At 41.5% G+C, this 103,862-nt stretch overlaps 4 protein-coding genes across 12 annotated transcripts; all 4 read left to right on the forward strand.

Moving 5' to 3' along the window:
• Window positions 1-4,628: 4,628 nt before the first annotated feature.
• On the forward strand, window positions 4,629-9,383 carry Med7 (mediator complex subunit 7). 4 transcript variants are annotated; one of them, XM_005071892.4, is made up of 3 exons: window positions 4,823-4,939; window positions 7,408-7,580; window positions 8,428-9,383. In XM_005071892.4, exon 3 carries the CDS (start codon window positions 8,445-8,447, stop codon window positions 9,144-9,146), a length of 702 nt encoding a protein of 233 aa, XP_005071949.1. In that variant the 5' UTR covers window positions 4,823-4,939; window positions 7,408-7,580; window positions 8,428-8,444; the 3' UTR covers window positions 9,147-9,383. The 4 variants fall into 4 exon arrangements, with proteins under 4 accessions (XP_005071950.1, XP_012970162.1, XP_005071949.1 ...); XM_005071893.4 differs by lacking the exons at window positions 4,823-4,939; window positions 7,408-7,580 and adding an exon at window positions 4,629-4,765; XM_013114708.3 differs by lacking the exon at window positions 7,408-7,580 and having other exon boundaries at window positions 4,803-4,939.
• A 13,406-nt stretch (window positions 9,384-22,789) lies between these two features.
• Window positions 22,790-48,555, forward strand: Havcr2 (hepatitis A virus cellular receptor 2). 5 transcript variants are annotated; one of them, XM_021228274.2, is made up of 7 exons: window positions 22,792-23,014; window positions 24,156-24,494; window positions 26,184-26,267; window positions 34,210-34,250; window positions 36,275-36,401; window positions 39,654-39,690; window positions 47,477-48,555. In XM_021228274.2, exons 1-7 carry the CDS (start codon window positions 22,957-22,959, stop codon window positions 47,502-47,504), a joined length of 714 nt encoding a protein of 237 aa, XP_021083933.1. In that variant the 5' UTR covers window positions 22,792-22,956; the 3' UTR covers window positions 47,505-48,555. The 5 variants fall into 5 exon arrangements, with proteins under 5 accessions (XP_040604428.1, XP_021083933.1, XP_040604427.1 ...); XM_040748493.1 differs by lacking the exon at window positions 47,477-48,555 and adding an exon at window positions 41,276-44,172 and having other exon boundaries at window positions 22,793-23,014; window positions 36,278-36,401; XM_005071890.4 differs by lacking the exon at window positions 47,477-48,555 and adding an exon at window positions 41,276-44,172 and having other exon boundaries at window positions 22,794-23,014.
• A 9,056-nt stretch (window positions 48,556-57,611) lies between these two features.
• LOC121141304 (hepatitis A virus cellular receptor 1 homolog) lies at window positions 57,612-76,245 on the forward strand. Of its 2 annotated transcripts, XM_040748496.1 has the most exons (4): window positions 57,612-58,499; window positions 60,829-60,883; window positions 63,486-63,615; window positions 75,762-76,245. In XM_040748496.1, exons 2-4 carry the CDS (start codon window positions 60,838-60,840, stop codon window positions 75,889-75,891), a joined length of 306 nt encoding a protein of 101 aa, XP_040604430.1. In that variant the 5' UTR covers window positions 57,612-58,499; window positions 60,829-60,837; the 3' UTR covers window positions 75,892-76,245. The 2 variants fall into 2 exon arrangements, with proteins under 2 accessions (XP_040604430.1, XP_040604429.1); XM_040748495.1 differs by lacking the exon at window positions 57,612-58,499 and having other exon boundaries at window positions 60,559-60,883.
• Window positions 76,246-83,775: 7,530 nt separating this feature from the next.
• On the forward strand, window positions 83,776-98,147 carry LOC101838482 (hepatitis A virus cellular receptor 1 homolog). Its single transcript, XM_040747971.1, has 7 exons — window positions 83,776-84,352; window positions 86,611-86,946; window positions 90,037-90,066; window positions 91,920-91,939; window positions 92,418-92,523; window positions 94,710-94,743; window positions 96,560-98,147. Exons 1-7 carry the CDS (start codon window positions 84,304-84,306, stop codon window positions 96,720-96,722), a joined length of 738 nt encoding a protein of 245 aa, XP_040603905.1. The 5' UTR covers window positions 83,776-84,303; the 3' UTR covers window positions 96,723-98,147.
• Window positions 98,148-103,862: the final 5,715 nt, after the last annotated feature.

A 103,862-nucleotide genomic window follows, 5' to 3' on the forward strand; every position in this document is an offset into this window, starting at 1 on the left:
AAATCTTAAAAATAGGAATTGATAGGACTTTGTTAAAGCTAAAAATCCTTGCTGTTTAACTATTAGGAAAGTTAAAAGATTAGCCCTAAGTTCTAAAAAGTACTTATGAGACATATACCCGGTAAATAACTTATTATACAGAGAGAGAGAGAGAGAGAGAGAGAGAGAGAGAGAGAGAGAGACAGAGACAGAGACAGAGACAGAGAGAGACAGAGACAGAGAGAGAGAGTGAGAGAGAGAGAGAGAGAGAGAGAGAGAGAGAGAGAGAGAGAGAGAGAGAGCGAGCGCTCACACAACAGAGAGGACAAACCAATTTTTTAAAAGGATAAAAAACACAATCAGTTTATTGGAGAAAAAGGTGCATATGACAAATTCCTAACACTATATGATGGCAGATAAACAACTGCTCATTTACTGGGATGGCAAAGCAAAAACACAATTAACAAGGGCAGACTGAAGATGCAGAGCAATTACAACTCAAAGGTTTGTAACATTACATTCACTCTCTTCGCGTTGGGCGGCACAGGAGGATGATGCAAGGAGGAATGTGCATGCTACAAGAGGTGCACTGGGTTCCTTTCAAACTCTAACCCAAGACCATCATGGAGACCTCGGCATTGTTCTAACTGGTGTTTCCATTACCTCTGCAACATTCACCTCTTTCCATTATTCATAGCTGATTTCAAAGGTCACCATCTGTCACTCCCCTAAGTACCCTCTATAAAGTAGCTGGTCTTAGCTCACACCATGATTACATTAGTCTGCATTACTTTGTCCCCACAGCCCTTATCACTGTTTGAGATTCCTATGCTTGTATCCTGTTGTCTATGTCTTTTCATTAGAAGGTTGGACATGTGTCTTTAACTTTTGAGAACAGTGCTGGGTACAATGGATACATTATTAAAATGTGTTAGATAAATGTATTCCTTGTTAAACTCAAGGTACAAATTTCCCATCCAGATCTTGTAAATACAGTCAACAATAGATAAAAGTGTTTAATTACACCCATGTTTAGACTTGCTCCTATCATGACATGGGCTTCATAGCTACTATTCATTGGTATTTTATTGGAACGCACCAAAATAAGAATCAAGAGGCTGACAGTCTACCTTGATTATGTCACTAGCTGTAAGACATTTGAGCTTTGAGCTATTTATAAAAAAATGAGTGCAAAAACAAGTGTGAACTAAGATGCTCACAATCCAGTGATTCTGATAGCAAAAACTGGGAATAATGTCACACAGCAGAGCTACAGCTATGTAGGCCATGGTCTATTAAGTCACTGTAGCTTCATTTGAAACTGATGATCATATAGTGGTTCTCATTTATCTAAGGTTTGGCTTTCAATTGCTCATGAACAAATATGACATAAAGATGCTAAGTCAAAAATTCCAGACATAAACTTACATTTTAAAGTGTGCATCAGTTTGAACAGAATGGTAGAGTGTCCAGTTCTGGCCTGCTACTGTATAATATATATATATATATATGTATATATATAATTACTATTCACATGTCAATGAGGAGTATTTCCCATAAGTGAATTAGTGACAGATTTAGAAACCACACTCATTGCACATGTTGTTACACTTATTCTATTCCATCACTAGCTATTATGGTTCATTTTACTGTACTTATTTACAAATTAAACTGTATTATAGGTGGGTATAATAAACTGTATAGTATGTACAGGGTTAGGAACTATCTGCTTTCAGGTACTCACTAGTGATCATGGAATATATCCCTTGAAGTTACAGGAGAAAGTTAATAGTCATTTTGTTACTTATTCAATAAATATTTCTTGAGTGCTTGTCCATCTCAGACATTGTTCTAGGTGCTGACAACACCTAGATTGGAACAGGAAAAGTTTCTATGCTCATAAACTTGTATTCTGATGGAGAAGAGAATAAAAAATGCTACATAAAGATGATTTCAGTTGATGACAAACTCTATGCAGGATGTTTAGTACATTTAAAAATGTTTGGGGGAACCATAATTTTGTAGAGCTTCTTATAATCCATGGTAGGGGTGTTAGATTTCATTGTACATATGATAGTAAATTCCTTGGAGAAGGTTGAGCAGAGTTCAATCTTCTACTTCAGAACAGTGTAGAAAGCAGAAGAAGGGAGAACGAAAGTGGAGACAAAGTAAACATTCGAGAGGCCATTGCAGAAATCAAGGTAAGCAAGAATGGCAACAGAGTCACAAGTGTGGTAACAATTTCTCATATTTGAAACACTTTAAAAGAAAACTAATGTAATAGGTTGGTTTGGCGGTTTCAGTGGTGTACTGGAGGGGGAAAAGGAGCTGATTGCAAACAGATGCAATACAATTGGGTAAAGCTGTCTGCTAGGGTCAGAAGTGTAGAAGTGAGGGGCTTCTAGGTTCTTCATAGTGTTACCTATGTGTCATCACGTGACTGAGAAGTGGCTTCACACCTGAGTCCTGGGGTAATCCAAATGGTCATATATGCCAAGTACTGCTAACAATGGAGTACAGTGAGGACTTGACCTCACACTGGCAGTCTCTGGTGTAGAACATGCTGGTGTCGGGAGAAATACTTGATCCAGGCATGCTAAAACTAGATGGATTCCTTCAACAAAAATATTGATGAATATTGATGAGGGAAGCAAAATGGGGAAGAAATATAAAGATTACAAGCCAATTAAAAGACATTAGTAGTTTGAAAAGGGTAGCTCTTAATTGGAACCAGAGACAATCTGAATCAAAATATTAATGTGGTAGTTGATTATAAAAACTATAGAAATCTTCTTTCTTTCTCTTTTTTATTTTCTTTGCCTTTTTTGTTTTCTGAGACACATCCTCCCATAGTCTAAACTGGCTTTGTACTATGTAGCCGAAGATGATCTTGAATTTCTGAACTTCAGATCCTTCTGTTTTGACCCCCTAAACACTGAGGTTACAGGCATGGGCAATCATGTCTGGCTTATGCATGTTGCGAATAGAATCCACAGTTTCATGCATTCTAGGCAAGTTTTCTACCAACTGGGCTACATTCTCAGCCCTAGTAATTCACCATCACGTGATGGCTAATCTTGATTGCATCTAAAAGCAACTAAAACCCAAACTCCTGTGAGCTCCAGTGAGGAATTTTCTTAATTAGATTTTTAGAAGCAAGAAGACTGGTGGCATGTTTCTGTAGCTGCCCAGATAAAAAGGACAAGAAGAAAGCAAACTGCATTTTGGTTGCTTGCCCTGACTCTCACTGGAAACTTCATTCATCCTGTTGTTCTGTCATTCCTTGGCCAGAATTGGAACCGAATTTCTTTGGGATTCCTACATAGATTGGAGACCAGCAGCTCTCCAGGAATCCTCCAGGCCTCCAGTGGCAGATGAAGACTTTGGAGAAGTCCAGCCTCTTGAACTGAGCAACTACAGGGTTCTCAGTTTTCCATGTGTGAGACAGCCATTGTTGGAATACTTGGACTGCATCCTGTGAGACACTCTAGTAAGCCATATACACATACATATTCATTCTATCAGCTTTATTCCCTTAATGACCCGTAATATACTTTCAATAAGATAATAATTCTATGGGTATATGTAGAAATAAAGAGGCCTCACCTTTTAGAGCTGCATCCTGTACTAGAGATGAAACGGTGTTGAAGTGGGCGATGAGTAGACTGTACTTCACTTTTATTCCTGCAATTCTCCACATATTTAAAGAAAGAAACTGGGAGGATCTTGTTTGTGAAGCAGAGCTGTTTTACCAGAACATTCTTATCTTTTAATATGCAGCATGCACCCTTAAGATTCCCATGAACATGGACATTTATTAACAATTCTTGTGGAAAAAAACAAAACACCGAAAACAAAACCCTAAACTGAAAGTTTTTTTGCTGGGCCTGATGGTGCATTTCTGTACTCTCCCAAGGCTGGGAAGGGACGTCTGAGGCCAGCCTGAGCTACACAGTGGAATTGCTCCCTCCCTCCATTAAAAAAAAATTACATCAAATTAATCTTTTTCACTTGTCAATTTGTGGAAGAATTATAATAGACATCTTTGAATTCCTAAATGAAAATAAAAGTGAATGGAGGGGAGAAATGGAGGTTTAGGATTTTATTCTTAATCATGTTCAGAAGTATACCATATATTTGCAAATATTTATATACATGTATGCATATCACGGAGTATAATCTTTTTTTTTTTTTTTTTTTTTTTTTTTTACAAGACAGGGTTTCTCTGTATTGTTTTGGAGGCTGTCGGTCCAGCCTGGCCTCGAACTCTCAGAGATCCGCCTGCCTCTGCCTTACCGCCCGGCTAAGGAGTATGATCTTATATTAAAAACATTTTTGATGGTGAGGTTAGCATTGATAGAATATTTTAATATATTGCTTATCCGTATTTTCTGATTTTTAAAAATAAGGCAAGTGGATTCCCTTTTAGTTCTAAGAGTCTCATTTAAAAGTGGGGGTGGCGAGGAATAGAATTATTAGATAGTATTTTCTTTTACTGACAAAATGAACGAAGAGGTACTCTCCAGACCTGACCTAGGCTACCCAGAGCACGGCGGGAGGGAGGAAGGGAACAGGGGTGGGGGGATGCCTGAGATAGCCCCGGGAGAAGCGGGAGATGCAGAAGTGCGCATGCGCAGTACCTTTAGGGCGGGTGTAAGACCTGTGCTTGGACAGCCTTGGTAGCCAATTAAAGACCAGCGTCAGAGGCTTCTTCCTGAGAAGGCAACCGGAACTTGTGCTTCTGCTGCGCTGAGGAAAAGTCGCTACCGGAAAAGCCAGCGCTGAGGTGAGCGGGCGGCCGCGGTTGGCAACCGCAGCCTGATCCTCTCTGTCTCTCCGCCCCCGCGGCTCTGCGTCTCTCCGGGCGTGGAGCGCCGCCGAGGCCCGGCGCGGGGCATCCTGGGAAGCCCGGGCTCGCCTTCCCCAGGCGTCGCTCAGCGGAGCCTGCCGGAGGCCGAAGGTGAGCCGAGCGCTCCCTCCCCGGGCTTCCCACGTGCGGGACGAGCGGGGCTGGAGGTTGGGAGACCCGAGTTCTTGTCCCCACGCCGACGACTTTTAAACTGTCGTGGCCTTAGCCAAGACTGTCCCCCTTCGCCATTGGTAAAATGAGAAGAGCCAGTTGGGAGCGCAGGGGCGGGGGTGGGGGAGACCACGAGCGGATCTGGATTCCCCATTTACCAGACTTTCGAGCGGTCCCAGGTACAGGGCACAAAGTGAACCAGGTCTCTGAGCTTGCGAAGCTTTCCCCCCAAAAGCGAACGAGTTTTGCTAGTGTTAGTAGATGACGACCTCCAGCGGCGTTGAAAAGTTCAGTTTAAACCGGTGATGGGCGGATCCTGTCCTGGGGCAGGCTGTTCCGCGGGCAGCTTGGCAACTTAGTGGAGTTCGGGGATTTGTACTTGGGCACAGAAACAAACAAAAAACCCAGGGTGAGAAGCCCCGCCGTACCGTTTGCCAGCCTTTTGATCTAATGCACCACGTTGGGAATTGGCTTCTTGTCTCTAAAAGCGAATTGGGAATAGTTGTGTCGTTGTGAAGATGAAACGACGGTGTAAATGACCGGTGCCAGTCACTTACTGGAAGCCTTTGGGAAACTGCGGGTTTGGTGCAGGTGTGGGGAAGGGACGCACAGAGCCTCAATTTCAAAAGCCCTCAGTGGGTGAAATTAGGCTGTTATTGCAAGAGAACATTCGTGTTTTAGGTATATACCGAAGTACTCAGGGGAAGAGGTGTGGGGGTGGGTGGGGGGCCCAAACAGTTGGAAATCTGAAGAATTTGAAGTGGCTGCCCTCAGATTTAACATAGTCCAAGCTACTGGTACAGAACCCGTATGTTACTTGCCCCAGTTGATGTTGGTAGATGGATGGTGTATCTTGAAATTCAGATCAGTGTGAAAAAGCACTCCGGAATCTCCTCATTGGATAATACACTTAAACTCAAATTGGAATAGCAGAATCTTGACCATATGTGTTGCAGTATTGTTTTTTTTTAATTATTTGGAAAGTATATAAAATGTTAATGTGGTAATAAAACTGCACTATACTAAGCTTGGATAATAGAAGTGTGAAACTTAACAATGCTTTTTTGTTTTTGTCAAAATGTTTAGTCTTTTAAGTGTTCGGTTTTGGAAACTAGTGCACAATAGAAAGCAAAAGTTATTGTGATATGCGATTGATAAACACTATAGGTAGTTCCACTGTGGGAAAGAGTAGTAAATAAGGCATATGACATTTGCATATAAGTGTCCTTTTTTCCAGAGTGGGTTCCAACATAGGCCTATACACCCCCCCAAAATAAGTCATGACAAATAGTATATCGCGTACCATACAAAAGCACCCCAGATTTGGACCCTTTTCTCTTAGTTTTTAGAATATATATTTTGTTCTTTGAGAATTTTTTTTAAATTTTATTTTCCAGTTTAAATTTGGATAAGAAACAAGGTTGCTTCACAAGTCAGTTCCAGGTCCCTCTCCCATTCCCTCCCTTCCTCCTGAGCCCTCCCCCCCCTTGTCCCCTCATTTCCCCAGGGAGGGTGAGGCCCTCCATGGGGGTGTGCATAGTCTGTCATTTCATATAGGGCAGGGCCTAGACCCTTCCCCAAGAGTTCGGGTGAGAGTGCACCTCACATTGTTCTATGGGAGTCCAAAGTCCGTGTGTATACTTGGGATGGGTACTGATCTGCTGCCCAAGGCTCAATAGATTCCCTAGGCCTCCTCACTGACACCCAGATTCAGGGATTCTTTGAGAATTTTATACACACACACACACACACACACACACACACACACAATGTGTTTTGATCATACCCACTCCTTCCCCCCCTTATACCCTGAAGACCATCACCATATCTCACTCCCAACTTCATATACTTAAAAAAAAAATAGTATTTTTAAAGATAGTATTTTTAGCACAGGCTGACCCAAAAATGAATGTGTAGCCCAAACTGGCCTTGAACTCACAGCTGTCTTGCTCTATAGTGTGAACTACCACATCTATGACAGTTTAGGCCCTTTTTCGAGCAAATGTTTCAAAAGAACAGTGAGTTCAGTTCTCTGCCGAACCTTTGGTGTACTTGACTGACTGCTTCCCATTTCATATGCTTTCCATTTGTCAGCTTACATAGAACACGTGAGCCCTTAACCCTGGCATTCCTCTTTCCTCACCAGGCAGAACAGGTTCTTCATAGTCACATGAAGTCTGGCAGACCAGAGTGCCCTTTAGCAGGTGATAGGGACTTGAAGAGATTCAAATAACTGTAAGGTTTCCAAGCGACACTGCTTGGTGTTCTCAGAATTTCCTTCGTGGACAGTCTGCATACCTTGATTTGAGTGTGTATTTAGATGCTAGAGATTATTTCATGACTATCATCACAGTTACCTTCATTGCATGAAGCCATAGCTTTGCTTTATTTTTCTCTTCCTTTGCCAGGGTCACCTGTTCTTTCTTTTAGGGTGAAATTAGCACACATGTCTTGACTGGCCAACAAGTTTTCAATTTTCAAGGTATACTTACCATCAGGAAGCGTAAAGATAATATGGTCTGAATTCACAGTGTACTTCTGAACTTCGAAGTTGGTGTTGACCAGGCTGCCCTGGTCATAGGTTGGTAATTTTTTTCCTCATCAGTGAAGCTTCATGATACAGTGACAGCTGTCATAAGAGCCTCTTCCTTCCCACCACACCCCTTTATTTTCAGTATACTTTGCCTGGGTCTATCTTTGAAAAATTGACAGGTTTTGGGGTCTTTTGTCCTCTGGAAGTTTTTTTCTTTTGTTTTTTTCAGTGCCATTACAATAATTATGGGTACCTGCCTTCTGCTGGAATGGTGTGCCTCTCTGGGTGTCTCTGCTGCACAGACACCCCCCCCTAAGATGCGAAGGGGGTGGTGTCTACAGAAGATCCTAGGCACAAAGCTAAAACAAGACTCTGCACATCTATCTGTAGGCTGTTATCTTTCTTTTACCTCAGCAGACACCCAACTGATTTGTGGTGCTGCCCCAGTTTCCAATTCTCTCAGGGTTTTTTTTTTTTTTTGGTTTTTCGAGACAGGGTTTCTCTGTATTGTTTTGGAGGTTGTCGGTCCAGCCTGGCCTCGAACTCACAGAGATCTGCCTGCCTCTGCCTCCCGAGTGCTGGGATTAAAGGCGTGTGCCACCACCGCCCGGCTCAGGTTGTCTTTATATATGAAAAAGTATAACTTTTGTGTATTTAACTGCTGTTGAAAGCACCAAGGACATAAAGGAAAATAAAATGGGTGTTAACAACATAATCTTTAATTAGAAAATAATTGATGGCCATTCCCTTTTTGTAGATGTTGGTTTTAAATCTGAGATCATCTTGTCTTGGACCCTATCCTGTCAGAAGAAGGAAGAGCATGCTCTGAAGTCACTCATGGGGGTTGGGGTAGTGTTGCATGGTTCTGCTCTGAATCTGTGTTCTATCTCTTCAGGTTCTTGATTGTCTACAATGGGTGAACCACAGCAAGTGAGTGCGCTCCCACCACCTCCGATGCAGTACATCAAGGAATATACAGATGAAAATATTCAGGAAGGCTTAGCTCCCAAGCCTCCACCTCCTATTAAAGACAGTTACATGATGTTTGGCAACCAGTTCCAGTGTGATGATCTTATCATTCGCCCTTTGGAAAGTCAGGGCATTGAACGGCTTCATCCTATGCAATTTGATCACAAGAAAGAACTGAGAAAACTCAATATGTCTATACTGATTAATTTCTTGGACCTTTTGGATATCTTAATAAGGAGCCCTGGGAGTATAAAACGAGAAGAGAAGCTAGAAGACCTTAAGCTGCTTTTCGTACATGTGCATCATCTTATAAACGAGTATCGACCCCACCAAGCAAGAGAGACCTTGAGAGTCATGATGGAGGTCCAGAAACGGCAACGTCTTGAAACAGCTGAGAGGTTTCAGAAACACCTGGAACGAGTAATTGAAATGATTCAGAATTGCCTTGCTTCTTTGCCTGATGATTTGCCCCATTCAGAAGCAGGGATGAGAGTTAAGACTGAGCCAATGGATACTGATGATAACAGCAATTGTACTGGACAGAATGAACAACAAAGAGAAAATTCAGGTCACAGGAGGGACCAGATTATAGAGAAAGATGCTGCCTTATGTGTCCTAGTTGATGAAATGAATGAAAGACCATGAGTATTTTTTTCTTTTAGTGAGTGGTGTCATATATTAGTTTATTTTCTCTTGGGCAGTCTTAAGAGGTATAACTAACGATATAAATGGACTTTTCTCAATTGAAATGCTGTAGGTGATAATTTAACAGTAAGCATAGGCAAGAAAGTATATTTGAGTAATGATCATAAAAAAACAGAATGTTTGCTATTGAATGGGATAGTCCTATTTTTGGAAGTGGAATAAAAATTTTAAGTAATACTGAATTGTCATTCTTACAGGGGAGTTATTTCCTTTAAGACTAATAAAGGGCATCAAACTGTATGTGTGAAATTATAAAATGTTTAGATTTATTCCAAAACAATACAGGAACTATTTTCCTGATGACTGTTCTACAAACTCAGTATTACAGCCTTCTTCCTCCTTATCTTCCATAGAAAATTTGCTAGGGACTTCCCCTACCCCCAGTCAGGTAATCAGTCTTTGGTTACTTAAGTTTATGTTCATTTTAGTCATTAAAATATTTATGTGCTAACTATGTTTCCTTTGTTAGCTGTCTATGTGAGTGTGGATGCATTGCCTGCAGAGGCTAGAAGGGTGTTGGCTTCTTTGGAGCTGGAGTGAAGGTGGTTGTAAGCCATTTCTGTGGATGCTGAGAACCAAACTGGTACTGTACAATTTCAGTATGTGCTTTGAGCCACTGAATCATCTCTCCAGTCCCTGCATTATTCCTTTAAAGCCGACCCCAGGTCTTAAGTCTGAAAGCTTGTAATGGAAAAAGGTTTAGTAACAGAAACTGCTAAATGTTCACCAAATATTCTTATTTTCTTTTGAGATATGTTGCCTAGATGTAGCTGGCCAGCCATGTGCCACATTTCCCCACACAGTGCCATACCTCCATGTGAGGCCATTTGACTATACTCTACTTAAGATGGCAAAAGTTAAGTTTGAGTCCTTGTTTTGAATAACAGAACGGCTCCATTTCTTAGCTAGTTTAATTTATGTGAACAAGAGACTTCTTTGGAGAACGGATTTTTTTTTTTTTACTTTTGCACTTTTTTCTAATTCATCCCTCTTGAAACAAGGTCTTAAGAGGGTAGCTTGGTTATCAAAGGCTGCCTGCCTGTCATTGTCTTAATGTAGACTAATGATTTTCAAATGAGTTGTAACATAACTTCTCTTGGGGGACCTATTAGAAATGGAAGTTTCCATGCCACACCTGAACCAAAAACTGAAAACAGTGTGAACAAGCCTTTCATGTGATTCTGATGTAACCTCAAAGTTAAAAACCCACCCATAGATAGATGTAATACACTTGGTTTCCTAGGGAAGTGCATAAAACTTCTCAGTCTCTGGTTTGAGCAAAAGGATTTATTCTGTCAAGGTCATATTAGCCCTGGAGCTTTCAGAGCTCAATTTTTAAATGGTTATAGTCCAGTTCTATGAGAAATGTGTATTCTTTGCCTTCACAAATGGATATAGGATTTCCCTAAAGACACTGCTATTGAGCAGCTGTTCCTCAGTCTCAACTTTTTTTTCCTGGTATGTGTTTGGTAAGATTGTGTCTTAGTCACTTAGCCTTTATAGCGCCCTCAGAAGAGTCTTGCTTCCAGCATAGCATGCTCAGAACACCTTGCCCATATTATCCCTTTGCAAGCATGTATAATGTGTTGGTAACACTGTTCTGATCACATACAAAGTTATCCACAACTGAACTTATTTTCACTCAATAATGAAGTACAGATTCAGAGAGCTTGATGCAACCAAGATAATACAACTAATAAGTGGCAGAATTAGATTAGAAAATAGGTATTCCATGACAAGCGGTGGTGGTGCACTGTCTTACTTGGGGTTTCTATTGCTATGAAGAGACACCATGACCAGGTAACTCGTATAAATGAAAACATTTAATTGGGGTGGCTTAGAGTTCAGAGGTTCAGTCCATTATGGTGGAATATGGTAGTGTGCAGGCAGACATGGTGTTGGAGAAGTAGCTGAGTCCTACATCTTGCCAGCAAGAGGAAGTGGCCTGAGACATTGGGCAGTGTCCTGAATATAGGAAACTTCAAAGTCTGCCCCCACGGTGACACTCTTCTAGCAAGGTGATGCCTCCTAATAATGCCACTGCCTATGAGATTATGGGGGCCAATTACATCCAAACTACCACACACCTTTAATCCCAGTATTCTGTTTCATAGCCAAAGCACTGAACATCATTCACAGTCCTCTATCTGTCATATTGTTAAATCATATATGGAAATAGCGCTATTCCAGTTTTTTAATACTGAAATTCATGCTTGTAAATACCGCATGACCCTAGAGAACACATTTTAAGATTCAAAGAATGGCTTCTTTTGAACATACTAAGGCATAATGTATTGGTTAAGACATCTGTAGCTTGAGAAGATGTTAATGTTTGTAACTATCTAAAAACCTTTCTTGGTCAATACTGTTCTTAAGCATCGTGAAAACTGAAGCTTCAAGTTTATGGTTTCCTGGGACTGGAACCTATGTGGGGTAAGAAGTTGGCAAAAAAATTTTTTTGGAGGGGTTCTTTTTTTTTTTTTTAAAGTTTCCTTCTCATCTCCATTTGGTTGTAAACTTTTACTGTAAATCCAGTTAGTAGGCATTGAGGACCATACAATTTCTGTTTCATATACTTGAGTCCTATGGCTCGACAACAGTCATAGACAATAGGTAAATGAAAGTACTATGTTCAATTCCAACTTTTATATAAACAATAGGAATAAAATACAGACAACACAATTTGAATTTCATTTATTCAAGTATTTTGTGAAGTATTCTTTTGGGTTTTGGGGCCACTTAAATGTAAAATTCTTCCCTGTGGGAATTTAAAATCAAACACTAGGTTTAATTTGGCTGATGGGCCACATGGTTTGTTTTAAATCTCAAAGTGTTATCACAGAGATACTAATGTAGTGACAGTAGGATGCCTCAATTGGTAAAGGTGCTTGCTCAGAATTCGTGGTAGTGGGAGAGAATGGACTCTGAAAGTTGTCCTTTGACTTCTACATACATCACACACTGATAATAGTAGCAAATATACTACAGAAATAAAAATGTTGGAAAGAAAAAACAAGTCAGGTGGTGGTAGTAGATACCTTTAATCCCAGCACTCAAGGAAGGCACAGGCAGGCAGATCTCTTGAGTTCAAGGCCAGCCTGATCTACAGAGTTCCAGGAGAAACCCTGTCTTGAAAAAAACACAAAGACAAAATAATCTTTATAGCTACAGTGTATTATGCAGTAGTATTTAGAAAGCTATGGACGTCAGCTAGTATCTTTCCTACCACTCTCTTTTTAAAAGTTTATTTTATTTTTGTTATTTTGAGACAAGGTCTTCCTATGTAACCCTAGCAGGTCTGGAACACACTGTGTAGACCAGACTTTCAGTGATCCTGCTGCTTCAGCTTCCTGAGTGTTTGCATTCCAGGAAGGTGGCACCACACTCAGCTTCGGTTTGTATTTTTCATTTGCAGATACTTGGATATACTTATGGGGAAGAGTGTACTTCCATGCAAGTGTACACTGTGTACGTCTTCTGTTGACCTTTACCATTAGAGATTTAAGGACAGCCCTCATTCTGTAATGAGATGCTGCTGCCAGCAAGTGGCAGTCTTACTTAAGTAAGTGTAAGGCTGCAGACAGTTGCAGCGAGAACCAAAATGAAACCTAGAGGCACTGCTTATATAAGCTCAGTTATCCTCATTGTGAACTGAATTAGGTCTTTACGTATCTGGTTGGTATCTGTTAAATCACCGATGGCTGTTGAAACACACCCATAATGCAACTGGGACTGGTGGCTGGCTAACACCTGGGATCTCAGCATTCTGGAGGGTGAAGTGGATAAGAGGGTGGATTTCCAGACTCATGAATGTCAGCATTTATCTATGACAATGTCCAGAGTGGCATTGTAGGTAACTGAAATGAAAACAACGGAACATCTAAAACAGAAGGGACAACAACTCTTTTGAAAAGTTCACTCCCATGTTCAGGGGTATGCCTTAGTTTCTTCCTGAACACCTTTCATATCTTAACCCTAGTACTTAAAACCTAGTAAATTAGGAGGTCTCTTCCCATAACCCTTCTCCGGGTTACCATGCATATCCCTCTTAGGGTCCTCCCTGCTTCCCAGACTCTCTATCGGTGGGATTGTAGCTGGCAATCCCCTGCTCCATGTCTAAAATCCATATATAAGCATGGTAATCCCGAGAAGGGTTATGGGAGGAGACCTCCTAATTGGATTGGGAGCAGGGGGGAGGGGAGAGGAGAGGGAGATGGGAGAAAGAGGGAGAGAAGAGGAAGAGAAAGGGGGACACTGGAGAGCAGGAAGGTTGAGCCAGGGCAAGAGTAGAGGAGAGAAGGATGAGAGATGCCATAATAGAGGGAGCCATTATAAGTTGGAGGAGAGATCTGGCACTAGTGAGATCTTCACAGATCTACAAAAATGACACCAACTGGCATTAAAGCTACCTTAAATGTCCTCCCCTGATAGTGAGATTGATGACTACCTTATATGCCATTCTAGAACCCTTATCCAATGGCTGATGGAAGCAGAGGCAGACACCCGCAGCTAAAAAATGAACTGAACTCTTGGAACCCAGTTGCAAAGAAGACTAGTGAGCAAAGGAATCAAGATCAGGCTGGCGAAACCCACAGAGGCAGCTGAGCTAAACAAGGGGGAACTTATGGAACCCAGACTGATGACTGAGAGATCAGCATGGGACTGATCCAGACCCACTCCCCCCAACCCCGAACTTGGGTGTCAGAGAAGAGGCCTCACAATTTATTTATAGATCAGTATTTATTCCTGGCATGCAAATGGACTCTGGGAGCCCATTCCACATGGAGGGATGCTATCTCAGCCTAGACAGATGGGGGAGGACCTAGGCCCTGCCCGGGATTATATGACAGACTCTGAAAATCCCTCATGGAAGGCCTTACCCTCCCTGGGGAGCAGAAGGGAGATGGAATGGGATGGGGGGTTAGAGGAATAGGGGGTGGGGGGTAGGGGGAGGAGGGGAGGGAAAGGGAACTGAGAATAATATGTGTAAAAAGTTAAATAAAATATATATAAACCTAGTAAAAACCACTTTAAAAAAATAGAATGGTTCCATCTGCCTAGCATAGGTCCTGGTGTCAACAAACCCCGGCTACTCTCAATCTTGGTCAGAGAAGCATCTTTTTGCAGTGGGGAGCAGTCAAACAGAAAGACATATAACAGGGTCAAAATGATGAGAATGAGAGACTGAGTGTTCTGCTGTAAACAGGACATCTCTATTAATGACTCCCCCTCACACCCAGGATCAGGGCACATTCCAGAAGAAGGGCCAGAAAGAATGTAACAGTGGGAAGATGGGAAGGAGTGTTGGTGTGGGATGCTGTCCTCTGGAGGTGAGATGGCTGTTCAATCATGAGTTCACAGCATTAGTGGAGACCTGTAAAAAGACCTACACAAGATCAAGCCAGTCAAAATTGCAGCATAGATAGGGTAGTTGGTCTCAGTTCACACTCCTCAGAGAGTAGTCTTTGGCAGTTGATACCTAAGAGAGGAACTATCAACTGTTTTTGGAAGTTTTCCCATGCTCCATTGGATGGCCTCACACCCATACAGATAAGGACAGCACTAACTGGACGAAATGGGTTATCAAATAAAACAAAACAAAAGCCCCATGAAGTTGTGAAGGAGGCTTGTTGAAGATAACGAGAAGTTGGAAGGAGAAAATGGGGAATAGATATGAAATTCTCAAAAATGAAGAAAATCAAGGGAATAGACAATTTGAGGTATATCCATTCCCAGAAAGACTTTCCAATAACAAACAACCTACAAGGATACAAATAGCTAGGGAGGATCTTACAGATACACTGTCCAGCTAAATAGATAGCAAAACACCATAGATCACATGATTTAATTCATAAATTGTTGAAAACCAAGAAGAACTGTAAGCATAACTTTGAGATTCATATGTAAGTAGTGAAACTTTTAGAAGACAGAGAGGACCGGTGGTGTGCCCGGTTGATGAAATGATGGTGTAAAATGCTAAAAGCCCTGGGTTTGATCCCCAGCACTGGGTTTGGTGGCTCATATCTGTAATATAAGCACTGGGGAGGTGAAGGAAAGAGGAGTTCAAGGATACACAGGGTGTTAGAGGCCAGGCTTGGATTCATAAGACTGCCAGAAAACCTTATCACTACAAAATTACATTGCAATATCAAAGATAATACTTACCTATAGAAGCAAAGTGTTGCGGTCAGGAAAGAACAGATGACTTGGAGTGAGGCATCAAATGGGCTGTAGCAGAGTGGGCTGTATTTTTTAGTCCACGTTTACTTGAATATTGTTTTGTATGATTGAGTAGTGAATTTGTGTTTATGCAACAATCTATTATAGCTTCCATTAAACAAATTTGAAACCTTAAAGCCATATTATGAAATCATTGTCCAGGCCTTTTATTGGAAAATTATTGTCTGACAAGAAGATTTTGGCAAAGGCATGAAGTAACAGAATTCTTTCTGCCAATGGACATGTAAAGGAGAACAAGAACTTTGGAAGGCAGCTAAGCATGGTCTTGCAAAGTGGATGTCTTTGATCAGAGAAAAATGAGCACACAGAACTTGGATGAAGACCAGAAGTAGTAAGATGAAATGAAAACATAAAAGGTACCTCATCAGAATTGATGGATGGTGAGCGTGTCTATGAACTGAAGAGAATGGGAACTTAGCCAGCTGAACCTGTACAGCTGTTAGTAAGCTGTCAGAAAGAAGAAAGCCATGCTGGCTAGCAGTATAAAGGATATGTCACACCACTTCCCTTCTGCACAGCCTCTGTGGGCAATAGTGGGATCTCCATTTTCAAGATGAAACTATAAACAGGGTTTCCCACAGTGAATCACACTACAGCAGAATGTTTTCACCAGTAGACACTTTTCATCCTTTGTAGCTGCATGGCTGGAGCCTGAGTGAGCCGGTGAGGGGTACTCTGTCCACAGCCCTCTCATTTCCATGGTGAGGACATTTGCTTTTTTAGATAGACTTCCCATAGAAGCCTCTTGACCAGTGAATGCGACAGCTCAGAAGACAACTTGTCCTCACTGGGCCACTGTTTTCTGTGCTTCTGGGTAAAGAGCACTGGAGAGGGTGCTAAGTACTTTTGGATAGGTTTGAATATGACCCAAAGCTTAATTTCTCTATCGTCCATTCATAATTACGAGATATAAAAACTAGTAAGTACAAGAGATCGCTATCATCTCCTTAATGTTGTGAAGTTCAAGACCTTGTGAAGCATGCCCTTCTTTCTCTTTTAAGAACAAGAATATGTAATTTGTTTGTTTCTTTGTTTGAGACAAGGTCCCATGTATACTAGACTGACCTTAAATTCTTGATACTCTTTCCTCTACTTCCTAAGTGCTGGAATTACAAACATGTACTTGGTTTATTGGATCCTTGGGATAAAACCCAGGGCTTCATCCATGCCAGGCAAGCACTTTACCTATCTAGCTATATCTCTAGTCCAAGATCCACATTTATTTGGAAAGACAGTCACATTAGTGTCTTTCCCTGTTGGTGCAATAAAATACCTGAAAAAAAAAACAACGAGAAGAAAAAAAGTTTATTTTAGCTCAGTTTATTCAGCACACTGCAGGGAAATCATGGCAGCTTGTCTCATTACATTCATAGGAAGCAGCCAGAAACGAATGCTAGTGCTCAAATTGCATTCTTCTTTTTGTTCAGAATGGGATCCCATCCATGGCATGGTGCTGCCTGTATTTAAGATGCATCTTCCCACCTCTATTATTGTAGCCTAGGAGTTCTCTTACAGACACACTAAATCCCATCAAGTTGGTAATCAAAAATAATCATCGTAGCAGGCTTATGAATCTCGAAGCCTGCTTCCTTTGTCCATGGAGGTTCTCTAGGACATGTTTCTGTTTGCTTTCCAGCATCCACTGGCCCTGGAATGTACATTTATTTATTTATTTCTATTCATTCATTCACTCACTTTCTTATGATGCTGAGGAGCAAACTCATGGCCTTGGGCAAAAACTTTGCCACTGAGCTACATCCCTAGCGTAGTCCTGAAATAAAAAAAAAGACTTTAAAGCTTCTACTTCTTTTTAACTTACACATAAAAGCCCTACATATTTATGGCATGCCTTGTGATTTTTAATATTTAAATCAAGCTATTTCGTCTTGTTGGGGGATGTATACTATGGATTCGATGATTGAACCCTGATCCTCATGTACGCTAGGCAAGCACTATACCACTGAACGACCCACTTGACCTCGTTTTCTTTTTAAACATTTTGTTTTGAGACAGGGTCTTGCAGTTGTTAGTTTTTTTTACTCTTTGGAGGGCCCACTACCCAGCTCCCAAATAAATATACATGGAGGCTTATTCTTTCTTATAAATGCCCAGCGTTGCCTTGGCTAAATTCTAACCAGCTTTTCTTAAATTATCCCATCTACCTTTTGCCTCTGGGCTTTTATCTTTCTATATTTCTGTATACCTTTCTTTACTTCTTACTCCATGGCTTACTGTTTACCTGGATGGTTTGATACTCCAACGATAAACGGCACACTTATTAAGAATATATAGGTAAGTATTTATTGTAGAAATTACTCACAAGAGAAAAACAAGCAACCCAGATGAGCCGAGTATTTTTCCGCTGCCAAACTGGAAGCCGAAAAGAGAGCTGAGCGAGAGGTTCTGCTGCTCAGTCTTTTATTCTTTCCTCCTTACACGTCCCTAGCCATGCCCAAAAGTGGGCCTGGCTAGTGGTGTAGTTCCACCGCCCTGTCTCTAGTCATGCCTAAAGTGGGTGTGGTTAGCGGCGCGGTTCTGCCCTTTCATTACCACATCCATATGTGTCTTTAGAGTGCCACATGGCTAATGGCGGAGTCGTGTTTCCCCTACAATGGCTGGCCCCTATGTCCTCCTCCTTTTCTGGCTCCTCCATCTCTCTTCCCAGATTTCTCCTCCTATTTATTCTCTCTGCCTGCCAGTCCCACCTAGCCTTTCTCCTGCCTTGCTATTGGACATTCAGCTCTTTATTAGACCATCAGGTATTTGAGACAGGCAAAGTAACACAGCTTCACAGAGTTAAACAAATGCAACCTAAAGAATGAACACATCTTTGGATCCTTAAGCAAATGTTCCACAGCGTAAACAAATGTAACACATCTTTAACTGATATTCTACAACCAGGTCTCACTAAATTACTCTTGCTGGCCATAAACTTGCTCTGTAACCCAGAAAGACCTTGAACTTGCAATATTCAGTCTCCCAAGTAGCTAGGATTTCAGACCTGCACTATCATGTCTGGCTTTCTTTTCCCCTTTTTGTTTTGTTATCTGTCTTTCTGTCTCTGTCTCTCTCTTTCTCCCCCTCTCTCTAAGTGTTAAAATATGTATTTTGTTGTTGATGATGGTTATAATGTTTGGTTTTGTTTTGATTTTTTCTTTTTTCATTTCTCTTTTGAGACAAGTTCTTGCTATGCATACTAGACTTGAATTCTCCTGCTCTTAGCTTCTAGGTCATTTATAATTTCTTTGTGGTGAAGACATTAAACAATCTTCCCTGTGTACCATTCTGGCTTATAATTCACAACGTAGCCCAAGGTAGTCTTGAACTCATGATACAAGACTCAATTACCTCAGTGCTGAGACTATGGGCATGAGAAACCACATTTAATTTATTTTCATGCAGAGGAATGTGTCTGTAGCAAGAGATGAGACTACACTACAGGAGATACAGGTTTTCAGAAACTAGTGTGTGGGAGCTGTGGGCTGGCCAATTTGGCATCTTTAGATGTGCAGCAATCAGGTAGTTATGTTGCAAGATCAAATTCAGAGCAAGCTGTGAGGCTTAAAAAAAATCAACCTGAAGCTCACTAAACCTCTAGAGCTAAATTTCCCTTGCAGGAACCATGACAGAAACAGGAACTAAAGTACGTGATACCACCAGGAAGCAGACAAGCCCAGAATGCAGACCATTTCACACAGATGTGGTTTACAGAACCAGCGAGTGACTGGGAAATGAGAAGATTGTCATCAATTAAAAGAGACTGCGGCATAGCAACCAGCTCCATGTAGATGCCTTGTCCTTGTCTAAGTCTGGATGAGAATAAATCACTTAAGTAATATTTTTGAGATATTTTGGTTACAGTCTAACATGTGAGGTATAGAAAATCATCAGCAATTTTGAGTAGCAGTGGTACATGGCTACACAAAAGGGCTTCCTTTTTAGTTTTGGAAGGAGATGCACATTGAAGTCTGAGAGGGTGGCATATCAAGTCTATGTTTTTTTTTAAAACTCAGTTAAGCAAATAAAAGACAAAAAAGATACAAGAGATAAAAATTATGTGATATACAATTTTGTCTAAATAAGAAAAGGGTGAGGCAGCTCAGTGGTTCAAAGTATTTTCTGTGCATCCATGACCATCCAAGTCCAATTCCTGGAACCTACAGTGAAAAGAGATAACCAGTTCCTGGGAGTGTCCTCTGACCTCTGACCTCTGACCTTGATGGGGTGGGAACAAGGAATATATTTTTCATATTCCTGTAACTGTTTGTCCATTTGAACATGTAGCTGGCCTGGATGCTGTCTGTTCTTCGATAGTTTACATATTGAAAGATGATGAGGCTTTCAAGAGATGACTCAAGGGGAATTTGAGTAGACCTCAAGGAGGACACCATCTTTAGGGGGACTGAAAGTAGCTATTACAGACACAAGTTAGTTCCTGAGAGATGGCTGTCACACGGAGAGCAAGCCAGCCTCCTGACCGGGCTTGCTGCTTCACCACATGGTCTCTCTCTCTCTTGAATACTTTCCCAGCATCATGATGCCAACCTCCATGAGGTCCTCCCAGAGCTTAGCCAGTACTGATGCCACGACTCCGAGCCTCCAAAACTGTCCTAGCTAAAACTCTTTTCTTTATGTTACTTCGTCGGAGTGTCATCACAATAGAAAATGGACTAGGGTCCAGAGACGGCTCAGAGGGTAAAGGCACCACCAAGCCAAAAAGATCCGAGTTTGATCCCTGGGACCCACATGGCGGAAGGAGAGAACTGTTTCCAACAAACTGTCTTTTGACCTTCATGTTGGCACTCTGTACCAAAATGATAAGTGAGCAAAAATGAAAACAATGATGAAAAGAAAATGAATTGAATATTACTTTTTAAAAAAATAAATAACTCAAAGTGTTCACTATCTGCTTTAAGCAATACTCCGATGTATAGGCAAAACGCCCTCAAGGACTTGTTTAAGAGATAATTTCAATTTCTGTTCTGTGGAAATTGTAAAGTATATACAGAGGGCTTTATTGTGTTTCTGTTTCCCCCTCCCATGTTGTTTATTGCTAAATGTAGCCATTTATGATGCTGATTGTGTGTGTTTAGCATAACAAAAAACCCACTAAGAAGTTAAGAAGAAAGACATTAATATGGAAAAAAATCAGAAATGAGTCCCATATTCACAAATAGAAAAAGGACTCTTTCATGTCTGTACTTTAACAAATTAATAGCAATTTTATGAATAACAAATAATATATTATCAATATAAAATATACAGTATAAAATAATAATGGTTTAATAATACATAATAATAATAAGTATATCAGTGTATTACAGAGCTACTCAAAGAAATGGGCATGATTGAACATATTTCTAATGCTAGTAGTTGGGTAGCAGAGGCAAGGAGGATGGTAAGTGTGAGGCCAGCCTGGGCTACATAGAGAGTTCCAGATCATCCTAGATTGCATCAGACCTCATGTTAAACAACACAAAGCCAAACAAAAAGCAAGGCAGTAAAAATTGGTCTCAGTTCTAGGGACTGCCATTGAATAGAAGACACAGAACTGCAGGCTGGAGCTTTGGGAGTCCCTCAAGGCCTTTGCAGAGTGAATACGGCCCTCAGCTTCATGTTTAACCCTCTCTCCATTATACTTGAATACTTTCCAAAAGTTGTTAGTAGTGGTCATTTAATTCATGCAACATAGTCTATAGTGCAAGTGTAGGGCTGGAGGAGTGAAACTTGTTCTTACTTTAAATTGCTGAACATGTGCCTTGGGACCAGCCATTCTCCTTGAGTCTCTCTTGTCTGTACTGTAAAATGAGGATACCAAGTAGCCCTCATTCCGTGGTGCTGTGGAGCTTCACATACTGAGCAAGTTAGATATTTAGATTAAATGAGGGGCCCCTGGCAGTAGGACCAGGATCTATCCCTGGTACATGAACTAGCTTGCTGGAAACCATTCCCTATGAGGGGATGCCATGCTCAGCCTTAACACAGGGGGGAGGGACTTGGTTCTGCCCCATCTTAATGTGTTAGACTATGCCAACTCCCCATGGGAACCCTTACCTGTTGGGAGGAATGGATGGGGGGTGGGCTGGGAGGAGGGGTGAAAGGGAGAACTTTGGTTGGAATGTAAAATGGAATAAAAATTAAAAATAGTAAGTACATCTGAGGCAAGGTGAGTGACAGGGCTAGGAAGGGCTGACATAGCAGAAACCTACTGGGTTTTCAGAAATCTCCCAGTCTGGGAGCTGACTTCCCTCTGTGGGAAACCTTTGGTTTTGAAGGTGTCTAGATAAATGTCATTCTCCAATGGCTGAGAGTGCTGGTGTCTGACATGGTACCTTAGTCATAATGACATGGCTGGAACTTAACATATTCTGAAAATTCATATTCAAAGTCTCCCTTTCCTCCAGGGGAACAGAGATGGGATGGAATATTGAAATTCACTCAGCTCTAGCCACATACTGGACAAGAACCATTGCCAAAGGAAGTGTGTGTTTCCTAAATGGAAGCTTTTGAAAGTTTGAAAGTCAAAGTCAGAATGATTTTTGGAGCTTTGCATAGATTACGGACACAACTTATTTGGTCTCATTAACAGAGGGCATCCTATGTAGCCCAGGCTGATCTCATTCTCACTGAACCTCCTAACTCAGCCTCCTGAGTTCTGGAATTGCAAGCATGCACCACTTGTAATGGTGTCTTGATAATTTCCTTGCCTCATAATACCATTATAAACAAGGCAAGTAGATACAATAAGTTTACATTCTAAGGTGTATTACACTGAGGATGATACCTGAACTCTCAGTTGACATCAAAGTAATCAAACATGTAAAGATAAGGAATATAATGTTAACTTCATTCTCTCTCCTCTCCTCCTCCTTTCTTCTCTCCCCTCCCCAGACAAGGTTTCTCTGTCCAGGCTGTCTTGGAATTTGGTCTGTAGACCAGGCTAGCCTTAAAAGTCAGAATCTGCTCGATTCTACCTGGGATTAAAGGTTTGTACCACCATGCCAGCTTTCATTGCGTTAGCTCCCAGTCCAGCTCCTGGATCCAAGCAGGTGTTTCAAGAACATTGGTCACAGGCCTGTGAGAGTGACCTGACTGCAGGAATACATGAGTGACTTGTTTATATTTTTGTTCTCTGGTAACCAGCTGGGTTTGTACATGGACCATCTCAGGTTATTTTATCTGAGGTATTAGAAGACACTCTCCTCTTGCTATGACTAACACTTTTCTTCCTCTGAAATAGGGCTTCCTCTTTGTTGATGTCACATGATAAATGTCAGCATGCCTGCACGCTGTGTCTAGTGTGAGATGACACAGAACAGGAACATTCTCCGATGTGACTAGATTAGCAGTTTCACACAGCTGGTGGTCAGACACCCTGGGAAGTAGGCTGTGGGTGTGGTCGGCGCTCATGATTCTGGAGTAGAGAGAAGTTAGAGGAAGTACCATTTTAACTGGACTGCTAAAGCCGTGCCTGCATAGAGCTGGCCTTTGATTTCCCTGCCAAGAACTAATGTTTTCACATCTTACTTTCAACTGTGTCCTGCTGCTGCTGCTGCTGCTACTTGCAAGTAAGTGTGGGCTGGTACCTTTTCAGTTAGAGAAAGATGATTTCACAGAGGGCAAGACATAGAAACAAGATGGGCATAGTGGCACTGTTTGTAATAGCCTATGTTTGGAAGCAACCTACATGTCAACAGTGGGAGGCCAGGTAACTAAATTTCATGTGTCTATGATGCAAGCAGGGAGCCTAACTGAACAACCTGATATAGATGTCAGCAATCACAATGCTACAGAGCAAATCAAGATGTCCAATTATGTGTGCAAGCATTGCCAGGGAACAGCAGTGTGTGCATATTTTTTTAATGTTTGGGCTCCAGGAAGGGGAGCTAGATGATGGGAAGAATCAGGAGAGGGAGTCTTGTATCTTTCATGTGGTTTGAATACATTGTCATGTAGATGTGTGTGTTGTTATAAAGGGATTTACTTTAAACTTCAATATAACATATGCGGAGTTTGAAATACGCAAGCTATGAATGAGGATTAGGTTACCTTTCTTTTTTTTTTTTAATGAACAGACAACTAGCCCAGATAGGTGGGCTATTTTTCTGGCCAACAGTTCCCATTTTTCTGATGGTTGACTCCATTAGCCTAGGTTCTTTATCTTCAAAAAGCTGTTCACAGTTCTCTTTGAGGGCTGAAAAGAGTGTTTGTTGGGGGTAGGGTGGGGTCAAGGGCCCACAACATAAGGGCACTGAGAGAAATGCAAATTCTCATGTTTCATTCTCAGACCAATAGAGGCAGATATTTTAGGGAATGAGCATAGGTTGTCCAGTCTGGCCTCAAACTCACTGCAGTTCTGCCATAGACTCCTTAGTATAGGAATTACCAGCAGTCATCATTTTCTGGCCTGTTAATTTGTTTTTTGAGAGATGACTTCATCACTCAGGCTAGCCTGGAACTTGCTCTATAGTTCAGCCTGGTCTCTAACTGGGATCTTCCTGTCTCAACCTGCCAAGCTCCAGAACTAGAGACATGTGTAATCATAGCAGGTGTTTGAACAAGGCTCTCTACTTCCTGTGATGTCAGAGAATCATTGGCACAGTCAATCCTACTCCCAACAGGGCAGCTATAGTTCCCTCTTTTATTCTATGATTCATTACAAATGGACCCACTCCCTCACTGTCTGCTCCTCCTTCCCTCTCTGTGTAGGGTCTTTGGAAGACACATTTATTGTCGAGGTCGGCAAGAATGCATATCTGCCCTGCAACTACCCTATTCCTAGCTCTGGGATACCAGTGCCTGTGTGCTGGGGCAGGGGACCCTGTCCTTGGTCACGGTGTGGCAGTGGAGTTCTCAGCACTGATGAAAGAAACGTGACATATCAGAAATCCAGAAGATACCAGCTAAGGGGGAGTTTCCTCAAAGGAGATGTGTCCCTGACCATAGAGAATGTGACTGTAGATGACCGTGGGACCTACTGTTGCAGGGTAGAATTCCCTGGTCTAGGGAATGATAAAAAATTAGACCTGAAATTAGACATTATACAAGGTGAGTAGACCTTTCCATGTTCTCTTTGTCTGTACGAATTACCTGTGGATCATGACATTATAATAAACACATGGATTATTATTACCTCTGACTTCCCTAGCTACAGTCCTAGGGGTGGGATGGGAAGACCTAGGATAAAGAGGCCTCACCTGTGAAGGCCAGTGACATACCTTCCATGTGTTTTCATACTCAAGGATGCAGTCTAGAGGAAGGGAAGGAAGGCCTAAACCAAAGGTTCAAGACCCTGCCTGATCATTAGGTCACATGGAAACTTAGTTTTCAAAAAATGATTTTTCATTTAAGTTTTTCATGATACATTTTGATCATTCTCTTTCCTCTCCTCCAACTCTCACCAGTCTCCCCACCTTCTTACTCACACAATTTTATGCTCTGTCTCTTAAACACACACACACACACACACACACACACACACACACACAAATAAAACAAAAACAAAAAACTCACCAAAAGTCAAAACAGACAAGTAAAACCAAAAATATGAAAGATATCAAACAAAAAGTTTACAAAGTCAAATGGAGTCTATTTGTATTGGCCAACTACATAACTACATGGCAAGGGCCTGCTCTTGAGTGTGGCTGGCACATCTCATGACACTCCACTGGAGAAAACTGGATTATTCCTTTCCTAGACGGTATCAATTACAAGTATCTTCTTAGTTAGGAGCAAGAACCCATGTCTACTTCCCCTGTCAGTGCTGAATTTTGTCTGGGTTGAGTCTGTGCATGTTTTGTGAGCATTGTTGTTGTCTCTGTGAATTCCTATGTGCAGCAGTTCTGTTTGGTCTGGAAGACACGGTTTTCTTGGAGTCATCCACTACCATCCACTGCTCTTACTATCTTCCTACCTCCAGCGGCATTACCATATCTGGAGGTGGATACTGAGTTTCCTATTTTTTTTTTCTTCACAAAAATCTACTTCAGGTAAGCCAGGAATATGGACCACAGGGTTGTAAGTGTGTGTTAAGAAGTGTTTATGTGCATGTTCTTGTGTTTTAAGATTTGTAATAGATAAGGTTATGTATATAGATCATCAAAAAAAAAAGCCTGAGTTTGACTCCCCAGCACTACACAAATAAAACGATTTTATAGCATGAACCTTAAGGTTGTATGGAGCAGAGTTCAAATCGACTCTCCTTCTAATTGTGTAACATTGGAGCATAATTTCATGTATGATCTCTTTAGCTGTAAAGTATAATTAATGTAGTTGACTATCACGTCGGTCACTGAAAGGATTCTACAATGCGAAATTTATGCAGAGCTTTAGTGTGGCCTCTCATGTAGTTGTTAGTTCCATCACTAATTAGACTGTAGCAATGGCAACCACATCCTGCCATGGTTACGCATCTGAAATGTGTGCTGTACTCTCTGTGAATGTGTCCATGTAGGTCTGAAGGTGAGGACCTGAGTCTCTTCATTTCTCACCTCTCACATGTTCTCTGCTGTTCTGTGGATTTCCTGACTGACAGCTGTATTCCTGGGCTGGGGAGAGGGTTCAGTGGGCAAACTCACTTACTGCCAAGCCTGGTTACCTGAGTTTTGCCTTTGCAACACACATGGTGAATGGGCAGAACTCACTCCTGAACATTGTTCTCTGACCTGCACACTTCCCTCTCCCCAATAAATAAATGTAAAAAAATTCCTGACCCTTAATATGTTTTTCTGACTCAAGCCAAGTTCAGTCCGCCTGCATCTGCTCATGGAGACCCTGCTACAACTTCTCCAAGAACCCTGACCACTGAGGGAGACGGCACAGGTGAGACATGAGCACAGGTGTATGTTTTTAACGCTGTCTCATTTCATAGTTTTGAATGTGATAAACAGCTAAGAAGATCAGTTTTTGCTCTTGAGATATTGTTTGAGATGAGTGAGGTCATGGACACACATGTTGGTCCTTGGGTTAGGAACCTGTATAAGTCACAAACTAGCCAAGTGACCTGGGCCAAGGCCTTTCAGTTCCTTCTTCTTCTGTCCAAGGGGTGACACAGAGGCCTCTGGATTTCCTGTCTCAGGAAAATGACACCCCAGTCTCCACATGGAGGAATTATTTTGGATATCCACAGATTTTGCTATACAAAGAAAGAGAAATATCTACTATTGCCATCATTTCATTTAGAAAGATAGTCATTTGTGGTTGGAGAGATGGTTCATCTGCTAAAGGCTAAGACTCACAGCCAACAAAGACTTCATTTTACTTAAAAAGTTTTAATTTTATTACATTTTAATAAATTAATCTATCTCTGTGTGTATGTGTGTGTGTGTGTGGTCATGTGCCATGGATGGCATGTGGAGGTAAGAGAGAAACTTGGAGGCACTTGCTGTCTCCTTTTACTGTGTGAGATGAGGGAACTGGACTAAGGTCTCGGGAAAGTACCACTATACATGGGTCATTTTGCTGGCCCTTACTCAAAATTTCATTTTAAAAATCTTTTAACAAGAAATGATGCTATCTTAGTTAGATATTAAGTAAGCTTAGTGTAATGGATTATTGTCTTTGTTATTTTCAGATTTATGCTGGGCTGGCACGGTTGCTTATATTTGAGGCTAAGGGATTGAGCTGGATACAAACCATCAGCTTCCTCAGATGTCAGCCTCATAAGGAGGAGCTAAATTCTTGCTAGGGTCAAGGTTGGGAGCTGTCCTGGATGTCAAACAGGACAGAAGAAGCTGACCTCAGAGCACATCTTATTTCTGGGTAGAGTTTCACTCTTAAACTCTGTGAAGCTCTTTTCATCTTTCAGTAACGGGAGAGAAAAATAGGCTAAGTTCCATCTCACAAGCTACATCACCTGGGATTTCAATAAGAAAGTGAGTCGATAATAGTTAGTCCAGTGTCTGGTTACAGTGTGTTCTCAGGGTCCATTAGCGCCTGTCACCAATCCTGTCAATAGGCCAGAGGCAGACTGAGAAAATGGTTCAGTGATGCAGTGACAGTAAACTGGGCCGTAGATCCAGCTCTTCTGTAGAGTTGTCCCAATTATCTGAATCTTAGGTTTCATGTGTCATGAGCAAAGTTCCTCTCTAAAATCCTGCTTCTGGGTTGGTGTGTTAGTGCAGCAGGGAAAGCCACTTGCCACCAAGGCTGTCAACCTGAGTGGATCCCAGATCTCCAAATGGTGAACCTCTCACAAATTGTCCTGTGACCTCCATATGTACACCGTAATATGTCCACTGGTACATACAGGTGTGTGCACTCGCACATGTGTGCGCACGCACGCATGCACACACACACACACACACTTGCAGGCATGAACATTAAGATAAAATAAAATAAAACTCTGTTTTTTCATCTGAAAATGGCAAAATAGTGGTACATATACATATTATTGAGATTAGGGCCAGTCATGATGGCTCACACCTTTAATTCCAGCACTTGGGAGGCAGAGACAGAAGGATCATTGTAAATCCCATGCCAGCTTGATCTACATAGCAAGTTCCAGGACAACCAGGGAGAGAGAAAGAGAGAGAGAGAGAGAGAGAGAGAGAGAGAGAGAGAGAGAGAGAGAGAGAGAGTCTTGTCACATAGGTCAAGAATTGCAATGGTGGGGAAGCAGAAGTGAGATTTCCATTTCAAATATTGCATGTGGCAAAGATTCCTGTTTACTCTGAAGTTCCTCTCCTGTGGTTTTTATGCTTTAAATCGCTTTCAGGTAATGAAAACAAAGCTGGAGCTGTTTTTTTTTTCCTCAGATAATTTTAAGCTGTAGTATTTAAACCATAGTCAGTTAGGCTCAGATTATGCATACTGAAGAGTTTAGATATTGAGGGTTCATGAATGTGACTGTGACTTTTCACAATCTGGCTCAGGCAGCCACATGAATGGGTTTTCCTGGTTTTCTGGAAGGTGACATCTGTTTGTTTTCACCACGCAGTGTCCACAGGCTCTCTTGCTCCTGTCATGATTGTGGCCTTGCCCCCTCTACCTGGTGTAAATTAGTACAGCCGTTGGCTAGGGAGCAGATGAAGAAGGAGAGATGGAGAGATGACAGCTGGCAGATGAGCCATGTGACTCTCCTCATGTTGGTGACATTGCTGGGCAAAGTTGCTGACCGAGGGCCTTGAAGTTACAAAAGAGGCTTTAAAGCTGTGTGAGCCTACATGGGAAGGCACCTCACGAAGCAGGTGTAACTCTCGTTCTCGGTGTCTTTCCTTGTCAAAAATGACTGACAGTCTCTTTAGAACACTTGTTTTACTTTTATTTTTTAATTTAATTATGTTTTGATTGGTGTCTATTTATTGTATGGAGAACAGGTTTCCTGTTTTTTTTTAAAAACAAAGCAAAAAAATCCACAGGTTTCCTAAAGACATTTTTATTCAAGGAGATCACCAATTCTGAAAATATTCATCCTTCACTCACTCCCTCTTCTCCCCACCCACATTAGTTCACTTCTTCCCCAACATAATCTCTCGTTTGTTTCATTCTACATGTTTAAATGATTTTATCCATCTGATCCGAGACAGAGGGAGGAAGAAATGGGGTGAAACTATATGCCCTCAAAACCCACCCCATAGTGACATACTTCCTTTAGCAAGGCTTCTAAAGGTACCAATATTCTCCCGAAAACATCACCACTAACTGTGGAGCAAGCATGGGGAGAAACTTCTCATGCAAACTACAACAGCGCTTGTATACAATCTAGGATTCACTAAAAATAGAAAATGCACTTACTTGTTTTTCTGAGTGTGTATGGTTTTTGTTTTGTTTTGTTTTTTGGTTTTCCTGAGACAGGGTTTCTCTGTGGCTTTGGAGGGTGTCCTGAAACTAGCTCTGTAGACCAGGCTGGTCTGGAACTCACAGAGATCCACCTGCCTCTGCCTTCCGAGTACTGGAATTAAAGGCGTGCACCACCAACGCCCAGCTATGTATGAGAGGTTATTTTACTTAACATCATCACCAGTTTCATCTATTTTCCTACAGAGACCAAAATCTCATTCTTCTTTGTGGCTGACTAACACTCCATTGTGTGTGTATGTGTGTGTGTGTGTGTTTGTGTGTATACACCCATGTAATATTTTCTCGGTCCATTCATGTATTGATGGGCACCTAAGCTGACACTGTAACTTGATTATTGTGAATAGTGCAGCAATAAACATGGATGTGCAAAGTTATCTCTATGGTGTGTTGACTTAGAATCCCTGAATGGTTTTATTTTTAGAGGAATTTTTTTTTTTCGAGACAGAGTTTCTCTGTGTGTAGACCTGGCTGTCCTGGAACTCACTTTGTAGATCAGGCTGGCCATGATTTCACAGAGATCCGCCTGCCTCTGCCTTCCAAGTGCTATGATTAAAGGCATGTACCACCACTGCTCGGCTTTATGTTTTAGATTTTAGGGTTTTCTTTTTATATTATTATTTATTTTTGAGGAACTTCAGTACTGATTTCCTCAGTGACTGAATTAATTTACATGGTCACCAACAGTGTAAGGAATTCCCTTTCCTATTCTTCCTTGCTAGCATTTGTTTGTTTGTTTGTTTCTCTGTGTAGCCCTGGCTGTCCTGGAACTCACTCTGTTGACCAGGCTGGTCTTGGACTCAAAGGTCCCCCTGCCTCTGCTTCTGCCTCCTGGGTGCTGGGATTAAATGCGTGTGCCACCACCTCTCAGCTTTATTCATTGTCTTAATGATAGCCATGTTGACTGGAGTAATGTAAAATCTCATTGTTAGGCCAGCATGTTGCCACCAAGCCTGATTGAGTTTGGTTCCTGGAGCCTACCCACATGCTGGAAGGAAAGAGCTGAATCCTACAAGTTGTCCTCTGATTTCCACAGCCATACCATGTGCGCATGCACACTCGAGCATGTGTGTGCACGCACACCACACACACACACACACACACACACACCATAAGTAAATAAATATATCAACAAGAGTATATAGTTTTAAATTTCATTTAAGTAATTTAAAGGATGCTGAATAATTTTTTCTATTCTTGTTAACCAAGTGTATGTTGTCTTTTCCTGTAATGAGCAATATCAACCCACTTTTTGTTAAGTTGTTTTCTTTTGTTAAGTTGGTTTTAGATGTTTTAGTTTTTGAAATTTTCTTTTTTTATATATTCTAGGTATTAATCCTCTGTGAACTATATAGCTAGCAAAGATTTTCTCTCATCCTTTAGGCTGTCTCTTCGTTATGGAAGCTTTTTATATTGTGCAATATCACCTGTTAGTTCTTGTTTTAATTACTATGCTTGGGGTCCTTTTGAGAAAATTTTGTCTATACTGGTAAGTGGAAGTATTTCCATGTAAGTTTTGATGATTCACTTCTTATATTAAGTTCTTTGACCCATTTTGAATTGATTTTTCTACTGAATGAGAAATAAAGGTCTAATTTTGTCTTTCCACATGTAGAAGTCCAGTGTCTCTATCACTAGTCATTAAGGGGGCTGTCTTTTCCTCCAGTGTGTGTATTGGGCATGTTTGTAAAAGCAGGTGTCTGTAGCTGTGTGTTTTGTTTGTAGGCTCTCCATTCTGTTCAATTGAGCTACCTGTCTGCTTTTGTGTTACTGTGATGCTGCTTGTCACCAGGTCCCTGTAAATAACTTGAGATCAGAATTGCTATTCTATTAGGGTCTTTATGAGTTTGGGGATTTTTCTCCATTTCTGAGACAAATGGTCACTGGGATTTTGGTGGGGATTGAATGGAATCTGTACACTGTTTTTGATAAGATAGATATTTTCATATTACTTCTACTGATCTATGAGAAGTCTTTCTGCATTCCGGTGTTTTGTGGTGAAGACCAGAGTGCTGAGCAAAGCCACTAGTTAGCCATAGAGGCCAGGCAGTGGTGGTGCACACCTTTAATCACAGCACTCAGGAGGCAGAGGCAGAGGCAGAGGCAGAGGCAGAGGCAGAGGCAGAGGCAGAGGCAGAGGCAGAGGCAGAGGCAGAGGCAGAGGCAGAGGCAGAGGCAGAGGCAGAGGCAGAGGCAGAGGCAGAGGCAGAGGCAGAGGCAGAGGCAGAGGCAGAGGCAGAGGCAGAGGCAGATGGATGTCTGTGATTTTAAGGCCACCCTGGACACACCAGAGTGATCCAGTCTAAAAGAGAAACAGAGTCTGATGATTATGGCTCACACCTTCAATCCCTGTACTTGGGAGTCACAGGCTTTTAATCCCATTACTAGGAAGGGATATGGCTGGGAAGAGAGAGAAATATTAGGCAAGAGGAGACAGGAGCACACACGCTACAGTGTTTTCTTCAATTTCTTTTTAAGTGTTGATGATAGAGCTCTTTTACTTCCTTGGTAAGGTTTATTTGTAGGTATTTTATCTTAGTGCTTTTAAAAGATTTTTAAATTTATGTTTGTTTTCTGTGTGAATGCTTTGCTGGCATGTCTGTGACTGCACTGCTTGCGTGTCTGGTGGGCATGCAGGCTAGATGACAGCTTCAGATTTTTTTGAACGAGAGTTACAGAAGGTTGTGAGGCACCATGTGGGCTCTAGTAACCAAAACCAGGTCTGATGCAAGAACTGCAAATACTCTTAAACCCTGAGTCATGTCTCCAGCCTCTGTATTATTTTGATTTTAAAGACAGTGTCCTACTAATGTAGCTCTGAGTGTCCTGAAACTCACAGTATAGACCTGGGTGGCCTTAAACCCACAGAAATCCACGTGTCTTCCAAATGCTGGGGTTAAAGGTGTGAACCACCACACACAAACGGTATATTTTGTTTTATGAAGCTATTGTTAATAGACTGTTTTCCTGATTTCTTTCTCATTGTATTTGTCATTGGCACAAAGACAGCCATGAGTTTTGTGTATTGATTATGTCCCTACTGCTTGCTGAAAGCATCAACTAACTCTAATAGTTTTCTGGTCCAGTTACAAACACTATTGTGTCATCTCTATTTTCTATTTGTATCCCTTTTGTTTCTTTCTCTTTTCTTACTGTTCTAGCTAGGACTTTCAAAAATTATATCAAGTAGTAATGGAGAAAGTAGACACCCTTGTTGATGAAATTTTCTGTCCTGCCTGGTCCCACAGCCCTGTTTAGTCCCAAATAAATACACAGAGACTAATGTTAATTATAAACTGTTTGGCCGATGGCTTGGGCTTATTATTGGATAGCTCTCGCTTAAATATTAATCCATTTTTATTAAACTATGTATTGTTATGAGGCTGTGGCTTACCCATAATATTCTGGCATGCTATTCCTTTGGTGGCTGCAAGGCATTGTTTAAATTCTCTTAGTTTAATTTTGGTAGGTCATATGCATTTAGAAACCAATCCATTCTTTTAGATGTTCAGTTTAGTGGAATACATGCCTAAGCAGGTCATAATGATTTTCTAAGTGCCATTTTTAGCTATTGCAATGTCTCCCTTTTTTCTCTAATTTTGTGCATTTGGGTCTTTTGGTTAATTTGGCCAAGAGTTTCCTGATTTTGTTCATCTTTCTATTGATTCTTTGTACTGGTACTTTTGATTCTATTTCATTAATTTCTACCCTAATGTCTCTTGTTTCCATATGCTATTTTTGGGGTTAATTGCTCTCCTTTTTCTAAGACCTTGAGGCACATTATTAAGCTTTTACTCAAGTTTCTCCGAATTTTTTTTAAATGTAGGGCTTCACGTAGCTAAAGCTACCCTCCTATAACTGCATTCATTACATTCTGCAGGTTACATTGTATTTCATTTTTATTCAATTTGAAAATTTTATTAATTTCCCTTCCAGTTTCTTTGATGACCAATTCATCACTCAGACCTGATTAATTCATCACTCAGTCATTCATTTTTCCTGAGTTTGTTTTTTAAGGACAATTATTTTCCCATACTGAATGAGATAGTTCCTTAAAAGTGTTTGGCAAAATGCCTGACCCCTGGTAAACTGTAGCAATAGTTTCCATTTGAAAACAACTAAATACCTTAGCAATGAGTAAAGGTTAAACTTTTTCAAAAGTATTGTGTCTTTGAAAGTCTAATTAGAATATGACTGTATGTTATCAATGTTACTGGACTGCTGTCACTCATTGAACCTCTGGACAAAACCAAGGACATATTCAGTGTAAGTCTTCCAAACCAGAGTCTCCATTTCTTACAACATTGGTAGTGAATAAAAAGAAAAAAGAAATAAAAGGAGGACATGACTACTCCTAGGTATGGTGGAGGAGAAGGCTTATTACAGATAAGAGGAAAAACATAGCCAGAGACAGAGACATCTGAGAGAGTCGAGAGTGAACATGACCCTGAGTAGGGCCATGTGAAGAGAGGGCGGAGGAGAGACGGGGAAAGCCAGGGCCAGGAAACCAAGATGCCAGCAAGGTAAAGGGTAAAAAAGGACTGGCATAGCTAAACGGGTTGGATTATATAGGAAAGGCAGCCCAGGTCCTGGGTTAGAGAGTCCAGGGTAGGGGGTGGAGCATGCCTGCTATTTCTTGTAACAGGTAGGAACTGAGGGATGCTGGGAGAACCTAGCAGCCAGGTCCACTTTGGGATGTTTAATAGGCACCTCAGGCATTTGTCTGGGATTTAAGACCTAACAGATAATGGGGTTCATGTCTATGTGAAAGTACATCCGTCACACTGAGATTGGTTTGCATGCATGCAATCAGTGTCTTTGTTGATCTTCTAATTATTGTGGAGCTTATGGAGATGAATTAGTACCGAACAGGATTACTAATAAGTTTAATTTTTTTCTTTGATTTGGAGTTAAAAACATTCTTAACTATTGTCTACTTCCTCTCCTTTGTATGTGTGTGTGGCAGAGACACAGACTCTGGGGACCCTCTATGATAAAAATCGAACAGTAAGTAACTTTGGTGTGTGTGCTAACATTGTGCTTGGCTGTAGACTTCCTTCATGCCACTAAGCTTCTTGGCTTCACACTCTGTGGTTTTCATGTGTTGGCAATGATAGGTCTGACTGTACAGACCTGTTAATGCTAGAAGTAGGACATGAGCGTGAGATTTCTGGCACATGCTAAGTGTGGAAAACCACCAAGAAGAAATAAGCATCCATCTTTCACTACTATGTGTCACTGTGGAAGGTTCCTTGACATTCTTTTCTGGTTTGCCACTTCAGTTGGTTGTGGTTTTGAGATGAGGTGTCATGTAGCTTGGGTTGGTCTTGAACTTATTATGCAGCTAAGGATGATGGTGAACTCCCCATCTTCCTACCTCCTCCTCCACTGTGCTGGGATGCCCAGCTTAAATTTTGTACTTTTTAAATTCATTTTTATGTAACAAGACACCACTCAGGAATACCCAGAGGCAAGAATTCATGTACTGAATTATTATGTACTGAACTAGACAGGGAAAAGGCCACTAAAAAGCCAGCTAGCAGTAGCAACTACAGTGACTGGACATTGAGATTTCCCGAGGGTAAAGGCACTTGCCACCCAACCTGACTGCACAAGAGTGATTCTTAGAACTCATGGTGGAAGGGGAGGAACTGATTCCTGACAGTTGTCCTCCAATCACCATTCCTGTGCTGTGTACCATGGTATGGATGTACACATATGTATGTGCACACACATACTAATAATCTGTAGATAAGGATGATAAAAACAACTCTTTAGGACTGCGTCTAGAAGCCTGCATTTATCTAATCCAGTCTCTTGTTTGTGTGCTCATGGTCAGTGCCTGCCATCTTGTGTGTTTGTCTCTTCCTTCTTTGAGATAGAGAGCACATCCAGAACTTCTGTTGCCCATGAGTGCTTAACCCATAGTGCTTGTACACAGGAATCCTGCTTTCACAGAAGCAATGTGTAATGATCAAATGGAGAATTTAACCTCTGAGATTTGCTGTCTTCATTGTTTATTGTATTGTTTTAAATGTAGTTTTCATTTATTCTTAGATTATTTTGTACTTGAATAATACAATGTATTTCAGTAATACTCACTTCATCCCCCCTCCACCTCCTCCTAGGTCCCCCTCATGTCTCCTCCTGAGTTTGTGTCTTCTTCTTGTTGTTGTTTATAACCTACTGAGTCTAATTAGTGCTTCCCATAAATGCATGAGAATTTTGGTGCTTTTGAAATAGGGTCTTGATATGTATTCCAGGTTGCCCTCAAATTTGCTACTTTCCAGCATTAACCTCCCAAGTTCTGGGTTTATGGATGTTCAGCACCATCACTGGTTCACTTTTTTAAAAAGTTTCTTTACTATTATTGTCTTTGAAGGTGGAATGTGGGTTTATATTTTAGAACTAGAAGGATGTTCTATTTGACTCCCTGGTATCAGAAATGAGAGAAACAGCAGTAGTATTTACCACTGACTGAGTGTTCATTAAGAAACAGGCTCCATGCTAACTTTGCCAGTAACTCCACAGGAGTTCTTGGGGATGTGAGATTTGAACCGAGGACTGTGTGAGCTGCAAGGTCATGGCTATTGCAGCACTGCTTTTCTGAGAGAATACAGGTTTCCTTGAAAGACTTCAAACATAGGCACTCTGGAACTCCCTCTGAATACACACTTTTGAAACGATAGGATTCCACTATAAAGCCTCTGTAGGGATGGGTGCAGGTGGGGTAAAGAATGACTTCTATAACCACAGCACTGAAGGGAGCATTTTATTTCCTTGTTAGCTACAAACATTAAGCTAACCCATTTCATTCCTTTGGTGGCTAAGAATAGTTTAGAAGAAGGCAGATCAAGTGTTTGTGTGTGTGTGTGTGTGTGTGTGTGTGTGTGTGTGTGTGTGTGTGCTTCATCATTCCTGTAACCCCAAACCATAAAAAGAGTGGTCTTCCTCCTGAACCTATGAGACGTGATGAGCATGTGACCAATTTCTGGACATCTCAAGCTTGGCTCCCATTTTCTGTCCCCCAGCAGATTTCCACATGGGTAGATGATATGAAGGACTCTGGAGAAACCATCAGAACAGCTGTCTACATCGGAGTAGGGGTCTCTGCTGGGCTGGCCTTGGCACTTATCTTTGGTGTTCTAATCCTTAAATGTAAGTTGCTGGATGTTGCTCCTTTTTCTTTCTGATGAAGAATGGTTACCACAGGAACAAGCACAAGCCTAGATAACAATACAACTTTTAAAGTAAACCTGATGGTGGTTAGACTAGGCAGTCGTTTGTTCCTCTAGGAGTTGCCAATTCAGAGAACTCATAATCATTCGAAGTTTCTATGTGTCAGGCTGACACTATGCTAAATGTTTTACAGACTTCTGAGTCATCATCAATGATACAGTAGGTAGTACTATTCCTTCCTTGTTTAGGGAAGAGGGAAATAGAGCTTTGCTGAGAGTAGCTGAGTTCTCCAAGTTTCACCAGACCTTCAAGAGCAGCAGACAGCAAAAACTGGCTATCTTTGTATACAAAAACTAATCTTTGGGCAGGTGGTACGGCTTAGTGTGTTAAGGTGCCCGCCACAAGCCTGATGCCCTCCAGAGACCCACATGGTGGTAGAAGATAATGGGTTTCTTCTCTCAGACTATCCTCTGGCCTCCACATATGAATTGAAGCATTTGGGTACCTTTCTTTTCCTTCCCGTTCCTGCCCTACGCTCATCTTTTCCCATCTCCACCCTCTCTCTAATTGACTGAAAGAGCTACTCTATTTAAACCATAAATATACCCGTGCTTATTAGGAAACACAACAACACACCTTATTTCTGTGTGGGTTCCTATGTTACTTCTCAGGCACCTCTCTTTAACACTGAACCATGACTGGGATTCTAGAACTATGGTTTCTCCTCACAGTGGTCAGCACACATGGTTATTTGTCTTTATTTAAATAGACAACTTGGGGTCTGGGTATGTAGTGCAGTTGTACTTCTGATCCTCCTGCTTCTACCTCCAGGGAGTTCTGGGATTACAGAATTTACATGCCATATACACTCATATGAGCTTGCCCAGAGACTGCAGTAAACACTGGGAACTGATCACCTGAACATGAAATCTAGAAGCTATTAAGTGATGACAGGAGAAGTAATAACATGAACTACTTTTAGAGTTCTTCTAAGACCTAGAAATTAGGAACTTTTGTAATTTAGGTAAAAGATAAGGAGATAGGTGGGTATTCCTCCCTTGGAATCCTACCCCATATTGGGAGTTAATTCTCTCTTTTGCTTAATAAACCCATGCTCATTCTTTCTTTAAAAGAGTCATGGGTGAAATCTAATGTACATATAATTGCTAACTTTCAATGCACATAGGTTCCACATCTGTGGACTCAACCAAAAAGTAAAAAATTAGTGAAAATTATTTATACTTAATATGCATAGACTTTTTAATCTTCCAAAGAAGGTAGCAGCTATTTAACTATAGCAATTATATCATGCTAGATATTATACACCATCTAGAGATCATTTAAAGTGTGTGGTAAAATGTGACAGGTATTAAAGGTGTTTTATACAAGAAATTTGAACACACTTGAATTTTGGTGTTTGTAGAAGTTTCTCGACTAACCACAGTGGATTTAAAGGGACAAAGGTTAACATAGAGGGTTGTTTTAAGGAATAAATCAAAACATTCTGTTCAGTTTATAATATTTTCCCTAGATGTTGTGGGTAGCAATCTGACAGATGAGGTGGCCTGCACTTTAGTCATGACATTATAGGCACAAGCTGGTTGGGAAGTACTCATCAATCCTCTGCCTGTTGAGTGGACTGACTTAGATGATCACCCATGCTTCAGTCCTACTTAACCTTCTTCAACCCTATCCCAATCAAGGATATCAAAGATCTATTTCCTGTGCCAAGTCTTCATCTATTCATTTATATTTTTCCTCTGAATTGCCAATCTTACTTCTATCCTTAAAGAGTCACAGACACAATTTTAATTAATCCCCAGTTCCTTCCATTTTCCTAATGGTCATGGATAGCTTTGCCTTTATTGTGGTTAGTATTTCTGCAGTAATATCCCAGGTAGACTCCATACTTTGTTCTAAAGTGTCTTTTCTTGGCTTTGGAAACACCATTTTCTATATTTGATTGGTCAGTCCTCCCCATTATTTAGATATTTCCTCTTCTGCCTGGTGTTTAGAAGTTGAAGTTCCTCACGATTTGGACTTTTTCTCTTTGTAAACCTTCTACTTTGTAACATATATTCTGGGACTTAAATAATCTCTTTAATCTTTTTAACTCTTGAAATGTTGGTGCAGCTTGTCTCTCTGTCCAGTTGGTAGATTCACTTTGAAGGTTCATACACTCATATGTTAGAAACAAGGCTCCTGAGTCAGTATTCCATTCAGCAGGACGCAGCTGTCAGGCCCTGGACATTTCCATCATTTGCCCTCCTCTCTCACTGTTTATGCCAGAGATGCAAAAGTCATCCCAGAACCCTCTCTTTCAACATCTTAATATGTAATCAACTTCAGTCAGAGTCTCTGTGCAAAATATATCTAAGATTGCTTCATTTATTTATTTCTCCTTCTAATCAGTTCTTTATACAGTATCCATATCATACTCTCATTAATGATACAGGTCTTCCTGTCTCATCCGTCCAAATTCTCTTTGTTGTTGTTTAGTTGATTTGTTTGGTTGAGATGGATCTCAGGCATTGCTTGCTTGCCTTGGATACTTGATCCTAGTACCTCCACATCCCAGGGACGGGGGGTTGAAATTACAGAGTAGTAATGGAAAAGATCTTCAGGACCAAGCCTCAGCTCAAATTTTTTGGGGGACCACTCTCTTGTTCTAGTCACAGTTTTGGTTTTGACACCCATGCAGTCTTTGCGGAGCGTTCTCTGTTCCTGTAATATTTCTCCTAGCTCTTGACATAGGTGACTCATTCTTTTCCTTTGTAATAGACCTCAAAAGTCATGTCCTAACGTTCTCATCTAACCTTCTCTAGTTTTGGTTTAGTATGGTGCTGGTTTTATTTCATAACACAGTATAATTTGAAATTATTTTCTGTCCTTCCTCTCCTCCTTCCCTCTTTCCACTCTTCCTCTCCTCCTTCTTTCCTCACTCAGATGTGTGTTTCATGGAGTCAGAGCTCACAACTCCCGCTGTATGTCCTTGGTGCCTACCAAACTGCAGCACACACATGGGATAATTCTCATACTGTTTGTTAAGGAAGAGCCCCACATCATCACTGTTAACATAGTCCCAAGACATTACTGGCAGGTTGATTTAATTTGTTCTAAGGCATGACCAAATTTCACCAAGCAACTCTCATCTCCAATCAGTCCATTTTATTTCTTATTTCAAATTATCTTAGGAAAGCATTAATTGCTTTCTCTTCCACCTTTACCTAGGGTATTCTTATAAGAAAAAGAAGTTACAGAATTCAAGGTAAGAATGATGGAAGAGGGAAAAGGGTATTGGGGACCACCTAATATCATATGATTTCATTCTTCTGAGAAGTTCTTACTCAGAGCTTTGAAATCTTAGCTTAGACTTCCTTTGTTTATGAAATGAACAATGTACATTTGCCCTCCTGTACATTTAGATTCCTCAGTTCTAAAGCTGAGGTGTATAGTTGCCATCTAATTACTAACAAATACTTATTTATCTCTAATTTCCAGTGACCTGAACCTTTAACTGATTGAGTGTTTACTATTTTCATGGTGTTACCAAAATGAGAGAGAGAAACAAAACAAAACAAAAACAAAAAAAACCAAACATCAACAAAAAACACATCTCAAGCTACTATGGCTGGGGTTTTTATAGCCCTTCCTGGGCATTTCCTACTGTGACAGTGTGGTAGGATGACCTGGGCACTAAAGTTGCTAATATGGGACATATCTAAAGGAAATTAATCAGGTTATTGGGGTGGAGCCTGAGGTGGTATTGCTCTCAGAGCTCTCAGAGCTCTTCAGGTGACCCTCATCATTACTTCATTCCTGACTGCACACACACACACACACACACACACACACACACACACACACGGTGCCTGATAAACACCAGTGATCAACTCTAATGAATGAATGGTCCAGGGCTCCTCACAGCTGTCCTGCAGCAGGGCTCTCGCTCACCATTCCCATTTCTAGAGTTGAGGAAACTGAGGCACAAATTTTACTAAAGTATAACATCTATGGATATGTGTATTTTGTTTACTATTGTAGTCTACAGATGCACAGGATGGTGTGTAACTCTCTTGAATTAAAATTCATATATATATATATATATATATATATATATATATATATGAATGACACCAAAATAGTATTGGGAAGAGGAGGAGGGACACAAGAGATGGTGATGAGCTGTGTATGAGCAGAGTACAGAATTTAGAGCTATAAAAAGGTTGTCATGACACCCATATTTTGTGCAATAGTACTAAAAACATTTTTAAAACCCCACCCAAATGAGCAACCAACCACAAACCAACCAACCAACCAACCAACCAACCAACCAACCAACCAACCAACCAACGAACAAACGAGTTTGCCCAAGTCATGACGTTGGGAAGAAACAGAATTCCAACTCCAGTCTGAGTGTGTTTCTAACACATTCACACCTTCCTCTTTAAACTGTTGGGGCTCACAGAGAGTTGAGACAACAGTGCAAGGGACAGGAAACCACTTCGGCTTCAACTATTCAACACTTGGAACACCTGTGTTGTCTGTTCTCAGTGAGCTCTGGGCTTTCTCTCAACCACTCTAAGCATGTTGAATGTGTCTGGACACATCCCAGACACTTCAGCCTACAACTCCTAGGACTAGGGACCTATGGTTTAAATACCTAAGAAAATTAAGAGTAGTTATATGCCCTTAATTGTTCCCCACATTACTGCCTGGGTTTCCTTCAGGGAGCATCCTGTGAAGGGTCATGAGTGTCAATTGACTGCTGTCATCAGTGAAGACTACTCTTTTAACTCTACTCTCTGACATCTGGGCATTCTTCTGTCAACTGCCGCATTTCATTTTCACAGCCTCATCACACTGGCCAACCTCCCTCCAGCGGGGCTAGTGAATGCAGGAGCAGGCAGGAATCGATCCGAGGAAAACATCTATACCATCGAGGAGAACATCTATGAAATACAGAATTCAAATGAGTACTACTGTTACGTCAGCAGTGGGCAGCCATCCTGACCATCTCTGGGCCATCACTTTTTAAGGCTGCTCTTCATTTCTGACTTTGGCATTTTCCTTTCCTATGAAATATGTCACCTGAAAAGTTTTGGGGTTTCTATCCACAGCCACCGAGAAAAGTGTTCCTGTTTCCTAGGGATAATTAGTTCACAAGGGGATTCACCTGTAACCTATGCTATATTAAAATACACCAACCCAGAGACTGCTAATAATGGATATTGAAGCTCACATGTGCTTTCATACATTAGGAGTGCTTAGTCTGATGTCTCCAGAGCACTGGGACATTCATGATTGTGATATGTCCACAAAGCTCCTGAACAACAAATAGGGGGAATATTAGTCTAAGATAGAAAGGTGCGAGTCTCTGTGGATGCAGGCAATCTAAAGTGGCTACTGGTTTTTCTAGAGATTTCTGACGTTGAAAGACTAAGAAAGAGCCAGGTGACAGATGCTTATAATTACTTAACTTGGGAGACTGATGCAGGAAGATCCTGAGTTCAAGACCAGTATGGGCTATGATGGTGAGCCTTTTGTGTTAAAAACAAAAGACAAACAAACAAGCAACCCTACCATGGGGCTGGAGAGATGACTCAGGCAGTGAAGTGCTTGTTGTGCAAGCATGAGGAATCTGAGTTTGATCCCCAGAACCCACGTGGAGAAGCCAGGCATGCTAGTGCATTCCTCCAAACTTAGAGATGGGGAGGTGATGGACAAAGCAGATCCCTGGGGCTTGGTTGCCAGGCAGCTTAGCCTAGTTGCTAAGTTCCTACTCACCAAGAGCCCCTGACTCAAAATAAGGTGGGCTGTATTCCTGGGTTCCTGAGGAAAGATAAAGGAGGTTGTCTTCTGGTCTTCACACACATATGTGAATGTACCTGCACACACACACACACACACACACACACACAACACACACACACACACACACGAAAGAAATGAAGGAAGGATCAGAGCAGGACTAGACAACAGTGAAGGAATTATGCCTAAGACTAGGAACCCCCTGAACATGTCCACCACACACAGGGGTTTATTAAAAAATGAACTTGAGTTCAGGGGGTCACCCAGCAGCACTCCCGTGCAGTGAGTGGGTGAGAGGGGTGCCCAGAACCAGCAGGAGGAGTGAGCTTATAAAGGGAAAAGCCATAAGCTAGGGGAGTGCAAGCCTTGGGTGTGTGCTTCCTGGGTCGATTGGCCCTGGGGTTAAGTAAGCTTTTGGAAATTTCCATTAGAACATCTAATGACCTATTGGGGTATCTGGTGACTGTGATAAGACGTCTGTTTCCTCAGTGTCAGGCTGATTCAGCAGGATGTGGGGGTCCTGGAACGACTTTTAGCTGTTTGTTTGTTTGTTTTTTCCCTGTGAACTGGGTTCAGGGTCTGGTCAGCAGCTTCTCAAGATGGTGTCAAGCCTAAAACGGAGTTAGTCTTGCCTGCTGGTGCCTGGCCTCTGGAAGGTTCTATCTGGGCCTGCTGCCTCTCTATAATGTGTATTTCTACGATTCCCCTCTGTCTTCTGTGTGGGAGCATACAGTACAGATAGTACAGACCTGTAATTAATTCCATCACTCAGAAGGCTGAAGCAGGGGCATGAAGAGTTTGTGAACATTCTGTGCTACATAACCTTCTTCACAAAAAGAAAACGTTCATCACCAGCCTGTGCCTATAAAAGGAAACTCTCTTTGCCAAAGACAAACCTTGACTGTTGTGTCCTCAAAGGGAAGTGCCTCTGGCAACTTCTCCATTCACAGAGGAAACTGGAGTTGTGTTTTTCACAGAAGAAGAACCGGTGACTGGGACATTCATTTTGCTTCCTGACAGAAAGAAGGCAGATGCCTGGCGTCAGTGTGTCTAGTCAGTCAGCCTCAGTGGTCATCAACCCTAATATCCAAGCTGGTGGAGATCAATTTTTGTCAGGCTTATAATGGTGTGCTCCATGCCTTGATGGGTGTGTAATGTAACAGAACCTAATTCAACAGCCCTGAGTGGAAAAAATCAAATGAGCAGAAAGATAGCTTTGTTGAAAGACTTTTTGCACTGGAGAGCACTATGTAGATCAGACGACATTTGTACATCAGAGGACACAGGCATCAGGCATCTGCTGTTTGTACGAGTTTTTCTTGTATGGATTTTGTTGTTTGGGCTACATCTATCTAGTTTGGGGAGGTACTGGCTTTCTTAGGTGGGTATGGAAGGGAGATCAACTGACAAAAACCAATTAGAGGTAATGGCTTTCATGCAGGTGAGGAAAGTAATCACAAATGTTTTAAAGTTATGAAACTGTACTGGGGAAGGACTTTAAACTGAATCAATGGTTTCCTCCATCAGTCTTCTTGTTGGACAAAGATTTTAAGCATGGATACAAAGATGATCACTGTATTAGTATTTTCGGGGGACTTTTTACATCAGTGGGGGGTGGTTGATTGCATGGTATAATAGTTTATTGGTTGCTAACTTGATAGGGTCTAAAATCACCTTGGAGATGAATCTCTGGCCGTCTGTGAGGCACTTTCTAGATTATGGTAGTTGAGGTGGGAAGACCCACTCTGAATGTGGGTGGGGTCATTCCATGGGCTGGTGTCTTGATAAAGCAAGTATAGCACCAGCATCCATCTCTTTCTGCTTCTTAACTACCATTGCTATGTGACCAGCAAGTTCTTGTTCTTATTACGGTGTCTCCCCACCATGATGGGCCATGTCCTCTTGACTTACAAATCAAAATAAATCTTTTCCTTTTAAAGGGATTCTTGTCAGGCATTTTGTCATAGCAACTGGAACACTCACTAATGCACATGGTATGGATACGGTTAAAAAAAGAAGCATTTAGCTTTTCTGAGAGCTTTTGCTGTTTGAATTTTGGTTTTTGAGGTAAGGTCTCATATCTCAGACTGCCCTTGAACTCATCAGGGTGGCCTTGAACTCCTAATCCTCCTGCCTTTTCCTCCTGAGTTCTGAGTCTGCCTTGCCTATCAACAAACACTTTAAAGTAGTTGTAAAGTGCAGGTACTTTGGTACTGGGACAATAGAATGAATCACATTTCTGGCCTTGTGAAATGTCTAGGTGATTGACAGGAGGAAAGATCATATCCATTCATTCAGTAGATCTTTATTAGTAATTGCTTCCTGCTGGACACTGTTTAGTCTCTAGGAACAGCAGAAAACACAATCAAAATCTCTACCACTAAGTTTGTACTGTAGCCAGAAGATAATGCTACATTTTTAAGTCAAGAAAGAATGTTCTAGAATTGTATATTTCTCTGTTTAGCATATGGAAAAAATACCTAAGTCAGTAATTATACCATAAGGTATTTCAGTTTTTTCCTTTTATATACTTTATTAAAATTTTGAGTATTTTTTTGTTTTCCTTTGTTTGTAAAAGTTAAATTAAGCATTATAGCAATGTTCTCTTGTTTCTGTTCTCATCAAAGAAAATAGGTCAAGGTCAAGGGCACCAGAAGGTGACAGCAAGCTGGAATTAGAACCCTTAATTTTAGACCTGTAGTCACTTAGATTCAAGTATTTGAGAGGGAGTTGGTGGGTGGCACAGGAAAAGATGAAGGATACAAAGGAGATAGTATAAGTGGCCCAGGAAATGGCAAGGGGGTAGCTTAAAGCCTTTCAAAGGAAGAGGGTGGAGAGACGGCTCGGTGGTTAAGAGTGGTTGCTGGGCAATCATGAGGACTAGTGTTTGGAACTCAGTTCCTATGTAATAAGACAGGAGTCTACTGCAAGTCTGTAACCCTAATAGAGAGGGGTGGAGATAAGAGGATGGCTGAGGTTTCTTGGCTTCCAGCCTAGCAGAGAAATAGGAGAATGGCTGATGCTATGGTGTAATAGTTTATATTGACTGCTAGCTTGACAGGGTCTAAGATCGCCTTGGAGACCCATCTCTGGCCATGTCTGTGAGCTATTTTCTAGTTTGGATTAACTGAGGTGAGAAGCCCCATACTAAATATGGGTGAGACCATTCCGCATGCTGGTGTTCAGGGAGAGACTCTGTCTCATGGAAATAGGAATAGAGGAGGACAGATTCCCTCTTCTAGTCTTTATGCATGTGCTGAGGCACATGTACTGCATACGCATGTGCATGTGTACACATGTACATACACAGAGCCACAACCACAAAAAAATCTTTAAAAATGTAACACAAATCCACAATATGAAAAATTGAAAAGAAGCCAATATATAGAAATAAATTCAAGAGACAGACAGGGCAGCCAAATTAAAAATGACTAAAAACAAACAAGCAGCAAGGGGTAGAGGGAAGGGCTAATGGAATGACTCAGTGAAGACCAAATGATTGGAGTTGGGTTCTCAAGCCCCTGTCCACTTGAGTTTGATCCCTGAAGCCCATGGTGAAAGGAGAGAACAGACTCCTGAAAGTTGTCCTCTGACCTCTTCTTTCATACTGTGGCATTCATGAGCTTATGTTCACATATACTCATCATATACATGCAATAATAAAAAGCTAAATAAAATTAAAAAAATCAAACCTTACAGCAAGTTCAAGCCTGTCTGGGATTCATGAGACCTTACCTCAAAACAAAACCAAGAATAAAACCCTCCAAAAAGCAAGAAATCAAAGACTGGCAAGATGCCTCAGCAGTTAAACACATTTGTTCATGGGGTGTGGTGGAGCACTTCTGGGATCGCAACATTCTGAAGGTGGAAGCTGGAAGGTAAGAAGTCCAAGGTCATCCTTAGTTTATTCAAGGTTATTCTTTGTATGAAGAAAGATCAGAACCAGTCTGGGCTACACAAAACCCTGTTTCAGAGAAAGAGAAAGGGGGAGGAGAGTGATTGTGTAGCTTGCCTTTACAAGTACTTACAAGTTTCCTATTAGACCAGACAGGTTCTGAGAAGGGGGGTTTCTCAGCCCATGACTTATAGATGTGAAATTCCCAAGACAGAAATTGTAAGCAGTTCGGCGGATTTTCTGGTAACAGCAAGTCAATTTATATGAATAATTTCCCCCTTTAAAATAAATACAGCATGTGCTTGTGGAAATAGCTTGTTGACATTTATGAAAATACTACACAGCTTGCAGTAGGATGTTGTCATTTCTAAGCTTATGACTTGAGTTTGAGAAATGTAGTCATTGTATAATACCACCGCCAGCAGTATCCAACATCACTATCAAACAACAATGGGACTTGGAGCTCAGATGGCCCTCATGCCTACTCCCAAAGGTGATCTATAGACTTACAGAAAGGGAGCAGAGCCCAGCTATATCCCCAGATTTTTAAGCAAATGATCTGGATCCTTCTGGAGATGAATAGAGATGCCTTAGCCGTTCTGAGATCTCCCATGTTTCTGGGCTTCAGCTAAGAAGTGGTGAGAGCAGGAGGAAGGTGACCATTTTATCTAGGAGGTCTTAAGACTGAGGAAGACTTAGTTTCATTTGTTTTTCGCCAGAGACCTTTGCAAAGAGGAAGTATGAGTCACAAGTGTTCTAGATCCTCTGTGTCCCGGGTTAGCTGTATCTACTGCTGTTAGAAATAAAGGTCACTTAGGCTAGCAAAGTGGCTCAGTGGGTAAAAGCACTGACTCCTAAGGCAGATGACTTGACTTGGATCCCAGGGATACATACGGTCCAAGCTGTGCTCTGACCGCCAAAAGACCTGTGGCACACACACACACACACACACACACACACACACACACACACACACACACACACACACACACACACAATATATATATATAAATCAACAAATGTAATAAAAAATAAAGGTTATTTCAAGTCACTTTTGTAAATTTGTATACTAATCTTTTCTGCTAATGTGATTTTTCTTCTTCCAGAAAATAATGAGGTTTTTATTTTTTTTTAATGGGTTATTTAACTATTCACAGGCAGTAATGGCACATCAGGCTAAAGTTGCTAATTATTTTACCATGATAATTATAGGCGTGTCGCTTTTGAGTTGTTTTGCTACAACTTTATATTTTATATAATTTATAAATTGACAAATTGTCCTTTGTAATTTGCGCCTATTGTTTGAACTTTGACGTCCTTTTTTCTTTTCCTCTTTTTTGGTTTATAGACTTACAAGTACTTGCTGTGTACACTAGACTGGCCTGGAATTTGCTATGTAGTTCAGCTGGATCTCAAGCCCGCTGTAATCCTTCGTGTTTAGCCTCCTGAGTGCTGGGATTAGAGGCATGCACCCCCACACTAGATCCCATTCATTTTAAATCATGTAAACCTCCTAGCCTCTGCATTCCCCACTAAAGCTCCCCCCTCCCCCCGTTCTCCCAAGGAGTGACCCTTAGCATTGCTTTGTACTTCTAGACCAGGACTGTCCAGTAGAAGCCCAATGTGGGGCCTACATAAGTGATTTTTGAGTTTACTTTCCTTTGGATCAGCCGTGGCACAACCAAACACCCGCCCTGTTCTGTGAGTGCAGCTCAGCTGCACGTGGCTATTCTGTGGCTAGACTGTCCTTGAACTCAGAATATAGTGGAAGATGACCTGGAACTCTGGCTCTTCCTACCCCAACTCCATTGTTGTGGACCCAGCTGTGTTCCACTCTGATGGGCTATAACGATTTTCTGGGGATTTTCTTGTCTCTGTCTCCCATTTCCTAGGAGAAACAGAGGGATGACAGAGTACCCTGCTTTTGTCAGAGCAGCTATGATTAACTTACTATGATTCCCAGATGCCTGAAAAATATTGTAGGTATGAGTGATTTTGCTCCTAAACTACAGGCTCAGATCACAATAACTTTTCTCTTAGCTAGATTTTTAAAACATGGCTTATTATCTATCACGATACAATGTTGAACTTGTATTGACCCCCTACCTCTGTCTCCTGAGTGCTAAGATTACATATATGTGCCACCCACACCCACCTGTGCTGTCTTAATAGTAATTTTCCTTAACTGAAGACTGTTTTGCTTTCAATGTATTATTTTTATAAACTTAATTCATTTGTTTATTTAAACAAGTTAAACATTTTAGAGACTCCCTCAAATATAGAGTGCAGTGTGGATAAATTTGTTATTCCATTGCAGAGGTGTCATCACTACTAAGGCTTCTGTAGGTGTGTTACTTTGTGTTGTGTCTGTTTCTAATTTGAACTTTACTTTTTGTTAATAAAAGATTTTTAATCTAAAGGAAAAAAGGAATCTGTCTCATAAAAAAGCAAAACAATAACAACAAAAAAGATTTTTAATCTAAAGGAAAAAAGGAATCTGTCTCATAAAAAAGCAAAACAATAACAACAAAATAATGGTGAGAATATAACTCAGCGGTATACTTACATAAATAAATAACATACAAAGATTATGTTAATCTATACTGAAATATTAAAAATAAAGGTTACAAAATATAGTGGAAAAGACAAACTTGGTGTTGTATACTTGAAATCTAACACCCTAGAACTGGAGCCAGGAGGTTCAAGAATCTAAAAAGATCCTCAGCTACATAGATACTTGAGGTTCCGGGCTAAATAAGACTTCATCTCAAATCAAATAAGTGAAAAATCCACTCAAGCCAACATCAAAAAGTACAGTTTATGTTTACACTGGAATTCCCCTATTCTCTGTTCTTCTCATTAAGCCCCTCTCACTCCCCAGGAGTTATCTGTGTAATTGCTCAGTACTTGTAGACCAGCACTGTCCAGTACTATTACAGCAAGAACTACACAAGCAGTTTTAAGGTTTTGCTCTCTGTATTAAAAAGAAACATATAGTAGGGCTCAAGAGATGGCTCAGCAGTTAGATGTACTTTCTGCACAATGATGAAGGCCAGACTGAGCATCCCAGCCCACACATAAGAAGGCACATCCCCAAGAACACCTGTGCATCCCAGCACCCACATAAGAAGACACTGCCCCAAGAACACCTGAATCCACTCTCTGGGGATGGTGGGAAGAGACTGGGGAATTGCTCTACCTTTATGGTTTCCAGTTTACTGATAAAACATGAGCCCCAAGTTTTTGGAGAGATCCTGACTCAAAGGAAGGACAGGAGATACCCTCATCTAGCCTGTGTGTCTTTGTATACATATTCACATGAACACATGTGTGCCTACAAAAACACACTAACAAATAAATAAATACCTAAATAAAATATTTTTGGTTTGTTTTTTCAAGACAGGGTTTCTCTGTGTAGCTTTGTAGACCAGGTTGGCCTCGAACTCACAGAGATCTGCCTGCCTCTGCCTCCAGAGTACTGGGATTAAAAGCATGTGCCACCACTGTCTAGCTAATAATAAATAAAATTTAAAAATAGAAATCATTGATATTAATTTTAAAGGTTTATCTTATTTCACTCAATGCACTGCAAAAATCTATCTTATCTCAATATGGAGTAGACTTTTTAAAAAAATCACTAGGGAGTGTTTACACTCCTTATAGGTCTTACAAATTCAGTGTATATTTTACATTTACAATTTACCTCAACTCTGACTGATCATTTCTCAGGAGCTCAGCAGCCCTGTGGGGTTATGGGATACTTCCTGTAACCCATAAGACTTTGTTTATCTGTCTACCCACAAATGGTTACATATTGTAACTTTCCATTTTCTTCCTGGATGGCACACTTTATTTAGGTGGATGTGTAGTTTAGGTGGAACAAATCTATGTGTTTTATTAAACCATATCTCTATAGACAGATTTTCTTTTTATTTCTCTGTAGCTTTGGAGACTGTTCTGGAACTATCTCTTGTTGACCAGGCTGGTCTTGAACTCACAGAGATCTGTCTGCCTCTGCCTCCCAAGGGCTGGGACTAAAGGTGTGTGCCACCACTGCCCAGTCTAGACAGATTTTTTTCCATTTCAATTATGGTTGAAAGGAGTATGCATTATATCAAAGCCTATATACATTTAAATGCTGCTGAGGGTTAGAATTGTAGGTGTAAAGATTGTCAAAGAATGTGATACTTTTAAAAACTCTATAACTGTGAAACAATAACAGTTTAATATGTATCTGTGTCATCATCTCTCTCACTATCTAATCATCTGTTTCAAGTTATCTTGTTAGAAAACAAAAATTTTGAGACAGTGTCTTCTGATTCTTATGTTGTCCCTGAAGTCTTTTTGTAGTCTCTGATGGCCTTGAACTTCTGATCTTTCTGCATCTACTTCCCAAGTGCTGAGGACTGCAGGTATGCTCCCCCAGACTGGGTGTTGAAGTCAGGGCTTGGTCCATGCTGCACACTCTAGTGAGTTACATGCCAGTCCCTAGAAACCTAACATTTTATCTTGACATGGTCCTTTCAATTGGGATTTTGTTTTTTACATTTGGCTGAAGAATCCAGTTCAGCTGGCTATGAGGCTACGTACACCCCTGCAATCAAGCAGTCAGGAGGCCTGTGCCTGAGGAGCAGAGGTGGAGATCAAGCAAACAAAACAAAACAGAACCAGATTAAGCAAACCGTAGCAGCCTAAGCAATCCTCATGAGGTTTCTCTTGGAATCCCTGTGATTTTAATGCTCATTCCCCTCATCCCTCTCCTCCCTCCCCATCCTGGGACTCAGTGTCCTAACTTCTAGCTAACCTCAACTCCACTCTTGTCTCATAATAATCCATGCTTCTCACATAGTAGCCTAAGTGTCCAAGCTTTCTCTGCAATTATCAGGTTCAGAACCCTCTCTGTTGAGGACCTTCCAGCTATTTTCTGGGGGACTGTCTTTCTTCTGCCTTTGCCAGCTTCACCTTGTCCTCTCTGTTTCAGCCACACTGGCTGGCTTCCTCTCTGCTTCTAGGACAGCCCAAGTTCTTATGGTCCCTGTACCTTTTCCATGCCTGTTCCCTCTTTTTAGGATACCTCTCTCTTATGGTTTGAAGATCTGCCCCACATCTATCACTTTCCATTTTAAATGTGTTGTCCTCAGCAACAATCTGTTCTCCCTAGTCCAGTTTACTTCTTGGGTAGCTTATTGTAATCCACCCCTCATGTCAGAATTAGTCACTAATAGCATGCCATACCATAGGAACCTACACAACACCTGAGTCATAGTTGGTAAAACCAGCGTCTGTGCTGTGGTTGGAAGGATGGGCACATACCTGCTGCATTGCAAACCCAAGCTGTGCACCACAGATGCAAAGATTCGTGAGTTTTTCCCTCTAGGAAGTCAAGCAGACAGGAAGCCCTGGGTTGGGTCCTCAGCACAGCAGAAGCACTGGGTGGTAGCACACATGGGCGATTGTTATCCCAGCACAGGTGGAGGCAAGAAGATCAGAAGTTCAAAGTCATCCTCTGTAAAAGGGATTTCAGGCCATCCTGCGCTATACAGAGAGATTCCATCTCAAAACAAAATGGAAAACAGAAACAAGCAATAACCACAATAGCACAAGTCAAAAGGCAAATGATTGTCCTAACTCCATTTCATGAAACCTAATGTTATTAAATCCGGGTGATCCATCTGTCTTCCCCAAAAGGCCTGTGGAGGCAGTGTCCTACACCCATTCAGATGGTGATGATCCAGTTGATGTTTTAGTCCCTAACAGATCTGTGACATTATCTTCGTTATCTTAAAGAAGTCCATATATGACATTAATTAACCAATTAATTAATAATATTGGATTTGGAGGGATAACGATGTGCCCCAAATTCATTTCCTTCTGGAAATACTCTTGTTTAACACTATAGCACCCTTTAGTTGCCAGATGGGAGAGTAGCCACATCATTATTTGTGTTACTCAACTGCATGCTCTGAGAGTCTCCATGGACAATGTTGTAACAACTGAAATGCCTATCAGGGTATGGAGAATCTTGGCTTCAGCTTTTTAAAGATTTAATCTCACCTTGCAGCCTTGGCTGGCCTAGGAGACTCTGTCTGGAGAGCATGTTGCTATACAATACAGACACCCACTGCTTCTGTTTCTCCAGTGCTGGGATTAAAAGTATGCACCACTATACTCTGAATTCCCCAAGCAGAGACTGTGGGCTAGGTGCACACTTTCAGCTGCTCCATTCTGATTATGGGATGCTAGTAAACATTTGGTAGAAAGATGTCAGTTGAATGACAGAACAGTGGGTATAATTAAAGGTTGCTTTCACTCCTGTTCTTACTCCATGGACTTTGCCCGGATCCATTATTCTTTCTGGAGTGCAACTTATTCAACTGTAAGTTGAGAGAATCAGTCCAGTGTTTGAAGTCTCTCCACTCTCCAGTCATCTCAAAGTCATCATGTTCCCCAGGCCTGGCCTAAAGTAAAGACCTTCCCTGCAGTTAGGGAGATAAACTAGGGGCACATTAGCATTGCTCCTATTTACTAATATTTTCCTATAGTCTGTTTGTATTATGGTGTAGATGCTATCTAGGATGTAGATTGCAGAATTGGGATGACCCAATTTCCAAACAACTCAAGTGGATGTGTAACCAGGAGATAAGGATGGAACTCTGGGAGAGACTCGTCCTAATTCCTTGGGCACCTTTGGAATTCCAGCAGAAGCAGAGGACTAGAAGGAGAGACAGTAACAGGAGGCTGGGGCTCTCCTACCTAACTGGTGAGTACAGTCTTCTGCAGACTCGTGCTGGAGAGATAGTGCACTATCAGGATAGTGCACCTTGGAGTTTCTGTACCATATGGAAATGACATGTGGGATGATGAGTGATTGTGTGTAAGACAGTAGGACAATGGGGAGTGAGTCTCTAGATATTAGGGCAAGTTTGCATCCAATAGAGATCTTTGTATTCTTGGAATGTAAAGACTTATTAATAGAATGATGGGCTTATATTGATGAGCTATCAAAGCCTTCTTTAGCAAAGTTAACCTGAGGAATAAGAAGAAACCTGTTGAAAATAGCCTGGTACTCTTGGATTAAGCCCTATTTTTATTTAGGCCTATGTCTGTAAGTAATATGCAGTATTATGGGACCAGGGAGGTGAGGGCATAGATATATTGTAGTGTTCTTTATTGACTTTTATGGCTTGCAGATTAGGAGCTGTATGCAGTGTGAAGAGTCTCAATAGGCTGCAGGCATTTGAGGTTTTGTGTTAGCAGTGAGGTAGACAAGAGCAGAAGAAACTAAATTTGGCTTTAGTTGGAGCGTTGGAGATGGGAAGGGAGCAGTTAGTCTGGGAAGATGTGCAGCTTTTAGACTTGGACTTGTTCTTCAATGACTGGGAAGTCACTGAATTCTTTGACTACGGGGCCAATATTTAGAGAAAAGCTTTAAAATGATTTTTTTAAAAGTTAGTATCTGTTAAGGAGTTTTTCCCACTCCTCCCCTAGCTGGAGCTGCTGGTGGCTGAGGCCCTTCTTCGGCTGTCTGTCTGTCCTGATCACATGCTTCACCAATAGCAGGTGCTGCTGCTTGTTATGCATTCACTGTCCTGAAGCCCCTCCCACTCCTACATCCCTCCCCAGCTGAACAATGAACTTAAATAAACCGAGAGTCATAATCTAACAAATATGGCACAATGGGTTCTCATGAGACCTCATAATAATTGTGAAGTCTCACTCTGAACTTTAATTTCTTTTATATTACAGACTTTTAACGTGTGTGTGTGTGTGTGCGCGTGTGTGCGCTCGACCACAATGTGAGATCATAACTTTCAGGAACCTATCCTATTTCCTTACCATTTGGGGCTTTGGGATCTAACTCGGGTGATGAAGTTTAGCAGGAAGTGACTTTACCCACTAAGTCGTCTCCGTAGTCTTTAATTAGTTTCTTCCTTCATTGAGGAAGCCATCAACCCACAGCTCTTGCACACACTCAGTGCACCTGCTCATGTCTAAACTGACACCCTCTAGTTGGGTGCTGGATTTCATCTTTCCATTGCTCAGCAACACATTTCTTTCTCTTCATCAAGAAAGGAACTCAAGAGCTGAGGCAGGAGGGTAGTGAGTTCAATACAGTCTTGTCCACTGACACTGAAGTGTCCTTGTTTCTTAGTCTAGCAGTCACAGCTGTCCTCAGAGGATGCTAGGTCCTGCCACCCCCACCCCAGCAGGGACTCACTCAAGCACAATCAGGGAAAGCTCCTTGGGAAAAGGAATGCTTGTGAAGTTGCTCCCGAGTCCAATATCTGATCTCCCTCTTGCTCCTCTGCATTACCGTCCCTTTGATTTTTTTTAATAATTACATCATTCATCACCTTGTAGTGGGCCCTGGTGAATTTTCTTTTTGGTTATGTTTTAAAAGACATAAATTTATTTTCTACAGATACAAGCTACAAGGGACCAGGATGTTTTGATTCATTGACATATGTCAAAGTCATAGGAAATTGTTGTTAGGTAACAAATATGTAGAATGAGCAATTGGGTTAGTATTATATTAGTATTTTGTGTAGTAAACATGGATACCTTGTAATTTTTACACATCTTTATGATCTCAAAATTATTTTATAAGCATATTATCAATTTAAAGATTTCTTTTTATTGCTCTAATTGTGTATATCTGTGTGTGTCTGTTTGTGGTTATGTGTGTGGGGGGACAAGTATCCAAGGAATGATTTCATCTGCATCTCTATGAATAGTGGTTGTGAGCCTCCCCACATGGGTGTTGGGAAACTCTCTCCGATGCTCTGTAACATTGTAGGCATTCTTAACTAGAGGGCATTTGCTGTAACCCCTATATTGATGTTTCATGAGAAGTAGTATTTACTCCTATTCCCTAAACTACAATCTGTTCCAGATAACTATGCAACAGAAGTGCAAAACTTCCCAAACATCCCTTACTGTTGACCTGTGTTCAAAATGAATAAGGCATGATCTAATTCGGTATGAGCCACTTTAACATTGTTCTCCTACCTTTTGTCAGTGTAAGCCACAGCTCAGGAGTCTGTGAGGTGGCAGATAAAGGTTCTGATCACCAAGCCTGAAGACCTGACTTCAATCTCTCAGACCTATATTTTGGAAAGAGAGGATGAACTCTTAGTAGTGGTCCTATGACCTTGGTATATGCCTAGTGGCATGCTTATGCCCCATTCCCTCCCACATATAAACAAATATAATAGAAAAATACAGTTCTTATTTCAAGGGAATAAAGAATATCTTGTGCTGAATATGAACAAGAAAATTTTGGGTTAGTTTATCCTGAATCTCATGTTCCACTGTTGAAGAGGTTACATGAACATTTATAGATAAAAGGAAGTCATAAATCAATGCATTTACCAAGGATTCTGGTGGAAACATTGGCCATACAGGACACAGGAGAACTCTCTTATATAGATCTCTGATGTTCTATAATTCTTAGCTGTAGGGTTGGTGGAAGCTAGCTGAGATGACCTGCTGAGGCTCCTCAGTTTCCTCAGCTCTTTGGCGTTGGGAGAACATGTTGCTGAGATAGGTTTTCAGTTCTGAGAGCTTAAGCCCTTAGGAGTAGTCATAAATGAAGACAGAGGCCAGGTGCAAGACCTAAGTATCTCCAGACTGTGAGCTGGAGGCCAGGGCTTCAGACTTGCACAGACTGTGATGAAGGTGTCCTGGGAGAAAGGTGGAAGCTAGCTGTGTGAAAATGTAACGATGTGTTCCAGAAGTTGTTCCTGATAGTCACAAGGATGCTAGCTGAGATGCAGAGGTTCATAGTAAATGGCTACTGAGGGACTGGAGAGAATTTATGATATTTGTGGTTCTTCAACTTCAACTTTCCATCCCTCCACAGTCACCCTGCAGGGTCTCCACAGTTGTGAATTCTACAGGGAACTACAGCTCAACTTTAGTAGTTGAGATGGACTCGTGTTCTTCTCAAACATGTAAAGATTTAAAAGGATTTCATGCCACCAGCAAGGTGCTTATTCCATGGTAGATCTCAACTAGTTCCTCAGTTGAATTTCAGAATGTGGAGAAGGTTTCCTTTGGGGATCTGGAAAGCTATAAACCACCACTGTCCCCTTCATTTTATGAGTGAGTAGGCCATAGGACACCCATGTGAGATAGCTCAGTGACAGTTTGTGTCAAGAAGGGTAGCAGGCTGTGTTAGGCAATGAATGGCTGTGTAAGAGACCCTTCCTCAGTAGAACTCTAAATGGGCAGAATGGTTAGTGCTATGTGTTGGTAATTTGTTTTATTTGACAAAAAGTCAAAATGTTGAGTTTCATGTGGGCTGTGTTTTTTTAAGTTGTCTTTCAAAAGGAAGATGAATTTTCAAACAACTTCATACAAAAAACCCTCCCAGTATTTGACCATTAGTTTGCAGCATTTGTTTTCCAGATATCTTCCAAGTACAAAGACCATTATTGTAAACAGTGATGGGGGTCCAAGCCCTTTGGATGCTGTGCTCATAGTGGATTCATGACAGCTGCTACTGGTTTCAAGAAGGCTGGAGATGGGGCACCCTCATCTCTCTGAGTCAGTCTCTGATCTTTAGAGCAGAAATGGAGTTCTTGAAGTGTGAGTCATGCAGGCTTGTCCATGTTGGAAGCTATGCCTGTATGGCCTGGATCTAGATTAGTGTAGTCCTCACATCTCGGGAACATAACGAAAAGCTATAACTGGCCAAAATTCAGAGGACAACTTATTATAGGGTTCTCAGTGCCAGTTGACATGTCTATAACCCATCCATCCATACACCCACAGCTCAGATAACACCATGTAACTATGGTTGGAAAGATTCTTAGAACCTAAGGACCATAGTCTACTGAGACACTGTACTGTGTCTTCTCCCTGAAATGCATGGTGCCTAAACAGGACCTGAACTATGACAACATACAACAGTGACAACAGTTGACACCTTAACATGGGTATGAGAAGTCTTTGAAAATTGAGCTCTTAGATGAAGAGCTCCAGGCAATTAATAATTGTAGAGAGAAGGACAATGAGTTTTCACTCTGGATGATTTCCCTTATTAGTTATCCAATATGAAATGGTTAACAATAAGAACATATACATATGAACAAGACTAAACAGACTCAGCAAGTTGTATTTATTTATTTATTTTAAATTATTTTATGTGTATGGGTATTTTGCCTGTTTGTATATCTGTGTACCACATATGTGCCTGATATCCTTGGAAACCGGAAGAGGACATAGGTTCCCCTGACCCGGAGGAGCAGATGGTTGTGAGCCACCATGTGGATACTTGGAATCAAACCTGGGTCTTCTAGCAATACGGTTGGTACTCTTAATAACTGTGCCATGTTTCCAAACAGACCAATTTGTACTTGCATATTTATATGCACATTTACATGTTGCAATAAGAATTAAAGAAAAAAATCAAAAACCAAAAAACTTTGTTTTTAATAAAACTAAATGAATTGTCTTTTAGAGACATATTAATCAAATAACCTCAATCCAATTATACATGGCTACATATGAAATTCATATCATTATACCTTGCATAAAAAATTGAAAGCTTGAAGCTGGAAATTGAACACACACACTTCACCAGTGGGTTTCCAATATACTGCCTCAGGGGTTCTGTGAGGATTAGGTACTGTGAGTAAGTAGCCCAGAATCTGCTTCAGCAGATTCAGCAGAATCTTCAAAAGATTGAGCAAATATTCTTGATGCTATTTAATAAGGCATGGATGGGCCCTGTAACTCTCACGGTTACCTAGCTTTGTAAACAGGAAGGTTTGGATTTGTACCAAGTGCTTTTCTAGGTGTCTCTCGGCATCCCTCAGGAAGATGTGGTCTCAGTCACTGTGTGTGGCAGCGTGAGTGCTTAGCCACAGTGCTTCCCCTTCTTGCTCAGTCCATCTTGCTAATGATGAAGTTGGTTGAGGCTTGGGCCAACCACTGCTGAGCAGTACCAGCCTTCTTCACCAGGGGCCATATACACCTTGTCTTTAGAAGACTCCATGCTTTTATCTCGGATTTGTACTAAGACCAAGGGTGACATTAAAGGCTATGTGTGGGGAGGGACTGCTAAAGAAGAGAATGTATTGAGGACAGGTTTTCATGTACTTGGGAATGCACAGAGCCCTACACCCCTAGGGGTCAACAGAGCCCTGGAGAAGGATGTGAAAACAGTTTTCTCGCATTCCCATCAGAGCAGGTCACGTGCCTCACATTGGTCAGGAAATGGGAAGTTGCCCTCTGAGAATTAAGACTTGGCCACATACCATGTGCTGAGTGCCACAGCCAAGCAGAGTATCTTCTCATTTTCCTTTAGGTCAGCACCACGATGCGTCCTCAAGCCATCATTTCAGGTGTCATTCCCCTTCTCCCAGGTGAGTAGGTGGGCTGGGAATGCTGCAGAGGCTAGAGCTGTCAAAAAGAAAGTCATCCTGTGGAGCTTATTGACTGTGTAGGGAGCAGAGAACCAGGGGGACGCTGTAGTTACAAAGAGACTAATGAACCTGTGTGGATTTCAAAAGTGATGGCTAAATAAACAAGGTCCACAAAAGTACGTCAGACATGGGGTGGCACTCATGTGATGGGCAAGTAAGACAGAATACACTTGAGGGATAAGGAAAAGATGTCAAATGGATACTTTAGCCTCCATGTGACAGCTTTGTGCCTTTTTGTTTGTTTGTTTTTGTTTTTCGAGACAGGATTTCTCTGCATTGTTTTTGGAGCCTGTCCTGGAACTCACTCTGTAGACCAGGCTGGCCTGGAACTCACAGAGAGCCTCCTGCCTCTGCCTCCCGAGTGTTGGGATTAAAGGCGTGCGCCACCAGCGCCAGACTTTAAAATTGCTTTTAATTATTTAATTGAAAATGATTTAAGATACAGGCGACAATAGTAAATACATTTTTTTGAGGCAAGGTCCGGATTGGCTCCAGACTCCATATGTAGTTGAGCATGATCTCTCATGTCTGCTTTTCCTGCCTCTACCTCCCAAGAGCTGGGATTACAGGCATGAATACCCACAAATGGCACATATTCTAAAATCTAATCTCTGGGAGGTGGGATTGTAGAAGGAAGCTCATTCTTATCAAATGCTTCTATTACTTTATTGTAATAGCATGTATTTCATTTGTGGTACTGAAAAGGTATTGTGCAAAAATCAAGTAAGATACGTCCCAGTATATAGTATACAATCATTTTATGCATCAGGAATGTGCTTTTACCAACTGCATTCCAAACTTGTGGCATTATTCTAGTTTTAAAACTCATATGTTTTGGATTTTTACTTAATATTCTGATTTTGTGATCTCACTTTATAAGAAAGTATTGTTCCATTCTAGAATGTTACCAGCATATAAGAAGGAATTCCGATTAGATTTTTTTAAACAGACAGATCCTAAAGCTTCAGCCCCTCCTAATGATGTTCTAGATCTTCTTCAAAAAATTGATATTGAAGTTAGAAAGGTTCTGTCTTTAACTCAACAATGCTGTAAACAAAACCTTGGCCCTCTCTTTGTATAGCATTGTCAATAGCTTTGAGAGGGAAAGGAATGGGTGGTTTGAGATCAGCTCTCAAGTGACATCATCTGGCCTTGAACTAACTAGTAGGCTAAGGCTGGCCTTGAACTCCTGACTTTTCTGCCTCTATCTCCCAAGTTCTGGCTTTGCAAGTATGCATCAACACCCACAGATTCTAGGGCAGCAGTTTTAAATTTTTAAAATTTAAAAATTAGAGATGGTCTCATTGGAACAAGCTTATAATCTCATCTCTCAGTAGTCTGAGATAGGGGAATCATAAGTCAAGCCAGCCTGGGCTACACAGCAAGATCCTGTCTTAAAAACAAACCAATATGTCATACATGGTGGTTGGCATCTTTAATCCCAGCAATTGGAAGGCGAAGGCAGGTGGATCTTTATGAGTTCTAGTCTAGTCTATTCTAGTCTAAATAGTGATTTCTAGGCCAGCTGGGCCTACGTAATGAGTGCTGTTTCTAAAAGGAAAAAAAAAAAAGAAAAAGAAAAAGAGAGAAAGACAAAAGAAAGACATGTGAAGCAAACTTGTTTCTAATTTAATTAAGTTAAAAATGAATTAAAAATAAAAAGAAAGGAAGTAAGAAAGTGTGACTATAATACAGTGTGTTGTTTTATCCATACATATATCTACTACATAATTACACTGGAGGAGAGTATATTAACAGAAAGTTGTTTATAGTGAAAACGTTAAGCTACCAAGATTCTACAGAGAACAATGCAAAGAAGGGCTGGGTTTGTAGCACAATGATAGAGCACATGTTTGTCATTCATCATGCTCAGGTTTAATCATTGGCTAAGTCAAAAAGGGAAAGTGATAAAGAAATGCAGTCATAAGAAGAAAACTGAAGTAAATTATTGAGTGTTCATTCTCCATTTCCCCCTCTTTACCATCGGTCCTGTGGATTCTTTCCTAGAAGTACATGGAGTGGTGGGTCACTCTGTCACATTGCCATGTACTTATCCAGTATCTAGTGGAATTTCATCCCTGCGTTGGGACCAAGGAGCATGTACTTCTGATACATATAGACAAGAATTATCTGGAGTGAAAAACCCCGTGTCTCCAATCGGTTAAACAAATGACACCGACTAATGGGGCAAATCCTTCTAGGAAATGTGTCTTTGACAATAGAGAATGCCACTGAGAGTGACAATGGCCTCTTCTGTTGTAAACTCCAGATAAAGAGAATGAGTGGCGTACAGAAAGTGACCATCTCACTGAAAGTTCAACCAGGTAAGCTGGCCTTATTTCTTTGCTTATTTCTTGCAAGTGAACGGAGTTCTCTGTTTGCTACTAATTGTTTTTCCTACAACAAGGAAATGAAAGTTCTTATAAACATGTTTGTGATTGTCACCTGTTTTTGATAAATTTTAAAAGACATAGCCCCATGTATCTCTGTCTTCTGATGTCCATGCTCTCCTTTTCCTCTCGCCTCCAGCTCACTAGTCATGAGAATACAGGCATGTGCCACCTAACTCAACCTTGAGTAATTCTCTTTTGAGGCACAGAATACTTTTGGTGTGCTTGGATGAAGCCCGAATATCAACCTTAATACAAAACTATAAGCTAGGTCAGGACCTAGGTCCTAACTATACTTGGGACATTTCTGTTATTCCATGAAATTGGACCCACTTTCCATCCTGAAACAAAGCAGGAGCTTTATTTAAGCTGAAATGACTTGAATGAAAGGTGTCCCTGCCTCTGTGTTAATGTCTTGTGACAGTAAGTCACCCATCCCCTACACTGTAGAAGCACTACAGCTCTAATCTGAAAAGCAGGCGATGCAGGGAGCTGCTGTGCTGATGAGCTGGCTTCAACATGGTCAGCTGACCTTGCTGAGCACTGGCACATGTATAGTGGAGAGTTCTACTCCATGTCTGTCCTGATTTTAAAATAGCTCTCATATCATATAACAAAATTGTCCTACCTGGGTGGTGGTGGCACATGCCTTTAATCCCAGTACTTGAGAGGCAGAGGCAGAGGCAGGCAGATCTCTTTGAGTTTGAAGTCAACCTGTTCTACAAAGCTACACAGAGAAACCCTGTCTCGAAAAACATAAAACAAAACAAACAAACAAACAAAGAAACCCAAAACAAAATAACAGCAAAACCCAGAAATTATCCTTTTACATACATATATGGCCACATGTGTTTTTCTTTTCCTATACCTGTTCAGTAGTTACTAGCAAGAAGTTTATGAAAGTCCCAGCTCTTAAATCATTACAATTTCTTTTGTGATGTGGGCATCACTTTCATAAAAAACAGTTGAATCATGAGAATGTACCTTCTTCTGCTGATATTCCCTAATCTCCTTGACTAAGGGCTTACATTGGCAACAGAACCAAATACTAGGCTGACTCTGTTCCTTTTAAATCCTTTGTTATTTATTTACTTACCTATGTATTTATGGTTGAGACAGGAACTCAGTATATTAAATATGATGGACCTCAATGTCACTGTATAAATAAAGATGGCCTCAAACTCATCAAGATCATACTGCCTCTGCCTTCTGAGTGATGGGATTATAAACCTATACCAAGCCTAGTTTCATTCCAGGATTCTACATGGTAGAAAGAGAGAACCAACTCTCTCAAACTATCCATACACACACACACACACACACACACACACACACACACACACACACACACACACGAGAAATACATGTAATCCCAAATTTTAAAGGGGTGTTGACCTATATACGTTCATTAGTTCCCTGCAACAGGAACATAGATCTCTTTCATTTTTTGAAGAAAAAGAAAATAATCTAGATTCCAAATTACATTGCATCCCTTAGAGAGAAGTGTTTTCTAAGGAATCAACCCTAGTTTATTTTCTCTGTGAGCAGAGTTAGGATCTAAGGGAGTGGCTTATGGGGAATGTGTCAGCTGACAAAAGCATTGTATGCTCCTGCTGGAGTCCTCACTGTTCCCTTCTGGGTACCACTTTCCCTCAATTTGGATTTCTGTGCACACTGAGACCAAGAGTAGTCTGATGCTGCTGATTTGTGACTACAGGTTGAATCCTCCTAATCCAAAAGTCTCAAGTCTGCTGCCTTCCAAGCACAGACTTGATAATTCACCTGGAAAATTCATTAACATGAACTTTTCATGCACAGAACTAGCAAGTGTTTATAAGCTTCCCTTTAAGCTATATATGTAAAGTGTATGCATATGCATGCTATACCAATTTATATTTAGATTTGAGCCTCATGCATAAGATATTAGCTATATGCCAGCATGCAGAAATTTTCAGAAATATCCAAATCCCGAAACTCCTGCTATCAAGCATTTTTGGATAGGGATATTCACCCAGTATCTCTTAGATTGGGAGACTACATGAACACGTCTATGCTCTACCCAAATGTGCAAATCCTTTTGTTTGGCCACGCATGGGATCTCTCACAGGGCAGTGGGCCTAGTTATCCCTCAGCTAAGACGCAGGGCTGTGTGGTATGCTCTCTCAGGACTGAGTAAAATGAGCATGCTGCATATGGAAACTGTGGATAAAGTCAGTCACCAATGAGAGCAATCCTAGTCCCTCATACCCTCTCAGTCTCACAGAGATGCTTAGAGATCTGAGGACCTGACAACTGCCATTTATACTGTCCTTAGGAACATGGGTTCTGTTCTTATCTCCATGTCATCAGTGCAGCTGCCTCCTATTGGTGAGCTGTCCCCACAGCCCTGCCCTGCCCTGTAGTAGTTGCTCAGTGACAAAGGAGAGAAGTTCAGGAGAAGAGCCTCTCTGGGGACAGCCTCTCATTTGTGCTACAACAGAAGCTCTTGTTCCTTCTTGTTGACTCATTCTTGTTTCATCTTGATTTCCAAATCCAGAAATTCCAACAAGTCCTCCAAGGAGACTCACAATGATCATAACATCCACAACTACTTCAACAAGACTCACAGATGCTCCAAAATCAACCAGACTCTCCACCACCAGCAGACACACTGACACCCAAACCAGGTAAAAACCTTGTGTTTCAGCAATCAGAGGCCTTCTCATGGGATGCTGTAGGACATAAAGAACAAGGCAGTCATAAGTACAATCTAGGTGCAGGATCCTTAGATGGGTTCAAAAAATGACATCTGTGATTCTCCAGTGTTAAGAGAAGCTTTTTCCTTGCTAGCCGCTTTGGTTTATCCCCCCGCCAGTCGCCTGGGCTCTGCCGCGCCAGCCTGGTTCTAGAGCCGCATGAGTCCCAAATAAACACACAAGACGCTGTATTAATTATGAAGCTGTTGGCCTTGCTTGTCTCTTACTGGCTACCTCTGCCTTAAGTAATTACCCCATAATTGTTAATCCAAGTATGTCTCTTACCGGAGAATAGTTCCGGGCTCCTACCCCATGCGTTACATCTTGAACTCTCTTGTGTTTCCCCTTCCCAGAATCCTCCTCGACTCCTAGTCCCTCCTATCTAGGTTTTCTATTGGCTAGACAGTACTTTATTGACAAATCCACAGGCAAATAACAGGACTTCCCCCAACACTCCAGTCTTTTTTTAAAATTTTTATTTTTAAATTTAAATTTAAATTAGAAACAAGGTAGCTTCACATATAAATTCCAGGTCCCTCTTGCTCTCCCTCCCCTCTTCCCATGCCCTCCCACCAACCCCTCCAATATCCCCTCATTTCCCCAGGGAGGGTGAGGCCCTCCATGGGGGTGTTCATCCAGGGCAGGGTCTAGACCCTCTCCTTATGTGTGCCCTCTGCTGTGGAAGAGCTTGAAGATGGAGGACACCCATCCCTTTATATGAGATTCCCCGGGGGATTTACTACTAGCCAGACTTAGGGGGATTATTGATCTATGGTAGCTGATGGAGTTGGTGGGAATCTAGATCAGCTAGGCATGGCATCCTGGTGAAGAAACAGGGAATAATTGAAAGCTAGGGTTGGGGTAGGGAGACTCTGGACCCATTGCATCAGTTCTGAAATTGTGCCATGCAGCTCAGATCATAGTCACTGAAGCTAACATTTACTGTTTTCTAGGCACCAGACAGTGGCTACATGCTTTACAATACAATATTTAAATTCTTGGGACAACTGTGTCTGATACAGCCATGATTCATCCCTATTTTATATAGGATCTTCCTTGAAGTTCATGGTAGAAGTTATGAAGACTAAAAGTGGCTCAGAGTCCATCTATATTCACTTGAATTGGAAGTTGATTCTTTCAATAAAACTTCAGTGCCAGGCATCCTGCCACTGGCACAGATTTATGTTCGGAGGGTTTGCCCTGTATTCAAATACTAATTTCCTAAGTCTCCTTTTTAAGGAGGAATTGATGCTTTCTAATGCCTTACTTCAAGAATCCTTCAATTTATTCATATAGCATGGAAATTGCAAAAAAAGATGTTCTTTATAGTGACAAAATACACATCAAATCTGTAGTCTGTAGGGATCTGCAATGTTTGTACTTATGCTGGAGATAAGTAGTTAAAAGCAAGTACTTCTCCAAAGAGAACTTGAGTAGACTCCAAGTACCCACATTGTGATGATTACAGCTATAACTCCTGTTTTAGGGGATCTAATACTTCTGATCTCCGTGAACACATGCACTAAAGTGCAGAAAACCACAAAGTACATACACACAACTTAAAATAAAAATAAGTTTCAGAGTGCTTAAGCTTTGGTTGATGTCACAAAGTGCACACTTCAAATTGAGTACAGATGAGAGTTTCGATTTAATATCAATGAATCATTCATTTTGGATGGGGGAGACATTTGTCAACCTAAAAACAAATTTCGGTTCAACTAATCTATATCCCAAGGGTGAAAAGATATCTGGCAGAGAGATTCTCAAAGCTCTCAAAACTGTTGGTTCTTACATTGCTTTCATTCCAGAACTCACTACACTTCCTCCACCTCAAACAACAGACCTCTAATCAATGGTGGAGGGTAGTTATGCCATCCTATACCCTTACAGGTAGCTGTAGCCACCTCCCTGAACTCCTAGGAAGCTTCAAATCTTGATGAAGCTCGTGTTGAAGAGGAGCACACTCTACAACAAGACAGACCTGACAATGTCAGGTAGTAGAGACAGAGGTTCAGCTCCATTCCATCCCCCCACAGCTGCCTGAAGAGATCTCTGTTCTCCCAAGGCCCTCCATTCTGGACAAAGCCTGCTATGTGGTTTCTTCAAAGAAAAGAAATTTAGGGAGAGTCAATGTGATGGAACATTGGAGATTCATTCAGAGACATTTCACAATGTAGTTTTTTAAAATATAAAACACAATATAGTAAGATGAAGCAAGAGCTTTTGTATTGAAGTTGGACTCAGCAACCCAATAGGAGGAACAATCTCAAGAGCAGGTGAAAGAGTCAGAGACCCATGCCTTTTCCTAGTTAGGAGTCCTGTGAAATACTAAGCTAATAGCTATTCTATCTACACAGAGGACCTGGTGCAGACCCAGGTATACCCTGTCTTTGCTGCTTCAGTCTCTGTAAGATCATATGCTCCTTGCTTTGTTATTTCAGAGGGCCATGTTTTCCTTGTATCCTCCATCCCCTCTGACTCTTACAGTCTTTCGGCCTCCTCTTCTGAAGGAGGTCCCTCGAATTCTTAGGGGAGAGATTTGATGGGATACCTCCAATATAGATTCTTTTTCCACTTAATGTCTGACTGTGGGTCTCTGTTTCTGTCCCCCTCTGCTGCTAGAGGAAGCCTCTCTGTTGATGACTGGGTAATCAATGAACTATGAATAGTATAGTATTCTGCTATGGTATAGCAGAATATTAAGAGGAACCATTTTATTGATTTATTTCCTTAGTGCTTTTTAGACCAGTTGTTTTTAGTTTTATCCTAGGTCTCTGGGTTATCTAGTCTTGGGTTCTTAGTTACCCAAGCAGTGTCAGGTATGGGTTCCTTCTCATGAAGGAGACCTTAAGTCAAATCAGACATCGGTTGTCTACTCCTATAAGTTCAGTGCCACCATTTCCCTAGGGTATTTTGTAGGCAGAACAGATTGTAGGTCAAAGGTTTTGTGGGTGGGTTGATGTCCATGTTTCCCTTTCAGTAGCCTACTAAGTACTGTCCAGCACCAAAGAGACTAAGATGTAAGGATGAAGGCTCCATACAGGCACCGGCTTAACTTCTCCGTGTTCAATGAGTTGTGTAGATGTTGTCCTTGGCAATGGGACACTGCTATCATTTCAGAGAGTGACCCTTTTTCTTAGCATTACCCTGGGTTGTTTAGAGTTTTCCAATGAGATCCACTAGCCCCTCCACTAGAAGGCTTGTCTGACTACAAGAGATGACCAGTTGAGACTCCATATCCCTGTTACTAGGAGTCTTCATTAGGATCATCATCATAGCATCCAGGAGGTTCCCACTGCACGAGGCTTCCACATCACCACCCAAATGCCCCTCCAATTCCAGTCATCTCTCCCTGCACTCTTTCCCTTCATCCCATCTCCTCACAACCTGATCCCTACCTCTCCTGTCCCAGCACATAAAATGTATTCTATTTCCCCCTCCCAAGGAGATTCCTGTGTGCTGCCCCCTAGACCCTTCCTCTTTACCTAACCTCTCTGAGTCTACAGATTGTAGCTGGGTTATCATTTGCTTAATGGCTAATATCCACTTATAAGTGAATACATACCATATTTGTCTTTCTGAGTCTGGGTTACCTCACTCAGGATATTTTTTTTCTAGCTCTATCCATCTATTTTCAAATTTCATGATGTCATTTTTTTAAGCAGCTGAGTGATACTCCATTGTATAAATATTCCACATTTTGTTTATCCATTCTTCTGTTAAGGGACATCTCAGTTGTTTCCAATTTCTAGCTATTATGAATAAAGCCACAATGAACATGGGTGAGTAAATGTCCTTGTGGTAGGACTGGTATATGACCAAGAATAGTATAGCTGGGTTTTGAGGTAGATCAATCCCTAATTTTCTGAGGAACTACCATATTGTTTTCCATAGTGGCTGTAAGAGTTTGCATTCCTACCAGCAATAGAGGAGTGTTCCCCCTTGTTCCACATCCTTGACAGCATGAACTGTCACTTATGTCACTGATCTTAGTCATTTTGAATTACGTTTTTATAATACAAGTACAAGTCTTTCACTTGCTTGATTAGAGTTACCCCAAGATACTAGATACTTTGTATTATTGTAGGCTATTGTGAAAAGTATCGCTTCCTTGATTTCTTTCTCAGTATGTCACTTGTATATAGGAGGACTACTTAATCCAGCCTCTTTGATAAAAGTGTTCATCAGTTGTAGGTGTTTCCTGGTGGATTTTTTGAAACTGAGTTTCTCTGCAATATCTCTGGCTGTCCTGGAACTAGCTTTGTAGACTAGGATGGCCTTTAACTCCCAGATATCCACCTGCCTCTGCCTCCTGAATGCTGGGATTAAAGGCATGAGCAACCACTGCCTGGCTCCCTGTTGGACTTTTTAGGGTCACTTATGTATACTATCAGATCATCTACAAGTAACAATACATTGACTTCTTCTTTTCTAATTTGTAATCCCTTGATTTTCTTCAGTTGTCTTATAGCACTTGCTAGAATTTCAAATACTATATTGAATAGATATGGAGAGAGTGGGCAACCTTGTCTTATTTCTGGTTTTAGTGGAATTGCTTTGAATTTATCTCCCTTTAATTTGATGTTGGCTATAGGTTTTATGTGAGTTGTGTTTATTATATCTTAGGTGTGCCCCTTGTGTCTCTAATTGCTCCAGGTTTTCTCTGTGTAGCTTTGGAGCCTATCCTGGCACTCACTCTGTAGACCAAGCTGGCCTTGAACTCACAGAGGTCTGCCTGCCTCTGCCTTAGGCCCTTAATGCCATGAAGTTTCCTTTTAACACCACTTTCATTGTGTCTCATAAGTTTGAGTGTACTGTGTATTCATTTTCATCGAATTTCAGAAAGTCTTTAATTTCTTTATTTCTATCTTTCCCCATTTTTCATTCAGTAGATAGTTGTTGTTTCCATGAGTTTATAGACTTCCTGTTGTTTCTGTTGTTGTTGATATTACTCTTTAGTCTGTGATGGTCTGATAGGATGCATGCAGTTATTTCAGTTTTCTTCTATCTGTTGAGACTTGTTTTGTGTCTGACTGAGTATGTTGTCAATTTTGGAGAAAGTTCCATGAGGTGCTGAGAAGAAGGTATATTCTTTTATATGTGGATGAACTGTTCTGTAAATACATTAGGTCCATTTTTATCCATCTGTTAGTGGTGAGAGTAGGGCATTGAAGTCTTCCTCTATCAGTGTCAATATAGGATTTAAGCTGTAGTAGAGTTTCTTTTACATACTTGGATGCCCTTGTGTTTGGGGCATAGATATTAAGAATTGAAATGGCATCTTGGTGGATTTTTCCTTTGATGAGTATGCAGTATCCTTCCCTGTATCTTTTGATTAATTTTGGTTTGAAATACATTTTGTTAGATATTAAAATGGCTACATCAAGCTTGCTTGTTACGGCCATTTGCATGGTGTATCTTTTTCCAAACCTTTACTCTGAGGTAAGATTTATCTTTGATGTTGAGGTGTGTTTCTTGGATACAACAGAAGAATGGATCCTGTTTTCACATTCATTCTGTTAGTCTGTGTATTTTTATTGGGAAATTGAGACTATTGATATTGAGAGATATCAATGACCAATGATTGTTGATTCCTATTATTTTGTTGTTGGTGGTGGTGATGTGTGCATGTGCTTCCCTTTTTTCATTTTTCTTGTCTTAGATTATTTGTTCCCCATATTTTCATGGAGGTAGTTAATTTCCTTAGAGTTTTCCTTCTACCATCTTCTGTAGGACTGGATTTTTAGATAGGTACTGTTTAAATCTTGCTTTATCATGGAATATCCTGCTTCTCTATGCATGGTTATTGAAATTTTTGCTGGGTAGAGTAGTCTGAGCTGGCATCTGGGGTCTCAGAGTTTGCAACACATCTGTCCAGGTCCTTCTGGCTTTTCGAGTTTCCACTGAGAAGTCAGGTGTAATTTTAATAAATCTGCCTTTATATGTTACTTGGTCTTTTCCCATTGTAGTCTTTAACATCTTTCTTTATTTTGTACATTTGGTGTTTGAATTATTGTGTGCTGAGGAGATTTTTTTCTCTGGCAGAATCTATTTGGTGTTCTATATGCTTCTAGTAACATTATAGGCATCTCATTCTTTATATTAGGAAAACTTTCTTCTTTGATTTTGTTTAAAGTGTTTTCTGGGCCTTTGATCTGGTATTTTTCTCCTTCTTCTATTCCTATTATTTTTAGGTTTGATGTTTTCTTAGCATCTGAGGTTTCATGGATGCTTTGTGTCAGGATTTTTAACACATTTATTTCTTCCATTATCACCAATACCTGAGATTCTGTCTCCCATCTCTTATATTCTCTTGGTGAAGCTTACCTCTATAGTTCCTGTTCTAATTTCTACATTTTTATGACCAGAATTTGCTCAGTTTTGTTTTATTTTTCTTTCCTTTCTTTTCTTAGCATAATTTTTAAGCACAGGAGTCATTAAAATAGAGGTGCTCAGGGGAAGATTGGACACACTGGGGCATAAGCATGGGCTTCTTCGGGAGCTGCTCCACTGCTGCAGCTGTATCCCTGGGATTCTTGAGACCAAAGGCAATTCTGTGACCCTCCTAACAAATGGAATCATGTCATGTAAGATACATTGACCTGTGGGTGACATTACAGGCGATCTAATGTAATTTGGTGATCTAATGTAATTCTGTTCCAGGTTAAGTCACCCTGACAATATTAGGTGAGAACACATACCAGCTGCTTCGGATGTCATGATTCATACTGAGTAGAACGATTGTTCCTTTGGGTGTCTATGTGTGTATTTACCATCCTCAGCTTATCTGGAAGTACAGATTAGGTGGGATCTGAATTGTTCCGCAATAAATTTCTTTGTTTTCCCTGAGTTTGTAGATAAACCTGGACATATACATGTATATTTTTTCCAATAGGGATAGAAAAAAAGAGTCTATTTTCCCTGAGGCAAGTACAGAAGGGTTAAGATGCATAACTCTAGGGAAACTTATTAAATGCTAAGTAGTTGGTGTGATGATCTGAGTGCTTATAGTATTAGATCAAATTACTTAATTTTCAAGCTACCATAGAAGGCAGTGTGAATATTTTTAGTGTTGGTAGGGAAAAATTGGAACAGCATTGTGACATCACACTGTAAACAAATTCCTCCCTGTGTCAATAACCAGATTCACCTGTTTACCTTCCTGGAAGCATGTTGTCTTTAAAGACTTTGCCTGTAAGTGTAGCCCACAGACTTTTGTTTTAGAAAAGAAGAAAAGATAAAGATCCAGACTGGTATATTTCTTAACGTTAGGACTTGGGAAGATGACACAAGAAAACTCAAGTTTGGGGCTACAGTGGACTACCAGGGAAGCCTAAAAAAGCCAGGAAAATGAAGACAATAATACATAATATGTATATGGGAATAAGTTTAAAAGAAGAAGAAAGTTTGACTATTAGAAAATGTGTTTGCATTTCAGATAGGCCAGTTCATTAGAGATGCCCAATCAATAATATTTTATAAAGCAATGCAGCATGGAGTGGGGGAGCGGTAGAAGGGGGAAAGAGAAGAGAGAAACTTTCTCTTTTAGAAATTTAGAAAAAAGGATGAGCTAATTCAATGAGAAGAAATTAGCGTATTGTACCAAGGAAGACCTCTTTTATCATTAGAGACATGAAGTCTGGAATCAACAGGACAGAGTTGAGGCCACCAGAAACCTAATTGCAATGGGATATGAAGAGTGCTCTGATAAAGACAGTCACCCTCGTTAATTGCTACACACACTCACCACTCTATGTAGAGCCTCTGGTGATGTTTTCCATAGAAACACCTTCCCATTAGGTAATAAGGTTTTAAACAGCTTTGATTCTGCAGGATTCTTCTAGATTTGTTTTACAGTGAGCTCTGTATTAAGGAATGCTTGCTGCTTAAGGAACACAGAAGAAACAAAGTTCAAAGTCTGAGAAGAACCCAGAGAGGAGGTTGTGAGGAATATGTGGCAGTTGAGGGAGCAGCTCTGACCTGGATATAGCAGAGGCCTTGTTAATGTGTGCAAGGACTTGGGTTCTTGCGTTTCGTCTCTGGCAGGACATTTTCCAGACAAACAAAATTAAACAAAAACCTCAAACCAAAACAAGCAAGCAAGCAAGCAAACAAACAACAACAACAAAAACACCTTCAGGGAAATTGGAGCTGTTCATACTGGGCTAAATGACTTTATGCTTTTAAAAATAATAATGCTAAGAACACCATATATATTGATATTGTTTGTTTTATTAGCTTGCTTTTTGACACTGGGTCTGTTGTAGACTAACTGACCCTGAAATTGCTATGGAGGTGAGGGTGACTCTGAACTTCTTTTCCTCGTGCCTCCATTTACCCAGCACTGAAATTATGGGAGTGTACCACCATGGTTGCTTCTTTTCCCTTCCTCTTTTCCCCTTTCCTTTCCTTTTCTTTCTTTTTGAGATAGGGTCTCATGGATATTAGGCTAGCCTCAAACTCTATGACCATAAGAAAGGTTTTGAACTCCTGGCCACACAGGCTCCACCTCTCAACTTATGGGAATACAGGTTTGCACCCACATGCCTGGCAATGGATACATACGTTTTTAACCTGTAGATCAACTTCTGGGCTCCATTTCCTGAAACGATTAAAAAATCATATGGGAAGATGTGTGAGAAAGGTTGGCCATTGCTGCCATTCATAATCAGGAAAATGTTAGGAAGTAAATGTTCATGTGGGCATTGCGGACAAGACTGCAATCCAAGCACTCAGGAGGTATAGGCAGGAGGATCAGAAGTTCATCATGTTGCTTACCTAGTGAGTGCCAAGCCCACCTAGGATACATGAGACCCTATCTCAAAACCAACACACATTACTTTCTATCCCCACAGTGTTTGTCAAGAACACGTGAGAATCCCTTTCCCCAGAACCCACTGTATATTTCCTGGTTAGTCTGGGCTACAATTAAAATCATGTCTAAAAGTTGGAATTAGCAATTGAACAAAATCTACAATTATGTTCCCAAATTGTTTTCTTTCCCCTGAGGGAGGGTGGCTCCTGGGAGTCTAGAAGTCTTTGACAGGAAGTGGGGGGTGAGGAATAAGTGGTACACATAAACGTCTCCTGATGTTTACACTAAGGAAGGAGCAGATGCCAGTATAGCAGGCTTGAAGGAAGAGAGCATTAGTTGGACCTTGTGTCTCAGGCTCCCTGGAGAGTCAGGGTTTGGCTTGTTCTTCAGCAAAAAGACAAACATGGCATGTACTCTCTCATATATGGATTTTAGACATAGATCTGGGGAGTGCCAGCCTACAATCCCATGGCCAGAGAGTCTGGGAAACAGAACCTTCATCCAATGACTGATGGAAGCAGAGGCAGCCTCCTACAGCTAAACATTGAGCTGAACTCAAGGAATCCAGTAACAGAGAGGGTGGACTGATGAACAAAGGGGTTAAGACTGGGCTGGTTTAACCCCCAGAAACAGCTGACCTACAAGGGTTAGCTCTTGAATCCCAGAATGATGGCTGGGAATCCAGCATGGGACTGATCAAGACCCGCTGAATGTGGGTGTCAGTGAGGAGGCCTAGGCAATCTATTGGGCCTTGGGTAGTAGATCAGTATTTATCCCTGACATACAAATGGACTTTTGGTGCCCATCCCACAATGAGAGATGCACTCTCACCCTGGACTCTTGGGGGAGGGTCTAGGCTCTGCCCTGGATGAAATGACAGTCTATGGACACCCCCATGGAGGGCCTCACCCTCCCTGGGGAAAAGAGGGGATATTGGGGTGGGGTTGGTGGAAGGGCGTGGGAGGAGGGGAAGGAAAGGGAGAGTGACCTGGGATTGACATGTGAAACAATCTCGTTTCTAATTTAAATTTAAATTAAAAAACAAATGTAAAAATATTAAAAACTGATAAATAGAGTCAAAGACTATGGTAGCTAACAGCCAGGTCCTTTGAGATGCTTTCAGTGAGTCCAGTGAGAGCCGATGGAGCTCGATAATTCCTGTAGAAGCAGGAAGTGCAAAGGAAATGTGCTGGCAAGCCACTGACTCTCCTGTGCATACCATGCTCTCTTCGCTCAGTTACGGTAGCTGTCTGCCTTGTAGGCTCTTTAACTGACCATATTTCTGAAGCTCTTTCAGGATCTCCCCTGAAGCTCCTCTGTACCTTCTCCAGGGCACGTAGTTGTCTGCATTGCTATAAAAGTCATCTAGTCCGTCTCATTTAGTTCAATTGGCTCTTCACAGGGTCACTCTAAAATCAAAACCCACAGCCCTCTGGCTGCTGTCCAGTACGCCTGCTTCTCCTTTGTGGGCTGTTTCTACAAAGGCTTCTCTGTGTCTGAGTTAACCACAGGAACCGATGTGATGACCTGTGAGTGTGCTTTCAATGGTTTCTGGCACATCCTAAGAACCGATGTGATGACCTGTGAGTGTGCTTTCAATGGTTTCTGGCACATCCTAAGTGCCTAGTGCAATTGCTTGTCATTGCTTCTGTCACATTCTTCCCAGTGATGAGTACGTTACAGATGATACACGATTATTCGCAGCATACTACAGATTGGAAAAGAGGTTCAGAAATGTGAAAGGATGTCCCAGGTTACACTGCAGCGTCTAATGGCCTCAGTCTGAGGAATCCATGCCCAGAATTCCTTTCACCAACTGCTTCTGAGACTGGAAAGAAAAATTCCTCATAGGAAAAACCCACCACTCCAAACCCAGCATTCAGTTAGCCCTTTGATTTGTCAGAGTGAAAGTATCTATTTTACTGAAGGTTTACTTTTTAAATTTTATTTTTTGTTGTGACTGGATAGGCTGGCAGTCAGTGAGCCTTAGTGATTCCCCCTCTCTTACACACACACACACACACACACACACACACACACACACTCACACACAAACCAATATAACAGGCAAACAAACAAATCCAATCCATTGCTGAATATGTTCTGGACATTTCCTCATGACTTTTTTTCTGTCACTTATATCACACAGACTGCTCATAGCTTCTTGACCTGACACTGTTTCCATACATGTGCTTTTCCCCAACTATTTTGTGATTCTCAGGGCAGGGATATCTTTATGTAGCCAACTGGAGACATTCATTTTAGGTTCCATTTCAGTGCTAGCAATGACACTGTGTTCAAATGGCAAAACTCAGCATTTCAAAACGTCACAGGGATTAAAGTTAGTCTGCTTTTGTCTTTGATGAGTTTACTCCTCCATGAGTTCTAGAAACTCAAATACGAGTCGAGTCCACTGTGCCTACCCTGATTAAGATGGGCGCAGAATGAAATCTCCAAGTGAAGCCCCTCCCACAACTGTTGGGGGTGGCCAACCACAAACACCTGCAGTGCTCTCCCCAAATTCCTTCTGATCCAGTGCCTGACATTAGCATGCATGTGGTGTCTGTGAATGTGTGCCATACAGTAGTCTTTGAAATTGTGCCACAGACCCGCAGCTACAGTAATAAGACACTGCTTTGCTACTGGACATGTTTTTCTACTCCGTGCTTAATATTACAGGATGTAGATGCTATGCAGGTTTCAAAACTCGTTTTTTAAAAACAACAAAAAATTATGTATTGTTGTTGTGGGTGGTGGTGATGGTGTGCGTGTTTGCACATGCACAGGTTCCATGGCACGAATGGAGGTCAGAGGATAACTTTGTGAAGCTGGTTCTTTCCTTCTTCCATTGTATAGGATCTAGGGATCTAATTCAGGTCAACTGTCACTCCTAATGCTTTCTCCAGGGTCACTGTCCAAAACTGTAAACATGCTAGTCATCTACCTCCTACCCCAGTTCCTCATGCATAGCTTGATTGGGTAATTAACCATGGTGCTAGATATCTGTCCTTTTAGATCTTCTACTTTTGTGAAGGATGCCAACATGAGCTGATATTTAAAAAAAATAGTTCTTGGTTTGTTTGATGCTTATTAAACAAGTGTTTTCCTGACTTAATCCCTGGGCCCTGTGTGGTGCTGTTGTTCACTGTTACAGTTTTTGTGAATGGGGCTCCTGGAGTTGTGAGTATGGGTCATAAATGAAAGCTCTGCTCAGACCTGAAAGGTGACCTCTTCTGTTCTCAACACCTCTCTTTCTCTGCAGCTTGGTAGACCACATCTCTAAGATCGAAGCTTTGCAAAATACAGTGGTCTTGAGGCCTCAAGGTGAAGACATGGTCTACATTATGGAAGACAGTGCTCATATCAAAGATTCAGTCACAGTTACTCACTGAAGGTCATCCTCCTGCGACTGCAGCAGACACCAATCGGATATGACCACACTGGACACCCTTTAATTCCCAGGGCTATTTTCAGTGTCAGTTCATCTGGTGTCCCCACTTGTCACCATTTGTGGAGAGAATGCCTCTCATTCACACTCACTGTTGATATCATGCTTAGTCTCTCAAGTTACTGGGAGAGTGTTGTCTCAAACATGGATACTTTAGACTTTGATATTTTCTTTAGACCTCATAATTCTTGTATTCATGAAAGACAATCATTGGTACTTCAGGAAATGGACTTCTATCTTAGATACTAAAACCATCTATAAGAGAGGAATAAAGTTAAAATTAAAAGAGGGGACTTAATTTGGAAGCACTTTGTGATTATGTCACGTTCATTTTATTGTAACCCAAAATGCCGCTTTCCTTCACTTCCCTGAGGGAATCAAATGAAGGGAAATCTAGGTTTTAATTTTACTCATAGATAGATAGATGGTAGTTGAGTCTAAGAATCATGTCTCTAGAAATATGGTTCATTATTATGTGGTTGCATATAATATAACATAGTACCTACTATGATTCCACATGGCTATAATCCTGGAACTCACGAGGTTAAGACAGGAGAACGAAAAGGGTGAAGTCAAACTGAGCTACATAAACAATTTCCAGGTCATTCTGAGCAATGAGACATTTCTCAAAAAACAAACAAGTCAGGGATAGCGGTTCACACCAGTAAACCCTAGCCCTCAAGGAAGCTGAGGCAGGAGGACTGCCATGATTTCCATGCCAGCTTTGGTTGCATGATAAGTTTAGGCCAGGCTGGATACAGAGAATTGCAGGGCTTCTGGGCTAGTTGGTTGGAGTCAGAACCGTGAGGTTGCCTTGCTCTCAGTTCCCATGCGTTATGTCCTGAATCTTCCTGATGAGAACCACCATGGTGGGGAGAATTGTGGGCCAGTCTGTGAACATTGAGTGAAGGGGGCCAAGGGAAGCTGACACTCAGAAAATGGCCTACCTGTCTGGAATTTGAGTAAACAAACGGTTTGTTTTCTAGCCAAAAAGGAGTCACTCACTCACTCACTCACTCACTCACTCACTCACTCACTCACTCTATTCTCTGTTTGTGTGGTTCTCACTGTGTGTCTCTATCTGTGTTTCTGAGTCTCTCAACACAGTGAATAGACAAACTTGACAAATGAGAAACTTGTACATTCCAAACTTCTTGCAGCTTGTTTTATTGTTTAACATAAATTACTTTAGAATACATTTATATGCAAATAGCTATATGGGAAACCGGTCAAGCCATCTAAGATGTGTGTGGAATCATGATTCCCTTTCCCAGCTCTTCCCATCCCCATGCTCCCCCTCTTAGAGTCCCCAAATCAAAACCTTTTGCACATTTTGCTTTTACTGGAAATACATGCATACAGAGGAGCCTTTCTGCATGTGTGAATCTACACCTTGATGTTCTCTGTAGCATTGTGGCTGAGCATATGCTACACTGGGTCAATCAATCAGGTTCATGATTATAACATGGATACATCACATTTGCTTACCTAGCTTCCCACTGGTAGACATTTAGCATGCTGAAAACATGTGATGTTACAGACATCATTTTTATGACCATTCCTGTATCTCCCTTCTGCTATATATGCCATACTGATGTCATTACTGCTCAACCATGAGCTGAACTTACAAGTAAGGCTCTTCAGTAAAAGGTAAAAGTAACTGGGTGACTCTAGGAATATTGTTCCTTACATGTTTGTTTCATAATAGATTTCTACATCAGCACTCCCTGCTGGACTGGAGCAATTTTGTTTTTCTAAAGTTCACCACAGACTTTAGTCAAACTCTCCTGACCTGGAGTTGACTGAGCTGTGGTGGAAGGAAGGCTCAGTGCTGAGGGTGACCGGCTTCAAGCCCTGTCTGCTCCAGGCCTCAGTGAAGTTCTCTGCAGTTTTCACTGTTCCTTCCAACAATGACAACAACCGTCTTCCTCAGGCTAACAATTCCTGATACACACGTAGCAGCCTCCCCATCCTGGAAATTCAGGTAAAGACTATAAACTCTGACATTCCACACCCTTTTAGCTGCTTCTTTCCAGTTAACATGTCACAAGAACACTCTGTGTATCTCTATCTGTGTTTCTGTGTTTACAATAGTCTGGGAAGATACAGATCTCCCTGGATTATTTATTTCTTTGTCGTTGTTGTTCAACTTTTTATCCTGAAAGATTTTGGACCTGCAGCAAAATTGCAAGTGTCCCTGTAATCATCCAGTTTCCTCTAATGTCAGCATTGTGGATCCTTGGAACCTTTGAACCATGGAACCTTGATCAAAACAAAGAACAGAGCCATGTTCCTTACTGGGAGTCATGGGATTGGTTCCTCAAGTGTGAATGCTTTCACTGGGTGTGGTTGCACGTGAGTACAGTTCCAGTACATGAGTGAAATTCCAGCACTAAGTATAGGGATCGCTGGTATGATGTCAGACTGGTTTACATAGAAAGACCCTGTTTCCAAATCAACACCAGGAGTGGGAACACAGCTCCACGGCTATACATAAACAAATGAACACAAATCACTAAATAAATAACATGCAAAGATTATGATAATCTCTGAGAAATGTTTAAAAAATAAAAAAATACAGTGGAAAAGACAAATGAGGTGACTGTTGCTTACTTGAAATCTGGTGCTTTGGAGCAGGAAGATCAAGAGTCTAAGACCAGCCTCAGCTACAGAAACTGAGGTTCCTGGGCTACAAGGACCTCATCTCAAAATAAATAAGCAAAAACAAACAAACAAAAAAACAGCCACTTGAACTTCAAAAAAAAGGCAGAGTTTAACTTTAACATTGGGATTCCCAAGAGAGGTATGCAAATTGCTTTATACTTCTAGACCATGTCTGGTACTAATACAATGAGGGCTGCATGTAAGCAGAGGAGGACATGTGGGAGCAGGAAGGTTTAGTTGGGGGAAGAATAGAGGAGAGCAGGATGAGAGATACCATAATAGAGCGAGCCATTCTAGGTTTGAGGGGAGATCTGGCACTAGTGAGATCTCCAGAGATCTACAAGGATGACACCAACTGGCAAACTAAGCAGTAGTGGAGAGACTACCTTAAATGCCCCTCCCTGATAATGATTTTGACCATTGTCTTACATACCATCCAAGAACCTCCATCCAGTGACAGACAGAAGCAGAGGTAGACACCCACAGCTAAACACTGAACTGAACTCCTGGAACCCAGTGACAGAGAGGACGAGTGATGAGCATAGGGGTCAAGACTGGGTTGGTGAAACCCAGAGGAACAGCTGAACTGAACAAGGGGGGAGATCTTGGACTCCAGACTATGGCTGAGAGGCCAGCATGGGACTGATCCAGACCCCCTGAATGTGGCTGTTAGTGAGGAGACCCAGGCAATCTATGGGGCTTTGGGTAGTAGATCAGTATTTATCCTTGACACACAAACGGATTTTGGGTACCCATCCTACATTGAGGGATGCTCTCTCAATCTGGACCCGTGAGGGAGGGCCTGGACTATCCCTAGAAGGAAATGACAGACTCTAGAGATCCCCCATGGAGGGCCTTACCCTCCCTGAGGAATGGAGTGGGGGTTGGGTGGGTATTGGGCGGACTGGTGGGGAAGAATGGGTATAGAGGGGAGAGAGAGAGAACTGGGACTGACATGGGAAGAAAGCTTGTTCCTAATTTAAATATATAATAAAAATGTGTTAGAAAGTATCAATCAGATTCACCTACTCTGTTGTTGAGGACCTCTCAGCCATTTTCTGAGGTGTGTGTGGGGAGACTGCCTTTCTCCTGCCTTTGCCAGTCCCTCCTTGCCCTCTCTGTTTTAGCTGCCCTGACTGTCTTCCTGTCTGCTTCTAGGACAGCCTGAGTTCTTCTGGTCCCTGTACCTATTCCATGCCTGTTCCCTCTTTTTAGTATACCTCTCTCTGATGGTTTGAAGACCTGCCTCATATCTATCACTTTCCATTTTAAATGTGTCCTCAGCAACAATCTGTTCTCCCTAGTCCAGTTTACTTCTTGGGTAGCTTATTGTAATCCACCCCTCATGTCAGAATTAGTCACTAATAGCATGCCATACCATAGGAACCTACACAACGCCTGAGTCATAGTTGGTAAAACCAGCATCTGTGCTGTGGTTGGAAGGATGGGCACATACCTGCTGCATTGCAAACCCAAGCTGTGTACCACAGATGCAAAGATTCGTGAGTTTTTCCCTCTAGGAAGTCAGAATGCAGCAGGGATTTCAAGACCCAGGCAAAGGATTACAGTAAGACACAGTGGTCATGGAGCAGATCCCCTGCCATTACATTCTGAAGGACACAGGGAAGGAGTTCTTGACCATTTTCTTTTCTCTTTTCTCTGGAAACACAAATTCTCAGTCTTAAAATTGCTTCAATTCAGCTGACTCATGGGGAAGGATGGCCAGATGAGCAATTGTTCAAAACAAATGAATTGGAGACTTCATGGAAGGATACATATGACAGGTTCTAACAACTGCCCCAGGTAAACACATGATGACTGAAAGCATCTCTACTGGCTGAGTAAAATGTGTGTTTAAGTACATCTCTTGTGTGCATGCAATCTTCCATCCTTCCACAAGTTTGTCATCATGGGATAGTCTGTCCTTCTGGAAGAAAGGGAGGCTGGCAATTAAGCTTAGAAAACCACATCAGGTTAATGAAAATGATCTTTGTAACAATGCATAGTCTAGAGACTTGCCTTTTAAAACATTATTTTAATTCTTTTAAAGGAGAAAGGAATACTTTTTTTCTCTTAGTTGGAGGGTATAGTTCATTATATGAGGAGCATGATGACAGTTGGATGAGACAACTAGTGGCCTTGCATGTGTAGTCAGGGAGTAGAAAATGACAAATACTGTTGCTCAGCTTGCTTTTTATGGAGAAAAGACTCTAGCCAGTGGGAAGGTGACACTCATGTGTTCGTTTGTTTGCTTATTTAAAGCTTAAAATACTTACCATGGGTTTAGAGATCTGCCTTCACCCTTAAGAAGTTGTTCCTCTTCTAGAGAAAATGATCTGTTCCCCAGCATCTGTATTAGGTGGCTCAAAATGTCCAGTAAATCCAGCTTCAAGGAAAAAGATGCCTTCTTATGACTTCCAAAGGAATTCATACATGTGATACACGCATACACACACTCTCTCCCCTTCTCAAATATGTATTTGAAATCTTAAAAATGAATAACTTGCATTTAATCTATATTCAAATGATACAAAAATACAGAGCTTCAGGGATGGAGGGATGGCTCAGTGGTAGAGAGCTCTATGCTCAGTTCCCAGCACCCTCATGGCATCTAACAACTGTACCTCCAATTCCAGATAATCCAAGGCCCGCTTCTGATATTTGTGGACTCATCCATACATGTGGTACACATGCATATGCTAAATACACACACACACACACACACACACACACATCCAACTAAAAACAGAAATGATCATCCTAACTCCACTTAGTAAAGCCTAATGTGATTAAATCCTTGTGACCCACCTGTCTTCCCCTAAATGGGTGTGGGAACAGCAGGTTTCACCTACACAGATGGTGATGGGCCAGAAGTTTTAGCCTCAAAAAAAATCTGTGACATTGTCCTCAGTATCTTGAGAAGACCATTCATGGTTGGTTGGCTGGTAGTTTATTAATTTATTTGGTTTTTAAGAATGAGGACACCCTAAAAAATTCATAATTGCTTCTAGAAATACTTGCTTCAACAACATATTACCCTCTAGTTGCCAGATGGGGAAGCAGTGGACTAGATGTATTCTTTCATCTATTTCATCTGAGCATGGGCTTCTAGGAAAGATTTATTAGGAAGATGTAAGTAGAAGGCATCCAGGGTTGTAATAAGAGCCAGGTGTCCCCTCTGCCCTTGTTCCAGGGACTCCTGGTATCCACAGTTTCTTCTTCTTCCTGGAGTGCAGTTTATTCACCTGTAAATTGAGAGGGTTGGTCCAGGTGTTAAAGTCCCTTCACTCGGCAGCCATCTCAAAAGCAGCATGGCCTCCAGGCCTAGAATCACATCTCAAGTGAAGATCTTTGTTGCACTTGGGAAACAGCCCAGGGCACATTAGCAATGCTCTCACTCACTTAAGTTCTCCAATAGTTTGTATCAGTGAATAGATGCTATCTAATAGGTAGATTGGAGGACAGGGAGACTCAATTTTCACACAGAACAGGTGAAAATGTGGCCTGGAGATAAGGATGGACTTATAAGAGAGACTCCTCTACTGTAAATAGATCTGGAAACATCCCTCAGCAGCAGGGAACAACAAGAAGAAACTGGAACAAAAAGTTTCCACTCTCTTAAGTGACAGGTAAGCAAGATCTTCTACAGACTCATGTTAGAGAGAAGCAGAGCATAGTGCTCTGTGGAGTTTCTGTACCATATGGAACTGTTTATGGGATGATGTGGGGTTGTATGTGGGATATTAGGACAATGGGGAGTGAGTCTCTAGACATTAGGGCAAATTAGCATCCAATTAAATTCTCTGGATTCTTGGAAGGTGGATCTTCATTTAAATGCAATGACGAACTTCATAGATGAGCTATTAAAGCCTTCTTCTTCTTCTTCTTCTTCTTCTTCTTCTTCTTCTTCTTCTTCTTCTTCTTCTTCTTCTTCTTCTTCTTCTTCTTCTTCTTCTTCTTCTTCTTCTTCTTCTTCTTTTTTTGATTTTTACAAGACAGAGTTCTCTGTATTGTTTTGGAGGCTATCGGTCCAGCCCGGCCTCGAACTCACAGAGATCCGCCTGCCTCTGCCTCCCAAGTGCTGGGATTAAAGGTGTGCGCCACCACTGCCCGGCTATTAAAGCCTTCTTAAGCAAAGTTAACGTGAAAAAATAAGATAAACACTGTAGCAAAGAATTTGTTACTCTTGAATTAAGCCCCGATTATTTAGGTCAGTGATTATAAAAAGATATGTAATATTATATAATAACAAGGAAAGGAGACCAGGGAGATATATTTACTGTGATGTTCATTCATCGACATTTTTGGTTTGCAAATAAGGAAATTTTGTATGACATAACTTGTATACAGTGTAAGGAGCCTCAATTGGCTGCAGACATTTGAGGTTTTGTGTTAGCAATGAGGTAGCCAAGGGCTGAAATAACTAAATTTTGCTTTAGTTGGAGTGTTGGAGATGGGAAGGGAGAGGTCAGTTTGGGAAGAAGAGCAGCTCTTAGCAAGTCCATTGAAGTGGGCCAGTCCCAGTTAAAGTTGCACCGTACACCATCCAAACCTTCCACACGAGCTCCCTTACCTTGCTTTATGCTTTCTTTGTTGTTTTCTCCCTCTGTTTATGTGTTCATTCACCCAGGTTAAGGATGCAGTCTATATTTTCTAAACAAATCTTAATTTCCTAGATAGATGCAAGCAACATGATAGAGTATAGATTCATAGAATCATATGTATTCTCTTGAAGGCAGTAAACAAGTATATGAAAGAGTAAAAATGTAATATTATGTTAGTACTTCAATTGAATACTTTGTAATTTTATGAATATATGATTTTAAAGTTATTATAAGATTTATATTTGCTGTTTTAATTTTGTATCTTTGTGTATCTGTGTGTGGTGATGTTGTGTTGGAGCAATAGTGTCCGAGGAATGTCTATGTCTTCTGAATCTCCAGGGATAGTGGTTCTCAGCCTCCCAACATGGGTGCTAGGAACCTCTCTCAGATTTTCTGTAAGAGCAGTGGACACTCTTAACCATAGACCATTGAAGTAGCCCAATAGTAATGTTTTAATGAGAGTATTATTTGATTATTTGTTCATATTTCTTAGCCCCAGTCTATTAGTGGTTACAGCAGAACTAAAATGAAAAACTTCAAAACCCTGGCCTTTGACCTGTTTGGGACAATGTGCTTAGACATAACACCTCCATTCTTCTCAGTCCATCTTGCTAATAATGAACTTGATCGAGGCTTGGGAATCAACCGCTGTGGCTACTGAGCAGAAACAGCCACTAGTCTACCAGAGGGCAAGTACACCACTGTTAGAAGACTGGTCCTTGCTTAGGGTTCCTCAGAGAGAACACACTCTTATCTCTGCCTTCAAGTTTTTTTTGTTTGCTGTCTTACTTGTGCCAAGACCAGGATTGAGATTGAGGACTGTATGTGGGAAAGGACCAGGGTGTTTGGGAGGACAGCTTTCCTTGTCCATGGGAAGGCACAGAGACCACCACCATGGAGAATTTCCAGAGCCCTGGATGAAGCTTTTGATTATGGATTTCTCTCATTGCCAGTGGAGCAGGCCCACATAATTCACTCTACCAGGGTGCAAAGATAAGTTGCTTCCTGACAATTAAGACCTGTTCAGATTCTATGAGGTGAGTGCCACAGTTAACCAGTGTCTTGTCATTGTCCTTCAGGTCAACGCCATGATAAATCCTCAAGTCCTCATTTCAGGCCTCTTACTCTTTCTCTCAGGTAAGTGAGAGGTAAGCTGGGGAGGGCTAGGAGGATGGCGGTTCAGAGGAAAAATAGCTTCTCTGAGGTCTGTATTATAACAAGGAACCAGGATGAAATTGTAGCTCTAAAGAAACTTCTTAATCTATCTGAATCACAAAAATAAGGCCCACAAGACTGTCAGGTAAGTGGTGAATATATGTACATGCATGTTACATTCAAGTAAGATGGGTATAGTACATGCATGTTGTAGTCATTGCATGATGGCTGAAGAAAGGATATAATCTTCATTTGTCCCATACGCTGCTAAAAATCCCTCATCTTCAATTACTTAATTAAAAATGTTAACCGAAAACACTCTGTGATACAGAAGAAAATAGTGAATTGCGTATTAAATTTTTGAGACAGGGTACTAGAGAGTCTTGGTTGGCCCCAGATATAATAGACTGCTAAGAATGATCTCAAACTTTTGATCCTCCTGTTCCTACCTTCCAAGTGCTTAGATTATAGGTGTGAGCCCCTTCATTTGGTACACATTCTAACTTTACAATCTAACCTTTGGGAAGTAGAATTGTGAAAGGCTGTTAATTCTTATCAGACATTTCTATAATTGTATTATAATATATATCATGCTTGTGATTCTAAAAATTTATTAGGCAAAATCAAGTGACAAGTGTCCCAGTGAGAAATACACACTCGTTACACACTCATTTTATAGAACAAGGAACGTGCAGTCTCAGACCATGTCCCATGCTGACGGTGCAGCCTGAAGACAAGTAACTAGACAGTGAATCTCACAATTCACTGTTTTGTGCTGTTTGTTCATCTGTTTGTTCCTGTGCTGGGATCCAATCCAGGGGCTGGTATGGGCGAGGTGAGCATGGTACCCAAGAGCTGCATCTTCAGTCCTCAGATATTCCTTACATGGAAGCAATGGAAATGGGGATTTTAAACCATCATCTCAACAGATACATATTACAATTTTATTTTAGGTTTAAAAGTTGCAAGGTTTAGTTCTTGATTTAACATTCTGATTTTGTGGTTGCACTTTATAAGTGAGCGTTGTTCAGTTTCTGGAATGTTAACATATAAGCATGGATCCTTGTTCAGGTTTGTATTTTTTTTAATTTTTAAAGAATTGATCATAAGGCCACATTCCTCCTGATGTTATTGCAAAACTGATTGTGAGCTTGCCCTGGTGGTGCACAGTTTTAATCCCTGCACTGGGGAGGTAGAGGCAGGCAGATGTCCATGAATTCAGGCAGCCAGTTCTCCATACAGAGTTCTAAATACTGAAGCTGGTCAGGGGTTACATAGCAAGACCTTGTCTCAAAAAAGAAAAAAGAAAGAAAGAAAACCATATGCTCAAACAAAAGGAATTCTGAAAATTGATGTTGAAGCTAGTAAAGCTCTGCCTTTATACCAAAAATGCTGCAAACAAGGCCTGGGCTTTGTATAGGAGAGGTGGGTAAAGTTAGGGTTTCATTTTCAGTAGCATTGAGGGGAGTTAAGGTCAGTTTGAGGCGGGGTCTCATAAGCCCAGGCTGGTTGTGAATTCCCTAGTTTTCTGATTTCACCTTTGACTTCCAGCTTGGCAGGCACCCATCATCATGCACAACTTCTGGGAGAGCAACTTTAAAATTTTAAGACTTAGAGCTAATGTCAGTGGCACACACTCGAAGTCCCATTTCTCAGGATTCTGAGTCAGGAGGATAGTAAGTATAAGCCAGCCTGGGCCACAGAGCAAGATCCTGTCTAAAAACAAGCCAACAGGTCAGGCGTGGTGGTGTGTGCCTTTAAGTCAGAAGGCAGAGTTAAAGGTGGATCTCCATGGGTTTCAGGCTAGCCTAGTTTACATAGAGAGTTCTAGGCCTATGATAACTATCTAGTGATCTCTCTCTCAAAAAGAAAAAGGAATGAGCAAAGAGAGAAAGAGACAGTGAGAAATAAATAAATACAAAAGAATTAAAAAGATACAGTGTGAATATAATACAGTGCAGTAAGTTGCTTTATCCACACGCATAGCTGTTATATAATCACTTGGAAGAACAAGCTAACAGAAAATTGTTTATAGTGAAAATGTTAAGCTATGAAAACTCTGCAAAGAAAAATGCAAAGAAGCATGGAGCATAATGATGGAACATATGTCTCCCATGCCCTATGTCCTAGGGTCAGGCCTAGTTGAGCCAAAAGGAAAAATGGGAAAGAAATAAAAATCAATTGTAGGCAAATGATGAGTGCTCATTCTCCAATTCCACTTTCTTTTTTTAAAATCACAGCTGCTGTGTATTGTTTCCCAGAAGTGCACGGAGTGGTGGGTCACCCTGTGAAACTGCCATGTACTTATCCAGTCTCTAATGGGATCTCATCCATGTGTTGGGACCAAGGGGAATGCGGGGATACATGTGTACAAACACTTATCTGGGCTGATGGACACAAGATCTACTATCAGACAAACAATCGCTACCAGCTGGAGGGACAGCTTCTTGAAGGAGATGTGTCCTTGACAATAGAGAATACCACTGAGAGTGACAGTGGTCTCTACTGCTGTCGAGTGGAAATGAAGGACCCGAATGGTGTACAGAGACTGACCGTCTCATTGCGGGTTCAGCCAGGTAAGCCGGCCTTGTTGCTTTATGTCTTGCAAGTGAACCGAGTCTCTGTTTGTTAGCTATTTGTTCTTTTCCTAGAACAAGGAAATGAAGGTTCTGAAAACCATGCTTGTGGTTAAACATTTGCTTTTAATTTTACTTATTTATTTATTTGGTCTTTCGAGACAGAGTTTCTCTGTGTTGCTTTGAAGCTCATCCTGGTACTCGCTCTGTAGACTAGGCTGGCCTGGAATTCACAGAGATCGAATGCCTCTGCCTCCCGAGTGCTAGGATTAAAGGCGTGCGCCACCATCTCCCAGCTGCTTTTTTTAAATGACATTGTCCCATGTATCTCAGGTTGTCATCAGCTCCTTCAGACTTTCCCAAAATGTCCCAGAGCAAGACTAGGGAAGCTCCCGAGGTGATGATTCTTTCCTGGTTGTTGTCATAGTGATCTTCTGACTAGATTGTTCACATGCTTGCTTTTCTCTCACCTCAGAGAACTTTATTCCCCTGGGAGGGTTTGTATTGTACTCAAGCCTCTGCCCACACATTAGACTGGTTCAAGCAAACCATAGGCTGGCCAGGCCAGGTTTGAAACAGATCCATTCACTGATGTGAATTGTTTTATTGTAGCACAGCCACACCTACTCCTTGCTGTGTTGGCAGTAGTGACTTTCAAGCTGATTGACATGAGTGCTTGCCCAAGAACACATATTCTTTGGTTCCTGAGCCAAGACACTTATTATTTGACCCTCTATAGGAAAGATACTTGAGGGCCAGTCAAATGGCTCAGGGGGTAAAGCTTGATGACCTGAATGTTTGAAACCTACTTGGTAGAAGGTGAGAACCAACTCTCAAGTTTTCTTCTGACCTCCACACTTTGGCCATGGTAAATTACGAGGACACACACACACACACACACACACACACACACACACACACACACACACACACACACACACCACACCATACACCTTATGAGTTTCAAATGTGCAAGCTGCATGTTTTGTTTTCAGAGGGTTTTATTCACTAGAGGAACAGAGGAGAGAGCAATAGAAATAAGTGAACACACACATTTTTTTTTAATTTTAAAAGTGGGCTGAATGCTAATTCTACTGGCTTCCAATTTACATCATATCCTTTAAAGACAAGAGTATTTCAGGTCTTATTTTATATATAGTAGAGTTAAGATTGAAGGAAGGTGTTCATGGGGAAACCATAACAGGTGACAAAAAACAGTGTGTACCCCTGTTGGGACACTTACTGACTACTTCTTTCACAGCAACATTTTCCCTTAATTAAAGTCTCTGCATTCTCAGACCATCAGTAAGCTGTTTGGATTCATACAGCACTCCTGATTTTCTTGATTTGAGAATTATGGGTTGAATGCCTTGTCCCCAAATCCAAAATCTGCAGTGCTTCAAGATTTGAAATCTCTTAGGCACTGCCTGGAACACTCAATACTGTGAAATTTCATATGCAGACTTATTAGGAGTTTATAATTTAGCTGTAAGCTATGAATGTAAAGTATATGCTCATGAATGGTACATCAATTCATATATATACTTGAGACCCATCATGAGCTATATGCACATATTATTAAGTTTTCAGAAATATCCAAATTCTGAAACTCTGGGCACCAAGAATTTTTGGATAAGGGCTTTTCATCCTCCTTTTCTCAGATTAGAAGAAACCATAGATGACTGTGTCCACTCTCTACCCAAATGTGCAAATGCTTTAATCTTGGGCCTTGTATGCCATCTCTCATGGGTCAACTAGCCTAGTTAGCCTTCGGCTATGATGCAGCCCTCTGTGGTATGTCTTCTCAGGACTGACTGTGTTGAACATGCTGAGCGTGGCATCCATGGGTGAAGTCTGTCACCACTGATAGGAAGAGGATCAATCCCAGGGTCCCACACCTTCTCAGTGTCACAGAGATGCTTAGACATCTGAGGACCTGACATCTGTCATTTATTTACAAAGTGTGTCTTTAGAAACATGGACTCTGTTCTCATCTCCATGTTGTCAGTGCTGCGGCCTCCTATTGGTGAGCTGTCTCCACTGCCCTGCTCTGCCATAGCCAAGTTGGATTGATGTGCTAGAGTGGGTATATAGAAGGCTCTTCTTTCTTCTTGCTTTGCTGACCCTTGCTTTCATGTTCAGGAGTTCCAACAAGATCTTCAAGGAGACTTACAATTACAAGCTTGCCCAGACCTACTTCAATGAGTTCCAAAACTACTCTAACGAAACCCAAAATTACTACAAGGAGACCCTCACCAACCATAAAATCCATGACTACTTCAAGGAGACCACCATCTACCACGAAACCTGCAACTTCTTCAAGGAGACCCACAATAATGGCAAAACCCACAACTACTCCACAGAGACCAGCAACTACCATAAAACCCCCACCTACTCCAAGGAAACGTGAAACTACTACAAAACTCATAACTGCTTCAATGAGATCCACAACTACAACAAAACACACAATTACTCCAACAAGACCTGCAGATGCTCAAACTTCAACCAGAATCTCTGCCTCTACTCGTCCACCATCAGTGAAAACGCAGACTCCAAAACCAGGTGAAAACCATGTATTTTAGGATCCAGAGTCCTTCTCATGAGAGTCAAGTCAGAAGTATAATATAGGTGAACGGTTTTCAACTGGGTCCCAAACAACAGCTTCATAGGGTCTGTAATTTTCCAGGGTTTAATGCACTGAGCAGAGTTTCCTGACCTGTGGATGTGTATGGCCTTTCAGCTCAGATGGAAGTGTAGATAAGGTGGCACCTTAAACTGGTCCACGACTGAGTTCTCTGCTTCACCTAAATGTGTAGACAATCCTGAGCATGTACTTGCATTTTTCTGAAGGAGAGAGACAAACAGAGAAAGAGAGAATTTTCCATGATGCCAGAACAGAAAGGTTAAGAGGCACAAAGTTCTCGAGAAATTTAACAAAATGGTAGTATTTAGTGTGATGCACTGTGTACCTATAGTTTTGACCATATTATTTAACTTTCAATCCACTGTAGAAATTGGTATGAATATGTGTAGTGTCTATAATGAAAGTATAATATTTTTCTAATGATAATTTTCATTCTTTTTGAGAAGTTTACATCATCACTGTGACATCTTCACATCGCACTGTAAGTATATCCCTCCCTGTGTTAATGTCAATATTCACTTGTCTGTCTTCCTGGAATCATGTTACATTTAAAGACTCTGTAAGTCAATTTAGTTAACAGACTTTTGTCTCAAAAGAAGAAGAAAGAGAAGAAGAGAAAGAGATCAAGCACAGTTGTTTATTCCTTTATTGTAGGATTCAGGAAGCTGACATAGGAGATGCCAAATTGAGCATAGCCTGGACTACCAGGTCATCTTGAGTTACACAGTGAGATCTTGTCTCAAAAATTCCAGAGAGACAAAGACAGTATTAAATGTATGATAATAAATCCATTGTGAAGGGAAGAATTTTAGTATAAAAAGGGTGTCAAGAAGCAAGTCTGTTAGAACTGCCCAATAAAAGATAATTTACAAAGCAATGGAGGGAGGTAAGGACACACAGAAAAATTGACTGATTTTATATGGTTAAAGTTGGGCTAAAAAAAGAATGAGCTAACTAGAAGAGAATATATTTAAAAAATTTATGTATCCTAGTGCAACATCAGAAACCATCTTGCCATGTTGAAAGTATTGCTAAATGAGCAGACTTGTGCTGTTTTTAATACAACCGTGCATGATCAAGTTGTACCTGAGCTCTGTTAACTGAAGTACAGTCATCTGTACCAGCAAGAAGGAATAGTTTAGAATTAAATTTAAAACAAGAATTAGCAAAATCTGGATTCTGGAGCTGTCAGTCTGGCTCTAGGTGCATTGAGAGCCGTGCACACAGATACCGTTGTGTGCTGGTGTCTAGGTTTTCTGTTTGTTTTTGAGACAGGGTCTCCTGGAGACCTTGAATTTTCTATGAAGCTGATCATGAAATCCAGGGTCTCCTGTCTCTACTTCTCAAGTCCTGTGATTTTTAGGTGTGTGCCCCCCAAGACTAGCAACGTCATGCTACATCTTGAATCTGTAGACCAACTTCCTAGACTACATCTTACGAAAAGTTTGAAAAAATGTAAAGATGACTGAGAAAGTATGGCCATTACTGTCATTCAGAATCAGGAAATGTTCTGAAGTAAATGTTCATGTGGGTACGGTGGACCCTCCTGGGATTCAGGCACTCGGGAGGTGTAGACATGAGGATCAGAAGTTCATCATTATGGCTACTTAGTGAGTGCCAGGGCAGTCTAGGGTACATGAGACCCTTTCTCAAAACCAATGAACACTGCTTTATATCCCCACAGTGTTTGTCAAGAACACCTGAGAATCCCATTACCAAGAACCCACTGAACACACTGTTTGAGGATATAGAGTCAGGACTCACAGAGCTTAACTAACCTGTCTATGCTCCCCCTGACTAAGCAGAGGAGCCAGGATTGTGAGTCCAGAGATGAGGCTCATACACTGGCAAAGATCTGGTCTCTGGTCCTCACTTTCCTTGCAGTTAAACCCTCCATGGGCTCTGGTGAGGGTTAGTAGATTAATGCTAAGCTATTAGAGGGGCCTCACCTGCTGCCAGCCTGTCTCCTGCTTATTCCAGTATGTACTGATCTCTGATCACCTGCATCTGGGCACTAGGGGAGATTCCTCATTTCTGTCTGATCACAGGGTGTTAATAAGGCTGCATCCGGAGCAACTTATTCTGAGTACTTTTTGAAAGATGTAAATCTTGCCAGACATAGTGGACCATTGCTCTAATCCCCACTGTAAATAGACAGAGTCCGAACCATCTCTATGAGTTCAAGGACAGCCTGATTTACACAGAGAGTTCAGCAAACTGTAGCTACATAGTGAGAAGTAAGGTCCTGTCTCAAAAACAAACAAATAAACAAAAGCTGAATCCAGAATTGCCTTTTACAAGACAATTAAGATCTGTGAGGAAAAACCAGACCCAGCAGCTGAGCACACGGTTCAAGTAATCAGAGCATTGACTTACATAGGAGCCATTGTTTTTCTCCGCGGTTGAACAACCCGCTGACTATTAGTGCATATATAATCACTCACAAGATAATGCAACCATGTTGCTCCCTCAAATCACATGGAAAACATTCCCATCCTTCTCCTAGACACTTTGAAGACTGCAATGTCTAGGTTGAACAGCTCAGTACCAGCTTGGGTTGTTTGATTTTATCTGCATGCTCTAGACTATTGTATTTAACATATGATTTCTCCATGTGGCCCTGGCTGTCCCAGAACTGCTATGCAGACCAGACTGCCTTGGAACTCTGCCTCTGCCTCTCAAGTACTGGGAATCAAGGTGCACACTCCCACATACTTGCTTCTTCGAGATTAGCCACTGGAAATGGAGGGAAAGTCTAGGTTGAGGACTAGGATGTATTTTCTGCTCATCTCATTTGGTGCCTCTTCAATGATTGATGTTTCCTTAGAAAGTGGTCCCCACATCGCACCCCCTGATCTCCACTATGGGCCTCTATATTGGAATCCCCGTGTCTGTTGTGCTGCTGCTCCTCACGAGCATCCTGTTGGCCATAAGTGAGTAATTTTATCAAGACTTCAGCATTAGGAATGGGAATGGGTCTCCTCGAGAAATGAGCACAAAATCCAAGGAATTTTGGCAGAGCAAAGTGTAGCATAGTGCAAAGCCACTTTAAATCCATGGATCAAAATAGGTGTCCTGAACGTTGATTTTGATGGTAGGAAAAGGCTTACTCCACACTTATTCTTGTTAGATGGTGTCTTCTGACATTTCTCTCAAGATGGCACTTCCTCTGTCTTCGTTAGCCCTTTAGTAGGCGGTATGTTTCATGTGTATTTCCTAGACCAAGGAACTAGAGTAAGGATTCTCAGCCACTCTGCCTCTCTGCCTACCTTCACATGATTTCTGTGTTCCCTGATCTAAGATACGCATGATAGTCCCTTCTGGATCCCAGGGGATGTGTTAGAACCTACTATACCCTGAGATGATTTTTAACACTTAGGACATGTTCTACGACTGCTGTTACAGTATCATGGAGATTCCCTTTTCCTATAACTAGTAAAGTTTAAACACTAGTGGTTCTTTGCTTAGGTGCCATGGTTTGTTAGATTTGTGTCCCTTGGATTTGTGCAGATATGGTTTTGGCTCTATGGTCATACTGTTGAATTTTCTGTCCCTTGGAGTTTTTAGACCATCTGCCTTACATATCCCAGGCTGGCAATGAACTTACAGTGTAGGTGAGGCCAGAGTTGAACTTCTTATCCTTCTGTGTCTTATAGCATGTGTTTTATATTTCAACTGTTGGACACCTCAAGAGAAAAATTAAATTCACATGTACCATAAAGAAATTTAATTTGGGGCTGAAGACATGGTTCAGCACTTAGGACCAGGACTGCTCTTACAGAGGATGTGCGTTCCATCCTAGATCTGAAATGGGTGACTCACAACTGTCTGTTACTACATCTCCATGGGATGCCTCTAGATTTAGCAGGTGCTTTCTCTTTTGAGTACATACTCACACTGACACACAAGGGGGCATGCATATGTACACACACACACACACACACACACACACACACACACGGGAGAATAAATTTTTAAAGAAACAGAAATTAAATACTATGGAACAAGAGTTTTTATGCACTCTTGTAGTCTGGAAGGCAAGAGACCATTATAAGAGCTATGGTGTCTTCTCTGCTGGACTGCAGATATGGTTTTGGCTCTATGGTCATACTGTTGAATTTTCTGGAACATATTTAATAGAAGAGGCAAATAAGACATTGGAGGGAAAACTGTATGACTAACACTGGAACAGAGTTCTTTGAGAGTGGCACTCAGGCCTGCATAGACCTCTCCTGTAAGGTTTGTGGGAGTACACGTGGTATTTCTGTCCATGTAGCCCATTCCCTGTGTAAGAATATCAGCCTTTGTCTTTTCAAGATACCACTCATGAGTTCATCACTAACCGGTTTCACACGACTGGGTAGAAATTTGTGAATAAGTATACATGTGTCAAACATCAGGATGTTTCTCTGGAATATTTGGAACTTGGTTATTCATAATGATTATATAAACAGGTCCTGCTGGTGTACACCTGCAATCCCAGGACACAGGCTATTGATTCAGAAGGATCACAGGTCACAGCTAGCTTAGACTAAAACAGTAGGATAATGTCCAAAAGAGGAGAATATAGATTGCATAAAATACTGCAAATATATTCATTTTCTTAGCCCAAAGTTGTTTATTCTCCCCTGAGGGAGGGTGGCTACAGGGAGTCTAAAGGTCTTTGACAGGAAGCGGAGGCTGAGGAATTGGTACACATTTCCTGAGCAACATTATGGAAGGAGCCAAAGTCAGTATATTGCTATCTAAGTGACATTTTTAAAAAGATTCTTGAGGGATGAAACCTTTGGTCAGACCTTATGTCTCAGGTTGCTAGGAGAGTCCATGTTTAGCTTGTTCTCCAGCAGCTAATTTAAAACCCTAGACTTTCAGTGAAAGAATTTACCAATGCCATTCTAGCACTTTAGGAATGCTACCTGGGTGAATGCATCAAACCAGAAAGGCAGGGAAGAAACTTCCTATGGGGTAGAGGAAGGAATGAACTTCCCATGGTCACCAGGGAATGGTTCAATTATAAACAGAAACAATAGCCTTGATTAGAAGAAAAGATCAATGGATGTTTTTGATGACATGTTCAAATTTCCTTTAAACTCCTCCCACTGCCCCCACTCCATTTCAGAGTGCAGTCACAGGAGAAAGAAGAAGAAAGAGAGGTAAGTTGTCTCGGCTTTGCCAATTGTTTGGAACTTGTGGTCTTGTAGATTTCTCCTTGTTCCTTGTTTTCTTTTCCTTTTATCCTCTTTCTCCTTCTCCTCTTTTTTATTTACTTATTTTTAATTAAAGTGTTCCTCATATTACCCATTTTGGTCATGTTCTTTTCCACCCACCAACTAACTCCTCTTAGATCACACCACTTTCTACCTACCCTATGTTATATTCTCTCTATCTCAACAAAAGGAAAAAAACAGATGAAACCATAATACAAAAATGAAGGTCAAAACAAAAGAAAAAGACTTTTGTTCTGTCAGTTGTCACATTCGCTCACCTGAGCTTTCTGACTCTATCATGGTTCTGTACATGTACGTTTGCTACCCACCCACGGGAGAAAAGCTTTGTCCCATCTTCTTTGTAAATGGCAGCACAAGTGTTCTTCATGTGGCTGACTGGTTCTACATTTCAGCAGTAGAGATGGCCATTGTACAAAAGACAAAACTGCACTCTGTCAAAACACTACCCATGAGTTAAAGTTAGTCCATTTTCTACTCTGAGTTGCTACTCACATAGCAGTCCACTGTGGCCATTAGAGTAAAATCCCCTCCCACACATAATGGGAAAGGATGCCCAACAAACACCAGCAGTTCTTTCCCCAAATTAGTTCCTCTCCCGACAGTGCCTGATGTTTTTGCGCATGTGTTGCGTGAGCGTGTGCCACACTATGAACTTTGCAACTGCTTCCCAGACCACCAGCCCTGTGGAAAGGGCCTGTTTCCTTGTTTTACACATTTCCCCTCTATGTTAGCATTAGTGTGTGCAGATACTATTTTAAAACCATTTCTTTTTTAAACAAGAATTATTTATTATTGTGGTGGGAGGTGTTGTTGCTATTGTTGGTGAGCCTGTGTGTACACATGCAGTTCAATGGCATCTGTGAAGGCCACAGGACAGCTTTCTGAAGCTGGCTGTCTCCTTCTACCTTTCTGTGGGTCCAGGGATCTAGCTTGGGTCACCAGGTCCTCCTAACCTTTCCTAAAGGGCCACAGTTCTAAGCTGCAAATACAGGAGTCATCCGGTCTTTAGCCCAGTTCCAAAGTGCACACCCTGATTGATTAGGTAACTAGGTTTGATGTTGGGTATCTGTCTTTTTAGTCATTGTACTTTTGTGTTCTCTTACATGAGTGTCTTGATGGATGCCAATAAGAACTAATTTTGTTAAATATTTCTTTCTTTGATGTCTATTTATTTTATTTTATTATTTTAATTTTAAATAGCTTGTTTCACATGTCAATCCCAGTTCCCTCTCCCTCCCCTCCTCCTGCACCCCCCCCCCATTCCCCCCAGCCTCCCACACTAACCCCACTTCCTTCCACATAGGGGATATCTAGAGTCTGTCATTTCACTCAGGGCAGGGTCCAGGCACTCCCCCTAAGAGTCCAGGCTGAGAGAGCATCCCTCTTTGTGTTATGGACACACAAAGTCAGTTTGTATGCCAGGGATAAACACTGATCTACTTACTGCCCAGGGAATCGTAGGTTGCCCAGGCCTCCTTACTGACTCTCACACTCAGGGGGTCTGGATCAGTCCCATGGTGGCCTCCCTGCTGTCGGTCTTGGGTCTGAGAGCTCCCCCTTGTTCAGATCAGCTGTCTCTGCTGGTTTTATTAAGCAAATGCTTCTGTGACTTTACTATTGCTTCCCCGTGTGCTGCTATTTATTCCCTGTTACAGTTTTTGTGGATGGGGCTCCTGTCTTGTTGAATCACAAATGAACTCTCTATGCAGACCTGAAAAGTGACCTTTTAATTCTTTTTCAGCAACTCTCTCTGCAGTCCAGTTGTCTTCCATGATTATAGCAATGAAGCTTTTGAAATTACAGTGGAACCAAAAGATACAGTCTACACTATTGAAGACAATTTCTATCCCAGGATAAACTCCCAGCTGCCCTCTAAGATGACATCATTCCAAGACTGTAGGTGAAAGTGATGGAGTATCTCCATGCTGGACACCCTTTGAGCTGCAAGGCTGTATTCTGTGTCAGTACTTCTGGTGTTCCCACTTGCCAGCAATAACAGAGAGATGGCCCTCTAAATGTTCATATGCATAGGTAGTACTTAGCTTTGTCACACACAGGAGAGTGTTCTCTCACACATGAATACTTGAGAATTTCTTGTGTTCTTTAGATTCCGTAAGTCTTGTGTCCATGAAAGACAATCATTGGTAATGCAGGAAATAACCTGTCTTAAAATATCAAGAAGACAGGAATAGGATGTAAAAATTAAAAAAAAAACCAAAAAACTAAATGGGGGGGCAAGACTTAATTTAGAAGTACTTTGTGGTTTTATTTTATTTTATTGTAACTCAAAAAGTCTGTTTCCTCACCTTTCCCAAAAGGGCTTAAGTCATGGGAACTTCAGGTTTTAATTTCTCTGGTAGGTAAACAGAAAGGAGCCTAAAGTGTGCATGCTTTTAAATGGCTCATGAAATATGAAATATGATTTATTGCTATGTGGTTGATCTTAGGATAAGGATGGGTGTTTCAAGTCAGGAGGGGTTGTCATGGTGAATATGGCTCAGGCAGGCATTAGGGGAAGAAAATAGTGGACCAAAGGATTGAGTTCATTAGTACTATATCTGCTACACTTCTGACTTGAGGCTCAGTGTTCCTGTACTCACCTGCTGGGCTCTGAACTAGGTGCTAGAAGGAGACCATGCAGAAATGAAGGGGAAAGGAGGGAGCAGGACACAGGCTCTGCCTGAGAGAAGCCCTAGTCCAGGTGTGACAGAGTTTGGAAATATCACTGGTTCATTCAGAGTCTAAATGTATAATTGTCTCCAGACCATATTTATATTTAAATTTATTTCAGAAGGACAAAGCATTTTCAGAGTGGATCAGTTTGTCACAATCAATGAAATATTTGGTATTGGAATCTTTATTGCCAGCTGGATTGTTGACAACAGCTGATTTTTGAGGGGGTATTAACTTTTATGTCAGTTTTTCTGTCCCCCTGAGCTCTGGCTCCCCCTAGTTGTCCTTTTATCTCTGCATACCCTCCATGGCAACTGTACACACCACACACACACACACACACACACACACCCCTGCACAAATGCACATCCATGCATACACATAACCATGTACATTCATGCACACTAAATAACTAAGGTGTAATAAATTTTAAAAAGCTACATTATGTTACGGAATAAGATAGAAAAGACCAATAATTAGATACTGATTTATTTAGTGATTTACCTAAAGCACAGTTTGTATTGACTATTTGCCAAGAATGACTTCACTAGTTACTTGCAACAGAATGACCTGGAGAAACAGCTGAAGCAATGGGTCACTGGCCTTGACAACCTGCTGACTGTCACATATGCTCTATAAACAATTGCTTGTTTGCCTGCCCGTTTTGTATTATTTTATTATTATTCTTTAAATGTCTGGTTGTTTTCTAACAAGAGAGAAATGGTGTGGATTAGGATAAGACAGGAAATTGGGAGGACCTAGGAGGAATTGAGATAGTATGGAAAAGACTATTTTCAATAAAAGGAAAAACAGGAAAAATGAGAATACTTCTGGACCCATCATTGAAGCCTTTTCATAGCTATCCAGGCTTTGGGCCATCAGTGCCATCTTCTGTCTCAAGTGATTACTCCAGGGAGAGGCCCACAACAAGAAGACATGGATAAATGACCTTCTTTTCTTAAGTGAAATGATGACCACATCGTATTTGGTAAAATTAGAGGATATCCAAAGTTATTTTCAAGGCAGGTGACATTTTCCAGAAACAGGAAATCCGGAGGTTTATGTGATCACCCTTGGACAGAAGAGGAGCCAGGGACTCAGAGAAAAGAAAGGCCTAATGAGGAATTTCTGTGGAACAAACTTTGCATAGTGTAAATATGTATTACTTTCACTGGTTAATAAAGAGTTGACTGGCCTGTAGCTGGGCAGGGAGATATTGGGTGGGACAGTCAGGCTAGGAGGATAATGGGAAGAAGAAGGGAGGAGCCAGAGGAGATGCCATGAGATGTAGAGCAAGCAGGATGGGAATTACATACATGAGGTAAACCAACCTTAGGGAAGCACATAGATTAATAGAAACTGGTTAATTTAAACTGTAAGAGCTAGCTAAAAACAAGCCTAAGCTACCAGCTGAGCATGTGCAATTAATATTCAGTGTATGTGTGGTTATTTGGGCATCAGCTGGCAGGACAGAAAAGTGGCCCTGGCCCTGATGCCTGTGCCCTGTCCCCTGGCCACTGGCCCTGGTCTTCGCTTGCTCGTTTATTCCAGAATTTAGGCTCGCCTTTATTCCCCCTCCCAAGTTCCTATTGCCTCAGGTGGCTGACTCTGCTGGATGTCCTTTTTTTCATTGCTATCTCTGGGTCACTTGTCCCTCCCTCAGTGTCTCTAGGAGTTGAGGCAGGATTGGAGGCTTGGCTTAGAAAGGAAGTGCATATCATGCATGGGCACGTGCTTGTGGGCTGGCCTGGGCACTGGGGACAGGGGCTTAGGTAGGCTGGCTGCAGTTTCTTCTTCCTTCCTTCCTTCCTTCCTTCCTTCCTCCCTCCCTCCTTCCCTCCCTTCCTCTCCTCCTTCCTTTCCTGTCTGTCCGTCCGTCCATCTGGGTAGGGTGTTACTATGTTAAACTCTGTAGATAGTCCAAGCTAACTTATTTTCTATATAGACCATGCTAGCTTCAAATTTCACAAGGATCTGCCTTCTTCCTGTCTTCCCACACTACTCCCCCGTTTTCTCATGCTAAAGTTGACCACTAGGTCCTAGTCATCATCTCTTGGCCTGGAGTTGACTGAGCTGTGGAAGGAAGGCTCCCGTTCAGAGGCTGAGAGACTTCAAGGCCTGTCTGCTCCAGGCCTCTGTGAAGTTCTCTGAGATCAGTTTCTTCTATCCTGTTTGACTTCCTGAACAACTTCCTTGACCCTAGGAAGAATTTAGCTCCTCCTTATGAAGCTGACATCTGAGGAAGCTGATGGTTTACATCCAACTAGAAAGAGCCCTGATTTCATTTCATCAATCCCTTAGCCCAGAATATGAGCAACAGTGCCAGCCCAAGGTAAATATGAAAACAACTAATAATCCATTACACTAAGGTTACTTAATATCTAACTGAAATAGAATCAATTCTTATTAACCTTTTAAGTAATAGCTAGCAAATTGGTTCTATGAATAAAAGCACTTGCCTGATACCTGAGTTCAATCCCAAGGACTCATAATATCACACACACACACACACACACACACACACACACACACACACACACACACTCACACACGGAGAGGGAGAGAGAGAGGGAGAGAGAGACTGATTAAAAGCTGATACAGAAATGTTATACAAGACATGAACTAAGTGACTATTTTTAAATAAAATTATAGATATCTTTCATTATATATTTGGCCAATCTGTGAATATTCAAGCTTCTTAAAGAGGCAGGAGGGCACTTTCTAAGACAGGATATCTAGAGGTCTCAGTGGCCTCCCCTTGGACAGAAAGGGAAGCAGAGACTAACAGAAATGAAAGAACTTGAATAGTTTGTGACTTATGCAGAATCCTAATCCAGGGTGCCAACATGTGTGCCCATCACCTCATTAAACCCCCTACGTACTCCCCACCCCCACCACTGAGACAGAGTCTATGTAGCCCTGTCTACCTGGAACTCACTAAGTTGACCAGGCTGGTCTTGAAATTACTAACAGCAGGTACCACCATGGTTGGCTCACCTGATATAATATTTCTGTGCAGAGGAATACCCATTTCTTTGCTTTTGTGTCTTTTCTTCCCAGTCTGTGATTACAGATACACACAGCCATATCCTGCTTTTCACATGGGTCCTTATATTCAACCTCGGGTCTTCACTCTTGGGAAAATCCTTTTATAGCCTTAGCCATCTCCCCAGTTCCCCTGACAACTGTTGACACATCTGTTCACACGCTGGGAATACTCCCCATAGCAAGATGAAAATGCCTATTCAAATGAAGTGGTGAACCTGAAAAAAAAGTCATTTTTTGACAGTATTTTATTTTTATGTTTTGATGTGTTATGATGTTACATGGCTATTGTTCTTTTTTCCTTTTTTTAAAGTTAAGTTAGAAACAAGTTTGTTTCACATGTCAATCCCAGCTCCCTTTCCCTCCCCTCCTCCCCATCCCTCCCACCAGGCCCCAGCTCCCCACCCATCTCCACTCTGATCCCCAGGGAGGGTAAGGCCCTCCATGGTAGATCTCCAGAGTCATGTCATCTAGGGTAGTAGGATCTAGGCCCTCCTTCAAGAGTCCAGGCTGAGATAACATCCCTCACTGTGGGATGGGCACTCAAAGTCAACTTGTATTTTAGAAATAAATACTACCTAAGGCCCCATAGATTACCTAGGCCTCCTCACTGGAACCCACATTCAGGGGGCTTGGGTCAGTCCCATGCTTTCCATACAGCCATTAACCTGGGGTCCAAGAGCTCCCCCTTGTTCAGGTCAACTGTTTCTGTGGGTTACACCAACCCAGTCTTAACTCCTTTGCCCATCAGTTATCCCTTTCTGATACTGGATTCCAGGAGTTGAATTCAGTATTTATCTGTGTGTATCTGAGGAGAAACATGGTACGTAGTCACTCATTTATGGATTTTAGACATGAATCAGGGGAGTGCCAGCACACAATCCCATTGCCAGAGAGTCTGGGAAACAGAACCTTCATCCAGTGACTGATGAAAAAAAGTCATTTTTAAGAGGCACAATACCTTTTATTTTTTTATTATTATTTTGTCACTTGGTGTGTATGGGTGTTTTGCTTGCATGTATGCCTGTGAACCACAGGCTTGCAGTTTCCATAAATGCCTAAAGCAAGTGTCTGATCCCCTGGAGCTAGAGCTCAGAACACTGTGAGCCACCTTGTAAGTGCTGGGAATCAAACCAGATCCTCTAGAAGAGTGGCTAGTGTGCTTAGCTGATGAGCCACAAGTCTAGCCCCCAAACCCCACATTTTTTTTTTGCTGCCAAGTGCATTTATTTTCACAAGGGAAACTCTTCTCTAACTGGAGTCCATCTGATGTGCTTCCAAAGGCCAGGGGACTCTTGTGCATTAGCTCCCTCTTCCTCCTGAAGCCAGCAGAAGCCTGTGGCCTCCATGGGCTCGAGTCTCTCTCTCCCTAGCTCATAGTTTGCATTCCACCCCTTCAGTGACAAAGCCGGAGTTCCAGGCCCATGCGGTGGACGGGACTGTGTCAGAAAGAACAGGCAGGTCATGACCTGAAAGCTCAGGTCCCACTCCAGCCTCCCATGCCCTCCTTCCAGGTGACACCGAGTTGACCTGGGAAGACACTGGTAGAGCGTGATGGAGGGGAGAGGGATGGTGTATGCTCAGAGCTACAGTAGTCTCCCTTCTACATCCCAGGGAGTGCTTCCTTTTCCTTCCAAGCTGATCCCGAAGAACACAGAGCTCAAGTCCATCCTGGCAGGGTGGTCCCCGGGGAGACACTGTTGTTAGAGGATGTGTGTGAGGGCCTGCTGTCCTCAAACCAGAGTGCATGCATTGCCTACAAAGTGACCCTGCTTGTGGGCTGGATTGTCTTCTGCTCCTCCCCAGTGCAGGCTCTGCCCAGCTCTCCTTCCTGCAGTCTACTGCTCAGCGAGACCTGCTCCACTGTAGCCTCCTAGTCGCCAAGACTAGCTCGGTTCAGCCTCTGCCCCCTCCGTAGGCAGTTTACTTCCTCACCCGCTGCTGCTCTTCCTCAGCACCAAGGCTTACAGCCTTGGAGATGAGCACAAACCATGCATTTTATTAATGAATGTGCATACAGTCAAATGTTGAAACTATCTTCTTCCAAGGCAGAGTGCAGGCAATGGAATCGACAGTGTCTCGGGAGATCAATATTGAAACACCATTCAATGTGATCAAACAAGTCTTGTCCCAGGCAAGGCAGTACACAACTTCCATGCCAGCATTCAGGAAACAGGGGTAGGTAGCTCTCTGAAAATTCCAGGCTAGCCTAATGTACAGATGGAAATCTCAGGACAACAGAGGTGACTTAGCAAGATCTTGTCTCAACAAAACAAAACAAGGTAAAGCTAAAAACCACATATATGGGATTTTTTCATGATAACTAAATGCCTTTCCTTCCATCCTATTGATCCCTTGAGTTAGCATTTTTTTCCCTGTGGTGTGAGAGAATTACAAAGAATGAAGTATTTCTAATGAAAACATTCTTTAAGGAAAGATGTCATATAAGAGGTTTATGAATGTAACAATAGTTAAGTCATTTACTGAACACAAACTCCTGATCTCTTACTATTATGAAATTTTATTGTGGGAAAATTCACACTCTGTAGGTTTTCCATCTTCAAAGACCCATTTTTATTTCATTTAAGATTTATTTATATTATTTATTTATATTTATGTAGTTATGTGTACCCACAGGGCCAGAAGGGGAGTGACATATCCCCTGGAGCTAGGGTCACAGGCATATATAAAACTCCCACTGTGGGTGCTGGAAACCCAACCCAGGTCCTCTGCAAGAGCAGCAGACACTCTTAGCCATGAGCAATCCCCACAATTCCTCAGAAACTCTCAAGGTCAGTGTGGAAATGGTAATATCAAATAGTTGGAAAGAGCCGGGAGGTGTTGGCACACGCCTTTAATCCTAGCACTTGGGAGGCAGAGGCAGGCGGATCTCTGTGAGTTCAAGACCAGCCTGGTCTACAAGAGTTAATTCTAGACAGGTTTCAAAACTACACAGGGAAATCCTATCTTGAAAAAAAGAAACAAAAAAGACAGAAAGAAATAGGAACACAGAACAAGTTATCCTACTGTTGCTACTCAGTGTTAGGATTAGAGCCCAGGGCTTGGTCTTACTCATGTGTATTCTCTGTTTTCCATTGAGTTCCATACATTCAGTTTCACATAATGCACTAGTATCATGTTCTTGACTGCAAACATCTATCACACATCCTTAGGACGACTGAAGGACAGTACAGGCATCACAACTGCAGAACCTGGCAGCCACCAGACAGGGAATCATGAAGGAGCCAGGAAGCTAAAGCCCTAATTTGATGTGTAACTGCCTCAAATATAATAAAAAGAAAACACTGTGGTTTCTAGAGCAGATG

The sequence above is a fragment of the Mesocricetus auratus genome, unplaced genomic scaffold (genome assembly GCF_017639785.1).
Source record: "Mesocricetus auratus isolate SY011 unplaced genomic scaffold, BCM_Maur_2.0 Super-Scaffold_100007, whole genome shotgun sequence".
In the NCBI taxonomy this organism is placed as follows: Eukaryota; Metazoa; Chordata; class Mammalia; order Rodentia; family Cricetidae; genus Mesocricetus; species Mesocricetus auratus.

What these genes read in the sequence shown, in the direction of transcription:
- Med7 (XM_005071893.4), top strand. Translation starts at nt 8,445, where the DNA reads ATGGGTGAACCACAGCAAGTGAGTGCGCTCCCACCACCTCCGATGCAG.
- Havcr2 (XM_005071890.4), top strand. Translation starts at nt 22,957, where the DNA reads ATGTTTTCACATCTTACTTTCAACTGTGTCCTGCTGCTGCTGCTGCTG. An exon ending in GAAATTAGACATTATACAAG is followed by an intron (nt 24,495 to 26,183) that starts GTGAGTAGACCT and finishes TTCTGACTCAAG; the next exon opens with CCAAGTTCAGTCCGCCTGCA. An exon ending in CACTGAGGGAGACGGCACAG is followed by an intron (nt 26,268 to 34,209) that starts GTGAGACATGAG and finishes TGTGTGTGGCAG; the next exon opens with AGACACAGACTCTGGGGACC.
- LOC121141304 (XM_040748495.1), top strand. Translation starts at nt 60,742, where the DNA reads ATGGGGCAAATCCTTCTAGGAAATGTGTCTTTGACAATAGAGAATGCC. An exon ending in CTCACTGAAAGTTCAACCAG is followed by an intron (nt 60,884 to 63,485) that starts GTAAGCTGGCCT and finishes TTCCAAATCCAG; the next exon opens with AAATTCCAACAAGTCCTCCA. An exon ending in CACACTGACACCCAAACCAG is followed by an intron (nt 63,616 to 75,761) that starts GTAAAAACCTTG and finishes CTTTCTCTGCAG; the next exon opens with CTTGGTAGACCACATCTCTA.
- LOC101838482 (XM_040747971.1), top strand. Translation starts at nt 84,304, where the DNA reads ATGATAAATCCTCAAGTCCTCATTTCAGGCCTCTTACTCTTTCTCTCA. An exon ending in ACCCAGCAGCTGAGCACACG is followed by an intron (nt 91,940 to 92,417) that starts GTTCAAGTAATC and finishes ATGTTTCCTTAG; the next exon opens with AAAGTGGTCCCCACATCGCA. An exon ending in GAGCATCCTGTTGGCCATAA is followed by an intron (nt 92,524 to 94,709) that starts GTGAGTAATTTT and finishes ACTCCATTTCAG; the next exon opens with AGTGCAGTCACAGGAGAAAG.